Raw genomic sequence first — 122,937 nt, forward strand, 5'->3', positions numbered from 1 at the left:
TTAAGTGTTTTTTTTTTGTTTTGTTTTGTCTTTTAAATTTAATCTCTTTATTCGTGGATCCACACAATCAGTGACATTGAAAAGAAGGAAAAAGCCCAATTCTTTGAACAACTGGACCAACCTGATGGTTCCCCATCACCAAAAGGGAGGTGTCTCATGGCCTTTCCTCACCATATCCTTGCCCGTGTTTCCATCCTGGTTCTTTCTCCCCAGGAGTTAACTCAAGCTGATAATCCAGGAAGAAGCTGTTTTCTCGATGGTCAGATTTTTTCCCTCCATTCCATCTCTAAATATTGCTCCTTATGCTTCTGCTTTCTGTGTATTCCTGCATTTTCTGAAGCAGCTCAATGCTTTGTCATTTTGTGTTCGATATTTGCGTTACAGATCACCTGTTTTTGCATAGCAGGTTACAGGACATGTAATAAATCACCCATCCCAATTATTTCAGTTGAATAAATGAAGTATGAAACAAAATCTTCAAATATTGAAAGTCCTTTTCACTGTTCACCACAAGGATTTTGGTAATACCATTGTATTTTGGTAATTACATTGTATTTACAAGATTTAATTTCTATGGATTTACTTCTCCAAGCCCCACACACGGGTCTTGAAATGCCGTTTTTCCCCCCAAGAAAAATGCAGTTTTTCTGTCAGCATGTGAAGCACTTGAGGCTTTTTTACCACAAAATACAATGGTTTAAAATAATATGGAACCGTGTCACTCACTCCTATTTATTTCTTCTTTTTCCTCACATTGCCATTGCAGTTCTCCATGAGCTCTGGGCAGGCACATCTTAGGCAAATTTTTTAGCCAAGCTCTGATAGAGTTTGTACTCCAAACCTGTCTTGCTGAAGAGCTAAAAAAACAAAAAATCCACAATAAAACAAAAGCCAGAGCAGGTGGGAGAAACAGGGACAATAAATTAAGAATATGTGGTGGATTAATAAATATATCTCCTGATCAATGGGAGATGTTTATTTTTCGTGGAAAAGTGAAACACAGAGTAGCAAATGTTCTCAAAAATTAAAGAAGTTAAAAGGCTGCTCTTGAGAGCAGTTATTGCATGAGATTACACAGGCAATCTCAGCTCCTGAAATCTCTCTCAGTACTTAACGTGCTCATAATTTCAGGCAGCTCTTGCTGTGAATTATTAATCTATCTCTTTCCCACCATTCCTGTCGAAACAGTGACCACAAATTCCTCATCTGTCTGTGCGGACAATATTGATCAGCTCCTGGCAGAGGAAAACCCCACAGAATTCCCAAGTATCAATAAGAGCTGAGACCTTTGCTTGGAGGAAGTGTTGCTGAGCTGTGGGTAAGCTCCAGCTTGGCAACTTGCAGCACGATGAGCTTGTAATTAGCATGTGGGTCTCAGCATTTACATTTCTTAGAGATAAGTATCCCTGCATTTCATGTTTGGGAGCTTTGCAAATGAAGGTCAGCTCTGGAGCTGCTGGGTTTGGAGTCACATTTGTTCAGGCACCAGAGAAAGGCCAGGGAGGAGAGGAAATCCCCCCAACAAAAGCACTTCCACAAACGTGAACCTTTAGAACACAGAATTGCTCAAGATGAGGGAAGTCACATTCCCGACCCTTCCCATTTCAGATTCCTTCCCTTTTGCCCACTTTGCTCCCCTTTGCTCCCCTTTGCTCCAGGACTTTCGACCAAGCCAAGCCTTGCCACTCCCTCTGGGGAAAATCCTACGGGGAAGTACTGCTAGTCCTCCACGCCCTTGTCCTTTCTCCAAGTCAAAAAGAAAAAGAAAAAATTATGGCTTTCTTTTTCCCCCCCCCAGTGCCCTAAAAGCTGTTTCCAAGCAAAAGCAATGTCTCAGGTCAGCTCCTTGTGAGCTCCAAGGATGAGCTGTGTCTCCCTGCAGCTCTGCCAGGCTCTGACTGTTCCTGTGGTCAGAGCACACAAACAGAGGTGTGCTCCCATCTCCCCAAACCTGGCATCCCATCCCTGTGTCCTTCCATCTTGTAGTTCCCCACTTATCCAAGCAGTGACTGGTTCTACAGCTCGCCAGCTTTCCCACCCTGCTGATCTGTTCCCTACTTCCCCAAACCAGGAGCTCTGACCCACGCAGTGCTCTCTCCTTAATTGCCACATCTACTCCCTGTTCCTACTCAGAATTATCCTCAACGTTATAATGAAATTAATATAATTAATAACTTCCATTTCTTCTAGGCTGGGTTGTTTGCTTTTGGGTTTTTTTTGTTTTTTTAATAGGCTCAATAGGACTAAAATGAAATTTCCTTCCTGCATGTTATCACGGGTCATTTCATCAAGCAGTTCCCAGCCTGAGCTCCTGGAATGTTATGGGATTTCAGTAGTGCCAGTGTTCTGTCGTGTTCTAGAGATAACCACAGCTTAAGTTGAAAAGCAGATCCCATTCCACCGCTGGGGCGCAGAAAATGGGAAGGACCAAGCTCTGTTCCCAGTTCCCGGATTTGTTATACAGGGATTATGGTTATTAGGTTTTGAGGGGGGCCCAGTCTGCACATTTCCAAAGCTGGGGTGCTTTTCGGGCTGTTTCAGAAAGGTATCGCTTTGTTTTTATTTAGGTTTCCTTTTCCCGCAGGAATTTGCTCAAAGGAGAGAAATTCCCATTCTAGCTAAGCCCACAGGCTGGCTAACTTTCATCATAAAATGAGACCCAGACAAAACAAACTCCTCTGAAGAAGGATTGAAAGCTCAGTGTATGTTTTTCATCTGGATAAGATTAAAATACAAGGTTTTTATCAGAAATGTTAAACATTGATGTTTTGGGAGAAAAGTCAGTAAAAAAATTCAGAAGGTATTTGAGTTCAAAGGAGATTAAATGAAGTCTAATGGTATGATTTATCAAAACTAGCATCATTCCAGTCCAATGCAGCAAAAAAATTGATTAAATGCTACTAAGTGATAGGTTTCCCTACACAGCCATCGATGGGAGGTCATTACAAAAGGTGTTTCTGTTTCAGTTCTTCCACCCTCTCATGAAGCAATTGTTTACTGAAGTCTCCAGCTGCAGAAGCAGGCTGGGACACCCTTTTGCTCCACAAACTTTATGCAAAGCAGTTTATGGACAAGGCCCTGGCACAGGAAGGGAGGAGGTTGGTCCCACATGCCAAAGGAGCCTCAGCTCTGAAAAGCAGCTCAAAACTGCCCAGGGCTTTATATATTTGCCTGGCTTAGCTAATTTGGATGGGCCCAGCTCACCACACTCTCCAGGATGTTTATGCCTGTCCTCCCTCTAATTTACTCTTTCAGTCATCTTTTTGTATTTGTAAATTAGATCAAGAAATTCTGTCTTTATTTCCTTACTGCTAAGGAACATATTGGGTGGTGTTGTGACAAATGCTGCAGCCCCAACTAAAGCATCTTCTTAAATAACAATATTCTGTTCAATTTTGGTTTGTTTTTTTTTTTTTCAGCCACTTTAGTGTATCACAGCCACTGAAAGGAGAGTATCATGAGGCTGTAAGTCAAATTTAGGCTTGTCATAGCCTGAGTGTCTTAGATCTTTAATTCTGGAGAACATCTACAGAGGTTGTCATCCCAAACTTGTAATCACCTCAGAAAATATTACTTTTTTTTTTTCCTCAAAGACCTGTGCTGTGTAACTGTGGAGTGAAAAAAAGGCTCTTACTGAAAGGATATTCAACCCAGTGCTGAAATGTGTCATGAAAATCAATAGTTGAAAGGCAAGGATGCTGCCAAGGGCCAGGTTTTACTGTAGATGGAATGGGTAACGTGGGGCTCATGGTGTGCCTAATGCCAACTTTTTACCTTTATTTCTATGAATAGAATTATGTTATCTTTATTTCTATGACTCTCTCTATGGATGGAGGAGCCCAAATCTTAATAGATGAGCAGATCCACTGCCTGCCCTCTTACCCACTCAGGAAATTTGTGCCTGAGCTCTTCATCTCTTCAGCTGCTTTGGTCAGGCATGGTCATTAGGGAAACAATGGGTTTTGCTAATTATATTCATAATTTATTCATGGTCACGACACCTGAAAATTGCCAATCAAACCTCACACTCCCCCAGGGGCACGTCAGAATCTTCCTGCACATCACATGAGTAACAGAGGTAAAGGAGGAGTGAAATTGGAAGTAACTTAAGGTGAAAGATGACTGGCTATTCTAGGGAATCCAAAATGCTGATATAGGACAAATTCCTCTCTTGACACCTCCTTTCCTTTTGACAGGGAATCCCTGGAAATAATTCTTTACCTAGACTGGCTTTGTACCCACTTTACTGTGGTTCTTGCTTGGGTCATGATTTCTCAGGCTGCTTCTGAGTTGTGTGAGAGAGTATCAGAAATCATATTAAAGTCAGGAGGTTTTCCTCTGGTTTTCCTCTGCTTCTCCTCTGTCCATCTGTGGAAGGAACTGAAATAGTCTGGCACAGTTTGGCTGTGGCAAATTCATGTTGCCTGTTACCTCCTTTATTTCCCAATCACGCGGGATGTTTAATGAATAAAGGTAGAGCATCTCTAACTTAATTCAGGGAGATCCAAGTACACAGCTTAATTTTCAGGTGGCCACATCAACTTGTTGCTTTAATTTTGCTTCCCAGTCTAAAAACTCTTCTTAAGAGCTTTCAAATGGCAAAGTTTCTCCCAGAAACAGCTGAGGTGAGGGGATGCCTCTCCACAGTCTGAGTCCTCTGCTTGTTTGTACTGACCTGCTCAGCTCAGGCTGTATGATATAATTTACATTTCTTAACCCAATGTCTGTTTGCCAGGTCAGAAAGGGACAGGAAATACTTAAAACCTCTCCAACAAAATGTTCTTGTGTGGAGAATACAAGTGTTCTTAGCAAGTGTGGCTGAGAGAGCTGGGAGTAAACAACCCTTAGCAAGGGGTAGGTACAGGTTGTACCTTCCAGTTCCTCTGTGCAATCTTTATAATGTAACCATGGAGCAAAAGAGAAGAAAACCACAGGATGTTTTACCATTTTCTTTCCATTTGTGTATTTAAGCACAAATCTCCTGTCTTTCTGAGCTTCTGAGGATTTCTCCTGTGAGTCAGGTGTATTTAAAGGTTCGCAATATATTGACTATATTTGAGTACTTTTCTGCATGACAGTTGGATGGTAGCATCCACCCATCAGCCTGTTCAGCAGATAAAGTGACAACAGAGATGTCATTTCCTCACAGTGAACAGAATTACAGCTCACAATAAATACTGGCACCAGGAAGGCAGAAAGCCTTTACCCCCGTAGGATAAAACACCTCCAGCCCAGAGGAGAGCAAGGAAGAGCTGACAATTCTCCCACTCCAGTCAGTACTGGAGGCTCAGCTGGGCTATTTTGAGGAAGACTAATCCCAGACTCTATGCTAAACAGCAATTAATGGTTGCTCTAAACAAGTTATTTCCAAATCTGTTGGTGTGACAGCTGCCTTCCCGAGTGTGCTGTCTCCAGGAGTGCCCACTGGCACTGCAGCCCTTTTCCTTCCTGTGTGCTCAGCACTCTCAGAGGAAACACATTTGTGTGTTCCTCAAGGCCATATCCATCCCAGGGAAGCTGAACTAAAGAATTCTTCCACTAAAACTTCCACCAAAGCATTGCAAATGCTTCTGCAGTGAAAAAAGCCCCAAATGGGCCAAAAAAAGGGCCAAACAAATCACAACCCCCGCAAGCCATAAAAATGTGAAAACACGTAAGGAGATCACCTGCATAAATTCAGATTTATTCCTAATTTTTGCCTGTGCTTCAATAGTTTTATACTTGAAGTCCACAGTCTTCAAGTCCACTGGGCAATTCTGTGCCCCAGCACCCCAGTGATGAATGGATCATAAATGTGTTTCGGGGGCCTTGAATGATCCACCAGGCGCCTGCAAACACACAGGGTGAGACCCTACTGCAGCAGAGGAAATGAGAAATGTGGGAGCAGCTTTCCCTGAGGAAGCTGTAGCACACCTTGCTGAGGAGCAATGAAAGATTTAAAGTTAAGAAAAACCCCAAACCCAAACGATGTGTAGTTCTCATTCCCTGACATTAGTAACTAACACGGTGCAATTATAACGCGTTACACTCCGAGAATTGCGAAGGCAGAACAATCATCTGCTTAGAAAATAAAATTAATGACACCATATTTTAATGACTTAATAAGTGAGAAGTTTCCGTCAGGCTGGGAAATGTCATGAAAAATTAGCAGGGAGTGCAATTTGCTGGCTAACAGGAAGTTTTCCTGGCAAACATGAAGTTTGGGAGCTGCTTTGCATCAGCCGCTCACGGAGCCACCCCTGAGCTTTGTTTTATGTCTCCACATCTGTTTGGGGACGGGAGGGCTTGGGAGAGCTGGACAGCTGAAAAATGTGGGATTTGGAAGAAATGTTGGGGATACAATCCTTACAGACCCAGGGTTTTTGTGCAGGATTGTTACTGGAGCAATTTCCCAATCTACTTGGAAAGCAGCCTGGTGTTTAAACCGATGATGATGAAGGAAGCAGCTGTGAAGAGAAAGGCAGGCAAACAAGAAGGCACGGCCTCAAAGTAAACAGATAGCAGACAAAAATAAAAGAAAACATTCAAATAACGTGTGTCTGTGAAGCAGGGTGTTTGTTTTTGCTGGACAGGTTGCAATTAAACTGTGGAAAGGTATGTAAATAATGGTCCATGCAAATATTCCCGTGGACGCGGGCCTGTGATCTGTTAATGATTCCAACCCAACACCAGGATTTTGTCATCGCTGGCTGTGGCATGTTCCTCGATTTAATCTGTCCTTTGGTCTGGGAGCTGCCAGGTTTCCATAACTGGGTCACCCAGTTCTTTCCCGACTTTGTTTTCTGCTGCAAAACAAAAAATGAGCGTTTTTGGTGACATACATTCAGGGCGTCTGCGAGGACCTTGAGTGGCCACTCTGGAAATCAGGCATCCTGCAATAGGTGGGAAAATAGGCAGGAAAATCTTCATATTTGTGAATAAGATGAATCCTCAGTGAGCAATCACACAGTTTGGATGAAAACTGTTGGTTGGTCAAGGAGATAAATGTTATTTTCATGCACAGGAGTGATGTTAAACTCTCTCTGCACTTTGCATAGTGAAAAACACCACTCCAGTGCCTAAGAATAAATTGTAAGAAAATCTTATTATAATTGCAACCATAATTATGACCTTAATTTAAAAATCTTTTTATCTCTGAGAGGCATGAGTCACTGCGAGTGACTGATTAAAATTGAGAAGGTGATGGAAGGTGCCATTAGCAGTAGTTGCTCTTTAACCACTAGAGAGCGTTCAAGAACTGCTTTAAAGCCCCATTTTCAGCTCATCCCTTGAGCTCCAGGATTTATCTGAGGGACACGGGACAGTCACGGCGGTTTGAAGGAGGAAGAGGGAGGCATCTCAGTTCTGGCTCCTGCTGGTGAGGAAGAGTGTGGTGAAGGAAAGGAGGCAATCCTCGGGTTTTGGGCGTTTTTCCATGATTATTCCCACCGGATGTATCCATCTCTAGTGGCCAACAGCACATCAGAGACGGCTATTTGGAAAAAACAATCTTGGAAGTGTTAGAGAAGGTGAAGCTTTTGGTTTAGTTTTATTAGGAGAAGGTCTGGATTGCCTGTTCCAAGGATGAGTAAGCAATGCCATTTTATTAAGTAGGTGCTGATAAAACTTTTAAATTATTTGTAAAATTCATCATCCTGGTAAGAGTTTGGGCTAAAACTGGAGTGGGGTGCCCAGAGAAGCTGTGGCTGCCCCATCCCTGGAAGTGTCCAAGGTTGCTCCAGGGGCTTGGAGCAACCTGGGGATAGTGGGAGGTGTCCCTGCCCAGGGCAGGGGGCTGGAACAAGATGGTTTTTAAGATCCCTTCAACCCAAACCATTCCATAATCCTAAGATTACTGCTGGGACCTCCACAGAGAATTAAAAAAATCCATGGAGCCCTTCGGTGCCGTGACTGCTGCCAGGTGCTGCACTTTGTCCTTCCTCTTCAGAGTGCAGGTTCGAAAGGGGTTTGTACCCTGGCAATCCATGGAGTCAGGGTGTGAAGTGAACACAGCAGGCATTGTTACGAGTGAAAAAAAGACAAGATTTCTGCTGGAGTCTTGTTAATAGTGGTGGTGAGGAATCCAAAGCCAATTTTCCCTTCAGGAATTCTCTCTCCTGCACTGCTCTCCTGTCTTTTCCCCACTAGAAGGCAGAAGCGAGGTTTCTTGAGAACGTTTACCAAAAAAATACATTGCCCGGCAGGAAGATTTACAGCAAACTGACTGCTGCTGGTTTTCTCTGGTTTCATCACCTTCTCTCTGCCGAGCACTTCCCAATTTCCAGGGTGCCAGGGCCTCCCCAATCCCGACCCGACCCCAGGGCTGTGTGCAGCACCCGTGGTACCCATCGGTGGCTCTGTGGTGGTCTCTGCCTCCTCCAGCCTCACAGGGCACGCATGGAAGGATGTATTATCCAGCTGAAACTTCAGGAGGAATTTTAAAAGGAGGATTTTAATTAATTGAGTTGGAGTTTGGCCAAGGCAGAGACTTTAATACGTCTTCTTTCCTGGCTCTTTTTTTTTCTTTCTTCTTCTGCAGGCACAGGAGTTGTATAACACCCTTGTCTAGAGCTTTGACAAATTCCTGGCAGTCCTATTCCCATCAGGAAGGTCCAGCCATGGAGCTGGGGATCCATTCAGCCCTGTGTGGGTGCAGGAATGTCTTTAAGGGACTCTCATCTGGGTCCCTTAAAGATGCAATTGATGTGTACAGCATGTATTTAGTCAGAGCCTACGGAGTGTTAGTGCTCCCTTTCAGCACATTGATGCTTTCATGTTTTAAGCTCTTGGCTAAGCAAATCTTTGTACTTTTTTCCTCCTTTTCCTTAGCACCAATTAGACTCCCCGGGCATATTTATACAGAAATCCCTGCTCTTTCCAAAGCAGAAACACTTTCTTTTTCTTCCCAACAGATTTTAAACCTCAGGATGACTGCGGTGATTTTGCCAGTTTAGCAAAGAGAGCCAGCGTTCCCTCATTCCTCTGAGGATCCTGCAATGCCGTTTGCATAATGTGAGGTTTAGATCTTCCCCTGTCACATGCTCCCACTCATTTACCACCCTAATGTCCATTGGAAGCGCTGGAACATTCCTGGCTCTTTGTTTCATACCAGGCTTGGATTGAACCAGTTGCTTAATTTTCCCCAATTCCTGCAGCACTGCAGGAGTTCCCAACATTTGTCCTACCAACGTGCTTGTCTGAACTGCTGTGTCGTTTTTGCTGCCTTCTCTAATGGCTCCCTCCAAATAAAATGCCTTTATAGCATCAAGGAAAATAACGAGGACTTTGAAACCCCATTCTTCCTTATTTTTTCCCCCCCATAAACTGCAAAAATCTGCATATCTGACTGATGCACCTTCATCCTGATCCGAAGCCACGCTGCTTTTCTCTCACCACTCCCTCTAAAACCAGCTCTCATCTACTGGCTACGATTTTTGCAGAGTTTTTTTTGTCCTCTGTACTGACAATAAACTTTCACCTCCATAATTATTTTGATCAGCAGAGTCACCTTTTGCCAGGATTGAGGCAAGGATTGCCTTCAGCCAGGCACCTGCGAGTCTCTCACTCCCACAACTGTTTGTAGTGGTGTTATTTTTGTACGTGTTCCGCAGCCTTTCCCAATTTTAACTGATTCACTGCTCTGGTGTTCCTGTGATCCCGGCTAAATATGGATTCAGCACTGCCTCACAACCTGACAAGTCCGTTCTTGCAAAGTGTTGTGGGATCTTTCATACACAAAGATGTGCTGGGTCTGGTCCTTCATGTGTAATGTACAACCACAGGGTCACGGAATCACGGAATCACAGAAGGGTTTGGGTTGGAAGGGACCGTAAAAATCCTCTCATTCCACCCCCTCCATGGGCAGGGACACCTTCCACTGGCCCAGGGTGCTTGAAGTCCCATCCAGCCTGGCCTTGGACACTGCCAGGGATCCAGGGGCAGCCACAGCTTCTCTGGGCAGCCTGTGCCAGGGTCTCACCACCCTCACGGGGAAGGATTTCTGCCCAATATCCAACCTAAACCCACCCATTGGCATTGTCACATGCCTTTTATGGGCAAAAAGCCCCCATTAGCGCTAACTTTTAATTGATAGATATATTAGATATTTAAAACCTGAGTTTAAAAGCCCTTCTGTGTATTGTTCCTATAAGCAGGGTTGATGACAAAAGCAGATGCACTCCATTACTCCTGTGACAGCAAACCATGTGGCTTCTTTGTGTTCCAGCTACATTTTGGACTTTAATTAAATATAGCATCCCATTCCTTAGCTTTCCTCTCCACTGTGTCACTTCACATCCTTTCATTTTTGTTTCCCCCTTGTTTCCCCCCCGCCCATATTTTCCTTTTTAGAGCTCTCCCTCCTGCAAACCCCTAATTTATTATATCCACGTGTGCCTTGGGTGAACTCTGAGCCCCTGCAGCTCCCACAGCACTGAAGTGGATGTGATCAGCACTTGCTGAGCAAGGATTTGGGTTTCCCAGAGCTCGGGACATTTTGTACGCTTCCCTTTTCTCCTGTCAGTGTGAAATATATGTGACACATAATGTGATACGTGATGGGAGGGTGTTCGGGGGGGCCCTTTCCCAGAAAAATAGACGTGGCTTCAGGATGGTTTTAGAGAAAAAAAAAAAAAAAAAGAGGGCAGGAAATAAAAAAAGCAGCCCCGAAGTTTTTGTTTTTAGTCCTTTTCACGGGCCATTTCTCGGTTGGTGCCGTTGCTATCGCGCTGAAGGGTGTTTTACACGCCCCTGTGAAAGGGGTGTTTGTGCCTCTGGGCCGGCCGATAAGGGCGGCTCAGGGGTGGTGGGCTCGCCCCTGACCACACAGCCTTTCCTTTCCCTTTCCTCCTGCTCCGAGGGGCCGGGACGTGTGGGAGGAGGGATAGCCGTGCCCCCATTATCGCCTCGCTGCAGAGGAGCATCTGCCCGGGCTCTGTTTATCCCGTGCCTTTCCAGCCCCCTTGTTAAGTGGCTTTATCAGCTCCTTCAGGGACAGCGGGAGTGGCCGCCCAGGACACAGTTTGGGCAGCTCAGACCTCCAGCCCCGAGCAGGCAGAAAGGGATGGCCTCAGGTGGGGGTGGTGGGTCTGGGCCAGCGGAATCGCTCATTCCTAGGGATTTCTGTCAGCGCACCTTCAGGAGACCAGGCTGCCTTCCAGCAGTTTCCTTCAGCAGTCGGGGATGTGCCAGAAATATCTTTTCATCCTCCCACCATCCCTCTTCAAAAGCTTTTTACCCTCTGAGGAAGGACCTCGAGGGAATACCATACACAGAGCTGATTTCCTCCCAGCTTCCCACAGCTGGGATCCAGTGGGAACAGCAACCAGCCGTCCTCTGGGAGCCCCCACCCTCCCAGGTACCCACAGCCCTCGAGGGGGGCCAGTTTGGATGGCTGGTGGGCAAGCAGCCATCCCATATTCCCAGTGACGTGGCCCAGTCCCTCTGCGCTAATCCACAACATTTATTTTACCTTTCTTAAATATCCCACCATGGAAATTCTCTTAAGTGCCAGTTCTGAGTACGGAAATTGGTGTTCTGCTTGTGGATGTGCTGCTGATCTGGAACCGCTCAGGCACATAAATACCCAAGAGATTTTACACCTGTTGAGTTCCACCCAAATTTTTGCATGTTTTTGAGAGTTTTTTAGGATTAGGTTTTCGTCTGCAGACGTTTTAGGCCAGCAGCTGTGTTGTTTTGTGGCATGGCTGCTGTGATAGGTGAACACCTGAGAGCTGAAGCCTCTGCAGACTGCTGTGATGGTGTATCATAAAATCATGGATAATTACAGATGTATGAAGAAACTCAGGGAACGAGGGAGGAGTTGGAACATGGTCCAGGTGACAAATCTCACCCGAGTCCCTTCCCTGCTGTGTCACAGACGATGGGGAGGGGATCTGTTTTACTGGGTGTGTGTACATATTATCAGCCTGCACTGGAAAACCTTTTATTTTATTCTTAGTTTCATCTCCCAGTAATCTTTCGAGTATTTCTACAATTGAGCAGATGTTTAATACCCAGGGACAAGCCTAGAATTGAAGGAAAGATATTTTCCAAGTAATTTGGGGGAACCTGACAAGAATCCCTTAGTGCTGGCTGCTAACTGTGTTTTCTTCCTCTTTTGATAGATCTGGTTGTGTCAAGGAAAGTCTCCATGGACTTGGTCTAACAAAGGCATGATGGATCTGACCCTTTGTAATCTTTGCCAATAAAGCTGGGAAAACCCTATTTTTTTTCCTCTATTGCTATCCTGCCAAACATCATTTTGCTCCCAGGAAAGACTGGCTTTGAATCATGCTCGGTGCAATAGTTACCCACCTGGGCTTTTATCTTTTACCCAGGCATGCCAAGTATTTTTTTTTTCCCCCTTTGTATTGCCAAGGTTTTTTTGATTTATCGTGCCTCTGCTCTTTCTGAGGTAACGTTATTATCTGGAAAGAAGATTTTCCTGATCAGTTGCCATAATAAACAAAGCAAATCTGCCTTGGGTGATTGCAGACATTGAGCACACTTGGATCCCTGTTGCTCAGGATTTATTGTGGACCATAATGTGTCTATGGGATGCATGGGTAGGAAATTCAGAGGGGAAAAAGGGCTCCTATCCCAATTAGGCTGGTGAAATGAAGGAGGGGAGAATGGTGAGAGACGCAGAAATAAGGATGTTACTTCTGATACTCTAATGAAGAAGGAGAATCTGTTCAAAGTGCTTTCCCAAAATTTCACTGTTCATTTAAAATGTGCTTCCTGCTTGTTAGGAACAACCTGCCAGGCTTGCCAGTACTACTGTTGTTAATTACTGACTCAGAAAGCTGCGTGAAGGAGGTTGAGGATTTCAATTCTTTGGATAATATAGAAATTCAGCCTAGAAATGAGGGATGTGCCACACAGGTTTATGGTTAACAGAGGCATAGACTGCTCTGGGTTGGAAGGGACCTTAAAGCTCATCCCATTCCCACCCCTGCCATGGGCAGAAACACCTTCCACTGTCCCAGGGTGCTCCAGGTCCATCCAACCTGGCCTTGGACACTGCCAGGGATCCAGGGGCAGCCTGGGCTTCTCTGGGCACCCTGTGCCAGGGCCGCCCCACTCTCACAGGGAACAATTCCTTCCTAAATACTGACCAAAATCTCTCCTCTTTTAGTTTGATTTGTCTCTGATTTTTTATCTCCAGCTCAGCAAGTGAGCCCAAAATGACTCAAGGATTTAAAATTAAGAGTCTTAGTGCAGTACAAAATATTCTCATGTCTTCATGCGGTTGAACTGCTCATTTTACAAAGAATATTTCCTGATTGATATTTTTCCCATCAAATCACTTGCTCCATTCTTTCCAGTGTCCTTCTTTGTGACCCAGCTGGGAGCGCAGTGTGATGGCTGCTGTGCAAACACAGGTCTGGGATGGATCCTACACAAACAGTTCCCAAGGGCGAGCCAGGCAGAAGGTGCTAGCAAGGAAGGACTGTGCAAGTGGAAAACTTCCAGAGGCAGACAAGGTACTCTTCCCAAGAACACCCTGGGACAAGAGCTGAATTAACATCTCCTGAGCCCTTCAAAGACGATCCTTTCTCCCCAAATCAGTTTTATTTTCTAACACAAAGCCAGTGGAAAGAATCCTTTGATTTCAGTGATTTAGGCTCAGTCCCAAATGCTCCCAAAAATCCATTGCTGCTTTTATCCAATGCAGAGAAGAATTTTAACCTCTGTTTCTCTCAAGTTCTGACTAGAAGTCAGGTAAAGGGTGGTGGCTCAGCAGGAGCTCTGGCCCCTTGCTGGCAGTTCTATGAAAACTATTTATTTTTGTAACTTCTTGTGATTTGTCATGTCTCACATGGGGTGTGTTGGTACCATCTCTCTCTCTCTTTGTGCTCTGCAGTTTGAATTCAGACATGGAGTGGGGGTTTTTTTGCTCAGCACACATCTTGTGTACAGAATACTTCAGGGGAAGTCTTTTCCTGACAAGTTCCTGCGATGAGAAAACGCAGTGTTCAATTTTTATCATTCCCAGTAAGCAGGAACCAGTGGAGGCAGATGCTGAAAGTTTGTAGCCCACATTTCCAAGAAAAGCAAAGGGCCACGTTCTCTTCCTCTGTTCCAGCCTTGCTGTAATCCTTGTGCATTTGCAAAGGCTTCAAAGCAAAGCATGTGGAAATGCCCATGCCGAGTCTGGTTATCAGCTAATTCATCCTCAGGAGAAAAGCCCTCACTGGTGAAGTCATCCTGGGTAAGTGGGCATCCTGAATGATTCTTTTTTGGTCAAATCACTGGCTGAGTGATAATAGTCAATTTTTTTTTGCATTGTCAGGAAAAACAGAAAGGCAGCTTTCAAGTTTTACTCGGTGGGTTTTCCACATGTCAGCGGAGGTTCCCTTACATATTTGAAAATTCCCGCATCCAAATTTACTCATGCAAGGATGCTTTTCATTCATGTTTTCCAGAGAGGGACTTTGAGCAAGCGTATGGAGTGATGGGAGAAGGGGGACTGGTTTTAAAATGAGAGAGGGTGAGTTTAGATTGGATACTGGGGAGAAATTCTTCCCTGTGAGGGTGGAGAAGCCCAGGCTGCCCCTGGATCCCTGGCAGTGTCCAAGGCCAGGTTGGACGAGGCTTGGAGCAACCTGGGCTAGTGGGAGGTGTCCCTGCCCTGTAACTGGATGATCTTCCAGGTCCCTTCCCAGCCAAACCCTTCTGGGATTGAGTGGGAGTTGGCCTCGAGGCCCTGCGTGCTCAGGCGCCGCGGTGACTGATGGCCAGAGCTGGCAAGGGCAGAGCAGGTCACAAGCGGCCTTTCCTTGTCACGCCATGAGCTGCTCTCCTGTCAAATCCAAGGAGAACAAAAGGGGCCATTTGTTGCTGAGCTGCTGCCCAGCTGTGGCCGTGTCTAATCAGAGTTAATTACGGCGAGCGGCGTCTCTGCAACGCTCCCGGCCCCGGGCTCCCAAGGACCCACCGCTCCATCCCATCGCCTCCGCTGCCAATTTTGGGAGCTGCCTATTATCAAGCACCAAAAGGTAGAGATTGCACAGGATCCCTGGCAAGCAGCACAAAGTATCCCAGCTTAATACTAAAGCAATGACTAATCAGGGCATCCCAGGAGGAAGCTTTGCAGTAGCTCTTGCAAGGGTAATGAGGACAATTTCCATAGCTATGACACACACTTTCAGCCAAGCAAAATGCCACAAATCTTGTTTGTTCTTATTTATTCTCTCCTGGAGCAGCAGGTAACAGGGAGCCAAAAGAAAAGGACTTTTCCTAGGGGAAGGATCGCACCAAACATTTTGCAGGAGGAACAGCCAGGGTTGTTGTTTTATCATGGCAGCACTAACAGCTAAATTCTATTAATTGCTGAATGCTGTTTTGTTTGGCAAATACAGGAAGCAGTTTACATGGCTACGCAAGTGCTCTGGTTCCCAGTCCTTCTGAAATGGTATTATTGTAACGGGATAATACTGATTAAGGACAGTTCCCTGAGGAAGGAGGGCCTTTTGATGACTGAGTCATTTCCTCTCCCTGCTCGACTCCAGGGCGATAGCGCTTCTCTGCCACAGGCACACACCCTTTGTAGCCAGGGACTTCTCCACAGAGGAGGTCCAAAGCACAGCCTCAGCCTTAGGTGGAAGGCCATGAGTCCTAAAGAAAGCACTGGAGCACCAGAAATATGCCAGCAGTCCAAGCAGAAACTACTTTTCCCCCCAGAAATATTTCCCTTGCCAGTCCCTTTTCAAAGCTATGGGGTAGCACTGTCTTTGGCTACACCACTCTGCTGGAATAACCTGTCAGCCCCTTAAAACTTTGATTTTTGTTCCCACAGAGGTTTGGCAAATGAATTTGCTAAAAGGCAGTAACACCTCTGCAAACCACGGCAGTGGAGCCTTCTCCTTCTGGACATGGTCACCTGCCCCCAGTGAGCACCAGGCCGAGGCCACCAGGTCAATTAACACAGGTCAGAAATCAGCAGAACTGTTCACTCCTAAACTACAGAAAATTCAGGTGAAGGGCCTAGAAGGAGAAGATTCCATGTCCTCTACAATTGATGGGCACCAGCACTTCCCAGCCACGCAAGCACCAGGGGATCTGATCCTAGTGGAACGTGGTACCCAAGAACAGCCCTCAGCCTCTCCCTTCTCTTTGATTTTTGTCACGTATTGCCATGAGAGATGCTCGAATGAGCTCCAGCCCAACCACGGCTTAGCAAGAAAATGTTCCTGTTATCACTTCTGAGCTCAGCCCGGGCTCTTCTCAACGTTCTCCCTTTTGAGGTACAGTAATTGCTCTCCGATTAGGCAGGAAACTGTACCAGGGTTATTGCTCTAAAGGAGCCAGTGTTATCAAAAAACAACACATCAGGGCCTGTCCTCACAGGAAGGGAATCATAAGTAATCAGCAGCGCTATAACGCAATTGGCTGCTGCTCCCTCCGCGCCGAGCGCAGAAAAAAAGCAGCTCAGGACAATTTTTTTGTAGCCAAAGTGTTTTAAAAGAGCCCTGGTTCCTCTTTGCCTCCCTGTTTGGCTTCTCCAAACACTGCTGTGTTTCCTCAACAGGACCTAAAAAAATCCTTGGAGTGTGCAAGGACAGGGCAGGGGGGCAAGGGTGCCAGCCCTTTCCTGAGTGCCCCCCCAGTTTGGGAGCAACGTTAGTCAAGGGGGAAGAGCTGCCCTAGAGTAGAGCAATGATGAAGATCCTTGGGTGACGCCCTTCCTGCTCTTTATTCCCATTCAGGTTACCTCCCTTGGAAATTCTTTCTAAAAATAGCTGTTCCCCAACACATGTGAATGCGCACGGGAGCAGTGGGGGGTGTAACGTTGGTTCTCTTACACAACTGCTTGCCATAATGGCCTTTTAACCCTGTCCAAAGTGGCAAGGTAAATTAATTTCATCCATCAGGAGCTGCATCAATATCATTTCATTGAGCAGGACCTCCATCCATCCATCCATGAGCACACCCACACAGCCCTCAGTCCACACGACGACAGCTGTGCACAGTATTTACATCTGGATAACAGAGGCGATCGTTCTGGTTTTTAAAAGGAAACAGGAACACTGAATTTGGTTAACAACACAGAATCCAACTGGAAGAGATGGTCAGGGAGCAAAGGGAAGGCAGGTCAGAAAGGATTTCCCATATTGCTGGACTGCAGGTGAAGACTTCAGGGTCCCACCCTGGTCAGGTGGGTCAGGGTATGTGGGGTGGTGGTGAAGGAGAAGCTGTGAAATCTGAGAAATCTGTGAAAACAAATTCTCCTGGAGGAGAATTTTAACAGCTCTTCCTGCTCGGCTGAGTCTGCCCTCAGCACAGAGCTTATGACAATCCCTGATGGATGAGGAAAGGAGGAAATAAAACAGAAAACAAAAATTCTGTCAATAGACCATTTTGGAATGTTCCGATATTTTGCTGTTTGGTGAGTCTAACCATGAGTAACAAGAAGGAAAATACATGAACCTTGAGCTGTCAGAGAAGAGGCTGGAAAATCAGTTGGTATCAGCAAGAAAGGTCCCAATGTTTTACACTTATCGTGTGTCCCCAGAAATAGAAATATTTGTCCTTTGGTCTCTGCTTTTCCTGTCTGTTTTTCCCCCTCTATTAAACATGGAAGTGCTCATTGCTTAGCTGAGCCCCTGGATGAGCTGGAGTCTGGACACACAGGGATGTGATCACATCCCCCAGTCCCATATCCCCCCCCACAACCTCCCAACCTCCCTGGCAGGAGCCTGCGCTGCTCAGAGCTCACAGATGAAAGTCTGAAGAGCCCAAGGAGGAACATCTGCTTTGCCAGGAGTCACGATTTCCCTGTTTGGTCTGATCCAGGGGTCATGGTCCTTCAGACCTTGGCAGAAAGTTTTTACCTCAAGGGGTACTGCGAGTGCTGAGCTTCTTTTACATCTCAGCTGCTCTCCCCAAAACGACTTTTGTCAGTTTGGTTGTTTGTTTTAGTGGTGATGTTTTTAAACTAAAGCCCATGTGCCCAGAAGGCACATAAAATAAGAGGCTTTTAAAAGCCAGAGGATAAATAAAACACAACCTTGAATAAACAACAGGCTTTTGTCCTAATTTCCTCCCATTCCTTAATGGATGCTGATAAACTATCTGAATTTCTCTGTGTATTAATGCCACAATGACAGCAACACCAAACCCACAACCTCACAATAGCAATGGTTTGGCCAAATCGTTGCCTTTGAGACAAGCAATTGTTTCATTCCAAGTGGGTTGCAGGATATCGTGGCCTTACCAGGCTGCTCCTTTCTCTACCCCATCGCAGGCTGTTCCAGTGAGAGGCATTTATCAAAGAAAATCCACTCAGGGCTCATACATTTCATGGATGAGGATATCTTGTTTGATCAGGTAAGACCACACACATCACGTTTCGTTACTAATTTTATGCTCACCACTCTTACAAAGTGAAACAGCTTAACTTCACCCTCATCATGCCCTGCTGGTGTGCCTGCAGAAGGGCCACGACGGCTCCAGTGGTGCCTGGTGTCCTCCACAGTGACTCCCACCAGGAAGACCTTGCCTTTGCTGTTCCTGGTCATGTGGTTTGTCCCTCCCTTCACCCAGGTTTGTGTATTTATGGACTTTTCCCTGTGACGGTGGTGAGGCACTGGCACAGGTTGCCCAGGGAGGTGGCGGATGCCCCTGGAAACACTCAAGGCCAGGTTGGATGGGACTCTGAACAGCCTGGTCTAGTTGAAGACATCCCTGCTCACTGCAGGGGGTTGGACTGGATGAGTTTTAAAGTCCTTTCCAACCCAAACCATTCCAGGATTACAGATCCATGAGCTGTGTTTAAGCACAAGAACTTCTGCACTGTAAATAACAAGGAGCCTCTTTATCCCTTCAGCCCAGTGGGGATCGGAGCCTGAGCCCAGGATTTCTGCTCCCAGCAGCTCCCATCCATGAGTCCACTCACAAAATACTCTTGACTTTGCACCAAGGGCAAGTCAAAACAGCCTGAACACCCACCCAGAGCTTTGTTTGGAGAACATTCCCAGGGCACGTCACGCCCAATCCATTTTTCCTTCTGAAAGTCTCGGAACAAAGCGGGCGATGCTCGGTAACATAAACACACATGCACCAAACGCGGCCAGAAATAGGCAGCAAGCAAAAACAAAAGTTACAAGCAAAACAAATCTACAGAAAAACACAGCTTTGGGCATGTCTAGACACAGACAGCACTAATTTGGCGAGTGTATGCACTTCATCTTTATTGCTTGGTGAGAGAAATTGTTCCTCCTCCATATCAACCCATTCCCTTTTGTTTTTTATTTCAGGCCACGTATAAATTTTACTGAAGGGCGGTGATAATTTTCACAACCAGATTTAATTTTGCAAGCAAAACATTAAAAGGGGCCAATTCATAAAAATGCACTGAAATATTTCACATGAAATGGCCTCACCTCCAGGAGTGAAAGCTGAGGATTCAAATGGAAAGCACAACAGTTTGTTACAAGGGGAGCAGATGGGCATCATGATAAAGAGCAGGAATAGTTGTCCATCCACTGGTTTTTTCCTAAAGGATTATTTTCTCATGTAGCAAGAAGAGAAGCCAGACCTTACATCATCAGAAGCAATCTCTGGGCATCCACGTGAGAATCAAGCAGGGCATGGATTCAAGTATTAAAAAGAATAGTGGGGGGTTCTTCAACGCTGATTTTAGAGAGAAAAAAGGCTGAAAAAAGAGATTTTTAATTTATAATTAATTGGCATTCCAATCTCCAAGGCAAATTAAAGTACTCCTGTGCTCAGGATTATCCCAAACCCAGAAGAAATGGAAGCTGAGCTTTCCCCTTTTCTCTTTGATCCCTAAAGCATCCTGGACATCACAGTGTGCCCTCAGTCCATCCTTGGGAGCTGACAGCCTGGCACAGGAGCAGGGCTGGGAGCAGCAGGCCTGGCTGTGTTATGATGAATTCTCTGTTTTAATGATTTGGAGAAAAATATTGTTCGTGAGCTACATAAACAATTTTAATTGGCTCAGGCGCCCAAAATGTGCTTTTTTTGTTTGGCTGCCAAGGTTGCTTTCTCACTTGCTAATTATGTTTCGCTTTAGCTTTCAGCAAAAACAGGAAATAAAGCATCCATTACTCGAATGACAACTTTTCAACAAGCCAACATTTCAACATCCATTGTGTAATTTCCGACCTGGAGCCAGCTAGGAGCTAAGTGCCTTTAGAGCCATATATCCCCTCCTGCAAGGGCCTTTTGGACCCCCTGTGCTCCTAAATAATGCTTGTGTGTCTGAAAGAGGCCAGACGTGTTTGCTGCTGCTACCCACTGCCCAAAGAATTCCCTTTCCTACCACAAGATTTCAAGGGTCCTGAAGAAGACCATCTTTTTTTCCCAGGTTGTGGAGTGACAGGAGAAGGGGGAATGGTTTTAAAATGAGAGAGGGTGAGTTTAGATACGAGGAAGAAATCCTTCCCTGTGAGGGTGGGGAGGCCCTGGCACAGGGTGCCCAGAGAAGCTGTGGCTGCCCCTGGATCCGTGGGGCTGCCCGAGGCCAGGCTGGATGGGGATTGGAGCAATCTGGGCTAGTGGAAGGTGTCCCATGGCAGGGAGGTTGGAATGAGATGGTTTTTAAGGTCCCTTCCAACCCAAACCATTCTGTTATTCAGTGATTCCATGTGTCAGGCCAAAGGGTGCCCGCATGCCTGGAAATCAAACTGCAGAGACTTTAGGAAAAGATTAAATCATGGCTTCCCCTCCCTCAGGTGAAAACATGGTGGTCCCAAGCCACAGCAGCACAGAGGAGGGCTGGACTGACAAGTGTGTGAGTGTTTTCCTTTTCCATCTCTGTTTCATCAGTGCTGATATTGATTCTAAGCTCTGATTTGTCGGCGTTTTCTAACAAGTCTTGAGAGTTAGGCTTTTTTTCCCCCTCCTGAGATGCCCTGTCTTCTGTGGGTTCAAAACACACTTTCAAAAGCATCCAGAATGGATTCCCTGTGCCATTTCCCAGCTCAGCTGTGGAGGAAAAGCTCTTCTTCCTCGTGTTCAGCCAGCTGAGCTGTTCTTGGCAAAGCAAGCAATAGGTACCTACCACATGGTGGGGGTGAGTGAGGGTGCCCTTTAAATTACCTATAAAACCCTTTGATTCAAACTGCTGATGTTGCCATAGGCAATTTGCTAAGCTTATTGATCATCTTGTGTTTAAATTAAAGTTTGATGTCCTGGAACAGGCTATTCAGCACAGAGAGCTAATGGGATGGGATGAGATACAGGGAGCGAGAGAAACATGCGCGTGGGGGAAATGGATTGTGGTCAAAAAGGAAAAAAAAGAGGGTTATATGCTGAATAGGTTCCATGGGTCAGTTGGCAATAAATACTATGGTTGTAAAAGAGTCCAGTGTGGATGTTGGAGGTGGAGGTTTGTCTGTGTAATTAAAGGGAAATGGGCAGCTTGGTAGAAAATTAAACATTTCAGGGAAAGGAAGGGAAAAAATGAGTGTTTTGATTTATTATAAATGTGTGCTTAGTGATATCTGCCAGAAATTCCAAGTTTTTGTAAGTTGGGTGAGATTTGAGCCAGTACAGGCAAGAGGTGATTGAAGTAAACGTTGGCCAAGGCAAGTCAGAGAGGTTGTCCTTGGTAGATGTCTGTCTCTGTCTGTCTGTGTCTCCATCTGTCAATCAATCACACAATCATTCATACTCATGCAAAATAAAGCTTTGGAATGAAGGAAAAATCAGGCTTTCATACAGAATGAAATATCCCTTGCCAGAGCCAAGCTCAGCAAGACTGAGGCATTTTTCTTTCCCTATGAAAATCAAGGTTGATTTCCTGGGTTTAGAGTAGTTTTCAAGCTTTTCAGTATTTTCATTCCACACCTTGTCCTAAAGTTAATGAAACATAAGGCACTTGCAGAAGGAATATCAAGATAAATTCTATGGCTGAGTTACCAGAGGAGTAACTGAGAGAACAACTCAACTTTTCCAGCCTAGGCACTGAATTTTGCCCACACTGACCTAGCAAGTAATTTAATAACCCCCCAAACTGATTAAAACTGAAATAGTATTGGTAAATAATGGTCCTGTCAGATGTTCACCAGCAACCTGAGCAACCTGGGCTATGGAAGGTGTCCCTGCCCATGGCAGAGGGGTGGGATGAGATGGACTTGAAGGTCCTTTCCAACCCAAACCATTCGAGGTTTCTATGAACATCTCGAGATAAGCTGTCAGCTGCTGCTGATTTCAGTAGGAAGCTGTCAGATGTTCTCCTTTATCTCCAATATTGCTGTAAATCTGTAAGCCCATGAATCCTTTAAAAAGAAAGGCTTGCAAGATATTGCTTATGAGCCATCTAAGCATCCAGAATTTTTGTTTCTGAGCCCACCCACTTGGCATCCACAACTTCTCTGGGCAACCTGTGCCAGGGCCTCTCCACGCTCACAGGGAAGGATTTCTGCCCAATAGCCCACCTAACCCTGCCCTCTGTCCATGTGAAGCCATTCCCCTTCTCCTGTCCCTCCAGGCCCTTGTCCCAAGTCCCTCTCCAGCTCTCCTGGAGCCCTTTTAGGCACTGGAGGGGGCTCTAAGGTCTCCCCAGAGCCTTCTCTTCTGCAGGCTCAGCCACGAAGCCTCCAGAGCCGCCGTGTGTCGGGGGGACCCAGCGGGCCGTGGTGGCCGGGAGGAGCTATCGCAGGAAGCCATCTGTGCTCTGCAGGAAGCCCAGCCAGCCCAGCACCCAGCTTTTATTATTATTTCCCTCCCTGGCAGTTTTTCTCCTTGACACTTTCCCCAAACGACACCGGGGAGGAAGCGAGTTGTCAATTGAGCGTCATCGCTTGTTCCCAGGCACGGAATGCAGAGTGCTTTAGTTAAGAGCCCGTGCCTATTTATTGGGCATTTATTTCCTGTAGGCACAGCTAACAGGAAATCTATTGGAAATAGAAATAGTTAGAAAGCTACAGTGGGTGCTTTTAGAATCATAACATCACAGAATCGTTTAGGTTGGAAAAGACCTTTCGGATCATCAAGTCCAACCACCCAAGTTCTGCTGAGAAGGGTGATTTTGGTCTGGCCAGAAATTCCTGCTCACTGTTTTGGTGAGTTCTCAAAAACACAGAAAGTTGTGAAATGGGGGGGAAAAAAAAATCAATTAGTGGACAAAGCCTGATGAAAACTTTCAACAGGTCAGAGAAAAGCAAGAGTGCAGAATGCACCTGTAGGATCTCAGTGGACACTCCCGTCCGGAAGCAAAGCCAATCCCACCTTTCAAATTAAAGTTAGATTTTTTCCACGGCTAAATAATGACTGAAATAGCCATTCATTCTGCCAGAATGGCCATTCATTCTAAAAGAGCCACAGGGTGGTGGGAAGAAAGCACAGAAAATGTTGCTGAGATTGGAAACCATCCTATTGTTCATATTGTCAGTGCAATATTAGGGCACTAATCCCACCTGGAAAATATTTTTTCTCTGCCCAGGCCACTGGTTATGCAATTATTACATCTCCTATTATGTAAAACAACAAAAATATCTTCAGAATATTCTCTGAGCAATTGATAAAAATCTTCAGTTGAAACTGCAAATCTATAAAACAAATCTAAAATCTAAAAAAAAACCTAAACAAGGTTTATCAATTCAGTGTAGATAATGTTATTCTAAGAGTCTGGTGAGTCTACTTGTGCTGTCTTTAAAAAAAAAAAAAATCATAATTCAGCCTTTCCCCAAACATAAGCTTAGAGTAAGCTTAAAGCATGTCATTTCTGCCCTACTCTGCCGTGGGGAACACCACCGGGTTTTGTTTCACCCGAGAAAGGCAGCAGGAAACTCCTCGAGAAGATGCTCCCAAACAGGCTTCCCAGGGCAGGGCTGGAGTTCCCATCTCTGGAGGGATTTAAAAGTCATGTGGATGTGGCACCTGGGGACACAGTTTAGTGGTGGCCTTGGCAGTGCTGGGGGAACAGTCTTGGAGGGTTTTCCCAACCTAAATTATTCCAAGATCTAAGCTGTGGCTGCAGAGTCAGGATTTTGCTGGGGCGGTGTGACAGCACAGGCAAATATTCCCCATTTAGGTCTGTCCCACGTTTCCTACTCAGAAGGTTGTAAAGGAAGTAGGAAATCGGACCTCAGGAAGGCAGAGAAGACATCTCTGATCCTGAAGGAGAAGCTCCCAAAGCAGGAATCCCTTTTAGGACTGTGTCCCCCAACAGGGATGTTTGGGACTGTCTTGCCCTGCAGCAGCCCTGCAGCTGCAGCATAACCCAGCTGCAGGGGCCGGGGGGCGGGGGCAGAAATTGTGCAAGAAGCTCAATCGGCACTGAAATGAGGAAGGAAATAATGTGTTAAATGATTTAATTCTCTGAGCTCACTTTGTTCCTTACAGATAGACCCAGAATCGGGGCTGATTACAGTGCCTTGTTTTGATTAACGGAGGGAGATCTGAGACGGAGACATTTCTATGGGTTTCAAAGAGTTCCCACATCTTGTATTTCATTTTCACAGTGGGGTCAGGAAATCAAAGAACATTTATCTTTCATTCTTTACAGCTAAAAATTTATTTTCAACGATGCCAGTTTAATGCTAGTCAACTCCACTGACCTTATTATGCTTCAGTGGAATTACTCCAGATTTACACCAGTGGAAGTAGGTGGACTTTAACTGATGCTAAATGAATTTATGGGCTTTGAGTACTCTGTATGTGCTTGTTCCACTTCTTGGGGAGTTCGATGGGATTTAAGGGTGATCAATTATTTTGGTTGTGCTTCAGCTCTACATATTCCATCACTCAGGTAATGCAGCCAGAATTTGGAAGTTAATGGGCCAAGTGCAGCCTCAGATGCAGCCTGGGATGCTGTTGAGACCAGGTCCCCCACCAAACCATCACTCCTGCTGCCAGCAACTGACAAATCCGAGCTCCTCTGTGCTGCTGCAGGAGATTAAAGCAACATTTCTTTTGTACTACCCAGTAATCTTTATGTTGGGTGGTAAAGTTAATGTACGGGATTGTCACTCAACCCATTTCACACCAAAGAGCCCAGAGCAGCTCTGAGCCAGCAGTCTGGAGGTGAGAACATCACCCACCCGTTCCTCAGTCTCCGAGGATGTGTGGAGCTGCTAAATGAATCATTAAGAAGAATTGAGGATTCCTGAACTGTTGTAACTACTGAGAACGCCTCCACCCCTGCCAGTCTCCAGCTCTCAGGAATGGCAACTTGCTCTTGGCTTGGTGGGAGAAATGTGTCTTAAACAACTCAGTTCTTTAGTGCGTGTGCTCCTCTTCACAAGGAAGGGAGAGAGGCTCACAGAGCCCATTAGCTGTTCCACATGCACATCCATTGGGAAGGGGAATTAGTTTCTGACCAGCACACAGCTGCTGGGTAACACAAAGGACAGACTCCTTTAATCTTCGGCGGCAGCCGCATAGCGGTGTCCAGGCTTGTCAGAAGCTGCAGGAGGAGAGATGCAGGAGGCTGCTGACAGCCTTCTAATTGGGTAGTAGAAAGCAGCTCTAAAGGATGTGTTTGTGCCAACAAGTGTGGCTTGATATCAAGAGAGATCTGCCGAGGAGCCGAGGGGGGAGTGCGGCAGCGCTGGATGCGCTCCGAGCCTGGCGGGGCTGGGGTCTCTCAGCCAGCAGAGCTGAGCTTGGCTGTAGTGCTGGAAAGCTCCAGCACAGAACACAGTGCTCCGGTGCAATCAGGAGTGGTTGGCCTGGCTGCTCTGCCAAAACTGGGTGTCTGTGCCCTTGAGCTCCAGAGAAGCACAGAGTTTGTGTTGGGAGGGTCATTAAAGACCATCTCGTTCCACCACCTGACACACCACAGAAGATGGGAGGAGCGAGAGCCACAAGCACTGGAAACCGTTTGGCCACCATGGGTTTGTCCACTGGTCCTGATTCTCTCGCTCCATACCCTAGAACCACCAGTGCTCCCAGTGCTGCCTGCTGCACTGCTGGGATCCAGCAGCCAGGACCTCCTGTGTCAGCCCCTGCTCCTCCAAATCCACTGCAAAGCAGCAGCAGAGCTGGCAGAAACTTCATGCTGAAAAACACAGGCGGCCGTGTAACACTGCCTGCACTTAAATATTAATAGGGGCTGCTGAATAATTCCACCTTGAGACTTCGATGGAAGGCTGGCTGGTAGGGAGTGTGTGATAGGAGCTGCTGCACCTACCTGTCACTGTGCTGAGGTGACTCTGCAGCACAGTCGAAGGGGAATTGAAACCACAAATTAATCTGAGAGTGCTCAGCCCCTGTGGTTCTGGAATTAAATGCCTGCTCTAAATATAAATAAAGGCTGACAGACTCGCTGCCTAAAATATCTGGGAGAGAGCTGTGGCACAGGCAGGATGAGAGGCACCTGGCTGCACGTGCAGGCTCTGGCTGGGGCAGAAAATGCAGGGAAGCACGTCCAGGCTTCCCCAGGCTTCATTGTTCTTCCTGATGACCAGGAGGAGAAGCTGAAACTTCTGGGTGATGGCATCAGTCAAAAGGTCCCCAAAGGGGCTAAGAAACCAGAAAGGAGAGCTCCAGGGAAGGGTGCACTCCAAAGTGGGTATCTTTCTTCACCTGAGAGTGGCCCAGTGGCACCACGAGAGAAGAAAACTCAGAAGTTGGTGGATGGTGATGAGCAGATGGGGTGGGACAGGATGGGATGCTCTGCCCACAAACCGCTCAGCATCCCAGCTCTCCTCCTCTGGCACATGTCCTGCCAGAGCAGGGACATGGCACTGCTGGCAGCTGTGGAAGTGCTCCAGAGGCGGGCCAGGGGCTCCAGGGGTGACTGGTGCAGAGAGAAAAGGCATAAGGATTGCAGCAGGAGGACTTCACAGAGACTGTCTTCTTTTAAAAATGTGCCGGGATTGATGAATACTCCATCAAACAGGGTTTTGATAGGGTCACTGTAAAGAGATGTAGTTAACAGCATGGAGAGACCCCAGCTGTGCTGGAACCAGTGCTCTTTTCTCCCTGAAATGACACTTCTCCACAGACTTGTGTGTGTGGGGAGAGAGCCAGACAGCTCATACCCATGGCATCCAGAGGCAGCTAATAATTCCCTCAGTGGTGGAGTGCAGCATGTTCCACTAACATCTGCAGTAACTGGAAATTTACCCATCCAATTTTCTCGTCTCCCCCAGCCACAAAGGGAGACCACTCCAATTATTTTTCAGACAGAATTAAGGCTGATGTTTACCATTATCTCCCTGGTAACCCTCTCCTCATGACTACATTATGCAACATAATTGTAAAGCCGCCTCAGCTCACTGGGGTTGTTATTAAATGCACTCTGCTGCTTTTTTTTTTTCTCCCAAGGTCAAGGTTAGTAATTAGGTGGCTGGTATGCTTGGGACAGAGCCTTGTTAGGCAGGAAAAAAATTAGAAGGAATTTAAAGGATGCATCAGGCATTCCCAAGTGATGAAATTTCGTCAGCGGAAGGCCAGCCAGTGAAGGAGGGTGAATTAGGGGATGTGAAGTGGTCCAGCACACAGGTCTGTGGATGGAACTTGGACAGACTCACGGCGTGAAAGGCGTCGGACAAATTTCCACAGGGAATGTGGGAAAGCAAGCGCTGATATTGCAAGCTGAGCTCGAGCTTCTGGAGCGCAGGGGTGAACGTGGCTCCTCTGTGCTGCAGCTTTAATTGGAGCTGGTGGAACAATAGTGAATCGAGCTGTTTGTTTGTCTTCTGGCTGGTTTTTCTCCAAAGGTCCACGGTGCTTGCACATGAAGTGTCAGCACCTTATTGTGCATGGCAGGGGGGCTGGAACGAGATGGTCCTTCAAGGTCCTTTCCAAGCCAAACCACTCCATGATTCTATGATTATACAGCCCCCAGGCCAAGTATTCCTGGGGATTTGCCTGTTCAATGGGATGGGGCAGCCACTCAGCAGGAGTTCTCGCTGTTTCCCTGGTCCATGTGAACTAGGTGACACCTAGTTAGATCCACCTCCTAGGTCTAACTTAACTAGGGAATATTGCTTCATTGCATGTTGAACCCTAGAAGGAATTAAGAGCAGAAATAACAAAGTTCCATGGAGAGGACTGATGGGTTCCTGGGACGATGTCAGATTTCCTGGTAATTTTGCTGGTTAGTGCCACGGTTGTTGAATCTACCTGGTGACTCTCCCAGGTGATAACATGAAGGAGTGTGTTGACTAGAGCCTGTAATCTGGAAAAGCTGCTTTTGTAGGGAAACAACTTGGAAAGGAGCAAAAGATGAAGACCTGCAAGTCTGCAAGGGCCTCCGTGTTGACAAATGCATAATTATATACATACTACATAGAAATGTGTAAAAAAAAAAAAATATATATATATAAATACATAAACATATAAATATATAGACATATCTGGGTCTGTGTATATACACAGGAGAGCCTGAGCTACAGTCTCTGGTTGTCTGTGACTCCCTCTGAAATTTTCCCTGAGGCAATTGCTTTCCCAAGTCGCCGTTTATTTTCTAAACTGGAAGTATTTGTGGGTCCGGCTCAAAGCCCATTTTGGTTCAGATGTGTCTCTCCCTTGACATGAATGGGTTGGGAGGAGATGTTTAATGCCAAAGTCAAAACTCTCCCCAGTGCCCTACTGGGGTCATTCCCATGTATCAGCATAGGCAAGAGTATTTACCATGGAAAAAGGAGGAATTACTTTAAAGGACTGTACTGTAGAGCAGTAGCCTTATGAAAACCATGACAGAGTAATTGGATCTGGCTTGCGTGCAAGGCTGCAAGAGAAATCAATAAAAGAAGAGGGAGGAAATGGGGAGGGGGGACCTTTCACGTTTTTGCAGTGAAATATCCCTTCATCTGACTGCCTGTAACTTACTTTTCATCATCCCTGATGTGATCTGCAGTTGAAGATTTCTCTGGGCTATAACCACAGTTGCTGGGCTGGGTGGGGTTTTTTTTCTCATCTTTATTACTTGTGGGAGAAAATAAGGCAAAACAACCCAAAACTTTGTAACTGCTCAGACCTCTTTATGCACCAGGATCCTTATCTAACGTCTGGACCTCACAGTCCCAGGGGAAACCTCACCCTGAGTGTGGTTTTTATTGTTCTGGTTTGTTTTCTTCCAGTTCAAAGGAAGGGTTAAGCCCCAAAAAGAGAAGTGTGTCCTTGGTCAGGAGTCTGTAAGTTCTCTGAGTCACACTTCACCAAAAGCCTCCACAGCATGTTCGAGTCAGTGCATGTGGTCATCACTCAGTGACAACTCCTTATCCTCTCTACCCACCTCTGTCCCCGGGGAGGTTAGAAAATCTGCTAATTAAGAGAATGATGAGGAGAGTTCGATATGGAAAAAAAAAGAACCCAACAAAATCAAAACAGCTCCTGTGGAGAGCACACAGACCAAAACAGAACTTACTGGCTGGAAGAAAATTTCCAGATTCATGAAAAGGGAAGAAACACAATTTTTTTTTTTTTTTGGTCTGTGAATTATGTGGTGCCCTTCATGCCATTAATATGACACTGTGGTGATACGAGTAACTATTGATACAGCATTGATTCTCCAGTGGCACAGTTCCATCTCCTCGGCAGCATCTGGTTTCTACAGAATCATAGAATCACAGAATGGTTTGGCTTGGAAGGGACCTTAGGGATCCTTCAGTTCCAACCTCCAAATTCCTCCTCAAATATTCTGTGTTCTTTAAGAGAGAGACCAAGGCTCTTGTTCTGTGGGGTACAAATTTGTGTTCAAGAAATCCAAATCAACCCAAAATTTCCATTTCTTCAGAGCCTCATCCCAAAGGCTGGCAAGTCAAGGCTTCAGTCCAGTGTGAGGTGGGAAAGAGGAGGGTTCTGGCAAATAGGTGGATTGGAGTGCAGCAGTGCTCCTATCACCAAATGGTGGCTCAGCAGCAGAAGACAGCCCAAATTACAGAAATCCTGATTCCTTTATGCCACCTTTCCTGTTAATTGTTCACCTTTAGTCACGGCCCTGACTTTTCTCTCCCACAGAAAGCACTAACAGAAAATCTAGGCCACTGTCGCCGAGATTTAATTCTTCCATCTATGCAGAGACTTCAATCTTCATAAACTGCATTTTTAGGCAACCAGCATTACTGGCTATTGAGGGCAGCAAAGTTAATCTTACTGAACACAGACTTCTCTAAATAAGGGTGACCTGAAATAGCTCAATAGTATCCATAAGCTACAGGGGAGGATAAAGCTGGGATATACCAAAGGAATAAAGGTAGGAACAACCTGAGGCTGGGTGGTGATGACGATACTATGGCCTTCCAAAACCAAGCTGAAAATAGTCCCTGAGTGCAAGAGAGGATGTTTCTTTGGAAACAGGCACATTGAGCTGTTTGTTTAGATCACACCACTCATAGAAATGATGCGGCTTTACATTAAATTCCTGTTGAGAAACATCTAGAAAAGTCCAGCTGACTTATTCATGGCCCATTATTCCAAGCCCTGAATGCTAAATGGAGTCTCTAACAGCAGATTTGACCTCAGCCATGCTCCAATAATTAGTCTATAGCGTGATGTTTATTAATAAAAGTTAATTGAAACCAAAACTCATCCCTCAGGATTTTCAATCAATGAACACAGACACACAAAGCCACACTAAAGAGCACTGGAAAATCCAGCTTCACAGAGAAAGAAACAATGGAAAGAAAAGCCCTCACTAAAAATAGTGCTGGTCTTTTTGTGCCTGGGCAGGAAATGGCGGCACCACTAATTCCAGCGCTGAATAACGCTTTGTCTTTGGGAACGTTATTCAGCAGGAGGCAAAAGTAAATCAACAGCCAATTCTGCTGAGGAAAGTAAACATTTGCAGATGGGAAAATTGAGGCAAAGAGGTATTAAGGGACTTGCTCAAGGTGAAGAAAAAGAAGTCCTTCTTGATTACTGGTCATCTCTTCTGGTGGGACAAAAAGCCCTCAGCTGGAAAGGCCAAATTTCACTGTCCAGAGCAAGAGTTTATTATATGTAAACCCAATAAATGAAAATGGAATTGTCCCAAGAAGGTGTATGGATTTGTTCCTCAGAGGTATTTGAAGATGCAGCTCTTGGTCAGCATTCTGAGGACCTTCTTGCTGAGCTTTTTGCTGCAAATCCAGCTTTTTTTCCACTTTTCTTTGCTCACGACTTTGCCTGGCATCTCTCCTTCACAGGACCGAGAGAAAACAAGAAATAATCTCACAGTTTTAATTACCATTACTTTAGATGAGGAGACAGATGGTGCTTGCAGGCCCATGGAGTGATCCCAGCACTATCACGAGTTCTGTGCTTAAAGATCTGACTTCAGCGAGGAAAGTTTGTTCTGGATCTGACTGAAAAAATGAAACCCATGCAAATTGTCCTCTTCAGCTTCTACACTGCACATTGCTCCACTGCTTTTATGGGGAAAAACTCTCTGCAGGTGAATGGATTGACCTGGAAAAGCAGAGAATGATCCTGGTCTGTCCATCAGTGCACGAGTTCAACTATGAATATGAGAAATATCTCATTATCTGCCAGACCTGAGGTGGTCTGAGCAAACCAAGGAATTGCAAAACCTTAAAAATGGTTTTTCCCAATAACCTCTGACCACTGTGTATTGTAAGTCCTCATTTTGATGTTGTTTTTCTAAGGAATTAAGTAATTCCTTATGTACCAATGTTGATGCTTTTGTCCCTCACCAAAACTTTTGAACTCTTTTAGATACACAAAGGGACAGAGGTCTTAAATATATTAATTTCCTGTGAATTTTGGGAAAATAAATAGAAGTGGGGCAGCAGGCCAGTGCATCTGCAGTGTGTGCACAACTTCTGAGACCAGAACATTTACTGGCATTATGGAATTGCTCACATTATTCCATCAGGAGTTTATCAGAATAGGAGTACCCCAATCATCAGGGAAATTTTCGCCTTTTATATTTTAAGAGTTTGTATTTTATTAAACCTCGAGACACAGGACAAACCAAGCTCATAGAAATGTCTTGGGTTTTTTAAAACATGTTTGATGTCCTTCTGCATGTTTTTGAGCCACCTTTAATTCAATTTCTGATTCTTTTTTTAACCAAGCGAAGTTCCTGGCAGTTGTTTTTTTTTTTTTTTTTTTTGTGGAGTCTTGCAATAGTTTAGTTATTCAGTCTTCTGGCAAGCTTTACATTTATTTTACTTTGCTGATCACAGGGTAAACACACCAGAAATTAAATAGTCATCATATAATTCAGTCCTGTCTGTGAAAACCTAACAAAAGAGCCTTTTCCTTCAACAGAAATGAGAGTGACTGTCCTGCTGTAATAGCTTAAAATACATTGGAGATAATGTGTTTAAAGAATAAGAAAGATGTGTTCTAATGACCAGTGATAGCTCTAAAGTATTTCAAGAGCTTGGTTCAAAGCCCCTTGAAAGGAAGAACAGTCCTTCTGCTGACACTACTAATCTTTGGATCGGGCTCATTAATGTATTGCAGATATTATATCCCCAGCTGCCAAAAAGCTGGAAAAAAAGGAGAATGTAGTCATAAAAATAGACATCAAATACATTTCTCTTCTGGGAATTAATATAGACGCGAAATATTGCTACTACTGCTCTCCGGGGCTTTATTACAGATATTTCTTTGCTGTTTTTAAAGGAATTAACAGGGCAAGCAGTTCATCTCATCCAGAACTCTGCCTCCAGCAAGGGCCAGTGTCTAACGCCACAGAGACTGGCAAAGGCTCGGGTTGCTGCAATAGTTTTCACTCCGGCGCTGTAAATCAGTCCTTTCCGGGATGTGCTGTGCCGATGGAGGGGAGGAAGGGCGGGAGGGAAAACAGACATATTCAGGCAAGACTTTCCCCATCTTTAGCCTCTCGGATTAATTACAGATCGATACTTGGTACTCTCTGGCTTTTATAGCTCATTAGGATCACACGGTGTCAGGGTGTAAATTTGTTACACAGCTTGCCAAGAACCGGGGGGTGTCTGGAAGCAAATGTTCGCTCGGGGCTATAAATGAGACACAACTGAGCTGACCGGTTTGAACTCTGGGTGGACAAATAATGCTTGGGATCTTTACCTCTGGCTCTCCAAGTGCCGTACAAACCCATGTGTGCGTGTGGGCATGTGCGTGCTCATGTCAGAGAGGGAGAGGGCGAGGAGAGGGATGGTGAGTGCCGCTCCTGTGTGCAGCTGAGAAGGCGGCACAATCCGGAACCAGGCGCTTATTTTTTTTCAGCCCTCGGGATCATTCTCAGGTCGCCCACCTGCCTGCCCACAGAAACAGCGTTAGTAAGGAATTAATAACGTGAGAACGCCTCGGCAGCCCCCAGCCCTGGCTCTGGGGAGCCCCGCTCTGTCTCTTTAAGGAACCCAGCGAGTCGTGATGCTGCTGTTTGTATTGCCGAATCCCCAGGAGTGCAGTTAAGAAACGGGCAGCTGTCTCTTTAAGTGTGATTTCCTTCTATTGTATTTGAATCGTGATCAGGAAAAAGGAAATGAAACCAGAGAGCCGGGGCTGAGCCACGGAGTAATAATAATCCCGGGGATGCGGCTGCCGCCGCTCGCAGCGCTGCCGCCCGGGCGCGGAGCGTGTGCGGAGCTGCCCGCGCAGAGCCGCTGAGCGCCGGGCGCGGAGCCGCGGTGGCGGCCGCGGCCGCCGCCCCCCGCCCGCCGCGGGAGCGGCCCCGCCGGCCGGGGCGCGGGGGGAGCGCGGCGGGGATGGGAGGTCAGCGCCGGGGGGGCCGTGCGGGGCGGGGGGGGGGCCGTGCGGGGCCGGAGCGCAGCCCCAGCCCCTGTGTGTCTCTCTCTGTCTCGGTGCTGCAGGAGGAAATCCTGTGAATGTCATCGCGGGGCGGCGGGGCAGCGCGGCTGGCGACAAGGCTCCGCGAGCAGACAGCCTCTGCGGGGGCGGCGGGGGCAGAGCCCACCACCGGCACGCCACAAAGGAACCGGCCCTGCCAATGTCATCGGCCATCGAGAGGAAAAGCCTCGATCCTTCCGAGTAAGTGCGCGCTTTTTCTCCGCGGTGACCCCGCTCGCCATCGTCCCCGCTCGCCTCCCGGTGCCACCCGTCCCCCCCGACGGAGCCGCCGCCGGCATTGTGTGCCCGGCAGCCCCGGAGGGCTTCGGCGGCAGCCCCCGCCGCTCCGAGCCCCCTTCCCTCGCACCGGGGACACCTGGCTGCCCCGGCCCCGCGGGGCTGACCGTGTGGGGGAGCTTGGGGAGAACCCCCCAAGTTGTGGGAAGGAGCAGCCGGGAGCAGAGAGGCGCAATTACCCCCGGGCAGGGCATCTCCCACTCGCTCATCCCACCGCGGGGTGGTGGGGATGCTCGGCGAGAGAGAGAGCATCCCGCTTCCCAAGCTTGAAGGTTTTCCATCCCGAGGGACCCTCTGTACCCCATCCCCGATCTGCCCAACTCGCTGCAGCCGATCAGTGAAAGGTCAGGGCTGTTGTCTGCGGGTGCCCAACTTCCACGTTTTCATAACGCAACTTCCAAGAGCTCGCAGAAAGCTTTGGTGGGGGCTGGGTGTTCTGCTAAGGGCATGTAGACCGACTTGATGGACGGGGTGTAGAAGATGAGCATTTCCCTCCCTGGATTTCCCACTCAGGGAAGGGACCGGCTCCCGTGCCCAGATCCAGGCTCTCTCCCGGGCTGTGCTCCCGCTGTCCCGCTGGCTGTGCTGCACACCCAGGGATGGTAGCTCAGCACGGAGCCAGGGTCACTTCAGCCCCGTACGTGCTAATTAACTGCACTTAGGCTTGTCTGGGATGGCGATAAGAGAGAAGAAAAAAGAAATAAATTATAAAATCTCCGTTTCCAGATAACGCTTAAAACATCGCTCTCAGTAAATTGAGTCATTCGTGGTTTGTTTCCTGTGAGATACTAAAAATGCCATCGCTTGGAGCCCGGAGTGAGCACATGGGAACTGCTGCTTTTGGGCATTAAATCACTTCATTCCATGATGTTTTACATGGTACATTTTCTTTTATGCTGTTTTTTAAGAAACGCTAATCCCAGCTCCTAATGATGTCCAGCTTTCAACTACAAAGTTTTTTTAAATCTTTATTTATTTACCTGCCGTGTGTTCTGGTGGCTTAAGTGCTGGCTTAGAAATCCACAGACATCAAAAGCCTAATGCATAAACCAGGAATGCTGTTCTGCATAAACATCCGTCGGGCTGTTCCGGAGCTTAGGGCTCTCAGAGAAACCTGGCTTGGGATTCCCAAACACCCCTCAGATGAAATATTTTGGGGTACGCTCCAGAGGTTCAAATAATGGATAATAAAGGATAATGATGTGTGCTTCCTTCAATTGGAAAGCTCTCAGAAGTTGTCAGCGTGGAGCCCACGTGTTAGGAAAGGGAGTACGCGGCCCAAAAGGATAAATTTGGAAAAAGTAGGGCCTAATCATGAGTTCCCCGTGATTTTAACGAAAACTCACAGGATGGAGAGCTGGCAGGACAGGGGTGTTACGGCATAACTTGCAGGGCCCAGCAGTTTAAACTTAGAAGGGAGAAACCAGAGCAGAATATAACCAGATAATATCTCAGGGCTCAGCTTGCCTAAATAAAAACTGCAGGATCACTTTCTCAGCCCAGAAGTTCTTGACCAGAGGTCGTTCCTCCCTGCTGAAGAAGGTAATTTTTGCCCAGAAAACTGCTGATCCAGTAAATAAGCAGGAGTAATACAATTTTTTTCCTGTTGCCTGCTGGAAACTGGGAGCAGAGCTTCTTCATCAGTGTAGGTCTCCTCTGCCCCCACCAGCCCAGGGGAGGACAGACCAATGACAGAAGCAAATTGCTTGGGGACTCTGTGCTGGAACACTGATCCAATAATATGAAAAAATTTGGGGTCCACTCTACTAGCCACAGGTTTGAAATGAAATGAATCAAGTGCTTAAGGGATGGATCCAGTAGATTTTTTTGATTGACTTCTCTGGGGTTTGGGTGAAGCCCAATACATTACAAAACTGGGTTCAGGCACTATTCTTTTAATTGTTTGCTGGTTTTTTTTTTTTTTTTTTTTTGTAAAAAAAGACACATTACCCCAAAAGACACAGAAGTTCTTAAGAGCATAGCTTTGAAGAAAATTCTCACTTCTTTTATTAGAATTATCCTAGATCTCCGAGCTTTTTAGAAAAAGGAGCAACATAAGGTGCATAGAGTCAGTGCTAATATCACAATAAAGATTTGTGCCTCCTTTCACTCATGGATGTGTAAATCCCAGGTAATTGAGGGATGTTGGCATAGACCCATCCCAGGGGATTCATGTCCTTGGCTAAGGGAAAAAAGAAATCCTGCAGCAACATGAGGTAAAATTTTGGCTTTATTAAAACCAGCAGCGAAACTTAAACCAGTCGGGCAACAGAATCAACTGTTGTATTTATTCATTTTGTGCTGTTCTGAGAAGCGACACCCTCAAACTTCGTCTCCAAATTTCCGTTTCCCAACGGAAAGTGTGAAATCCCTTGGGTGCCTTTCTTAGTCCTGGTGCAAATGAGCAAAAACAAGGACACAATCCCTGTCCTAACCTGTCCGACCTTGCGATTTGTTTTGCTTTTCCTTCTCCTTCCCGCGCGGACGCTCTTTGGAGTGGCTTTCCCTCGCCCAGCGGTTGTCTCATTCCCGCAGGGAGCCGGTGGATGAGGTGCTGCAGATCCCCCCGTCGCTGCTGACATGCGGGGGGTGCCAGCAGAACATCGGGGACCGCTATTTCCTGAAGGCCATCGACCAGTACTGGCACGAGGACTGCCTCAGCTGCGACCTGTGCGGCTGCCGGCTCGGCGAGGTGGGCAGGCGCCTCTACTACAAACTGGGCAGGAAGCTCTGCAGGAGGGACTATCTCAGGTAGGCATCCCCCTCCTCACACCCCCGCCCCCCTCCTTCCCATCGTTTACTGACTACAGCTAGGAATAAGGAATTCATTTGGAATGGCTCTCAAAGCCTGGCAGCAGTCACGGGTGTAACAGCGTCTGCAAGCTCAGGTTTGCAGTATGGGCTCCTGTCGTGGAATCCCTGAATTGTTTGGGTTGGAAAGGGACCTTACAGCTCCTCTTGTTTCAGCCCCCCTGCAACAGGCAGGGACACCTTCCAGTATTGGGAATTGGTTGCTCCAATTCCCCTCCAACCTGGCCTTCCAGGGATGGGGCATCTGCAGCTTCTCTGGGCAACCTGTGCCAGGGCCTCACCTCAGGGAAGAATTCCTTCCCAATATCCCAACTAAACACCCCTTCTGTCACTTTAAAGCCATTCCCCCTTGTCCTGTCCCTCCATTTCTTGTCCAAAGTCTCTCTCCAGCTCTCCTGGAACCCCTTTAGGTACTGGAAGGGGCTCTAAGGTCTCCCCAGAGCCTTCTCCAGGGTGCACAGCCCCAACTTCCTCAGCCCATCCTTGTATTTTTGGGATTCATATGCAGATGCTTTATAGTATTGCTGGGATTCTTCAGTAAGTGATGGATAAAACTAGAGATTATCTGTGCTGGTTAGATAAACAACTTAAGAGTTGTTTATAGCTAAATCTTTAAAAAATGGGGGAGAAAAAAAGCATTTTTAATGGAAATGAAAGCAGTGCTAACATGTTGTGGACAAAGCAGAATTATTTGATAATGTGAAGGATATTGAAAGAACTCCTAGGACTCAGAGTTGTTGGCATCTGTCGTTCTGCACAGACCTAACCCCATAGCTCCAGGTGAACCATGCAGGGTCAGTGTGGCATTCTGGCAAGCAGAAACTGGGAAAAGGGGCTGAATTCCAGCAGTCTCCCACTGAGCTGGCAATGAACTGGTTCCCCTGAATGGTTTTAAGGAGTTCTGTGCTTCTCCCAGCATTGCCATGGAGCTGAAAGGTGTTTAAACCCAGGTTAAGAGGTGAAAGATCATTTGGGTTTTTAGCATTCTTAAGCCTGGTGCTGAATAAGCAAGAATTTGCACATTTTGCAGAACCAGATCCTACAAATACACTTGTTATGGGTGTTTTCATCAGTAACTCTCTGCCTGCCTGTTTTGCCAAAGTTTGTAAGTAAGGGACTAATTGGAGACTAAGATATTTCACAAAAATTGATAACAAAGGATCTTTACATTCCTGGTTAAAATGTATCGATCTTTGCTGTGCTGGTTGTGTTCCATTTCTTCTCATGGATCCCTAATGTGTCAGGGAGGTTTGTGGAACAGAATAATGATATTTGGTATTTTTCCAGCCTTTTTACTGAAGGCTAACTTACCTGCCAATAAAAACTAAACCAAAATCTCAGTGGACTTCCTAATTATGCTGTCCCTGAACTTTGCTGATGGGAATTTTGCCAAGCAGAAATTAAGGACTGAGTTCTGCTAATGGGACCACTTGTAAATCCAGCAGCGATCCGGTGTTAATTACACTTCCCAGATACTTTTCATCTTAAAATGGAAGCAACAGGAAATATGGCAGTACAGTTAATGCATTTTCTTGCAGTGAAATCCAACGTTTTTATTTATTTAATAATGCAACAGATAATATCTTCCCTCATTAATGAAGAATTTGGCAACCATTGTGTAACCTTAGCATTACTTTCCCTGGGCAGAAGTAAACACTGACATCTCCTGGTAGACAAAAGGAATTATGTCCTTTCTCCTTGAAGGTCTCTTAATTTACCAGACATCCTTTTTCCAGTTCAGAAGATGATGTAAATCAGGCCCAGCACATGCAGGAGACGTGTGGGAGGTGGAAAAACTCTTTCTAGAATTAGTATGGAAGTTCAGAAGTCAAACTCAATGGGTGTATACACTGAACACATCACCTGTAGCATTCCTCCCTTTTAAGAAAAAAATACCAATATATTCATGCTTCTTTATTACTGCCTTGACTTAAACTCTGCAGAGCATTCATTAGAGGCTCCTTTTCATGGACAGTATCATGAGGCCCTCAGGAGGGTTTCTCCATGTGGATTAAAGAGCAGTCCACATCATAAAACTGTTTGGGCTAGCATAGGTATCTAGGAGGTCTTAGAATGTGTCCTGAAACCCATCAGGAGCGGCTTCATGGATCAGGAATGCCTTCATGGATATAGAAATGATTGAAGGCATTTCCAGTGTGGAGGCACAGACAAAAGGCAGGAGAGCCTTAGACCATGACTTGTCTCAACTCCTTCCCGTAAACTACAGAGCAACAGCTTAAGAAAGGCAAAAATGATCAACGAAAGGTAATTTCTGTTGATCACAGAAGTGGAAGTGTTAGTATGGCACAACTTCAGGCAGTGCTCTGGGGAACCTTTGTTCCTCCAGTTCAGGATAAGGTCACTTATCAGAGAAGTCAATTATATTGATAGATTTGAGTAGATTTAGATTGGATATTAAGGAAGAAATCTTTCCCTGTGAGGATGGTGAGGCCCTGGCACAGGTTGCCCAGAGAAGCTGTGGCTGCCCTATTCCTGGAAATGTTCAAGGCCAGGTTGGATGGGGCTTGCAACCACCTGGGATGGTGGAAGGCGTCCCTGCCCGTGGCAGGGGGTGGAACTGGATGGACTTCAAATTTCCCTCCAACCCATTCTGTGATTTTATCCAAGGTGAAGACCTTGGATTTTCTGTTTCAATTTTGGTTGTTGCAAAGTTTCCAGTTCTGCTTGGCAGCTTTCCATGTGAACTCCCTCTAACTCAGCACTGGTCCTAATGGATCAAGGATGCTGTGCTCTCGTTTTGATTCGGTTTTCCCTCTCTGCCTGTCGTTCCAGGCTCTTTGGCCAGGACGGGCTGTGCGCCTCCTGTGAGAAGCGGATCCGGGCCTATGAGATGACCATGCGGGTGAAGGACAAGGTGTATCACCTTGAGTGCTTCAAGTGCGCCGCCTGCCAGAAGCACTTCTGTGTGGGGGACAGGTACCTCCTCATCAACTCGGACATAGTGTGCGAGCAGGACATCTACGAGTGGACTAAGATCAACGGCATGATCTAGCGTGGACGTGCCTGGCGGTCTGTGACAGACACCTCCCGGGCCCAGCTGCACCGAGGATGTCATCCCTTGAGCTGTGGGCTTTGGAACGGGGGGGAAACACCACGCAGTCGGCCCTTGGCAGGCAGTGCTCCGTAGAATGTAAACTACACCCAGGTGAAGGAGGGAGAGCAAAGCAATAGTAGCTAGACTGACTTGTGTTCACAGTACGGACAGTAACTGACATCAGCTGGCAGTCGGGGACAGACACAGCACCATAACCCATCCTCCCAACTGGAACAGAATAGGGACTTCTGTAAAGAGATGTTATGACGTTGTCACCTGCAGACTAGGATTGTGCAATTCGGTTTTCTTTTTGTCTTGTTTTAATTACTGAGCTTAGATGACAAGCTCCCACAGTAGGCGTGACGAGGAATGCTGGAAGGAAAGAGCCATCCCTCACGTGGTCATTCCATATGGCCTCACGCTTTGGGTGGGAGAGGAAGCAGCAGAAGGGTGGGGGTTATTTTTGCATGGAATTTTTCTTTTTCCTTTGAGAATGAACAGTGCATCCTCTAGTCCCAAACTCTTCTTTTAAAAACCCTGCTGAATAGTTGTTTTCGGGCACTGCTGTCTCAAGATGAGATGTTCCCCAGATCATTTATATACAAATATAAATCTAAAGAGTTGTTCAACTATTTTATTAACTTAGATTATATCAATAAAATATTTGTTGTGTGTAGTAAGACTCTGCAGCTTTAATAAAAATAATGAAAGATTTGACTGTTGTTCTTTCTCTTTTTTTTTGAGTTGTGCTGGGTTTTTTGTATTATTAATTTTACTTTTTTTGTGTACACCTGGATCCACTTCAGGTTGTTTCAAAGCACAAATGTGAGAACACTGAGGGCTCAGTAAATCCTGTGCTCTTCACGCTAAGAAATTAGATTGTGCTGTAGGACAAATTAGTGTTGTGTGACACTAAGGCTCCTTGGTGTTTACAAGAATGTTTTGAGGCTGGTTCTGGGTGTTTTGCAACAGATTGAGTCTGTCTGATCTTGGGAATTGTGTAAGACTTGTGTCTTTTAGAAAGGTAGCTCATCCTGATTTTGCTCTGGATTATGGAATCCAGGATAATATCAGGAGAGCCAATAAATGTATTTAGAAATAATTCATTTCAGTCATCTTTAAGGTCCCTTCCAAACCAAACCATTCTATTATATCACATTCTCTCCAACTTATTTTTCCTGAGGTGAATAGTCTAAGTTTCTTCTTTCCTGAAAGCTGTTTCATGCCTCTGATAAACTCTTATTTCTCATCTCTGGTTCTACATTATTCTTTCTGAGAGTGGGACTAGAACCGCAAGTTGTGTTGAAAGGCACTAAAAGCTTTTCCCACAACTGAGCAAGTCTGGCACCCACGCAGGAGGTGCTTGGCAGGTCCATTCACTCCATCACTACTGACACATCAGGAGTAGCATCAAAACCTATGCATATCTACTTGACTATTCTCAATAAACTTGTCACCCAGGGGATGTCCCATCCACTGATCAGTGACAATGTTCTGCATTTTACAATGGATATTCTGAGAGCTCTTTTCTTGCTTTTGTTGTCACAAGTAGAGCTGGGGACAAAGCCTTTAAATCTTGTTACCAGTGAAACTGGAAACTACACTTAACAAGACCATGCTTGGAAAGCATAGTTTGAGGGTGATGATATTTAGCTGTTTTCCAGTGATATGCTGACCTCTGGAGGCCACAGGCAGCTGGTTATCATTACAATTATTAGCCTAAACTCCTGCCAGCAGAGGCACAAGGGAAACACAGCTATCAGCTCTCTTCATTCACAGTGGCTCCTTGCAAATATTCGGTCCAGCTAGAAACAAAGCCTAAAATAATTAATGAGTTCATTTACACAGCTTGGTGGGTGTACACAGGATGCTGAGCTAGGGTGGAGGTGCACAATGGTCCTTCAGGTTGTGTCACACGTACACACAGTGTGAGCAGTAACAGGGCTGATTTTCATTATTCCACCACACAGAAAACTTTGACTGTAAATTTAATGCAGGGGGCATCATTTAAATCTGGGCCGAGATCAGGGAAGAGTGTCAATAGTTCAGGGAGACCTTGTAGTTTTGCACTAAGTAGACCAAAACTTGTGTTTTGTTCTCACCTCAGAAAGTGACTTTTGGCAAGGCAGTTCAATATTTTGCTTTTCATTTACCCACCTATAGAATGGAGATGTTCTCACTTATTCCATAAAACTTCCTAATGCAAATGCACTCATTATTTTGTGTAAGGTCTAGTTTACACAGGGCAATATATTTTTAGACCTACTTGTAAAAGGAGGGTCCACAGTGGGGATCATGTTTTTTATAAGACCACCAGTTTTATTCAGTCTGTGTAACTTCAGGAAGAGCTTAAGCTGAACTGGAAAGTGCCAGAAGAGCCTCCACTTGAGCAGCAGTATTGCTCTACCCAAACAATTATACCAGTCTGTTGCTGGACTTTTCCCTGACAGATTCCCAACGCTTGCTCTCCGGGTCCAGGAGGAGAGAGAGCAGATTTCTCTTGGAATTAGCGTAAGCAACACTTTACCTCATCTCAGTTATGTTCCTCCCAGTAAGGACGCTCTCCTGGAACAACAAGAAAATAAAATGTTCCAAAAACAACCACAGAAATGAAAGCAAAGCTGATTTAAAGTCCTAAGCAAAAAGCACAAAAATCTGAATATGACTTCATCACTGATACTCAAATGCGTCGGCCTTTCCGTGTTTTCACTATCAGCAGTATTTTAAAAGGCGTATCATCCGTCAAGACTCCCCTTCTTTGTCCCCATTATTCAGTGTCATGGCAGGAAGATGAGAGCATTACCATCGATATCACTTTTTTAATTCCCTGCCCTTGAATAAGGGCAATAAGAGCCCTGCATAATAGAGTTTTCAGTGGAGAGAGTAAATGGGAATCGGTTGTTAATTCAATTCAGGATCCAAAAGCCGTCTCTCCCTTCTCTTTTCTCAAGGTAATACTCTGCCTCCAATTGTCATTATAGCCGAGAATGAAATTATTTGAATTCTGGACACATCAGCACAAAACCCAAGACTCCCTGCCAATTTCGTTGCCTGCTTGGAAGAGAACATCAGAGAGCATCACTCATTTATACGACTGCCAGCCTGAGACTGTAAATTCAGAAAACAAGGAGGCCTCAGGTGCTGCACTTTAACAGGTCTTTCTGCTCCTGAATCACCCCCCCTTTGGCACCCCCATCACACACAAGGTAACATTTTATCTCTGAAAGGCAAAGCTTTCAAGCATCTGCCAGAGCACACGCTCTGTACGGCCTGAATATGAATTGAAAATGAGACTATTACGTTTATTAATTGGTATCAGTGACTTAAGGCTTTGAAGGAGATTCATGGCACTCGGGAAAATAATCTATAAAGATTTTTGTTGCTCTAAAAAGACAGTGCAGCATCAGCTTATTTCACTTGCAGCAGGTTCATCTCTTTTATGGAGCACATACTGCACTGCAGGCAAAGGGAATTTTAATGGACACTGGAAAAAATAATCTATTCCACTGTCCCGCAACAACTAAAAAAAACATGAAAAGACACAGAACAGAGAGATTGGGATACGATATCGCAAAACATTTAAGGCACTATAATTAAATTAAGATTCAGAAGTCTGTCAGTGAGATGATGAAGATTAAACTGGCAGAAAGTTGAACCGTGTTTGAAGCAACTTGTTCCCTCCTGCTGAGGGTTGCTTTGTACCAGGCTAATGAGAAGGCACATCTCGGAAAGGTTCCTAACACACCAGCAGATCTCTGATGGTAATTAATCAATGTGGTTTGCAGGAGCATACACCACGTGCCATTTTCAAGTGCCTCGCAAGCATTAATTAATGTGTTATTGTATTTCTTGCTCCCGTTTTAAGCCACAAGCCCTGCCCCAGAGCAAGCCATGCATGACAAATTTCGATTTTTTAAAGATTTTCAGGGAAGAGATTTTTCTTTTTTTAATGAAAAAATTGAGTGCACTTTTCACTAAGTGCTCTGTGATCACCTCTGCTCTGTATCTGGCATATTCTGGTTACATTTACAGCTGGGCATAAGGCAGAAAAACCTGTAACCAAGGGGGAATGGGCTGCAAGAAGGTTGATTCCTGTGAAGGTGCTGGAACTGGAGGAGAGGCAACAAGGAATGTTGCAACAGGAGCGACTAGGGTGATGGAAAGCTGTTGCTTTGCAGTGTTGAGAGAGAAATAACTTTTGAAAGCCATGACCCAAAAGAAATAACTCCTTCTGTAGTCCAGTAGCTCTGTACCAGCTATATTTCATGTGATTCCTGAGATGTTTCCTCTTCAGGTCTGCAACTTCTTGGGTTGGTTGGTAAAAATTCGTAGGGTTTTGGTTTTCTCCCCTCCTCAGATGTGTCTTGCATCTTGTCTCAGGCAACTTCACCAATGTAATTCGTAACAGCTGTGAGCTGGTTTTGAGATACAGAAATGCTTTACTTATTTACTTGTATTTTAAAGAAACAATCACAATAAAGTGAAATTCTCCTTCAATAAGGCAGGTAGTCTTCAGTCTGGCATGGTGACAGCTCCCCGAACTGGTGCTTACCATGTTGCTATCTCATGAAAAAGACCCAAGACCTGCAATCATCAACCTAAAGATGCTTTGCAACGCCGGGAAACTCTTGGTGGGCTCTAAGATAAGGCTCCATCACAATGTGGCTGGGATTTTTTGCAGTCCATGGCTGTAAGCAAGCGCCAAACGAGCCGTGATGCAGCCACCCTGGAATTCTTGGAGCTGGCCCAGCAGCGAGTGTGACCCAACATGCACGAGAAGCGTGCTGTCCAGCTGATAAGGAAACGTGCATCAGCAAATACGGCTTGTTTATCCGGTCAAAACTGCTTTGGAGGAGTGCAAGCAGAAAGAGGCCGGGTCTGCACTACACAGATAAGAGCTCTGACCAAAAGGATGACCAAAGGTCGCACCAGGCCTCCTGGAAAGTCCCAAAGAGAAGCTTTCAGTGGGAATGGATGACTAAGGGAATTGCAAAGGGCTTCTGGAGGCTTTTATCTGTGTGCTGCCTCTCCAAATCCAGCTCAGCACTTCGGTCATTTGTTGTTGCCACGCTCTGATGAACGTGCTCTGGCTCGAGGAGTTGGGAGCCAAAAAACCCCACCACTGCAGCCGTGACTGACTGCCCGCCTCGTTAACAATCTCAGCTAATGACCTAAGGACAGTGTGGAGTTGAAAAGTGAGCTGCTGTCTGGGTCATACACGTGGGGTTTTTTCAGGTCAGGAAAGACTCAATAGCAGGAGTTTTGTCCAGGGATGCCTCATTATTCTCTATGTTCCTCAGGTAAAGGAAGACCTCCTGAGCTCCCACACAAAGCAAGCAGGGTCTCATTCCTCCAGCCTCTTTCAGCAGAGTCTTTCACACATCCCTTAGGCCATGAACCATCTCATGACATTGGGAATCACACACAGTGAAAACGCTGGAAGTGTGTGAAATTAGAAATACTCCTGAGGCAAGAATCGTGCCTTTCTATGCCATCCATGATCTCTAAAGTAAACAAACTTTATTTTTTATACTTTCCCAGGTGAATGTTTTCATTTGTAGTAGCATCTTCTATTTGATTTATGTGAGAGGATGATATGAATAGAAAACCAACTTGGAGCTAAGCAACGCTGTGGAAGAATAAAACTTGGCTGTGCCAGTTTGTGTCAACACGGAATCTTTGATCTGAGGAAAAAAGCCCAGTCTATCAACATTGCGCTCCAAGTGGGATTCTGAACTCTCCAGACATACATAAATATTTCAGACCTGTTTTGGAACTAAGAATCTGAGGCAAAAAGATTTGCTAATAACCAAAGACAAGCCTGAAGCCACAGAGCACCTTGATTCAGAGCGGGGAGGACCGGACATGGCCTTTTGATAACCTCAGGCAACTGATGCAGGCAAAAGCATCCACGTGGGAGATGGCCCAGAAGGATGAAAGCTGGGAGCAGGCTCCAGTTGCTTTGTAAGCACCAGATGAAGTCCGTTGGTTGATTCTTGGAGATTCCTTGGACTTCATTTGACTGTGGAGCAGCCAAGGCTAGTTTACCACTGTGTGAAATTAGGGAGAGGCGTTGTTGGTTTATCCTGGGTCTATGTGGCCCTAACAAGGCTGGGATTTTTTCAGCTGTTGTTTCCTTGTGTCAGCAGGCAGCTCAATGCTGTGCTCTGTCAGAGATCCCATTTGTTACTAAAATGTCCAACAAGCTGCCATGCAATACTTAGTTTATTCACGCAGACATTTCCCTGAAGTTCTGGCTCTGATCCCTCCCTGTCATCTCTCACATCTCATCTGAGATTCGCTCTTGTGAAGCCTAAAGATGCCATTTGTTAACAGTTCATATGTAAATCCCCCACTGTTCAAAGGACTGCTGAACTGTCTTTATGTTTGTGTGATTCACTGGAGTCACCGCAGGATCGTACAGCTCCCATTTTTAATTTTCTTACCCTGCCCCTTCCGTGTTCTTTATTACAGTCACTCCTTGTGTTCTGGCTAATTTTACATGATCAGATTTCCAAGCCAAGGTCACTGCCTGGTTATTCCTGTGAAGCCCTGACCTTATTGCATCTTTGCTACAGCAAAGAACAAACCCAATAAGAACAGTATAATAACAACACAAATTTTCTGGACTTCAGCTTCTTTCTTGCTACCAATTCCCCAAGCTGCCTCCTCCCCTCGAAGCCTCAGTTTTGCCCATGTATTAATGTCCATTTAGAGCACTAAGAAGCTGATCTTGTGAACAGCAGACCATTCCCAAAAACCTTAGCACATTAGTCGAGTATCCAGAGACTCAGCACCCGGTGGTGAAGATCCCCAGTGTGTCGTTTCATTAGATTTTCAAGAAGTAAAAATAAATGAAAGATGCTAAAAGCCTCATCATCTCTCACAGATTAAACATGGCATGCGCTGAGCAATCTGAGAAATTTGCAGCCTGATGAGTACCTCTGATCTATTTGGCCATTTGGGCTCCATGACTGGTGATAATGGAAGAAAAATTAGGCTCCATTATTAAAGTGGAAAAGAACCTTTATGTCTAGGCCGAGCTGGAAAAATTCCATGATGACTTACTGGTGTCATAGTTTCTGTAGCTGTCAGTTATTTGATGGAGAATGCGAAGGCTGCTGTGGGTAAAACATTGAAAAACTACAATTTTATGTGGGTTTATGTTTGCTTTAGGTTCTGTGGGTTTCGTTTGGTTGATTGCTTTTTCTTTTGTTGTTTTTGGTTTTTTCCTTCAGTCTCAGGAAGAGATATTTCTGTTTTACTATGCTTTTTTCATAATTGTTAGGATATCCATTAGGAAAGTAAAATGCCAGCCATTTCTGCACTGGAGGAGCCTCTAGCCTGACCAGGGGTGACAATCAATTTTTATAACTAACTCCAATAGCTCCTCCACCTCCATCTTCACCACTGCCTAAGCCCTCGAGTAACACCTTGGATCTATGCAAGTGCTAGAAGCAAAACTATCCAGGCTTTTGGCAAAACTTGACAGAAATAAAGAAATATGGACCTTCTCTTGGCTCTGCATTACTAGATTTTCATGGGCTACAAACCCAAGGAGAAACACAAGTAATATCATTTTATTAGCATTTAAAATATACTTTTGCTATTGTGTTTTCTTCTCTACGGGGAACTTTACAATTACAGAAATTATACAGGACAAAAATCTCCCCAACAGCTAGCAATAGTGCAGTCATAAAACCACCTCCTTGTTCCTTTTTCCAGTTCTTATTTGAGCAGTGTTGCTACAACAATGAATTGATTCATTAAAATCCTACTGTTACCCAAAAAACAAGACAGAAAAGAAAAGGATTTCTAGTGTAAAATCACGCAGAAGAAATAATTCCCTCTTTCATATAAGAATATTTAACTCACTGAAAATGAGGGGCATAAAAAGAGTAGCGTCTATTTTTCTGTGCAGCTGTCGCACATTGCATGGTTTTTTCCTATAAAACCTGATCCTGAAGATGCAACACATTTGTTTTTATTATATTCAACTCAGTAAGTTTATTTTCCCATTCTCAGTTTTGCCCACTTATTGTTGTCTATCTAGAGCACTACGAAGCTGATCTTGTGGAAAGTAGACCATTCCCTGACCAAAAACCTTAGCACGTAAGTTGAATTTCAGGAGACTGAGGGCTAAGTTCTGAGGGTCAGGTTCTGAGGGCTGAATATAATAATATAAATTTCCTGGACCTCAGCTTTTTGTACTCCCAGTTCCCCAAGCTGCCTCCTCTTCTCAGAGTCTCACTTTTGCCCCATTATTATTGTCCTTTTTAGAGCATTAACAAGCTGATCTTGTGAAAAGTAAAAATTCCCTGAACAAAGACCCTTAGCACATTAGTTGAATTTCAAGAGACCGAGGGCTGAGTTCTGAGGGCTAAGTATAGCTACAATACAAATTATCTGAACCTCAGCTTCCTTCTCACTACCAATTCCCCAAGTTGCCTCAGTTCTGCCCACTTATTACTGCCCATTTACAGCACTAAAAAGCTCATCTGGTGAAAAATAGACCACTCCCTGACCAAAACCCCTTAGCACATAAGCTGAATTTCAAGAGACCAAGGGCCGAGTTCTGAGGGCTGAATTCCGAGGGCTGAGATTTGAGTATAATAACAACACAAATTTTCTGGACCTCAGCTTTTTTCTCACTACCAATTCCCCAAACCACCTCTTCCCCTCAAGGCCTCAGTTTTGCCCACTTATTATTGTCCATTTAAATCACTAAGAAGCTGATATTGTGAAAAGCAGACCATTCCCTGACCAAAACCCCTTGGCACATAAATTGATTTTCAGGAGACCAAGGGCTGAGTTCTGAGGGCTGAATTCTGAGGGCTGACTTGGGAGTTCTGAGTTCTGAAGGCTGATTTCGAGTTTTGAGGGCTGATTTTGGAGTTCCTAGGGCTGAGTTCTGAGGGCTGACTTGGGAGTTCTGAAGGCTGATTTCGAGTTCAGAGGGCTGACTTCGGAGTTCCTAGGGCTGAGTTCTGAAGGCTGATTTGGGATTTCTGAGGGCTGACTTGGGAGTTCTGAATTCTGAAGGCTGAGTTTCGAGCTCTGAGGGCAGATTTGGGAGTTCTGAGGGTACATTTGAGAGCTCCGAGGGCAGATCTCGGAGTACCGCGGACGCCGCGACGCCGCCGCCCTCGGGAGGCGCTGCCCCGGCGGGGCGGAGGGAGGCGCGATGGGCGGCGCGTCCCGGGGACGTCTCGCAAGATGGCGGCGCCCCCGGACCCGGAGCTTTCCTCACCCCTCAGCCTGGAGCAGCTCCCCACCGACCCGCTGCTGCTCATCCTCAGCTTCCTCGACTACCGGGATCTGGTGAGGTACGGGCGGCCCGGGGGGATGACACGGGCGCGGCGGGCGGAGCGCTCCCCGGCTATGCGGGGTTTGGCTGCTTGCGGAGGAGCCGCTGTATGGAGGACACGGCCTGAGCACCCTTCCCTTCCAGCAGCAGCGGGCTTTCCCCTCTTTTACCTTCATTTTTCTAACTGAATGAAATGTCTCTTTTTACTGAGAGGGTGGTGAGGCCTTGGCGCAGGTTTCCCAGAGAAGCTGTGGCTGCCCCATGCCTGGAAGTATCCAAGGCCAGGTTGGACGGGGTTTGGAGCAACCCGATCTAGCGGAAGGTGTGCCCGCCTATGGCAGGAGAACTGGTTGATCTTTAAGGTCCCTTCCAACCCAAACCATTCAATGAATTTGTTTTTCTCTTCCCCCCATTATATGCTGGCTTTGTTTGTACCTAAATGAAGCAGTATCTAGATTTGTAAGACCAGTATTTCCCCGAAACTTGTGTTTCTACGGGCAAACAAAGGGTGGTCTTGTTGCTAGTAAATGTACTCCACCGTTGGAGGAAAAGCAAACGAAATGAAATACGGTGACTTTTCAAGGAGAAAAACGTGAATGAAAGTGGCAGGTGCTTCTTGGGATCGGTGGCTGAAGGGTTGTGAGTCATACAGTGAAGATGAAAATGTGGTTTTAGGTAAAACCTCATCAGACAAGTGCAAGGTTTGGCAGTGGTTGAAATCACAGTGTTTAATCAAAGAGGGAGGAATAAGTGTAAGAAAACAGAGTATTACCAAAAATGTGGGGAGTTTGGTTTGGGTTTTTCTATTCCCCCTAATAAATATTAGTCAAGAATGACAGGACATCAGGGAGAATTCTGTTAGGATATCAGCAAAAAAGAGTTTAAGCATAAGCAAAAGCTGTAACAGTTATTACGGTGGCCCTTAGATATTTGTTCATGTGTCAACTTTTCCATTGTTTGTGTAATTAATGAGAATGGCTTTAATTGCACTTTTATCACGTTTGAAGCCACATGTTCCTGTGATGCTGTGGAGACTTACTCCCTTCCAGAAATTACAGGCTTGATTGATAAACACCAATACAATAGATTTCTGCAAGGGCTTTTTGACTTTGGGATATTTCAGTTCCCCACCCCCCAAAAATATAAAAAAATCCCCATATAATGAAATTTTTGCACAGCCAGATGTCCAGGTGTAAAATGAATGTGTTCGTGGGGGTGTGGATGGAAAGGGTAATATCAGGGAATACAGGAAAATCACTTTGTTGAGGTTGACTTTGAGATACTAACACAATTCTAGTTTAAACAGTGTGTAAAGCCCCAAAAAAGCAGCAACTGGCACCTTGTTTGGTACCCTCATGTGGAGTATTTAGGTGTTAATCACAGCCTTTGAAACACACACTTGTCACTTTAGAACAAGCTACCAGAGGAAGTGATGTTGCCACATCTAAACTGATGGTACCTTTTGGAGACTTCCTTCAGAGTCTGTTATTTAAACAATTCAAAGTGGAAAGTAAGTTTTATATACTCAAACTGTATAGTTTCTGTAGCTTACTGTGGAAAAGATCAGGCAGAGCCTGACCATCCAGGTAAGAAAGGGACTTAAATCATAGCTAGCCTGTGCTACTGGAATGCTTTCCACTGGTGGAGTCATGCTGGAATCTTTCAGGCACTGTTTACTTTGGTGTAGGTCTACAGCATGACCTGCTTTACAAAAGTACTTAATTGCTGCCAGTTCCTAAGTGTGTGGAAAAGTAGTTCATGACTTACACAGCTGTGATGAAGAGTTTTACCCATTGTAAGCACAACTCTAAAAGGACAGCTAAATCATTTTCAAACTGTGTGTTTATTTCATGATAGTGTGATGTGTGATACAGCATTTCTCCCTGTTTGTTTTGCTGCAATCAAATGTAATGATTTTATATTTATAGTTGCTGCTATTTGAATCAAAGATTAAATCAGCTGTCAAGCCATGATCCACTGTGGAAAAGACACTGCAAAAAATACTGGCTCATTTCTGAGTAAGTGGGATTGTTTTAAGTCTTTTTTCCTGTGAAAATGAATTTCTGAGACATGTTGTTCAGCTGATGTTCAGTCCATCTCACTGTCTGCTTATCCAACTGATACTTTTTCAGCTTCTCCATAGCTAAGAAGAGCTGAGTAATGAAGGATGTGAATTAGCTTTTCACCAGCTCTAAGATTCACTGCTAGACAGAGCTCTGTTCAGAAGGCACTCTGTGTAAAGGAGTATTGTTTCTAAATTTTCCCCTAAGTACCCCAAATGTTTCCTAATTCTGTTCCAACTTGCTGTTGAATAGATGCTGGAATTAATTGAGTTTGTGTAGCTTCACATGGCACAGAGTGTTCCTGGGTTAATGTTATGCATCCTGTTCCTGCCAAATAACAAATACCAACTCCTTGGGTTTAGAAGGCTCTTGAAGCTGGCATTTGAACGCATTTTCTTCGTGTCCCCTCAGGGAGGAGAAAAGCCGACGGAATCAGAGCTGGAAAGCCATCTTCACCAGCACCTATGCTGATTTAGGAAGATACATCCACTACTATGCCACGCTGAAAAAAGCCTGGGATGACCTGGAGAAATACTTGGGGCAGTGGTGTCCTCGCATGATCAGCTCTTTGAAAGGTACCCTGGCACACCTGTGAGTGGGTTGGCTCACCCAGCCCTGCCTGTTATTAAGCCTCATGCTGCTTTCATGAAAGGTGTGTGCCTTAATTAGCAGAGTCCTGAAAGTCAGGTAGATGTGCTCTCCCTTGGAAGCACAGACAGAGTCCTTGCCCAGTTCCTACTGATCCATAGATTCTCTGAAACCAAGATGATATTTTTTCTCTAGTGACCGGTCTGTCTTTATCACACTTCTAGGTTGCTATGACCTATTGTTTGTTATTTTTTAGTGTAGCAGCTCCATTACTTCAAGGATGCGCTGGTGTGATTTTATTTGTGAGGTTTTCGTAAGACCCAATGAAAACAGTGTCACATGAAAGCAGACCTTCTAATCTGAAGCCAAACAAAAAGGAAGTTGCTGGGTTTTATTTTTTTCTGTAGGTCTTACTGTAGTCCAGTGGTGGAACAATAGTTTTTCCTTTTTTTTAATCCCCACTAAGATTCTGTTTTCAGCTTCAGTTTGTATTTTAATGCCTGAAGTACTTCCAGTGTTCTAGGTCATAAATCACAGCTACAATCAGTTTGGGGATTTCTGGTATAGGGGACAAAAAAGCTTTTACATTTTCAGCTGCATTTCAGTTTTCTGTATGAAGTTGACTTTTAGACCATGATGTCTAATTCAACTTGATCTGTGAAATTAAGAGCCAAATGATCTCTTAAGAGACAATATTAAGAGACAGATTATCTCTTTCCTATTTAAATCTTGCATTTTCTTGGTTTGCTTGGATAGTGCTGGGTTCTTACTTTTTGTTAAGTATTTTTGAAGGCAGAATGTGAAGCTTTTATTTAGGTACAGAAAGACAAAAACAGATTTCAAATGGCTGGTTTCCACACTTACATAATGATGGCAGGTTTTAGATAAAATTTAGGCCTTTTTCATACCATTTGTAAGGGATGCTGTTTCAATGAATTGTTAATTTATGTCCTGTTAATGAAACAGATAATGAGTATGAAAAGGGTATTAAAAAAATTGTTTGGAACAGACCACAGAGGCCACCCAGTTGATTTTTGCTGGAAGTGAGGGTGCTGGAACCCCCCCTGAAGTGCATGTGGAAATGTAAGAATAGTTCTTCTCCACCCCTTTCTGTTGTTGATTTGAAAATCCCCCTTTTACAGCCCATTTATTGGTTCAGATTCCAAGTGAATGCTGGCTGCAGCCAACATTTCTGTGTCACTGATTGAACTGGAAACTGAAAGAAGCAACCCTTAGGGTGATGAAAGAGTAAAATCAATACTGCCTGGAAGCCATAACTGGGACTGTTATTGGCAGTGTTGTGGGGAAAAGGTTCATTTCACTTTATAAATATTTGCTGCTTTCAGGCCTATTGAGGTTTCACCGGACTGAGCTTGGTGCTGTATTAAATAATCAATGTCATAATTTTCCTTTCAAATTTATGTGATACTCATTGTGTACCACCCAGCATACAATAAAGCCACCAAATACTGACTTGAGTCCACGTTGGATGAGGGCATTTACAGATTCCATGCCTTGTGTTTGAAATACCTGAACTATCCTTTCTTTTCCAGAGAGTGCAAGGGAGGAAGATCTGGATGCTGTGGAAGCACAAATCCGCTGCAAACTCCCCGATGACTATCGGTGTTCATTCCGTATCCACAATGGGCAGAAGTTGGTTGTTCCAGGGTAAGGACTGAAAACTACTTACCGAGTATTAATTCCTTTTGTATTTTTTCAGCACTTCACTTATTAAAAGGTGAAATGTCCCCTGAACAGGATAAATGAAGCATTTAAATGTATTGTGACTGAGTCACCGCTTAAGTGACACTTGCAGAATTGGCCGTCTTCTAATCTTGGAAGTAATTGGAAGCCCAACATGGATTTCTAATTGCTCAATTTACTCTTACACTTCCCTTTTTCCTAGTGAGAACCCTTGTCAGTTTTTTGCAGCAACTCAAATTCCAGCTGTTAGACTTTTAATCATAGCACTGCAAGTTGCTCCCCTGAAGTTTGGCTTTGTATTACAGGAGTAAATTAGCCCCTTGCACTCTTCAGCCTTCGTTCTTTAATAATTCCTTTATTCTTTAAAATGGTTAGGGAATGACTTAAAGCCAGTTAGTCATCTTAAGGTAGAATCAAATTGTCAGTTGTGCTTAAGTTTTCTCAGTAGAAGATTTTATGATTTCATGCAGTTTCAGCAGTGAAAATCTCCCTTTTACATTAAGCTTAGAAGGCCGATGACCAAACAAAGTTTCTGGTCTTTCAGCTGTAGAAAAATTAGGTGTTTGAAGCACCTGATGAAGTGCTGCAAACAATAGCAAAAGATGGAAAACTACAGCAAATCTTTGCAATGTCTGTAGGGAGGAATGCACTCATATTGCTCTGCCAAAACCTTCACTCATAAAGAAGGTGCAGCTTTCTCCAATTTGAGTGTTTTATGTGCAGAAGGGATATAGGAAACTGTTTTATGAAACCATAAGGATGATTTCTAGTTCTGTTTTCCAGGAGAGACTTTAAAATTTTTTAGAGAGAAGATAGGTGCCCTAGTTCTGTAGATTTCAAATGGTGCTCTGCAGGTTGTGTGCTTCCTCTCTTCCTACTGGTTCACTCCCACGAAGCCTCTCCTGTAATGGTGTGCCTATGGAAGGGCTGCAGGACCAGATACAAGGCTCTGGGGTAGTCTTCCAGCCTGGAGAGAGGCTGCCAGGGGAAGGTGTGGTCCCAGTGGTGGGGGATGAATACTGGGAGGATCAGGTGTAGGCAGTGGAAGTTTGTGCAGCAAGTTGTTAGATCAGAAATGGAAGCGATGTGGGACTCATCCTTGTTAGATGCTTCAGGTTTCTGTGTTGGGATACTGGCACTGCTTCTGTAGAACGTGCTAATTCCAGGCAAGACTTCCTAAGGAGAAGGAGGAATGGAACCTGTTGGCCAGGATGGGATCAGCTTTTAGCATGCTGACATGTGGCAGCTTGCACCTGAGTCACTGCTTTCATAACACCAGTGGAAACTCAGCACCTGCAGGAATTTACATCTCATTTGCCTTTCCCTGTTGTTCCCAAGCTGGGAGTGTGGAGTGTACACTCAGGTTTGTGTGCTCCTCTGACTGCTGAGTGTGATGCTTACACAAAGCTAGGATGACGATGTGAACTAATAACCTAGTTCAGCATATGGATATTTGACTTGGATTTCACCTAAGCCCAGTGTACATCTAGAGCATTGAAAGACGCAGTTTCCAGAAGATTAAAAGCCAGCTTTGCCTTGTGAGTGGTGTCTCCTGTTTATGTTCCCTGTTTTTGTTGTTCCAAGTCTGATGGGAAGCATGGCCCTGTCAAACCACTACCGCTCTGAAGACCTGCTGGACATCGACACGGCGGCTGGCGGCTTCCAGCAGAGGCTGGGGCTCAAGCAGTGCCTGCCCCTGACCTTCTGCATCCACACTGGCCTCAGTCAATACATGGCTCTGGAGAGCGTGGAGGGGCGGAATAAATACGAGATCTTTTACCAGTGTCCAGTAAGGAAGATGTGTTTATGTTCCCCAATGTACTTTTGTGATGATTGGTAGTGCATGAGCCTTAGTGGAAAGTTGAAGCTGTAAATTCAGTTACCATGGGAGCACTCGGGGGGACAGGCGTGTGAGTTTTACATGTCTGAGGATCTGACTGGGACTACAGTGATGTGTCAAGCAGCCAGACTTCAGGTTTGGTGAATACAGGGAAAGTGTTCCCTGTGCTATTTGAATTTTAACCCTGAAAGTCCAGTGCTCTCTTTCTAATACATCCTTAAACTTCTTTCTCTTTCAGGACCAAATGGCTCGCAAACCATCTGCCATTGTTATGTTCATTACAGGTAACACTTCAGATAAAATACTCAAAATGAAATAGTCAGTGTGGGATCATCCAACATATTTAGAAGTATTCCACTTGGCTGGAAGGGTTAATCTTGGCTTAGCGTGGGGTGGAGGGGAAGTTCCATACACAGCATTTCGCTTGGCATTTTGAAGGTGGCAGGTAAATAGATCCACTTCCTCCATTCAGAGCTACTTTATACAAGGTTTGCATTTTGTGGATTAATGGTACAAGGGAGGATAATAAACTTGGAGTCCCTTAGAATTCCAAAAGATCAAAGGACAGCACACAGAGCTTCTGCTCCAAGGAAGAAGTGGTAAGTACACTTAATCTAACAGGAGTGGGACTACTTGATTACACATCAGGGAAGGCAAGGATAATAATTTCTTGCTAGCTCAGCTTCAATCCAGTTTTGAATCACTAATATTGACAAACAGTTGAACTCTGTACTTTTCTATTGAACTCTGTATTGCAATGCTTGGAATATTTATGGCTGAGAAATTCTTGTGCAGAGAGCTGGTATGTGAAACTCTCTTCTTTGAGAATTAAATGTGACAGTTTGAGTGTGTGCTTAGCAATCAAGCTGTTCCAAAATAATGGCTGTGGGTGTATGAAAAGCTGTTCTCAGACAATGGCTGCAAGTGTATAAAAATCCCAGAATGACAAACAGCCTTATTCTTCTGAGGTTGTAGAGGAGTGCAGAGTGTGTCTATGATTTATCCCTCTCTTCAAGGAGAGGAAATTCTGCAGTGTTCCTTAGAAGCTTTCCATATGGAATCCAAGTGATGAGACACACCACTGAAGACCCTGATTATGATGTGAAATACATAGCTAAGAGATTCTTTGTTGGCTGTGTCATTTCTGGAGGATGCACCCTTAACTCTTTGGTTCTTGATTGGTTTCTCCAAATTATCCATATTGGTAGAATGAACTGGAAGATTGACTGACTCATCTCAGTAAGCCTGAGAGTTTGCTATAAAAATAATCCAAGCTTTAAACTTCTTCCTTGAAGTATTTACTGTAATGTGCTTAGTGGTAAATTTCCCCATTCTTAGGAATGCTTTTCTTCCTTGGCATCTAGGTACATCTTACTTGGAATGGTTCACATCCTATGTACACGAGGTTGTAACTGGAGGTTATCCTATCATCAGAGACCAGATTTTCAGGTATTGTGACTGGGATTTGTAACCTCAGTGCCAGGTTTTGGTGCTGCTTCTAAGCACGCTCACCTCTTTAGTGTTGGGCATCAGATACAAAAGCTGGTGGTGGGGAGAGGAGAAAGCCCATGAAACTACTGAAAATAAACATGTAAACCAGAATGCTTAAAGCAACTTTGTTTTTTTAACCAGAAGCTTCAGAGCTTGTAGCTGCGTTTATGGGACTGGAATTCTGCATTATAAGTGATCTGAAGTTTAGCAAACAACATGATGTTTATTCTTTGGGCCATGAGTGTGTTTTTGCTGCAGGACTGTTCAAAGTTATTAAAAAAACAAATGTTTCAGCTAACTAGTCTCTTAAATATGTAAATAAGCAGGACTTGTTCTGGTGTTTGAATCTTCATGCACTTGAAATTTCTTCTAAATACAATCAAGAACCTTAATTCTGTTAAACCGGGATGCTGCAGAACCAAGTTCTTGGATCTGTAAATAAATTTGCTGCTAGAGTTTTTAGGTTGGTTTTTTTTTTAATAGCATAGTGACACAGCCTTATTTAAACAGTGTTTATTAATATTAATAATTACTGATAACTACCTTGTGTGTTTAGTTTTCTGTATCGAATGTGCAGAGCTGTTTGCAGAGATAATGCTCTCCTCTCCGTAGGTATGTGCATGATAAAAAATGTGTTGCTACCACAGAAGATATTACTGTGTCTGTGTCCACCTCTTTTCTACCTGAACTCAGTTCTGTACATCCACCACATTATTTCTTCACTTACAGAATCAGGTAAAAATAACTGAATTAATTCTTAGAATGCAGGATAGACCTATGGAATGTTCACAGCAAATTTATGCACAGCATTCGGAAATGTTCTGAAATGAACAGGATGTGCACAGCATGCTGTACTTTTTAATAAAATAATCCTAATCATTACCTGAAGTTATGATTCATTACATGAAGTACCAGTCAAGCTAGTAATTGCTAAAATACAGTGGTGGGTGGGGGAAAGAAGTTACAAGCAGCTCTTGTGACTTAGAAAAGGGTAAAGAACAGACAGTGAAGCATAGAGATGGATCCTGCTACCGAGGTTACCTTAGTGAGTGTTTTCTTTTCCCAGTTCACTTGGTGATCCCAAGGGCACTACAGCATTTTTTGAAAGGAATGCATTAAGTATGTTCTCTGGCTTCTAGAATTGAAATGTCCAAAGATGCTCTTCCTGAGAAGACCTGTCAGCTGGACAGTCGATACTGGAGAATAACAAATGCCAAGGGTGATGTGGAAGAAGTCCAAGGTCCTGGAGTAGTTGGTAAGTGAAAAATTACTGGAGCGAGTATTTAATGTACTTGTTATTAAAATTCTGTTTGTCAGGTTGTGTGGTTTGTATCAAAATCAGAGAAAAAGGGATGAAAGCCAAAGCAGAGGGACACAGGTTGTTTTGTAAGGGGTATCTGGACATCCTGCTACTTAAGCCCTCTCCATTTTTTTTTAATATCAGTAATTGCTGAGAATCAATTTATGCATCCACTGGCATACAAATTGATCTGCCTGAGTCTGTTGTGGAGTGCAAGTCCTTTAGCAACTGCTGAATTGTAGTTCTCCATCAGTCCTTACTATTGTGATGTAATATTTTACCCACAGGGGAGTTCCCAGTCATCGGCCCAGGGAAAGTCTATGAGTACACCAGCTGTACCACGTTTTCCACAACCTCTGGGTACATGGAGGGGTACTACACCTTCCACTGCCTCTACTACAAGGACAGATTCTTTAATGTCACAATCCCTAGGTTTCATATGGTGTGTCCAACATTCAAGGTGTCTACAGCATGAACGGTAAGCAGAGATGCAGTTGGCCAAAACAAACGCCCAAATTGTAAAAATGACAAAAATTACAGTGCTGAAGAGTGTTCATATTGCTAATTCCATACAAAACATGCCCCGCGATTCAGAGCTCCTCGTTTGTGCCTGCAGACGTGGCATTGCCTGAGCTGCTTGGATTTCACAGCTCCCTCCTTGGTGGGACCACACTCATTAATTTTAGCCATAATAATGTATCTGCTCTATTGACACATGCTCCAGTTAATGACAGTTTAAAAACTGTAGAGTCTGTGATGTGCATTAGTTCTTGCTGAAAGTGCATTTCATAAAGTCACTTAATGACTTTGCAAATCACCAAGATACTTCACTTGCTGTTAATTATAACGTAGTTTTAGTTTGGAGATTGTGGCTTAATTATATCATTTCTCCCTTTTCTCTGGCACACTTAGAGAAGAGCTCTTGATTTATTTTATCCCTAGTTTTTGTGCAAGCACTGAGGAGCCATGAGCTTTCCTCAGGAGCAGGCAGCTGCTTTTACACTATCTCAGGTTTTTCCCAGGATTCCAGACACTCATTCCCAGTGGCTCTAACAGCAGGTGCCAGCAGATGTCGTGCTTCTAACAGAAAACGACATCTCTTCATTCTCTCACATTTTTGGGAGCTGTACTTGCCTTCCTCTCTAACTTCCTTCCCTTCAGCTGACCCGAAAAATAATTTCCTTTTCTCTGTTGCTCCACCCCTGTTTTAAATGGTAGAAGGGTAATAACCCTTTTGGTTTTAAGTTTCTTTAGTAAAGACAACCTAAACCATCAAGAAAATGGGTGCAGCTGAGGTACTGAACTGTGGCTTTCCATAATTGTGGGTATGGAATATTGAAACCCAATGGATCCTTGGGGAGTGAAAGGTCAAGTAGTTCAGCAAAATGACCTCTGCTGCAAATTAAACTTGGTTTTAGGACAAAGATCACAATGTCTGCTGTGTGATAATGCAGCCCAGATTTTTCTAGGCAATTGTTAGTGCTTTCTTACAACTAACTGGAAGGGAAGATTTTAATTAAACCTGGGTGTGTTTTTTATTAGATAACAAATCCTAATGAATCTGCAGTGGATGAAGACCAAGATTCCACAGGCACTGATGACTCCCGAGATCGACGTAGAGTGTTGGACTTTCCTGCACCCTCTGGATGCTGCCCATGCCACACTAATGGGATTTTTTCCCAAACAAACTGTTTGCAGAAGCTGAAACCTTTGGGGCTAGTGCATAAGAATGTTACTCACTATTGTAAATGAACTCTGTTGCACATCAGGGCAACTAGCATGGATGTTGGTGCCAGTTCTGATATTCATTGGAGTATAACTTCTGTTTCCCTGGTTTGGAAGGAGGGGAAGAGGAAGGTGTTTGGGCTTTGTTTGTTTTTTTCTGAAGTGTGAAACAGCGTGATAGTCCAGGGTAATCATATCTTACATTTTTGAAGTATTGCCTATTTATGATCATACTGCAGATACGGTGTGGGGATTTGGTTCTATACAAGCATTTTAAATTAGCAGTAGACAAGATGGCAAAAAAGGCTGTATCCTGTTGTCCTTTCTCATGAGTTTCTGCTCTGGATAGCTCCTGCTAAGAATGAAACTTGCTGTTTGGTCTGAATATCCCATTTGGGTGAGATTAGGTGCTCTTATGCTATTTTTTTTTTTTTTTTATTAACATAGGAACAGCAAAAAATTCTGGTCATCAAAATGCATAAATTAGGAGTGAAACTGGCCTTATTTTTAGACAATCTGTTTGTCAGCTTGATTTTATGCTAAGTGACTCTGATTGGATAATGCCTCTGGGAATGTAGTGTCCATGCATAATCTGCCACTCGTTAACTTGAGGAATTTCTCAATGACTACAGAGTATGGATTTGTAAATATGTTTTGAGGTTTTTTTCTTTACATGATGTTTGCTGTTGTCATAGGTGACAAATTTATGTTATGTATCATGTTTTGCTGAGCCCTCGATGGATTTTTGTAACTGAATAAAAAATTAAATTAAAAAAAAAAGAGGAGGCTGGCAGAACAGCAGATGACTAGAAAATTTATATTTAAAGAAGTATCTGTTTGCTTTATCATTTTTGTTTCTGTTGTCATTAATAAACAACTGCATTTTTTGTTCTCAAGTGCTACATGGGACTGTTTTTGCCAAAACTTGAGCAATAATTTTTTGACCAGCACTGGGGTAGTCAGTTCTTCTTTTTGACAGCCGGAATTTGTAGGTTTTATGAGGTAGACCAGCATATTGTGGTTCCAGCTCAAATTTTCCATTCTTGACTAATTGCAGAGTTCTCTTTTTTTTTTTTTTTTTGCAAGCCCAGGTATTGGATTCTCCATGTGCTCAGCTTTCTCCTGGTGCATTTTCCACAGCGGCACAAGGTAGAAAAACAAACACTGAGTCTGATCCCTACAACAGTTTTTAGGTGAAACATCTCCAGAAACAAAACCAGCTTGTGTTGTCCCTCACCGGAGTCAGAATAGCACTGAGCATTGCTGGAGTGCTTGCAAAATGTTGCCATTTTGAGGATTATCACAGTATTACCTGTGAGGGACAAGAAATTTCCACAAAAGTTCTGTCAAGGATCAGTAAAAGAAGGTTTTAGTGGAACTAGAACTTGCTGCAGGGCTGTGTGTTTTCAAGGACAGATTACCCTCATGGTTGGAGGCCATTCTTGGGAGGATTCCTCCCAGGATCTCTATGTTCTAGTGCAGTGGAATCAGCTCAAGGGCATGGGACTCTACACAAACACTGCCAACTCTTGGCAATTTCACTTATTTTTCCCTACTGTTTTAGGGAGTGGTTCTCCCTTGGGTTGTTACAGATGAGCTGGAATTCTTGCTTTCTTTGGGAGATCAAGGACAGTGCTGTGCTTTCAGCCCCTGAGCGCTGTGGTGCCAGGGTTTGAGGCCTCAGCTCTGGGCACAGCTGGTGGCAGAGGGATCTGGAGTGAGGAGGGAGTTGAGGGATTGCTGCTCCTGCTCTGAGCATGAATGTGTTTTTAGCAGGGCAAAGGGTATTTCTTTGCTTCAGGCAGCTATTTTGGCACAGGGTGTGTTGCCTGGAGCTGCCAGAAGCGCTGCAGCTCCTCATGATGTGCATTTGAAGTGGGGCTGAAACCCGTGGCTCTCCTCACCCCTCCCAAACAGAAGGTTATTCCAGGAGCGTGAATCATGGAATCATGGGATCAATGTGAAATCAGAAACAAAGGAGTCGGTGATGTTTGGCAGCACTGCTGGCCTGTGGGAATGTTCACTGAGCAGCAGCAGAGAATTGAGTCGAGGTCCCGCTGCCGCAGACAGCACCTCACTGCTCTGGCTGGGCACTGGTGTGGGGCAGCTGTCACTCCAATGCATGCAGCTGCCAAACGCTTCCTGTGGTCACTGGAATCATGGGAATGTCCTTCCCATTGGCCACCATCCTGCAGGCTCAGCCTGAAGCTCTGCCACCTTCTCCTGACTCAGACCTGACTCTGAGGCTTGGTTAGGACTTCACCTGGCCAGGTAAAACCCGCCTCGCCAAACACCTGTGGACTCAGCTTGTGCTGAAACCCTGGCACATCCAACACAAACATGTAACTGGTCCGGTTCTTTTTCTGTCCCTATGTTGATAGTCTCTTTATAATTGCTCTGTAGGATTCTTTCAACATTTTTGTGGGATTTTGCTGGCTGAATGGTTTCATGGAGAGGACCTTTGGCCACGATTTCTTTGCCATGGCTGCACCAGAGAGAAAAACAAATAGTGTGCCAGCCAGTCAAATAAAGAAAACCCAACTGAAAGTTGCTGTGCAAGTTATTCCAGTATTCTGGTGCTGGTTTTATTTTTTCCTGTCACTGTTTAATTTGTCAAAATTTATGCAAAGAATTTAAGGTGGAAAACTCAGGTCAAGTTTGAAATACCATTTATGTGTGATGATACAGATAAATGTGTGCTCTGTTGGAGGGACTGTTGCCAGATTTTGGGAAAGGAAAACAAGTAAATGTTCAGCTGTGGCTGACGTTCCTTGTTTCCAGTCCCTCATCTAAGTGAATTATACAAGTTTTTTTCTATCATATTAATTGAGGGATTCTCATTTAATAAGCTACATCCAATAAACCCCAAGAATCTTACATCCCTTTGCTTCTATTTATGGCTTAAACAGAATTAAAATCTTTTAGACAGAAAAGACAGAAGATCATATGCTGAGCTGACTAGTAATCAACACACCAAGAGAATCTGATGTAAGTTCTGAGTGATTTAGGGTTTGCTTTAGGTTTAGTAAGTAAAACGGCAGTTTTGGTGTGGTAACAAAATTAAACCTAAGAGTCCTTTTTAAGTACAACTGGAAGTAGTTTTACAGGTATTTCATATTGTCCTCAAGTCAGCACTGAACTTTTTTTTTTCTAGATAGCATGGATCTAAGTATTAGTAAAATACTTTTGGGGTCCTCATTTCTATTGCTGTTCAATGTTTTCCTGGGTTGTGAATGTTTAAATCTACATTTAAATCTACAGGTACCTCTGGAGGAAACGGCCACTTGCCATTCCTGGTTGTTCCTTTGTGTAATCTATTAATTCATACCATGAGGTATCTCTCCCTGGGGAGACCGTAGAGCCCCTTCCAGTACCTAAAGGGCCTCCAAGAGAAGTGGAGAAGGACCTTGGAAAAGGGCCTGGCATGACAGGACAAAGGGGAATGGATTTAAAATGACAGGGGGTAAGTTTAGATGGAATATTAGGAAGAAATTATTTATCAGAGCTTTCTGCTTTCTGTAATCTATTAATTCATACCATGAGGTATCTCTCCCTGGGGAGACCGTAGAGCCCCTTCCAGTACCTAAAGGGCCTCCAAGAGAAGTGGAGAAGGACCTTGGATAAGGGCCTGGCATGACAGGACAAAGGGGAATGGATTTAAAATGACAGGGGGTAAGTTTAGATGGAATATTAGGAAGAAATTATTTATCAGAGCAGGGTGAGGCCCTGGCACGGGTTTCCCAGAGAAGGTGTGACTGCCCCATGCCCGAAGTGTTCAAGGCCAAGTTCGGTGGGGCTTGGAGCAACCTGGTTTAGTGGAAGGTCCATGGTAAGAACTCTCGTTCCTGAAGTTCCCTTCCAACCGCGGCCATCCCAGGATTTAACCAAAGTGGCGATGGCCACAGGCATGCCCACATGACGCGTGAGGGAGGGGGGCACACGCGTTCCCTGGAAGCCCCCCGGCCTGTGGGAGCAGGGAGCGCGCAGCGACCTCCCGCAGCCCGGCCTGAGGGAGCGCTTCTCCCGCCCGCGGCTCCTGTCAGCGGCTCCCGGCCGCCGCCCCGCCCCGGAGGCGGCACCGCCGGGATAGGAGGCACAGGCGAAGGTAGCGCCGCAGCCCTGCTCCCCGCACACGCCAGGATTTGCCCGGGGAAGGTGAGCGGGACATGCCCGGAGCAGCGGCGGCAGCGGCGGGAGCCCGGCGAAGCCAAGCGGTGGCCGCGGGGGGAGCGCGCAGGTCCCCGCCATGGGGGAAAGAAGGAGGCAGAAAGCGGGGAGAAAGGCGGCTTTTCCCGGGAGCTGCGGGGAGCCGGGGGGAGGGTTTGGGTGGGATTGTGTGCTTGGCCCGGGGCAGGTGTGCTCTGGCCGTGGCCGTGCCCTGAGTCACGGCGGCCGCACCGCAGTGCGCTGCGCTGCGCTGCGCGGGGCCGAGGGCCGGAGCGGCCGCGCTCGGCGCTGGAGCGGGGCCAGCAGGCGCCGGCACCTGCCCCGCCGTGTCCGGGCACGGGAGGCGGTGAGCTGCTCCCCGCGGGAGGCGGCTCCTGCTCCCCTTCCCCCAGTCCTTTCCCCCCGTGCTGTCCTTTACGATGACAGCAGGAGGAGGTCCTGTCCCCTTGCCTTCTCCCAGGTGGGACTGCAGAGAAATTCTGTTTCACCAGCAGGCACTGAGCCTTCCGTGCTGTTGCAGTTCCTGTTTCTTGTCATTGAGATGGGTCGGACGTTTGACTTACAAGGCTAATTTAGAAAATTCAGCTTAGGAGATGTTTTCTGTTTTCATTTCTTTTAAGCTGCGTCGTGAATTGCTGTTTATGTATGTATTCATTGTTTTCCAAAGGCCAGAATTTCCTGATGTCTCTCACAGAAACAATTACTCATTTTCATGAAAATAGATGCACTGAATTGCTACTGTTTGGCTGGCTCTGATGATTTTTATTCATCTGCCTGACATTTATGCTGGTCATGACTTGGTGTTGCTAAAAAGCAAAGCTGTTTTTGTCTGCTGACATATGGGTGACTGAGGACTCCTGGAAGATGGAGAGATTCCCAGGGTGGTTCTCTTTGCTGTCCAGAAGGGCTCTTGCTGTAACCACCAGATTTAACAGCACTCCTGCAGATCCATGTCACTGTGGGATGAGCCTCTGGCCTTGAAAAGCTTCTTGCAAAGTTGTTTACCACGGACAATCAGCTAATCTTGCACATTATGGGTTTGTTATTTATTGTTTCCCTCGGCTCAACAGTAAGTCATACCGAAAGGAGAAAAAAAAGAAAGTGGGTTGGTTTTTTTCATCATTGGGTGGGGTTTCTTTAGGTTCTTTTGGATAGATTTGGCTTTTTGTTAGGTGAGGTTTGGGTTTTTTTGTCAGTAGAAAAATTAACTAGACTTAAGGTTGAGAAGCATTTAAATACTTTTTTTGCTGTGAACCCATCTTTTCAAGTCCTCAGTCAGTGTCCTGGGAGGAAAAAGCTCCATCCTAACATGGTTAAGGCATGCCATGCTAAAATCTTATAGCTGCAGGCAGAATTACGAGCAGTGACTCTTTCACTACACTTTTATCAGATGAAAAACTTGTTATCTGAATACGTTTAATATTTTGGAACTTTCAGTGCCACTTGGGCTTTAAAGACAAACATAAATCATGCCCTCCTAGCGCAAGTATGGTCCTTCTCTCCCTGCTGTGTCTGCTTGATGCCTCCTCAGAATATCCTACTCTGCAATAGCAAAGATTTTTCAGTAGGAGCTGTGATTGTAGTTCAGTGTGCAGAAATCTGTCTGAGAACTCCTGCTTTGGAGCTGCCTGTGTTAAAAAAAATTCCTGACCTTCCCATCGCACTGCTGCCTACGGATTGCAGCAGCCATGGAGACCTGAGCCACTGCTGCAGGCACTTGGTGAGTTATTGCCTGTGTCAGTCCCCTCAGTGAGAGGGAGAAATTTTGGGAGAGGAGAGGCAAAAGCTCCTGTAGAGCAGCCAAACCTCTTGCAACCCCATGAGAGTGGAGAAAGGAGAGCAATCTGGCTCCAGGGTTACTGGGGAATTGCTGAAAGAGAAAAAGCATTTGAGACCTTTCTCTTTGCTAGGTGCATTTGTGGCTGTGAGAAATTGGGAGGCCTGTTGAATGGTGTAATCAGAGAGGAGAGAGGAGACTCATCTGAGCCTGTCAGGGCTCAAATACCAGTTCTGAGAATAAAAATCCTGTTCTCAGAATAAAAATCCTCCCTTGGAAAGTGCTGTTACTTTTCCCTCTTGTGTTTCCCTGTTTTTCCTGGCCAGTGCTTTCAGTTTTATGCTGAAACAAGTCTTGAAACCTCAGTTCATCACTGGGCACTTTGCTTTTAAATAGAATAAACTTGTAATCTCTCTTTCTGCCCTCAAATTAGGGAAGAAGCATGACCAAGATGAACTGCATCCTGCTGACTGCCTGCATTGTTCTGATTGCTTTTTGTGGCTCTGGTGAGTAGAAGAGAGGGACTTCGTGGTTTAATGTTATGACAGGGGCTGAGAAAATCATGGAAAGAAATGCCAGAGGGAGGAAAAACAGTGAGAAAGGCCTGGATTATTTAATACCATTGTGGGGAATGTCAGTAACCATCAAAGCAGGGCTCAGTTTCTGTTCTGACTGTCTTGGGTCAGGAGAGAGAGTTGGGGACAGGATGTGGTGCTGCTTAACACAGCAAAAAACGGGTGTTTTGCTGCTAGAAAATGGGATTTCTCTTGTGTGAATTGGAAACCAGTAGAATGAGAGGGAAAGGAGATGGAATTTAAAAAAAAAGGATGGACTAAAACTCAGCAGCAAGTGTCTGTCATTGCCTGGAACAGGCAGTCTTCAAGAGCAGATAAAAGGAGCAAACATTTAATATCTTATTCTGCAGGCACATAATGGTGTTTTTTAAAAAGTGACGTAAATACATGCTTCAAGATGTGCCTTTCAAAATTGCCAGCCTCAATTGGTATCCTGACATAAGCTTGTCAGTTTTAACTGAAGTCTGGGGTTTAACACTTCTAGCTGAAGCCTTGATCTTAATCACCGGGCATCTGTTTTGTGACAATTAGATGCAGATAATGGTTCTTCTTTTTTTGTTTTTTTCTTTTCCTTTTAATAAACTCAGTAGTTTATTATTCAGTAAAGAGAAACCCTTGTTGTCTTAGGTTATACCTTAAGATGTTACCACTGTGACAACAGCCCTTCCGTGTGCAGGACCAACAGCACCTGCTTAACGACTGAGGACACCTGCTTGCAGATTAAATTTGGTATGTACAGTGTCCCACAGACCTAAAATAAACCCACTTGGATCAGTTTTCATTGCCTGGACGCCTCTAATCTGGCCCTAGCATGCATTTCTCAGCCTCACCCAAAAGGAGCTTGCAAATACTTCTGAAGGTCATGCTTATATCCAGGCAATAATGGAATGATTTAGGTAGGTGAGTTGTAGTTGTACAAGCATGTACATAGATACCTTTATATCCATATTGGAAAAAATACACTAACAAATAAACAAGCAAACAAAAACCTACCCAAAGGAGCTGGAAAAAAATAAAGACAGCGTTGACTTTAAAATACAATTTGTTACTCTTTAAAAACAGATAAAGGATGTGTAGCCCACAAAATAAACCTGCAGGTGAAGGGCTGTGTCATTTCTGAATTCACACTATTAGAATAAATTCTCTTTTCCTGAGGGTGAAGTGGTCTGTGTTTTAGGAGGGACATCTTCAACTAGATCAGGTTGCTCAGAGTCTGGCCTTGAATGTTTCCAGGGATGGGGCATCCAGCATCCCCCTGGACAAACTGTGCCAGTGTTTTTCCACCCTTATCTGCTCTTCATGCTCTGTCTTCTGCACATTCTTCACTGAGAGCCTTGTCAAGTGCTGGCTCAGGCTGCGTAGGGCAGTGCTGGAGTCCCCATCTCTGGAGGGATTTAAAAGCTGTGTGGATGTGGCACCTGGGGATATGGGTTAGTGGAGGGCTTGGCAGTGCTGGGTTAAAGGTTGGACCTGGTGATCTCAGGAGGTCTTTTTCAGCCTAAATGATTCTGTGAGTGCAGGCTGAGCTGGCTGGGGATGCCAGGTATCACTCAAGCTCCTCCCCGTATCTCCCAGTGGGTCATTTGGACTGAATTGGGTACACGCTCCTGAATTCCTAGTGAAAGCAAATTTGGAAACTTCTAAACACTTGTACTTAAAAAGCAAGTACATGGCTGTGGCAAAACCAGAACTATAGGGCTGATGCTGGGGGCACAAATGGCCCATGAACTGCAGGACACAAGACTTACCAAAAAGTGTCCCTTCTGGGGAGGGTGAGAGGCCGAGCCCAGTGATCTGTCCCTGAAAGTTTGTGTCGCGTTCTCATTGCCACTTTGATAACAAAACTGGGGGTATGTTTTCTACCTTATTAAGCCACTCCTGTGCAGCATGCTGTGGGTGGGACTGTGGTCAGACCTTCCACTCTTTGTACAGAGTATTTCTTGGTAGGAGGTTTGTGCTGGGTTTGTACAACACATTTCTGGGTGTGGGGTCGAAGAACCAGACCACGCAGCTTCTGCCTCCCCTCACTGCCCCCCGATGCCATGGCAACACAGACCACAAGGCCTCCATCCAATTTCTGTGTTTGCACCATGGGCCCTGTCACAGATGGAGCTTTGCCTTCTCCTCACTGTTTTATTCTTCTAACAGTGGCAGTCCAAGCAGTGCTTCTCTTTCTGTACCAAAAATGGTGTTACTGTCAATACTCTCTTAATCCGTTTAATTTTTTTGTTCCATAGGTAAATTGAGAACTTTCTCCTGCTGGAAGGCATCCCAGTGCAGTGTGAATGAAATCGCTGATTTCTTCCAGTTGGATAATTTTGAATTCTTTTGTTGCCAACACGACCTGTGCAATGAGAGTGCAATTACTGGGGTTAACAAAGCAGCCTTCAGTATTGCTTCTGTAATGGCCATGTTATGGATGCTCCTGTAACAATCCTCATTTGTAAGCTGTCCTTTCAAGATGAAATTACACAAAACCATTAACTCTTTTCTATATTGCATATTTTCAGCTCCTGTCCGTAGGCAGAAACATTCCCTTGTAATTTTGTTTCCCAGGGTTCTGTCCGATAAATCACTGTCTCCATCCATGGGAAGGAGATGTGCGTTGTTACCAGTTATTGGGTGTTTTGATCTGTCCCCATGTTCATGGGGAAGATAAGTTCTTGTGAAGTCATGTTATCTTGTGGAGAACCTGGGCAAACTCCAGTGGGTGATGTGAAGGAGAAGGAACACTACAGCCTTTCTGCTGGAAACTGTCATTTTTTTACCGTCCCATAAACTCTCATTATTTTTGATTGGCATTTCTGTGGGTTTTGATTTCTTTTGCTTTGAATCCTCCTTGTCACAGACCAAGCAGTGGATTTGCCCTCAACACAAGATGTTTTGGATCATAAGTGCACTTTGCTGCAGTCTTTGTGATGAATATTGAAATATTCAGTTTCAAGTCATGTAAACGCTTTGTTCCCATCACTGTACCTTTTTTTTTACAAGTCAATGATATAACCTTGTCAAGTGCTGTTATTTTGGGAGAAAGCATCTACATTTCTTAAACCAAAACCAAAATACTGCTATAAGTGAGAAACACTTTTCCTTTTTTTTTTTATATATATATATTTCTGTGAGCATGTAGACAACCTGTGATAGCTTCTTTTTTTATTTTCCTCATACGTTATCCATGCCTAGGATTTTAAGTGAGCATGTGCTTTGCACTGAGTATTTATTGGTATACTGAAAATCGATTACAAAATGCTAAGGAGTTGAAATGGCACATGTAGGTTACTTCCCCACCTAGTTAGCTTTTGGGTTTTGTTGAAAACAGTGATGTGTAAACTTAACCCTTCAAGCTTCCACCTAGGAGTATTAAAATCTTGCAGAACTTTCTTTCCATAAATGCCAATGCACAGTATAGGTGTGTATTTATATAGCATGAACAAAACCTGCTCAGTCTGTAGGTGTGAGAGGTCTGGAGCTCAAATACTGAAACACTTTACGTTGCTCTGCTCCGTGGTGGGAGTCAGACCGTGGGACGTCTCTGGTACATGGGGACCCTCTCAGTCAGGCAGGATGCCAAATCCTCTTTCTCTTCTGGAGCTGCTGGCATATCCCTGCCAGAGTTGTGTCCATTGCCAATGGGATATCCTCTTCCTGAGGACCCTCGTGACACCAGTGACACCAGTCCACCAGTCACAACAAGGGTGTTGTTCTGAATCCCTGATGTATTCCACAGTGTACCTTTTGGTTGAGCTTATTGTAGCTATGAAAGTGTCCTGGGATCTCTCCCATCACTCAAAGTATGGAAGTTGTCCTGTCTTTGATTAATAAAAATGTCAAAAAAGAAAAACGTGGTGCGTGTGGTGATTTATTGGTATTTACAGCTGGATGGAACTCCAGTTGTTTCCATGGGAGGTGCATCCATGCTTCCCATCCAGAGACTCAGCAAGTTCCAAGTAGACTTCTCTCCTTTCATATTTTTCCCACCTGATTAAAAACAGACACTGGAAGACAGTAATTTCTGCACAATGACTTTTTCCACTGCTGCAGCATCATTTGTCAAACTCAGGCTCATTTCAGGTAAAGAAGTATTAAAGCACTGACTCAATATAAATTGGGGGAAGGTTTGTTAACAGAGAGGTATCTTTTGTTGGACCAGATGATAGATTCCTTATGCTTAAATCATCCTGATGCCAGCATTTTTTCTCTATTATATTGTCAATGTATCTTTTTTGATGGTGGCACTTTTAAACTTGTTTTATTGCTGTATGCTTGCATATATAAAATATTCTCCTGTTTTGATATGTGCAAAAAGGAGCTCTGTATTTCGTGTGTCTAATCTTCAAGCAATCATTTTTACTATTTCTTTTTTGTTAGCCTTGAACACTTTGTCTCATTTATCATACTTTTTTGTTTCTCTTCTAGAAGCAGCCTAAGCAACAAGTCCTTGTGTTTTAAATGTGTTACTTTCTTTTTGTAAATATCAACCAGAACATGGTTTAATTGCTGTAAGGTTTGCATTTTCTGAGTCTGGCTGTGCTGACTGCTGAGCCCTCTCCTGCGGATTGTTAACAGTGACTGCTCCTTGAGTTTTGGCACTTCTCCCCTGCTTCTGCTGTGTTGTGCCCAGATTTGCTCAAAGAGGACCAGTAAAACCAAGAGAGCCATTAAAACCTTGGCTCAAATTTTGAAGTATTAAAATCCGTTCAACTCTGAGTCCACCAGGACCTCCAAGACCTCTGCAAAGCTGTTTTCCCCCTGGTCAGCCTCCAGCCTGTGCTGGTGCCTGGGGTGATTCCCAGCCTTTGGGGGGGGTGTCACAAAGTGGTGCCTGAAACGCAGGGACTCCTAACTTTCGGCCACCCTCCGCGAGAATATCAGCCAGATACTTTGTGTGGTTCAGCTGTGTTCTGTCAGACCCAGGAGAATGCAAGATAAACTCGGGGTGAGCGGCTGTGCCGCTGTGCAAAGCTGTCTGTTGCCCTCTGCAGTGAGTGCTGGGTAACTTGTCGCTGTTGCCGGCGTTGTTTTGGTTTTATTTTGTAATTATCCGAGTGGTTTGCTCTTTTCTGAATTAGTGGAACGACTAAAACCTCATCCTTTGAGTGTGCTTTTTATGCCAATACATATCATTTATGTACTAAGAGCCGTCTGATCCTCCAAGAATATTCTTCCCTACATGTACTTCACAGCTGCTCTCATAACCAGCAGTCTCTTTTTTGGGGGTGGGACACAAGTTATATAGGAACAAGAAGGACAAGGTAACAAATGGAAGCTGCAGCAACAGCAGGAATTCATTCTTGTGATCTCTTTTTACAATCAATTCCTCCTCCAAGTCCTCATGGTGATGACCAGGTGTCCTTTGACTTGAACTTGGGCATGGAGAGACCCTGGATGCCTCCTGGTACTGGTAGGAAAGTGGGGCTGATACACCTGGTTGAGAGGAATTTGGCTTTATCCTGCGTGAAATCCTTCTCTAGTTTTACCATCCCTCATCAAAGATGAGGTGGGATGTCTCTGTGTTATTTCAGGATGCAGGAAATTGTGAAAGGAAGCAGATGCACAGGGAAAAGCAGACAGGCAGAGCAAGCAATTTCCTCCCACTGCTTTTTGGTGTGAGAGGAATGAAGAGGCTGACCAGTGAGCAGCTTTATTTTGTGAAAAGGAGTTGCTAAAATAATAGAACAATCCCAGCAGAGAGCTGCACGTTAAGCAGCTCGCTGCTGCACTAACTGGGGCATCTGGATACTGCTGTTATACAAATATTTAATGCATTTAACAACAGCAGCATTCCTCCAGCTGGAAGAGAGTTTAATGTGTCTGAACCTCTGTGTGTCTCCAGGGGCTTGGATCTCACTGGTAAATACAGTCAGTCCTAAGCTGGCATCACAGCAGGGGAGTTTGGCTATGCCTAAACATCCAAGAAAGCGTTGTTTGTGAGATCCCCACGTTTATTGAGGCAGAAACGAGCACACTGCACTTTCTGCCTCCACACAAGGTGAATATTGCAGGACAGGATATAACAGGATATATGCAAGGTGAATATAACACGACAATGCTAACACCATTCCACATTTTAGAGAGGGAGAAGGGAGTGGCTGATTGGCTGTGAGATCCCCAAAAGAAGTACGTTGTCATCTCCACTCCTGACTTTCCAAGAATAGTTTATACATTGGGATAAAATGAAGACCTGCTGGTGATAATAATTTTATGGGTGTGACAACTTACAGCATAGGGAAAACTGTCCTGGAGCCTAGGAAAAGGTAAATTGAAAATGCTTTTGGTTTCTTCCTCCGAAGTGGAAGGAATTTTAAAAAAGCGTTTGAAGCGAAGTTCCCCTCCAAAATAATGAAATCTCTCCATGTCATCCAGTGTTGGTTCTATTTAAGGGATAAGGAGTCTTGAGTGGATTTTAGATGCTTCTGAATCCATACCCTGGCACCTTGTGAGTCCAATTTAAACCAGCCCCTTACACCATTTTGGTGGATGAGACTGAAGCACGTGCATCCCCGTGTTCTCTTCTCTCACAGATATTCGGAGACGCTGCTGTGGGGCAGGTTTGGAGAAAAGCTATGGAGACACTGCAGGATGGGGATAAAGTCACAAAGGTTACAGGTTGAGTAGATGGATATGGTGAGATTCACTATGGAATTTGTTCTGGAGACTGCTGCAAACCACAGAAACCTTATTCTTCAGAGGATTCTCCAAGGAACGCTCTGCGCCTCATTCAAGCCCACGATGCTGGAGTTCATTCCACACTCAGACTCCTATTTCCAGAGATGCTAAAGTCTTCCAGGGAACTTCAGGTATCCATCACCATCAGCTGTCATGGTTACTAAGTGGTCAAGGCTTGGGTGAGAACATGCACAGCTCGGTGTCATCGTTTAGCTCGCATCAGAAATGAACGACGATAAGAGGGCTGCACCAGGAAAAGATTAAAGTGATTAAAACGACGGCCACATCTTGAAATCTAATGACTTTAGAAGTCTGATGGGTTTCTTCCTTCCTGCTCCCAGTCATGGTTATGCTGTAGGCTCCTGTGAATCGAGGTATATTCTCTGTTTTGTGGGATAAAGTGATGCTTGTCTGGGGAATGGTGGGGCTGTAGGCCAGAATCCAGTGCCAGGTATCTCTAGAAAGCTGCAGTTTGCACACAGATAAAATGACTATCTAAAAGATTACAGAAGGCAAAATAAGAAAGCTGCTGCTGTCAGATATGAGGCACATCTTCCTTTTGTACTTGTATGTTTTACCCCATAGCAAGCTGGAGGTGGTTTTCTTTTTTTCTGCTTAGAAAAAGGCTTTCAATCCAATTCTCTCCCTGAAAGATCAATATAAGTATTGTTGTGAAAACTCCCTTTCCTAATAATACTGCAGCTGGTTTTTCTAGTATGAAAGTGTTTTTATTAATAAATATCTCTCAGTTACATTATACACTGCAATGTACTGAGATGGTGGAATTTTACTGGAGACTTTGGCATTGCTCATGTGTAACTATAACAAACTGAAGGAGAGTCTAACCTGGAACGAACGGCTTTGCTTTGGGGTAATGACTTTAAATTGAAGGAGAACGAATTTAGAGTCGGTATTAGGAAGAAATTCTCTCCTGTGAGGGCGGTGGTGAGGCACTGGCACAGGTGAGCAGTTAATAAATACGTCGTAATGTGTAGGGAGACATATGTCTGGCTTGGAGGTCCCTGCTTCCCCACAGAAAAATGGGAAAAAAGTTGAGGAACACCGGGAGATCAACAGGCCCCCGCGCCAGAGCGCCGTGTGGGAGGCGGGCGGCCCTCCGCGCCGCCAGGGGGCGCTGCGGCGGGGGCGGAGCCTCTCCCGGCGGGCGCGGCCGAGGCTGCGGGGCCGCAGAGGCGGCGGCGACGGGGCCGCGTCGGGGCTGAGGGGGCTCGGCGGGCTCGGGGGCCGCGGCCGCCCCTCCGCCGCCCCGCAGGTGAGTGCGGACATCGCAGCCGCCGCAAAAGCCGTGTCCTCCGCCGTCAGGCCCGCCTGGGCGTCGTCCGGTGCGAGCCCGCCCCGCGGAGCCCCTGAGCGGGGGAGGTGGGGGGGTCGTGCACGCCCATTGCCAGGCGCCGATGGAGCCGGGCAGGAGGGGTTGGAAATGAGGGAGAGGGTGGAAATGACTCCCTGGAGTTCTGTACGCCCCACGCGCACCTGCACTGCTCTGATCTGCTGTTTCGGCACTGGGTCACTCTTACAAAATAGTGCTTTCCTTGTATGTTATAGATATATTTATTATGGAAAATAAGTAATAATTCATACTAATATTTAAATGTGGTCAGTGTGCCTAAGAGGTCGTGCTTATAACAGGTCCAGGTAATAGCTATATAAATCTTCCATTATATTTTTACAGAGTGTTTGGTTTGGTTAACACTGCTTCAGTTTGTGCTGTGTGTTGTATGTTCATGCAGATTTTGGCCAAAATTTTGTCCAGGAGCTTCTAGTTCATATATGGCACAGATCTTTTGAAAGCAAATTTAGGTTGTTCAGCAGAAGAACCAACATCTTGGTGGGTAAAAACAAAAGTGTGCTCATACAAGGAGACAATAATTAAATAAAAATGGATTTTTTTTTAGTGGGTGTGTTTCCAACACTGAATTGTTTCAGGAAATGGGTTTAAAATAATATTAGGCTTAGCTGGGTTTTTACACAGTTTGTTTGTCTGCTGTAGTCCTGTGGCAGAGAGGAGGGAGGGGACTGCCATCACCTTCCTCAGTACTGAGAGTTGGAATGAGCTGCTGCCAAAATCTGTCATGTGCCCCTTGAGCCGGGCCCTGTGGTCTGACTCAGGGCACTGAGGAGGCTGGAAAGTGCCCAGATGAATAATCCATGATTAGGTTTTTTTTAGCTTGATTTGGCTGCAGCTGGTAGGGGATGAGTTAGGAAGGCAAAGCTGCCACTTTTCTTTTTCTAACATCCTGTTGTGATAAGAGCTGGAACCTCAGTTGTACTTTGAGCATCAGGAGGAAGATGTTTTATAAAATGAAGTGGTGTCTGTTGTGTTTTGTGGAAGATAAAGAGTTGAGAGGTTGCAGCTTTAGTTAAAGACTGCAGCTTTAACTTGCTGTCTGTACCTCAGGAAAAAAAAAAGCAAAAACCTTCCTTGGTTGATTTCATCCTGGGTAGGAAAAGCCTGATCAGTTTTGTTTCAGGCTTGGTTTGGAAAACTCCTCAGAGTTCCAGAAACACCAGGAAGGGAGCGGTTGAGGTATTCAGGTAGGAATGCTGGCAGGTGAGACAAGCAAAATGATTCCATCAGTCAGAGCTGGAGGTGAGCTGAAATATTTACAAGTGAAATACAAATGCACCGCTGAGTTCCATCTAGTGAGTCATTCTGTCCTCTTGGTGCCTGGGTAACCCTTTCATGTGTCTGGAAGTGAGCTTTTCACCAGGAGCAGGTTTGATGTTACAGCTCTGGAGTAGTTATGAGAGGAAAGTTTTATTTACAGGTTCTGTAATTCCCACGCCCATGGCTTGTTTGCTGATTTTAATGTTAGGAGAGATGCTCAGGAAGATCCAGTCTGGCCTTGTAGGTAATGTGGGCCATAGGTTGCAGTCTGTGACTCTTGGGTTTAGCTTTGAAGTGATGAACAGCTTTGAAAGCAGCCTCTGCTATCAGACTGCATTCTTTTGAAGAGAAGCTGTGTGCTGATGCTTACTATAAACTGCTTTCCAAACTCAGGCCTGGTCCGTGAATGCCTCGTTCAGGAGTCTGTAATACAGAGTGGAAAGGACACATGATTTTCCTCTGGGCGTTGCTAGTGGAGAGTGACAATTACTGAGCAGGTGCAGTGCTGGTTGTACTTCTCAGATATGCAGCAGTTGCAGCAATTAAAGCAGTTTGATGTCATTTAATGGTTTTAGCCTTAGTGTGTGATTTTCTAGAAATCTGCATCGATGTAATCCCTGTTTTCCTGCAGTGACAGGCAGTGGTTAAGGTCAGGTTAAATATTAACAAACTATATGTGGTTCGTATCTTCTATTTATATGTTGGAGAAGGAGCTGTGCTGAATAGTACTCCATGGCATTTACTCTTTAAAGACTTCTCTGGATTATTTTTGGTAGTATTGGCAATTTTACTGACTGGCAGATTTTAGAAAAGGCACGTTATGTATATTTTGAATATAATGAGAAGTGTTACTCCTCAGCAGCTGGTGGTGTAGTGGAGATCAGAGGTGCTGTCAGAATTGAACAAGTCACCCTCAAGCACTTCACAATGAGATACATAGAAGTGTGAATTAATTACAGTTATTTGAGTCCCTGATACTTACTGTGGTATTATTTCATTTATGTTTTCGTAGCCATCGTGGAACTATGTGGAAATGGGGTAGTGGAGATGGTTCTCCTTCCAGAACAGCAGTAAGTACTGAATTACTATTAAATCTTTCTGCTATTAGTATCTTTCATTTTTCATACACTAACCATATGTATTTGCTCTTTCATAAAGCAGTTGTTTGACTGGTTTTACCATGACAGCTTTAGGGCTCTAAAAGTCAGGTTGTGTCCTTGTTTCTTATGTCCTTGATATTTAATCTCTCAGCCTACCACAGCTGCTGTGCTTGTCGTCGCTCTTCTTATCCTGCCTTAAGGAAACATCTGTAGGAGTTACATAAGCTCCATCCCCAGTGTATCTTTGGATACACTTTAGAGTATGTTCAGTATCAATATTTTATGGGTATTTATTTTATTTGGTAGCACTGCTGGCTGTCACAATACAGATCCAGTGAATGAGGAAATTCAGGTTTTGATACCTAGAATGCTTGGATAGTTTTGCTGTGTTTGAAGCCAATATTCCTAAAGCAGTTCATAAGGTTTAGCATTCCACTTGACTTGGTAAAAACAGTCTGCTTATGGGAATGTAAAATCCACGGAAGTGTTAGTATTTGCATTTGCTGACTGTTGCAGTGAGGTGAGACACCATGTGCAGGCATTTGAGGAGCAGTGCTGTGTGCCCCATCTGGCTATTTGAAAGCACCCTGAATGTCCCCAGGCTGAGTGTTCCCCTGAATATCCGCAGGCTGCAGCCTCCCGGGACGTGGGAAGCGCGGCGGTGACGGATCTGACGGAGCAGCTGACAAGCACCGAGCAGCTCCTGGCACAGCTGAAGGAGCTTGTCAGGGAGAAGGATGCTGAGCTCCGGAGCAAAGATCTTCAGTTAAAGGTACTGTGCATGTGGTCATGTCAAAACCATTGTTTAAAACCCCCCTTCAGTCATTTTTGTAATGTTTTACAAGCTATTACAGCAGCTCTAGGATGGTCACAAGCAGCTGTTCTAGGGCCTGGACAGTGCTGCTTTTTCCCAGCATGTGTTCTGTTCCAGGATTGAACTAGAAAGAATTTATATCTGATATCATGAAGGCTTTTAAAAAAATCATAAGGTTGATCTCTTCCTATGAGAGGCTTCTTTCTGCCCTTTTTATCTGTGGGTGTGAACAGACATGTTAAAATACTGCGTATTTTAAAACTCACTGTAAATCAAGTTCTCTTTAAACAAAACGAAATAAGCTTTTACACAATTATGAAGGTGTCTGTCTTTTTGTATTTTTTAATGAAAAAAATAAGTCATTCTCACTAAAAAATCAAGCCTAGAATTTGTATTGCTATGAAAAAAAATAGGGAAATTTATATCATAAGGCTTTAAATTCTGTACAGTAATAACCACCATGTGCAGAAAGTTTAAATAAAGAAAAGAAAATTTAAATAATGAAAATGAAACATTGTAATGTCTTTTCAGGGAAGATGTTTTTTGTTAATCACTTCAGGTTACTCCCTCTCTCTTTTTTTTTTAATGGAAGAATCGAAGCAGGCAGTTGTCCCTGTAGCTAATTTAGTCTGTCATGACTTTGGTGTTTGTAGGAGGAGAAGGAATCTGCTGATGCCAAACTTGCCAAGCTGAAGCTGCAGAACAAAGCCAAGGTTGCATCATTAACCTCGCAGCTGGAAGAACTTAAGAAGCAGTTACCAGTGGCAGGAGGCTCAGAGGCCAAAGCAGAACCAAAAAAGGTAAGGTGTCCTCACATTTTAAAGCAGATACAATTTCTGGGGTGCTGTAGGCAGTTTTCCCATGCTGGACTCAATGGGGAAATTCAGATTTTGAGTTGAGTCAGGTTAGGATTGGGGTAGACTGTATGGGTGCTGTCACTTCATCTGTGTTTCTATTAAATTCTTTTATTTTTCAATAGAAATCCAGAAAATTGCACATTCCCTTCAAATTGTTTTAGTAAAAAAGTTCTCACTCCTTCATCCTAGTAGCAGCGCAAAGTTTTGACACATGTGAATTCAGGCAGATAAGGTTTGGAGAAGAAATGAAAACAAAACCTGTCTTGTTCTTTAGGATATGTAAAGCTGTCCTTATTAGCAAAATGTAAATGAAGTGTTGGAAAGTGACAGGTGTTTTACTGTTAACAAGAGAGTCTCAGATGTGTTTGTAGTAACACAGTTGTGCAAGTATTTCTTCAGGGTAGGACTTCATACAGCTTCTAAAATAACTTTAGTGAGGCTTTAGTTTTTCAAGGGAATTTGTATTTAAATGCTGTGCTGAAAGGAAACAGTAATTATCCATTTGTTGCAGTGCCCAGTTGTCCTCAAAAATGTGCAGTAAAAATGTATTTTTCTGATTTTTTTTGGCTAATAAAACATGTGCTTAGCAATTGCACTTGATTTGTGATGGCAGGTAATTTCTATAAAACAGCAATTACACCTGTGGGAATTCTGATTAAAAACATTCTTAGGAATAGTTTACTTTACATGTTTTCCCCCAATAGTCCTGTTTTCCCTTGGAGTTATATGGACTACATTTGCCAGATTATGAGTTTCAATTGCTAGAGGAAGTGAATCTCCTTGCAGCACATCCAGTCCACTTTTTAGCAGTAATTATCATGAATACTTTAAATACAAAGACTTTTATAAGCTTAATACAAATTCTGTGCCATCTTCTACACGGAATATGAAATATATAAGACAACTGGAACACAATCTATGAGTAAAGTCTGCTTTTTCACCAATATTATCTGACTACGTAGAGGTACAGAATCCAGGACTTACCTGTTCATGGAATGCAAACCTCCTGTTTTTGTAGGCATCAAAAGATGGAGACCAGGAAAATGCTGCAGCAAATCGAGGGAAAATATTAGTGCTGAGAAGGAGAATTGAAGAGCTGGAATCCCAGATCACACAGAAGAATGAAGAGTTACAGAAAAAGGTGGTGTTTTGTATGATGTGACTTTTCACCTTTGTGGTGTAGGATTGTGTTGGAATATACTTATTTAAATAGGTATTTAATTCTGTGCTGCTGAACAGCTCTTCTGGGAGTTTTGTGTGGAGGAATTGATATGTTACAGCCTCAGCAAGGGCAGTGGGAATTCTGTCATTGTGCCTTCAGTGAGCAGTGAATCCTGGATAAATGGAATAGGATACACAAAGATGAGCTCCGTGGGTCAATGTTGTATTTAAATCTTGCATTTTGAACAAAAAGACTGGTTTGCTTCAGTTTTTCTCATTGAAAAAATAGGGCATAACAGGAATAAATGTAGGCAAGGGCTGAGTTCATGTTGTGGTGTTTTGTGGACATAACTTCTCTGGGGAGGGTGGCAGGAATGGGAATGCTGCAGAATTTCAGAGGGAAAGGTCCAGTAAACAAAGACTACACTTCAAACAGAACCAGTTATACATCTGACTGTAATTTTTGGAGTACTCTAACACAGGCAGTAAGGAAATGATGCAAACCATTTTTCTGTGCTGGAGATGGAAGTACAGACCACAAACAATTTTGCCTTTTCACCTTCAGGATGCTGAGCTGGAGGCCCAGCGCAGCCGCGGGGCTGACATGGATGCCATGCTGGCGGAGAAGGAGAAGAAGCTGGCTGAAAGGGATGCTTACATCAGGGATTTGCAGGTGGCCTGTGGATCCAGTGATGCTGCCAATGAGATATTCCTGCCCAATGAAGAACTGAAGGTATATTAGCAGCTCAGTTATAAAATCTCTGTGGAGTTTTCAAGGAACCCGTGAATTCTGATGTGTTATGTGCTCAGCCCCTCTCTGAAACAAAGTTAATTCATGTGAATAAAAATTCTTTACTATCTTAATTTATGTGTATTTACTTCATTATTTTGTCCCTCCCAGGGAAAGGCTTCATGATTGCCGTATCATTTTTCTCCTAATTGTCTTTTGGTTTGCATTGTAAAGAAGCAGCTGGCAGCTAAAGAGTCATCACTGCAAAGCATGGAGATTCTGGTGCAGAACCTTACCAAGAAGGTGGGAGACAGTGAAGAAAAATGCAGCTTGTTCCAGGAACAGATCGAGAGTCTGAAAAATATTCAAAACAAGGAAAGAGAGCGTTTCCAAGGAAAAGAAGCTACATATATGGAAAACGTAAGTAAATGCAGGGTTCTAAAAGTTACTTCCAGTTCTTATGAAAATGGTCAGAGAGCTACAAACCACGTTGGAAGTAGAATACAGGTGTTTGAGGAGGAGACTGCTGTTTGGGCTTGATTGATAGAAACTTGCTAGCAATGAACATAACTAATTAATGCATTTACTGTTACTGGAAGTAAGATTCAGGCTTAATTTGGAATCCGTTATCTTGCTGTGCCTTTAATTAGACAGTTCAGTGTGGTTTTACTATAGCTTATGGACTGGTTTCGTATTTATTTTCTTTGTGCTTTTAGGTACGTATGTTTCAAAATATTATCCAGGAGAAGGAGAAGGAGCTGGAAGCACAGAGAGAAAAACATGAGCAGGAGCTTTTTAGATTAGCTGCTAAATCTGATGCAAGTGCTGACCTAGAGCAGGTACGTTGCTCTGGAAACTCAGCAGCTTGAATTGGGAATCATGTAATTACTAAACTCTGTGACACAGTTCAAATGTCTGCTTGGGAGAATAAAAATAAGTCTTTTATAGATTGCTTGATTATTTAACTTCTTATTTTTGGTAGCTGCTAAAGGCCTTGAAACAGAAGCTCCATGAAAAGGAAGAAGTCATGCTGGGAAGGACACAGGTGATTGACGTCTTGCAAAAAGAGCTGGATGCCAAGGACCAGCAACTGAAAGTAAGAAGTGCCATAATGTTTGACAGTGGTAGGAAAACCACTTTGCATTAAAATTATAAATGTTTTTTGTGCTGCTGTTTTTTTTTTAACAGGAGATTAATGAAAGCCTGAAACATCTTCTGTCTGAAAAAGAAAACCTCCAGTCTAAACTGGATGCTGAGAAACATGTAATGAGAGCCCAATTAAGAGACATGATGGAGAAACATGAGCTCGAAATGACAAAAGTTAAGGAGAAATACGATGCTGAACTGCATGAAATTCAAGAGAAACACGAAACTGAGCTGCAGGAGAAAGATCAGGCCCTGGTTCAGCTTCAGAAACAAGTGGCAGAATTGAGTGGTGGTGGACAGAGTAACTCCAAAGAAGTCAAAGATCTGGAATCTATAGCCAAAGAGAAGATGGAAGATTTGGAAGGTATCCTATCTAAACAGTTGTCACTGACAATATTAAAGGTTTCTTTGCCCCAGACTTTTATGTATTTTGAGCCAATTTAATACCCGTTGCAATTGGAACTACATGAAATTTGATGGAATATTATTGCCACACTAATTAAAGTGATCAAGTACTATAATAATGAGGGTTAGAGGATCACCAAGATAATCACATGAACTATGAATTTCTCACTGTGTTTCTAATTCTTATGTTTTTCTGTAAATGCTGTTGTCTTGTGTAACTGTGTAACTTCCAATTGCTAAAGAAATTGAACACAAGGCTTGTATTAGTAATCTTTCCAAGGTTTTCAATAATTCCTGCTTCTTGTTTCTCAGTCCAAGTGAAATTGAAAACAGAAGAGGCCAGCAAATCTGAAGCCAAGTTTTTGAAAATGAAGGCTTGGTCCAAATCAAGAATCAAACAGCTGGAGGATGAACTGAAAAATGTATGTGTAGCTTTATGTTTAATACTCTGTGACCTTCTCCAACTGCTGTGCTTGGAGATTTGATTGGGAAAAAGTAAACTGGGGAGTAAATAGAATATTAAAATAGTTTACTTTATGAATTAATGTATGAAAATGCAATGGACATAAAGTGCTGATACAAGATGTTGTTTAAATAAAAAATAGTACAAATTTGTTAGAGATGAGCTGCTGTACTGCACTTTAAATATTAGAAAAACAGCTATTCTAGATACTACTAAAGAATAAGAAAAAAAGGTTGCATTGACTTTGCTGTGATTTTACTGTGTTTGACACCTCCATAACTGTGTTTTCTTTCAGTTTTCCTCAAAGAACAGTGATGTATCTGCCTTAAACAATCGTGTGTCAGAATTAGAAGTGGAAAATGAGGAACTACAGTCAAAACTGCAGTCATTGCATGAAATCAGAACTCAGAATGGTAAAAGGAAGTCTTTTGCAGATGATTCGGAAGTAAAGAGACAAAAATAAATTATTTGTGTCCTCACGAACCAAATGTATTATGTTTTTGTAGAAGAACTGCTGAAAAAGCTGGAGCTCTATGAAGAGCAGCAGAGGAAGCTGCAGGCTGATCTCGACCAAGTTACAAAGAGAGCAGCTTCACAGGTTGGCTTGAAAATTGGTTTGCATGACTTACTGATTACTGGTGCTAATTAGACTTTGAAAAGTGTGTCAGCTGGACTTTGGAGCTGAGAATTAATTTACTGATAGGTGGAATTGTCAGTGGCTGTTCAGTTGGAGAACAAGATGACAGGTTTTGAATTATAAAGATTTATTTCTACCTACTGTGCACACACTTTAAATTACATTTTTCCAAGCAGTTTGCTATTTATTTAACTATGTTAAACATGAGTCATCAAAGTGTGGTTGTTATTTTGTAGACTAAGTATTTGTAATATTTTATGAAGTCGTGGGGATTGTTTTTCACATAATCTACAATATTTACAATTTACACTTATCAATTTCATAGATTTTTATTTATGGAAAATGGTGAGTTATGATGGTTTGCCAACTTACAACGTTTTTACATTTGCAGAGGGGTGTGGTAAATACATTTTAATGCAGAATTTCTCTTGTTAGGCCAGTGAATCAGGTAGTGTGGATGAATTGCAGAGTCAGCTCTTGGAATGGCAGGAAAATGTCCCAGAGTCAGAGGAGTCCCGGGACCAAGTCCGAGAAGAGAAGTCTGCCATGGCCTTGAGAATGGCTCAGATTGAGGAGGAGAGAGAAGGTGAATTGTTTCATTTCCAATACAACAATCCTGTTTTTATAGATCTGTGTGTGTCTGCTGTGCTTCAGACCGAATTGATAGCACACCACCACAACTCATTTCTGTGGTCATAAAATATGTATAGTTAATGAAATTGCTGAAATTTGCAATTTCTGCTTTTTCCTATTCCCTCGAGTTTGTTTTTCATACATTCATCTTGTTTTATATAATTTTTATAAGTAGATGTGCTGTTCTGTTTGCCATTTGAGCTGCTGTTCTGTAAGACTGCTTGAAAGGCTTATTTCTGCATATGAAAAATGATAAAAAAGATAAAAAGCCATATTTTATCAATGATAAATGTTCCCCATTGAAATATTAAAGCTGTCTGCCTAGAGCAACTGGTGAAGGTGTGGGGGACTGTACTGTTGGTTTGAATTAGAGGAATGAAGATGGTGCTTAAGCAAAATGTACCTGACATGGAGTTTCTCTTTAGGAAATTCCTCATTAATTCTGTTTAGGGTATTTAGTGATCTGTTAGTAGGTGCCACTTGTATAAGCCAGCTGAATAATGCTAAGTGGCTTGGAGGTGGTTAAAAATACCAGATTACCTACAGAAAATAGCATTTCAAGTAATGTCAGGTTTTATAGCTTGCTAAATTATTAATTAATCAGCTGATGAGAAACTGAAGTAGCTTCTGTTAAAAGTTATAAAAGTCTGGTTAAATTTCAGATGGTTTTTACTGCTCTTTCCATGCCATCTGGACTAAGTTACAGTTTTTGTCCCCTTAGTTAACTGTGTGGGGAATAATGGCAAATTTTAATGCACAGGACCTACCATCATAATTAATCCAGTTAGTTAATTGGAGCCTTCTCTTTTCAATCTGCGATTGAATTATTTTGCATTTCCATGATCCATTTGAAAGTTCAGTGTGTAAGCACAGAAATGTTCTAAGGATCACATCTCTTCTTTTCAAAGGATTTATGCTTTGGGATTGAAAGGGAATAATACCCCTTCATTAAATCTACCTGTTAGCTCATCTGTGCTGGCCACTGAGCCACGTGCAATATTAATAACACTTACAAAATTTCCTCTCCCTCAGTCCAGGTTTAATTTTGCATTTTTTTCCCCTTGGGAATAGCATGACCTTTCTGTTTCTTTTTTTCCTGCCGTTCCACCTGGTGAGCCCTGAGCGTCCCTTCCCCCTCCACTCCTACCCTCCACTGCGATTTGGGCAGCCAGGGAGAACAGTTTCCCATCAGTTTTGTGCATGCAGGTTCCTGCAGCAATGGCCCCTTGGAATGTACTGTTGCTGATTTCTCCTGCTCTTGCTTCTTGTGGAGAAAATTGCCAACAGTACCTTGTAAGGTCTGCCATTGATGGTTTGTGGTTTTTAGCAATACATGTAACAAGTGCTGGGTTTTAACTTGAGTTTCTCCTGCCTTGCAATACCTGTTTCTTCTTTTATATTAATGAAATCATCTTCATTTTTCACTGTAGTAACAGCTGACTCCATATTTATGTTGTAACTTGATCTAGAGACAAATTTCTTGGCTTGCCACAAGTGGTTGTGACTAAGTAAGAATCAAATTCATTCTTGGTGCTACCTGAAATTCCGTAGTATTTAAAAAAAAGTGATATTCCATCCATTCCATAAATTGCTGAACTTTGCATGCATTAGTATTAGCTACCAATATTACTTACCAATGTAAGTAATACGTAGCATGAAGAGTGACACAAGGAAATACAGGCACATCATAGTCAGTTTATATGCAGTGTGTATCTGGAAAAAAGGTGTCCTGGGAAATTTTTCCGGTTTTTGTGTTAGATAATTGCAAATGAAAAGCTTCCTAAGCTGCTGTAAAACATTAGAAAATGTATTTATTTAGTAATTGTTATTTAAGCAATGCTCAATTTAACTAGAGGTGTTTCAACACTTGTCTGAGTGTGCTAAATCATTCTAAAGCCCCAATTTCTATACTTCCATTTTTCTTGTGACCATGGTAATTTCACTGTTTTTTCATTATCAGATACTTAGGAGCCTGAATATATTGGGTTCCTACATGACAGTGTCAGAGAAGGGGTTAAATTTTTACCTGGAATAAATCTTATTCTTTGAACCCCTTAACTGGCAGTTCCTGTGAGCAGAGGTTTAAGACCTGTCATCAAAATTTGGCATTTATTTTACAGCCTTGAAAAAGTATGTATAATGATAAAAAAAAAGTAGAATCTAGAAAATACACAAAGGTGTGTAAAACACTGATAAAATGACAGTGCAAGAAGCTAAAGTGTAATTGAAATCAGAAGTATAGTCCAGTTTCAGTCCCACTTGAAAAGGGTCATTATTTTTTTCTTTATCTTTTTTCCCCACTAATCTTTTCTGACAAGACATTAGGTGTGTAATTTTGAAATATTATAGGAAGAATTTAAATCTAGCAGGTGCTACAGAATTGTGAGTTAAGGAAATCTGTGGTATAAGTAGTCCTTGGCCAATTCAGATGAAAGCAGAGTATTCCCTGTAGGGCTGAATCTCCAGGTAATTCCTGGTGTTGACCTCACAGATGCATCGACATCAGTTTTTTGGATTTTGTGTGCTGTGAGGACAACTGTGGATTCATGTGATTAAGCTGGAAGCCAAATTTGTAATTATCCAATTAATGTAACTCTCAATTAAAGTATGGAGCCACCTTTACTTTCCCTCCCTTTCCCTGGCTGTGCTGTTGTGTCTGCTTTGCATGGCACGTGTTGTTTCCTAATCTTTACCCCAAACGTGTCCTGTCGTATCACAAAACAGATGGGAATGCACTTCAGATGACAAATCATTTCTAACAATGAACAGGATGCACACCTAAGCACTCATATTCTCAGTTTATTCAGTGTGTGTATTTACTAGTGATTCTGTATTTGTCTTGAAAAGAATGATGTTACTAATTTATGATAAGATGGTTTGGTGCCAGTTTGCATTGTAACACGTGCTTGTGACTTCCTCAAATGATCTGGCTTGAGAGCTCATACTAAAATTAAAGTTTTTATAAAAATGAATGTGATTGTTGAGATTAAAAAGGCATCAGCTGAAAAAGCTGTGTTTTCATCATACAAATTAGGTATATTTGAAACTAGTAAATTGAATTGAGGTGTAATTTGGCATTTTAATTGATTGGCTTTTCTTCTTAGTATGGTATAACCTCACCCTTCCCACTCTCCTGTATAAAGTCTTCCTCTAGAGCTGATGAAGAAGTGAAGTTAGACTTCAGTTTCCTTCTTCTTAGTGACATACTCAGACTTTATGTTCCACATAGCAATGTTGGAGGGAAATCACAAGGTGAATGAAGTGGATTTTAATCTTTAATCTTGTTCCTGTCAGTCATTCATAGGGACTTCACCCTGTCCCTGGTCTCTTTTCATGTAGTAGTGTCTGATGTAAATGTAAATGCTTTCCTGTGGCACAAAACTGATCGAGGATGACTGGTTCTTTCCTGGCTGCTCCGATCCAGCCATAGTCTCAGGGCAGCAGGAGCTGGAGGAGGAACTGGCCACAGTTCAAGGAATGGGCAGGCTGCAGCAGGCAAGAAGAAAAGGCAGTCAGACCAGCAGGAAGCTGCAGGTGGGTTCAAAGAGATGTGAGTTAATTTTTATCTGTCTGCTAATAAAAATATGGAAAATACGGTTATTTGTGTGGTACTTCAGTCTTTAAAACATTAGGAGCTTAAGAACATAGACTGGAACTGAAAACATTGATAAATTTAATGATCATGTACATAGCCAGAAGATGAGAAGTTCCAATGGCATCACACCTCTCTCTTATTTCTTTCCACTGAAAAATCACAAGCTTCTCTCTGGAGTAATTCCCATGCCTGAAGCCATGTGCGTGCTTCAGATGTTAAGGCCGTTTTTGGCTTCAGTAAAATCTTTACAAATCTATTTGCTGGTGGAGCTTTATGGAATAATTAGTGCCACTTTATTCAGGTGGACTTCTAGGTAGGTAGTGCTGAACCTTGCATGAAAAAATGGTAACTTTTGTAAGAATTAGGATGTAATTTTCACATTAGCAGACCATTGGAAGAATATAATTAGTAAAGTGATACTTCAGAGCACTCTTAGCTGTAGAAATCAGGGGACTAATTAAGGTATCCAAATACAGTTATCCATTGGCTTCTCAGATGGCTGAGGGTGTTTTTAAAGGCTGGCAGATACCTTAAAAAACCTGTGGGAGATGTGGCTTTTCTGGAAGTAATAGCTGGGAGCTGGGCAGGCCACTCTAGTCTACAGCAATCCCACATAGTTGCATTTGGTCACCTGAATCACATGCTGAATTTTGGGGTTTTTGATTGACACTGTGGTTTTAGTGGCAGAATTATCTTACCCCTGCTTGCTTCCTTCTTTAATTTAAACTTCCTTCTCATGTTTTGTGTGTAGGAAGAATTCCCCTTCGATGGCAAACAATGCTTCCAAGAACTGAATGCCACCTTGGATAGCACTGACTCAGCTGAAGGAGAAAACATGGGAGGTTGGTGGCCAGAGTACCCTTCACCTAATGCAGGTGTGATAGCGACTAGACAGTTGATTAAAGCATGCACACGGCATCTGCATTTTGTGTCTATTTTTGTTTTCAAATTCAGCTAACAGCCCATTTGTGGTGTATTCTAATCTTTGTTGGATTTTTTTGGCTTGTGTTTTCTTCCTTTTCATTTCTGAGCATGTGCGTGCTGGATGAACTGCCTAGTTCTGGCTCACAAGTACAGCATAAATATGGCTGAGCACTGGAATTGGATGAGCTTTGATGCCCATCAAGTACCCCATGTGGCAAGATCATGTGGTTTTTTTTAAGTTATGAATCTTGTTCCTTTGAATGTGTTTCCAGTTTATATCACGGTTATGTTGCAAGCCCGAATTCCATTCCATTGCTGTTTAATTTAAAAATACAGTTCTCAGTTTTTAATGCTGATGTTTTTATATCAGTGGTAAAGATTGCAACTACGTTTTATTGTTAAGGCGGAATAGGCTCTTACAAATTGTCAGTCCAGATCAGTTTATTAATAATTACTCAAGATACGATCCTGCAAGTACCTGATTAACTTGTGGTTAATGTAACATGAGCAACACTATTGGTTGAACCACAATAGTGGTGGCTCAGTATTAGAATATTTCTGCCAGATCCTCTGAGTTCTTGAGCTCTTCAACTTTCTTTTGGTTTTCCAGCATTAAAGACTACTTTTGCCATCTAAATTTTGGGGATGTAGTGGCTTGGATATTTCCACTAGAAAATGGGTGAGATCTGATTGTGCCCAACACTCATGAGAGCTTTGAATAAGGAGCTGCAACCATTTCTAGACTTCAGGAATTTTGGTAGACTTGTCTTGAGAGAATTTTTCTTCTTTGACCTGAGTAGGTTTACGGAGTGTGGTTGAAGAGTTGGAATTGGAAAGAAACCAACTGCAGGAACAAATACTTTTTCTGGAAGAGCGTTGTCAGGATTTGGAAGACAGATTTCAGCTTCAAGGTAGAGTGGAGGCTCTCCAGGTGAGCTTTGGAGCTATGTAAACCTGATGATACAACAGAATCATTCTCAGTTTATGTTCTTTCTATTGTAGCCTACAGTAAGCCAAAACCATCAATTTGCAGCTGACAAAAAATGGCGGCAGCCCAATTTACACTCACTAATTCTGTTGTCAGAGAGTGTGCACATCCTATATTATGCTTTGAGGTGGAAGCCTGTTGCTTTTGTTCAGCACGTGGAGAATCATGATTAGCATTAAGCTTTATTTGAGTTAGAAACATAGTAAAAGACAACATGATTTTCATAATTCTTTGTGGAGGTCGTTGCCAGAAGGTCCAGAATTAGGTTTTGGTTACGACTGGCTTAAGTCTCCCTCTTCTTACATCCCTTGGGTTTTTTTTTCTGGGTATGTGTATATTTAATATTTCTCATATGTATATATATCTATATATATATCTGCTCATTTATAAAAAAGAAATTCTGTATAGAAAAATGATTAATAATTTTTTATATATATATACACGCATGCAATCTTAACTATTCTATTAGCTAGACATATATTTATATTTTAAAACCATTCCATGAAGGCCCCACAAAGAGCAGTCAAGTTCTTTTCAAAGGAAAAGTTATTTTTAGTATTTCCTGACAGACAAATTACTGTGATAATTCGTGAATTGTATTTTCACTAAGTGACACAACTGATCATGTGCTCAAACTCTTGGTGCATTACTCTTAGTTCTTTATCTGTTAAGTTGCATAAGTGTAAAAAAAGAATGACTGGTTTTAAGATGAGAGACAAGCTTACATTAATTATGGAGACTCTTGTAACAAAGCCTTTCAATACAGGTAACGTTTGGTGTAGAGGAAGAAGGGCAGCTATTGAGGGCGGTGCAGGTGTGTTCTGCCTCCTCCAAAATGCCACCTTCTTTTCATGAATGGTGACAAGTTTGCCATGTTTGTCCTACTTGCTGTTGATTCTGGATGTGTTTTGCTTTTGGTTTTTGGTTGCTGTTGTACAACTTTTTTTCTTTTTACTTTTTTTTTTTTTTGTGGTTTTATTTTTGAGTTGGTGCAGTGGTTCTGACTAGAGTAGGAGATTTGTACTGTGTTTAAAAACCCCAAAAAGCTGTGTGAACGAAGCTTGCTTCCTTTCTTCTCCAGTTCTCTCGTGCTTCTCTGAGTGTGATAATGCTCTTTATCGTTGCTTTGTTGCAGAATGAAAATGAACGTTTGCAAACTCAACTCACCCAACTGCGAAACCAACAAATGCGAGATGTGGAAAAGCATCAAATTCTGATCTCTGGCTTGAATGAGCAGCTTAAAGGGTAAAATGAAGGTTCTTTACAACTCCACACACCATTGGCTTTCTTTGCTTTAAACTACAACTTCTAATGAGGAGTATAATCTCTTAAAACACTTGAAAAGACAATTACTTGACTCATGTTTCTGTTTGCAGTTGTGTTATTTTTATACTTGGAAGTTTAAGTGGAAAGTGTAAAAATAGTGATTCTCTTAGTTTGGGGCTAGTAAGTTTAGGAAACGTAATGCAAGCTTTGTTTTCAAAATGTCTAAATCTATATTTTCTTCTTAGATTAAGTGACAGAAATAGTTTCCTTGAAAACTCACTTGGAGAAAGAGAACAAAAACTGGTGAGCACGACAGAAAAGCTGGAACAAATTGAAACTTTGAGGAAACTGCTTCAAGAAAAGGATGTTTTGAACAAAGAGCTTGGTGAAAAGTTTGTGCATGCTGAGCAGAAAGTAAGTTAAGCTTATAGTTAGTATTTCACTTGTTAGAACTGATGAGCTTTAACCATAACTTTCTATTTGTGTCCCAGCAGAAATACTGCTGTTTTCCCAGTCTGAAAGTTTTTGCTCAGTCTTTACAGTTTTGTTCATTTAATTGCTTTGCATTAAGTTTGGTGTAAGGAGTTCTTAGACCCAACACAGCTTTGCATGAATGTATTTACATTTTATTGGAGTGGTAAGTTATTGTTTATTAATTTGAAAGTATAAACTTCACTGTTGTGTAAAGTCAATATTATCACTTGTAACAGCGCAATTTTAATAGAATTCTATGTATTTCTATCACATTAACTTCTACTTTTAATAAGCTGAATGAAGCCTTAAAGAAATGCAGTGTGTATGAAGTGGAGAATGTTGAGCAGAAAACAGCCATCACTGATCTCACAGAAAGAGTTGCTACACTGAAAGAAAAGGTAATTTATAAAAATAATGTTAGAGAAGGAATTTTATGTTCATTTTTTGTGGCCCATTTAAATGTCAGCAAAAGTGACAGCATGAGCTGCTTTAAATTTCATACACTGAGCTTTTTGTTTGCTAAAAGAATCTAAAGAAGAACATCTTGTGACTTTACATTGGGTTCCGGCTGATTACCTTAAATGCTTGTTCTGCGTGTGGGGTGTAACTTCTGTTCTCCCTCTAACAGGTGTTCGGAGTGTTCTCATAACATTATTTTTTTGCTGTTTAGACTTTGAAACAAGACAGTGTGGTGGAGTCCATGCAGCTGGACCTGGACCAGACAAATGAAGAGCTTGACAAATTGAATTCAAGCCATTTGGAGGAGAGGTCTCAACTCATTCAAGATCTGCAGAAACGTGAAAGAGAAATCGATAATCTGAAAGAAGCACTGGCAGAGAAGGACAGGGAGATGTCTGTCCTGTCTCTGAGCATGACAGAATATTCTGAGCAGGTTATGATCCTGAAGCATCAAGTGCAGTGCAAAGAGGAGGAGATGCGAGGTTTGGAAGAGGCTTTATCAAAGGCTGAAAGGGAGATGCACTTGCTGAAGGAAGTACAGACAGCTGATGTGCGAGATGCCAGCATGAAGATCTCTGCCCTTTCTGAGCAGAGTAACACCATGAGACTGGAGCTGGAGAGAGTTAGAGCTGAGAATGAAGCTAAAACCAAAGAAAACGAGGAATTAATAAGGCAGAGTTCTGAGAACAGCATGACAATTAAGGATCTCCGCTCCGAAATCAAGGCCAACAACGTCGCGTACCATAACAAGCTTGCGGAGTGTGAGTCACAAATTACTCTGTTGAAAGAGCAAATTGCTAAATCATCTGAAAAGCTGCAAGAAACAGAGGATAAACAAAGAAAAGAAACGGAATATTTGAAATCTCAGCTTGAGGAAAACAGTGCTCTGAAGGAAAAATGGAACAATTTGCTTAAAGAGAAAGAGAGCAAAGCACAGACACTGGAAAATGAGTTAAAGTCAATTAAAGATTCGTACAACAAGCTGATTTTGGAAAATACTAAAAAAGATGAAGAGTTGGCTGAGTTATCCAGGAGGCTTACAGAACATACTGACCATGGGGAAACAGCTAAAAAGGAATTGCAAGAGAAACAAGAGCTCATTAATTCATTAGAGCAGAAACTTGGGGCTTTGGAGAAGCAAAATGAAGAGACTAAACTTAAATTAACTGGGGATCTGAAAGCCAAAGAGACATGCTGCAAAGATCTTAATGACCAATTAAATGAAATGCATAAACAAATTAAAAAACTGGAGATAGAGACACAGGAGAAAGCTTCAGCTAATAACCAATTCAAGGCAGATCTTGAAGGGAAACAAGAAAAATTGGCAGAGCAAATAAAAGCAAATGAACATCTGAAAAACAGTATAGGTACAATGGAAAAAGAGAAGGAGCAGCTAATCAGAGAAAATGAGAATTTGTCCAAACTCCTGGATGTAAAAGAGTGTGAGTTGTTAAAGAAAACCCAGGCTGTGGCAGAATTAGAGAATAAGTTATCTGTTAGTACTGCTGAGTACGAAAAAACTCTTTCAGTACTAAATTGTGATAAAAACACGCTGGCAAAAGAGATTGAACAACTCTCAGCAGTTGCCAAGCAAAAGGAAAGTTCAGTTGCAGAACAGCTGGGGGAGAAAACAAAGGAATGTAATATGCTGGCTGAGCAGTTGTCTGAAAGCGAGGAACAGACCCAACAGTTGCATGAACAAGTGCAATCACTGCTCATTCAGCTGCAGGAGATTAGAGATGAAGAAATAAAGAAAGAAGAATTGTTAAATAATAAATTATCTGAATGCAGTGGTCTAATCCAAGAACTCAGCCATAGTAAGGAAAAGAATTTACTCCTGCAGGAACAAATTCAAAGCATAACTTTGGATTTTGAAACTGCAAGCAGGTCTCTAGAAGAGAAAAATCTTCAAAATGATTCATTATATAAGGAAATGGAAGAGAGTAAGCTTTGTGTTGTAGAGTTGCAGGATGAAATAAAAAATCTTAAAGATGAAAAAACTAAATTATCTCAGTTGGTAGAGGAAAGAGACCTGGCTGTGAAAAGTCAGGGTTTAGAACTTGAGAAGTTTCAGAGGCAAATTTTTGAAAAAATGGAAGAAAATACAGCATTAAGGAATCAGCTACAGCTATTAAACAAAGAAGTGGAGGTGCTTAGGCATGAAAAGGAGGACTTTTCAAGCTTATTGAGTGAGAAGTCACATGAATGCGAATGTCTCCAGTCTGAAATTACTTCAGCAAGGCACCAGGCACAAGCAGCAGCTCTAGAAAATGAAAAATTGAAAGCAGACATGGAGACAGTTAATGTTACAGTAACGAAAAAGTCAGAGGAAGTAGCTGCTTTAACTTCACACCTGTCTCAACAAAGTCATAATATTTTAGATTTGAAGGACCAAATTGACAGCCTGTTGATGGAGAAAGAAAACTTAAAAATTGCCTTTGAGGAAAAAGAAACTCTCCTTTCTGAAAAGGAGGCTTTGATTCAGGAAATGAAAGATAAAGTGGCAGGAGAAGGGCAGTACGTGGAAATCATTTCAGATCTGCGAAACCAAATACAAGCCCTGAGTATTGAAACTGATGAGTATAGACACACAATGAAGGAAAAAGAAAATGAATTTAAGAGGCAAGCCCAAGAATTAAAGTTATTAAAAGATAAATCTGAAGAGTCTGATGTACTTAGGGTTCAACTGTCTGAGAATATGGAGGTTATTTCTGACCTTCAAAGTCAGCTTAAAAACTTGACAGAACAGTCGTCCCAGTTGAATGATTCAATTGTACAGAAAGATGCATCTTTAAAACAAAAGGTAGATGAATACATCAGTATAAAAGCACAGCTTTCTGAGGTACAGGATTCCTGTGTTGTACAGGAGAAACAGTTACAGCTTTTAGCCTCTGAAGCAGAACAGTTAAAAGTACTTGTTTCAGAAAAAGAATCAGCCATCAACAGTATTTCAGTATTCAGTGAGAGTTTAAAGATGCAACTTCAAGAGAAAGAGACTGAGTGTGGTGTCTTAAAGAAACAGATGGTGGAGCTGGAGGAAATGAAGGAGAACTTCCAAAAAGAAATAGAGCATCAGAAGAGTGTAATAACTGAGATGGACCAGTCCTTATCAGAAAAGGAAGCATCTCTTACAGAAAATGAAAATCTGCTTGAAACTCTGAAGGAGAAAGCAAGGAAAGATGAAGAGAAGACACATTTAATTTCTCAGCTCCAAAGTCAGGTCCATGAACTAACACAAGAACTACAAAACTCTAAAGAGCTAGTCCATGAGAAAGAAAATGCCTTTGTATCTCTCCAGGAGAAAATTGAAGCACAGTATGAGCTGAGAACTCAGTTGAACGTGGCTCTTGGGCAAAAAGAAGAAGTTATTGCAGGACTGCTTAATTCGTTAAAGGAGAAAGATGCCAGTGTACAGTTGGCAGAGAGCAGTGTTAGTGCTCTTTCTAGTGAGATTGACATTCTCAGATCCAAATTAGAGGAAAGCCGAACAGCCATGAAAACCCTTACTGAAGAATTTCAGGAAAGGAATGAGAAGCTTGATAATCATCAGAAAAAAATTGATTCTTTGACTGTTGAACTTGACTCTCTTAAAAATGAGCACCAAAAAGCACTAGACCAAATAAATACCCGGGAACAAGAACTACAGCAGAAGGACTTGGCTGTGGAGTCTCTGCGTGTGACGTGCACTGAACAGGCAGAGAAATTGGAATGTTTGCAGTTGGAGTTAAACAACATAAATTCCAAATCATCTCAGGACTGCCATGACAACGTGCTTTTAATAAACAGTCTGCAGTGTCAGGTGGAGTCTTTAGAGAAAGAAAAAAACCTGTTGCAAGATGATGTTGGTAAACTGGTGGCTGAAAACACGCAACTTACTGCATCTCAGGCTGATTTGCAAAAGAAATTGGAAGAGCTCCAGGAAATCCATGAAAAACTAGAAACCAGTGAGAATTACTCAAGGATGCAGATAGATGCTGTCAAACTGCAGATGAAGACTGAAAAAGAGAAGTTACAGATGCAGGTTAGTGTGAAGGGTGAAGAACTTTCTAAATTAGAATTTAAATGTCAAACTCTAGAACAAAGCCTTCTTGAGTCAGAAAACAAATGGGTGACAGAACTTGATAGGGCAAATTCACAAAATAATGATCTTACTGAGCAATTGAGCAGTTTAGAAAGTGAAATGAAATCAAAAGATAGCAAAATCCAGTCTTTGCAGCAAGAGCTGGATCTTACAAAAGATAAATTAACTCAGAGCTTATCCCCATTACTTAGTAGCAGGCTTTTATGTAAAGGAAAGAAGGCACAGACTTCAGATTCTGAACTGCAGCCAACCGATATTAAAACTCAGTTGGAAAAATTCTCCACTCTGGTAACTGCTATTCTGAGCAAAGAAACAGAAGGAGAACATTTGCAACTGGTGCTTTTAGAAAAACAGAAAGAAATAGACACCATGAAAGGTGAATTAAGAAGTATGGAGTTGCTTGAGAAGCAGACAGAGGTGCTGCAGAGTGACATGGAAAAAATGAAGGGCAAATACACATCTGAAGTTGAATGTCTGTCAAAAGAAGTGGTCTCACTCAAGGAAACATTAGGCAAACAACAGTCTCTCCTGAAAGAAAGGGAGGAGTCTTTGGCAGAAATAAATAAGCAGGTGGAATTTCTTCAAGACAAGATGAATAACTCAGAAGAAATGGTAAGAACTAGTCAAGAAAAGCTGCAGGCTGAAGGTAAAAAAGTAGCAAGTCTCCTTGAAGAAATGGGGGGAAAAGATCAGCTCATCAAAAACTTAACTTCCCAGGTCAATCAGCAGAAGGATTTAATTTCTGGTCTAAGCCAGCAACTGAAAGAAAAAGACTGTTCTGTTACCCAGGTCATGGAATCATTGTCTAATGAAATGCTGAATTTTTCTGAAGAGAGAAATACATTAAATGCCAAACTGCAAGACCTTGAAACTGTTCATAATAGTTCAGTGGCAGAGCTAAACCGAGTATTGCGGGAACTTGGGGATTGTAAGAAAGAACTGCAACATAACCAGATTATGTTAAGCAGCAGAGAAGCTGAATTTAAAGGTTTAATGAACGAGAAAGAGGAGATGAAGTGTAATCTTGAGAAAATGGGCAAGGAAAAGGAGAATCTGAAGAAGAAACTCCAAGCAGCATTGATAGTAAGAAGAGATCTAATGCAAAAAGTTGGGAAATTAGAAAAGAGTGGACAGGAAGAAATAGAAAAAGAGCAAAAAAAAGCAGAGGAGCTGTTGAAGCAAGTTAATGAGTTAAGAGACAAGCTGAAACTAATTGAAGGACAAAATAATGATTTTGAGTCTCATCTTGGAACTTTGAAGCAACAACTTGTAGAAAAAGATGCCAAGATAAGTGATTTGACCAAAACTTTATCTTCAAGAGCATCCTATTTAGAGGAACTTCAGCACAGTATCGCAGAGCTAAACGATGTCATAGCTGAAAAACAAAATATTTGTGAGCAGAACCTAAAATCTTTAGGGGAAAAGGACTGTATGCTTGCTCATCTACAATCTGTGCTTGATGAAAAAGCAAGGGCATATCAAGAGGAGCGTTCTCAGTTGCTCTTGACTCTTGAAGAGGTGAAGTCTGAACTTAAAAAGAAGGAAGAATTGTTGAAAAATTCCAGTTTAGAAGAGCCTGGTTCAGGTGCTGGAGACAGGAATGAGTGTCTGAATCCCAACAGTGTTAATGCCATGAATCAGTTACAAAAAGAAAAAGAAGCTTTACAGAGGGAGCTTTTGGTCATGAAAGAAGATACCAAAAAATTCCAGCAGGAAAGGGAAGAGCACATGAAACTGGTGGCAGATTTTGATGAACAAAAAACCGACCTTGAACAGCTCAGGCAAGAACATAAAGCACTCTGGGAAGTTCTCCAAACAAAACGTAAAGAGCTGGGCTTTAACCAGTTAGAAGGGAAGGAGCTGGCTCCAACCAAGGCACTGCTGGGAGAAGAACAAGCTGCCCTAAGGAATTTGGAATCAGACAAACCAAGAAACAAGGTTGAGGCTGCATCCTTGAAAGAGTCAGAAAACATGTTCACTTCAGTGCCAAGTGAAGACACTGAGCTAAAAGAACTAAGAAGTGATTATGCAAAACTTCAGGAGGAAACAGAGATGTTAAGGAAAGAGTTGAGAAAAATACTGGTTGAATTTGGTGATGATAAAGAAGAAACAATCAGTTTAAAGTCTTTGAGCCAGCAGGAGCAATTTCAGGGCAGCTTGTTGGAGGACATAAAGCACCTACAGAAAAAGCTGAAAGCACACGAGACTGAAACCGTAGAGCTCAAGGCAATGCTTGAACATGTGAATAATGAGAAAAAAGCACTTACTAAAAAAAGTGAAGAGGATTACAGGATGAGCCAGGAGGAACTGCAGAGGTCAAGAATTGAAGCTAAGCAGGAGGTTGCAGAAAAGAATGAGGAAATAGAAGCACTGAGATGTTCACTTAGGGATTTAAAAGATAAACTCGGTCTGGAAAAGGAGTTACTAAACAAAGCCGTAAAGGAGGCCCAGGAAGAAGCTCACTGTTATAAAACAGCATTTGAAGACCTGAAGAGTGAAAAAGAGGAACTTCTCAGCTCTTTGGAAAAGTCCAATTTGGAACTAGTTAACGTGAAAAAGGAGGTAGAACATTTCAGTGAAGAAAACAAAAATCTTGTGGCAGAGCTGTGTGTGCTGCGTGAGAAGGCTGAGATGAGTAAACCTGTGGTGTCCAGCAAAGAGCTTAAGGAAGAAAATGGGACTGAAAAGGAGTTGGGAGAGGTTGGTTCAGAAAGTAATTGCCATCGAGGGAATTCTGAAGGAAAAGTCACAGCTTTTCAGCTGTCAGAGACTGATTGCTCTGGGAAAACTAAACTGAGAGAAGCAACAGAATGTGAAATCCAGAAACAAATGCAAACGATGGAAGAGCCACTGGCAAAACCTGCAAATGGAAATGATTCCAAAGCCCAAGAGCAAAGAGCTGTAACAGAAGAGAAATCCAGAGAGCGCCTCCAAAGGAAATTCCAGGCGGCTTTAATATCGCGTAAAGAAGCCCTGAGAGAAAATAAGTGTCTAAAGGAACAGATTGATCAGCTGGTGTTGGAAAGAGAAGAACTGGTGAACAAGACAGGAATGCTGGAGCACTTGCTAGAGCTTGGCCGAGAAAAGCAGAGTTCAAGTGCTGTGGCTCCCTTGTCCGGAGAGGAGAGCCTTGCTTCGGAAAATGCGAGGCTGCTGACCGAAAATGAAAACCTCACTGCGGCGTGTGAAAGTCTGAAATCCACCATGGAGTCCATAGTTCAGGAAAAAGAGGCCTTTTCTTTCCAATTAAATACCTTAAAAGATTCTCAGACAGTTGAATTGACAGGCTGGAAGGCTAAACATAGCGAATTAAAGCAGGAGTATGAATCGCTTCTTCAGGCGTACGAGAATATCAGTAGTAAAGTGGCAGATATGAGGCAAGTCATTGATCTCAGTAGGAAGGAGAAGCAAGAGGCTGTTCAAAGACTCAGGGAAGGACAGTCTGAGAAGGAGGCTCTGGAGAAACATTTACAAAATCTCCTTGATGAAAATGAGGTTGTTAAGAACCAGCTGAAGCAGCTCAGTGAATCCAAGAAAATGGAGGTTGAGGAGTTACAGAGCAAAGCAGAAAGGCAGATCCGTGAGCAGGAGGCCAGGATGCAGGAACACCAGGATCATCTGCATGAGCTCACTGAACAGAACCATCAGCTGATGGAGGAGAACGAGCAGCTGAAACAAACTTCTGAAAACCTAAAGCAGGCTTTAGAGAAAATTCAGAATGAGAATGGTGTCCTTCATAATAACATCACTGTAACTAAAGCAGCCTTGGGAGAACTGCAGGTTCAAATGGAAGTCTACCAAAATGATACACAGTCTAAAATCAGTGATGCATTATGTGAGAATGAATCACTGTCAAAGGACATTATTGTGTTAAAGAATAAACTCGCTGAAAAAGAACAAGCTGTGCTTGTCCTAGAACAAGAAAGAAAGTTTATTTCAGAAAAAGCACAAGAAACTGAGAAATCTTTGCTCCACAAAACTCATTGTCTAACAAAGCTGGACATGGAATGTAAAAGTCTAACACAAGAAATCGTTAGTCTAAATGAAAAAGTTAAGATTTTGGAGGATGACAAATGTCTGTTACAGGAAGAATTAGAAAATGTACAAGAAAGTTCTTACAAAGTAAAGAATGAGAGAGAATTTCTTGAGACAGAATTGCTTAATCATGTTAAAAAAGTTGATCATCTTACTGATAGGATGAAATCAGCACAGGTACAGAATAACTTGCTGTTACAGCAGCTGGAAGAGTTAAAGGCAGAAAAATGCAACGTGGTTAGAGAAAAGGAAGAGCAGCAGCTCCATCTTGTAAAGATGTTTGAGGAGAAGGTGAAAAGTGCTCAGAGGGATAATAATGGGACTAAAAACAAAACAAAAGAATTGCAAGAACTCTTAAAGGAGAAACAGCAGGAGATCAACCAATTGCAAAAGGATTCTATAAGGTTCCAGGAGCTGATCCTGGATTTGGAAAGATCTGTGAAATTGTCACAGTCCAAAAATGAAAAATTCGAAAAGGACTTAAGTAATGCATCAGAAAAGCTAGCAAAATCAAATGATGAAATAGTTCATCTCAAGGGAAAGCTTTCTGCACAGCTGAACCTGTTGGATCAGTCAAAGAGGGAAGTGGACAAGCTTAAAGAAGAGAATCTCAACTGGAGGAAAGAACTTCAGAAGAAAGGAGAGGAACTGCAGCTTCAAAAGAGAGGGTATGAGAGAGAATTGGAATTTCATCTCCAGCAGCTAAAATTGCTTCACAAAAGTGAACTTTCGAACCTGGATGAAAAACATGGTGCCCTTGAGAGAGAAAAAGATCGGGCGATGAGTGAGGTTCAGGGTTTGCAAGAGGAAGTCAGCACAAAGGACTCTCAGAACAAGCAGCTGCAGGCAGATCTGAATGCAGCTCTGGCACGACTGGCTGCTTTCACAAAGTGCATGTCCTCCCTTCAGGATGACAGGGACAGGGTCATCACTGAGATGAAAACCTGGGAGATGCAGTTCAAAGAGGCCATCCAAAACAAGGAGAAACAGCTGGAAGACAGTAGCAAAAGAATAGCAGCCTTGCAAGATGAATTGAAAGATAAAATGACTCAGATTCAAGAACTAAATATCAAATATTCTGTGGTAGAGGAAACAAAGGATGAACTGTATTTGAGGCAAAAGTCTGTTGATATGCAGCGCTATGAAGAGCTCTGCAGGATAAAGGAAGAAAATACCTTCTTTTTTAACAGACAGCAAGAGCTGGAGAGTGTTCTTCAGTCCAAAGAAGAAGCTTTGCAGGCACTCCTGAAAGAAAATAATTCTCTTAATCATCTCATAGAGAATAGTAAAAGTGCAGGAAGAGAGATAAAAGCTCTGGAAAGTAATTTTACAAGACAGGAGCAAGAATTGCAAGAGCTTCTAGCAGAGAAGGAAAAAATGAATGCTGAATTGCAAAAGCAGATGACGATTTCTGAGCAAATGAAGATCATGCTAAATAATAAAGACAAAGAAATTTCCTTACTTATTTCTTCAAAAGGGGATGAAATTTCGGACTATCTGATTCAGGTACAGACTCAACATAGGAATCAGATGAAAGAGTATGAACTTCAGGTGAGGTCTTTGCAGATGGAGAGACAAGCAGCTGAGGAGTCCCGTCAGAGGCTGGAAAACGAGCTGAGAAATCTCCAGGTGAAAGCAGAAAAAGCAGGACAGGATAAGGCTGCGATTGCCAGTGAAATAGATGCCTTTAAAAAATCCATGTCATCTCTCCAGAACGACCGGGATGATCTTTTTACCAGATACAAGGAGCTGGAACATCTTCACCAGGATGTCTTAAAACAGAGGGACAGTCTTCTCATTGGCAGTGCGAGTGAGACTAATGCTTTGAAACAGGAATTAAGGGTCCTTCTCAACAGGATAGATGATCTTCATTCTGAAAATGCAATGCTGAGTGCACAGCTCATAAAATACAGGGAGGATCTTAACGAGGTTTTGTCTCTGAAAGACCATCAGCTGAAGGACTTACTTAAGCAGAAATTGGATTGTATTAAAAGCCTTGAGCATGAAAAGTACGATCTTCAAAAACAAATAAAAGAGATGCAGCTCTCCAGTGAACTGCAGAAGGGGGCTGCCGTGGCTTTGGAACATGAGAATAAAAAATTGGCATCTAAAGTAAGTGATTTAGAATCTCTAATTGCATCACTAAACAAAGAGAAACTCGTTTCTGAATCTGGAGAGAAGCTGCTAAGTAGTGAGAGTATTCAGAAAAAAGAATCAAATGAGCAGCATGGAGGAAAGCTTCAGAAAAAGGTTCAGGAACTCCAGAAATCCAGAGGCAGAAATGCAGATGAGGAATGCAGTGGGACTCTTTTGACACTTGAGGATGGAAACAAACCTGATGCTTCTGCAGAGAAGATGCTGCTCAAAGTTCAGTCTCAAAACAGTGAGTTGAGATCCCAAAATGAGGCCTTTGGGAAAGCAATGACTGCTCTGCAGAACGACAGAGATCGGATCATAGAGGACTTTAAAGTTCTTGAGAGCAAATACACCTCTGAGCTCAGGAGTGAAAGAAAAAAAGGAGATGAACTTGCAGCTGAATTGGAGGGGTTTAAATCCCATCTCATGAGTATCCTCAAAGAAAACTCTCTTTTGCACGGGGCTGTCCTTGATGCTGCAGATGAGGTTACCCTTGCTCAGGTGGCTGATGACGTTGGAAGTGTCTGTAGGACTTTAGTCAGTCGGGAGCTGGAGGTGAGCAGGCTCTCAGCCCAGTGTGGCAGTCATGTCCAGCAGATTGAAGCGTTTGCCAAGGCTATGGCCAGTCTCCAGGATGACCGAGACAAATTGCTGCAGGAGCTCAGCCATCAGAAGGTAACTTCTGAAGCCAAGCAGGGCACAGCTTCATTTCCCATTGATTGCAGCAGCATCAATGAGAGAAATTCTTGTAAAAGTAGTTTGGATGTGCCTCAGAACAATGGGGAAACTTGGGTAAGTTGTAATTAGCCACGTGGCTCTCTAATTTTACCCTTTGTGCAGAGAATGCTCAGACACATGATGGGTTCTGGAGTTTAACTTTCTGAGAGTGCTAAGATAGCACTGTGTGCCCAGAGAAGGTGTGTTTACAGTTTGGGGAGTTAAGGTAAATGGGGAAAAACCTTATTCTGTAATTAGAATTTTAGCACTAATCAAACTTCACCCATCTACTTTTCATTCCAGTTCACTAATGGTGTTTATTAAAACTAGGCTAAAGAAGGAGCCAGCCTTGCAGCTGTTGAAATATCCAAACTGAAGGCCAAGGTTGATGATTTGGAGAAGGCTTTGCATCAGACAAAAGCCTTCCAGGCAGAAACCGAGAGAGAGATCACATCGTACCAGAACGAGCTGGCTGGACTAAGGTATAACAGTACAGCTTTATCCTCTTCATGGATTTGTAGAGAATATATAACTGCTTAATGTCTGATGTTTTATGTTCAGAATGGAAAAAAACCTCCTCCTCTCCGAGTCCCAGGCACTGAGAAATCAGTGTCAGATCACAGTGGCTGAGAAAGACCGGCAGATTGCAGAGCTCCAGAGGCTGCAGCAAGACATGATTGGGAAGAAGGCCCTCCCTGCTGGCAGTAGTTATCCAGTCAAGGTAAAGAAATGGAATGTAGCAGGAATGTAAAGTGGAAGGTAGCAGTTTATTGTGTGAAATTTGCAGCCTGCTTCTTAAAAGAGAACTATGCAGCACTCTACAGTGATCCTGTAAGTTACTGTCTTAAGTTAGTTAAATCCATAATACAAAAGGGAGAAGTTGAAAAAAAAAATTACTTATTATGGCCGTAACCCATTTTCAGGGACATGGTTTTTAAGAGGATCAAAAAAGACCTTGGTGGTTTACATGGACAGCAGGCTTCACAGTTTGTATAGTTGATGCAGAGAAGTTTTAAACACCTAATAAAGTTCATTCTTCAGAGCTTAAGTCAATGTCTAATTACTGCACATTAGACTAGGACCTCACTGGGGAAGAGAGGGGAATGGAAGTGTTCTTGTCCTTCCCTTGAAGCAGCTGGAGCTAGCTTCTGCCAGGAACAAAATCCTGGATTTAGAAAGGCAGCAGCTGACACCCAGGCTGGCAAATGCTGTTTTGTAGACTGTCATGAAAGATTCAAGGAGAGTGCTATTTTAGAATAATATTCTTATTTACCTCTTCTGTGCCAAAGGAAGGAAGCAGTATTCATTTTAATTCCATTAAAACCAGCATTTTAGCTGCTGAAGTTTGTATGCTGTTCATTTTCTGTGATTACAATAATGAGTAAGAGCTATTGACGAGTAATGTCTGTGGGTAATGGAGTGTTTTATGTGGTAAATACCTTTTCTTTCATGACTATATGGGTAAATAGATTCCATAAAGCATTAGAGATGGCACATACCCCTCCTTTATTGGAGATTAATACCAAAATGTTGAGCTGCAAAAGATAAAGAAGGCCAAAGCTGTAAATTGGTAATAAATTCAGGTGTTTTTTTTTTTTTCAACATGGATTCTTTCAGCTTTAAATTGATATTTACAAAACAGTTTTTCAAGTCATGAATACTATACATTATTAGCTTGAAAATAATTTGTGAAAGGTGTCTTATATTAATCCTTTGCTACTTTTCCCCTTTTTTTCACATTATTCTTACGTTCTTCATATTATTTGCAAATTAAAAATTAGGTTGGGTTGCCTTTTTGTGGTAATTTTTTGTTATTTTTTTAATGCAAGTATTAACACGATATATTAAAAAACCCCAAACTTTTATTTGAAGTGTCTTTCAAATGTGGTATTAAGTTGTGAGGAGAAAAGAATCTTGTGAAAAGGGAATTCTGTAGGGTGTCTTTAGTGTTGGGGTTGTGGGTTATTTCGAGGACTTCCGTATCATTTCATGAATATCCTGATATTTTTAAGGCTTTGGAAACTGCCACCCTTGCTGGAAGTGCAGATGGAGCAGAGGACATCAAACGTGTCCTGGCTGAGAAGAACCAGCTGCAGACTGAGCTGCAGCGCTGCCTCCAGGAGATGCAGCAGAAGGACCTGCACTTCCAGCAGATCAATTCCAAGGTAACTTGGAGCAGCAGCTCTGATCCTGAAAAGCTCACGTGAACCTGGGCTGGCATCACGTTGGAATGTTGCTGGAGTGGTGGTGTCTTGCATGACTGAATGGTATTTTACCTTCAAACTTAGGTGTTTTAAAACAACTCAGCCTGGAAACTGCAAATCAAATGTCAGTTTTATCTTTCTGCCAGGCTTTCCTGGCTTGGTATTTGACTGAGAGATTTCTTTGACTCTGCGTTCTGATGACATTGATGAACTTCTGAACTTCTACTCCCAGTCAAATATTTTTCATTATAGACAGAAACGGGGTCTGTCTTAGCTGGAACAAGATTTCAGCTTCTGGTTTGGGTGTGCTGATGACAGGGGAAATCACTGCTCAGCTTTCATTATTTCCTCTGCTCATAAAACATCTAAATCCCAGCTGAACTGTGACCTTGCCGAAAAGTGGATGCAATTTTGAAACAGCAGGTCTCAAATCTGCAGGGATTTCCTGGGAGAGCTAATCCCTAATTTTTAATGACTTCATTGTGAATTTCTCTCAGGTTGTGCAGTCATCAGAAGAGAATGCTGTCCTGTCTGCCCAGCTGAAGGCTCTTTCCCAGACTCTGAGGGACAACCAGCTTCACTACACCGATCTGCAAAATCGTTACTTAAGGCTGGAGAGGGAATACCAGGCAATGCAAGTGACATCTTTCCAGGGCTCTGTCCAGGTAAACAGATACATGGAAATATTTTTAGGTTTCTTCTTTCTGTGCTTCCACTTTCCTGGTTTTCTTGCTAAAAATGAAATAAGTATTTTTTGTTGTACTGATTCAGTACTTTTGCTGGCCCATGATGTGCTGAAGATAACTGTCTTTAGTGTAGTTAAATTGGTTTAATTTGACTTTTCATTTAAGGAAGCTGTTCTACATATATTTTTGTTTTGAAAAATCTCTTCTGAGTTGGTCTACAGCTGGCAGAGATAACTGGGTGATCACTGCTCAGTGGATCAGGAAGTTTAGTGATAATTTCACATCAGTCCTGGATTGTTCTACAAAGCTTGAGTAGTATTTTCAGAAGTGAGATCTACATCACCAGTTCAGCATTTCAGTACCCTCTGCCAACCCCTCATACACAGCTGTAAGATTATTATTTGGGGTTGGCACTTCATGATTTCTAAAGCCCCTTCCAACCCAGTCCTTTAGGATTCATCATTATTCCTTTATTTTTAAAAAGCTTCCCTGCACTGCCTTGGTTATTCATTAACAATCATTAATAGAACACCCTAAAATAACATATGGGTACATATGGAAAACAACCCTTGCTCTTCCATAAATGGAAATAAATCCAAACAAGAACTGTAAATTAGAAATAAATTAGAAATAAAATAAAGCTGCCTTGCTTCTGGAACTGTGGTCAGTGCTGTATTACTGTGTGGATGTGTAGATGCATTTTTCTTTCCCCTCTGACATTGCTGAGAGGTGGAAATGAAAACATTAAATGGCACAAAGAATGATCTGTTCCACTGTTTTGTGGTGCTGTAATTGAAATAAAGACTTTTGGCAAGTAGAAAAACAGTCACTTGTTTGGTGGTTTTTTTTTTTCCCCCCCTTAATATTTTCTAGGATGAAACCAGAGCAGAAGTTCCCCCCGGAGCACCACAGGAGAGATCTGGGATTATTGTGGAGATAGACAATATGGAGCTAAATGAGCTCAGGAAAAGGTCAGGACTCAGAGCATGTATTAGCAATATTGGTTTCCTGACAGCTGTGTTGTGAGTGTGAAAGTAATGCTTTTCTATCCCTCTGAGGCATTTGTGTGGAGAAGGGGAAGGAGTGGATTTACAGTGGATTAAATGAATCATAAGCCATATTCTTGAATTGTTATCATCTGGTAATGCTTGTGGTTTGTCTCTGTACATAAATATACTAATTGGTGACTTTATCTCAATATTTAAGCTAAAGCATCTCATTATAATTAAGTCTGTCACAAAAGGGAAGATTTCCTAATAAAAAAAGAACAAGTAAGTAGTTCTTTGAGTCCATTAAATACTGATTTCAGGTTTGATTTTGTCCCAGGCTTGCAGAGACTGAGCAGCAACATGAGTCAGTGCAGCAGGCTCTCTCCCAGCTCACAGAAACACTGGCAGAGGAGAAGAGGAGGAGAGAAGCTGCAGAAGAGGCTCTTGGACTCTCTGAGGAGAGAAGTAACAGGTAAAACACAGATTATTTATTTGCCTTTTATTTTTAGTGAGATTAGTGAGAGGTTTTCCTGTGGGTCTTAGATTTTTTTGAGATAGTAATACTGATAATAAACAAACCTGTTCGTGCGCCCACAGTGCCTGAAATGATGAAAATCCATGTGTTAAAAAGCTAAGTTACACTCTGGATCAAGAAAGTGCTACAGGCTTTGGGATTTTTTTTTTTTTTCTATGTTTAATTTCATTTGTTAGACTCAGTAGTCAGTGGTATTTCTTTTTTAGAAAAAAAATCTCCCATATAACAGCTTTAGCAGAGCCACTGGTTAGATTGAAAATATCATTATCCACCTGCCTAAATAAAGTGTCCCTCATTACCATCACCTGAAAATCACTGTTCAGTCAGCTGGTGATGGTGGGGGTTAATTCTGAATAAATGAAACACCTTGAGAGTAGATTGTAAATAGGGACTGAAAAAGACCTGGCAACACAAAGTGAGTCTGCTTTTTGTGGGGACCTTCTCTCAGTAATTTAAGTATGCAAAATAATGGTTTTTGTGTCAGTGCAGTACTTAAAAGAGGAGGTAATTCAGCAGTTGCATGTCTGTGTGCCTTGCATTTTTCTCTAGATTTGAAGTAGGCAGTTACAGGTCTGTCCCCAGCGACTACGCTGTCCAGATGGAAGCTGAGGAGGAGAGGGAAGCCTTAATCATCAATCCCAGTGAACACATCGTTGTGAGAAAGGTAAGGCAATGAAAGCCTTTAAGGTCCTTAAAAGTGGTGGAGAAACACCCTTCATTCCTTTCTGGGGCTGTGAGTCCAAGACCAGCAGCTGTGTAAACTGTGTCAGAAAACACCCTGCATATGTCCAGATTAAAAACTGCATGTAGTCAAATTTATGCTGCACATGTGGCCATTAAATAAACTGTGTCTGCATTTAATTATGCGTGCCCAAAATGCAGTAATGCATATTTATGTGCGTGGAGTTGCATAATACACAGCTTGCATTCATTCCTTTCCCCTCTTACTAATGCTGGGTTTGGGGCCTTTAAATCTTCTATGCTTTGGCGTTTGGGATCGCCAAACAGGGTTGTGTTTTGGGGTCGGCCGCTGTGTCAGAGGCAGAAGGCTTGTAGAGCCTCACAAATCCAGGCTGCAGTGGAGCTGTTTCTGATTTGTATTCCTGATTCTTCATCTGATAATTTCTGTCTCTTCCCCAGATGAAAGGAGGAGCCCTTTCCCTGCGCCGCTGGCTCCGAGGGCGAAGCCTTTACTGCTCCAAGCTGCTGACGGCCCGAGCCAAATCCCGCTATTTATTCCTCACCTACCTGGTCACACTACACCTCGTCGTTCTCCTGTGCCTCACTGGTGTGCTCTGAATCCACTGCATTCCCTGGGGGGCTCCTTTGCCTGTGGGCAGTGCCAGTCCCAGCCTGGAGACTCCCCACATGCTGCTGTTCCGCTATGCACTGGACACGGTTGTACAAAACACGGAATCCTGAGCTTCTCCAGTGAAATCTGTGCATATCACACTTGCTCCAAAGTTGACTTGAATCACCCTTTAGCAGTGGGATATTATATTTGCTAAGGAGAAAATATTCCCCTCTGCCCTAGAAGGAAACTGCTGCATACAAGTTATTTAATATTGTTTGTGGGTACATAATGGTTGATTACTACTGAGTGGGTTGTAAATGATATCTTTTCTATACAAATTTTATTTTAAGAGTTAAACTATAAATTCTAAAGGAATATCAAGCTATTATTGTATATTGGCTTCTTGATTATAACAAGAAGTTTTATAGAGTGCAATAAAGGAAGAACTACTGGATTTTTGATTTTCTTTGGTTGGTTTGGTGTTGTTTTTTTTTTTTTTTCTGAAAATAAAAGAATTAAGAAGTTTCTTCTTTCCCATTCAGTTTGTAAAGAAATCAAGGTGCACAGGTCTGTGTGTGGTAATGAGGTAAGCTGACGATTAAAGATTCAGTAAAGATTCACAATTGAGATGACAGAAATATCTCCAACTTCTTACATTTTTTTGTGATTTTTTTCTTTCTGTAACTTGTGGGGGTTTGGTATTTTTTTAAATTTACTTGTATTTTTCTTGGGGGGGTTTAGTTACTGCCTGTCTTGGAGGCAAAACATTCCTCAGCTGCAGAACACGTAAAATTCAAGCTTCTCAAGACACAACCTTATGTATTTTACATGTTTCAGCTACAAGGTACAAATCAATAAATTCAACAAAGAATCTTGTGGGAAAAGGAGACCCCAGTGAGTACGGAAAAGGAAGGATTCCATCGGTTTTACTGATCAGCAGAAACAAGGTTGACTTGGAGATATTTTAGTGAAGTGGTTTATCTGCTTCAGAAGTAGTTACTGCTGCAGGTAAATAACTGTAAACCACCTTCTTATGATGGTCCTTCATATTTCTTAGTCTGGTAAAGGTCTGGATTTTTATGTAAATCCAATATATTCTGCTATAATTGTTTTTTTTTTTTTTTCTTTAAACGATGGTTCATCTCCTTTGCGGGGTTGATTCAGCCCCTGTGTTCAGCCCTGGTGTCACCCAAGCACTGAGGTAACTCCTAAACACCAGGTAGTGGGAACACCAGTGCTGAACAGGCTGACTTTTCCCTTCCCAGCCTGAAGATGGGTGTTAGCAGGATGGTAACGAGCTGTTCTTAGCTAATTATGTTATAATGAAGCAGAACGTTTTCCAAAGGCAACAGTGGACCTTCAGTCCATCCAGTGTGAGGGATTTTTGTCTTCAGGGGAGAGAAAACAACCCTTTGTCCTGAGGCTTAGTGAGTGGGAAAGGATCCAGAGGTGTTAGAAATTCTGTCCTGCTTTATCCAGGCCTCTGTGCTGTCACTGTGAGAAGCACAAACTGGAAAAAAAGGAGCCAAATGGTTTGATTGTAGATATCCTGTGAAGTCCATTCCAGAAGCTGATCAAAATGTATTGGGAGGTGAGCTCATGTTATTTGTAATGAAGCAGCTTTTCCTGGGTGAGTATTGCCCTGAGAGTGTTCATGCTTTAAATGCTTGGCTTCACTTGGCCTGAGAAATTGAGGAAAATTGTTTAAAATTCTCTACCCTCAAATTCCAGTGTCTCAGCTGATGTAATTCCTGATGTATTTAAGAACTGAGTTTCCCTCTGGTTTGTGGTGTTGGAGCCAGAAGCTGGGTGCAGTGCTGTAATCTTGGATACTGCTGGTAAATAACTGGTTTATTGCAGTCCAAAGCCTTTTCCTGAGGGTTTTGGAAGAAAATACCAATTCATGGCAATGTGCATGAATGTTCAAAACCACCAGCTACTAGAACTAAGGGATAAACATTCCCACATTAAAGCTCTTTCCAAATTTACCCGATAAAATAATCCATTTTTGCCTTGTCAGGGACAAGAACTTTGCTGGGCACGTGCTGTTTTTCGTTCCTTTCCCATTTCTGAAGAACCATTCCTTACTGAGTGAAGATGCCAAAGAAGGAAAAAATAAAATCCTTCCCTCGACTGCCTAAAGAGGCACTTTTCCAGTCCTAAAAATAACCCAGGGACCCAAAATCAGGCCTGCCCTTGGTGAGAGCTTTGCCATGAATTTTGGGCAGAGCAGGACTTTGAGGTGTTGGCCAGCTCCTGAAGCTGAGGTGTTCCTGGGAAGTTGTGCCAGCTGCCCCTTGTTCTTTTTCCCACCAGAATAACCACTTCCATGAAGTGCTTGCCACCTACAAATATGGAATAGGTCCTGGAGTGAGCTCTCCACATTACAGAGTGGCTTAAAAAAACACAGCAAATGCTTCCCTGGAACTTTTGCTGCAGGTTATTTTTAGTCATTTATTTGAGATTGATGATCCCCTCTAAAAAAAAAAAAAAAAAAAAAAAAAAAAAAAGGGGCTAATTTGAACATTCCAGGAGGGAAAAACTTTGAAGTAATGGATGTTTAATTTATATTAACTACTGATGTTGCAGCTGCTACGTGCATAGAAGCAGTTAATTTTAAACAAAGGAACTTTCCAGGTGGCAATTCCCCCTTGGAAGAGGTGGGATTTCTGCTTACATCCCAGTAGAGAGCCAAGTGTGTGTCCTGTAGCTGAGCTTGCCCACGGTCACGAGGCCAATTAACAGAGTATCCCAGCGCCCTGCAGGCTGCAGCAGGAGATTTCTTTCCCCTTTAGAAGAAACAAAAGGCTGCCAATGTCCTGATTAATTTGCTTGGTTCAATCCTATTCAAGTGGGAATTTATGTGGGTACTTCCCATGCTTGGTAAAATCGGGGTTTTAGCATTGACTTTGCTGGTTAGGTTTATTCTTTCCCAAAATTGCTGCGTTTTAATGATACGAAGGTGTCTTATGAGAAGAAAGCCCCACTTGTTGGATTTTATTCATATCATGAGTCAGATTTTGATTTTTTTTCTGGGCTGTCAAAACCTTCCCCTGAAGTTCTGTGTGATGAATAATGTTTTGCCTTATATGCTGTGATACTATTTGGGGCAATCATGACAGGCTTCCTAATGCAAAAGTGATAAACTTAGTAAAATCAGTATTTAGTAAGTGATTTTTCTTCTAGAAAATCTGTCTCTGCTTTATGTTAATGAATGAGTTGTTGCAAAATACATGTTTTTCACAACCCTTTGACTTCCAGCAAGGGGGAAACCTCACTGTTTAAAGGCAAAATAATGGAACTGCTTAGACAGAGCATCCAAGTGAGTAAATCTAGAGAGATTGTATCTTTTCTACCTGTTTCCTTCCCTTTATTCCTCTGTGCAATGGCAAAGGACCCATTCCTTGTGGAGAACCATGAGTTTGCTGATGCCCACCTTGGCTGGGCTCCTGTGTGGGTATAAGCAGCACTTCCTTCATTTTTGAAGCTGCCTTGGTCTTTCTGGGGGGGTTTATAGAAGGAGTTGGTACAAAGTGGTTACCCACAAATTCACATTTTAGTTCCTTCCATGTTTTGGGGGTGCATTCTGTGAGGGCAGCAGCAGGAACAGTATTTCACAGGAAGTTTTAACTTAAAAATGGTATTTTGTCCCTGAAATTCCTGACAAACTGCACTAATATTGGAATAATATCCTTTGTAGGGTTGGAATGGGTTAAAAACACAGCAATGCAGAGGATGAAGCACAGAGTAGAAGAGGGATCCTGACACTGGAACATCCCACTGAGCATGGAATCATCCCTAACTGGGATGACATGAGAAAGGTGGGTGGTTCATTTTGTTTTATTTTGTTTTGGTTGGTTTTGTTTTATTTTATTTTATTCTTCACACTCATTCATCAGTCATGAAGTTCCTACTGAAGCAAAACATTTGACAATGACAGAAAGGAGCTAAAGTTAAAAAAACCCCACAGGTTGCACCTCATCAGAGGTGAATTGGAGAAATACTAAATTATTGAAACTGGGGACAAAAGCTGTGAGGTGCAGGGGAGGGTTATTTTCTCTCCTCAGAACTGACCTACATGAGCAAGAGGATGGGTGGTGCCCACATCTCTCATTCCATGTGACATTTTTGCTGTCAGTTCCAGAGGAAAGGACAGACTGGGCTTTCCTATCCCTATGCTGATCCTTTCAGAGGGGGTTTTAATTTTTTTTTTCTTGCAGCATGTTTTTTCTGTTGCCAAAATTATCTTTTCATGTCTGGGTGGTCAGAAGGCATCTCTATTCCCCATCCATCACGACTTCCTTGGAATTGTGCAATGAGCTCTGTGGGAAATGCCAGTTCCAGAATGTCCCAGGTGCAGGCAACAGGGTGTGTTCATGGGAGAAGCTGCTAAATATCTTTAATATCCCATGTGTCCTGGTCTCTTTGGGAAGTATCTGGGTCTGTATGTGGAAAATACTGTACTGTCTGGGGGGAAGCTCCACAGGGAAATGCTCCTGGTACTGTTTTCCTGAGGAAAATGCTGCTGAAAGGGAGATACAGGGCTGGGATTGTTCTGCACTCTGCTTGGTAGGATGAGGGGCAGTTAGAACCCATATATCTGAACTCAGTTACTGTGCCATGTCCATGGACCCAGACTGTTCCAAAGGAACAGACCAAAGCTGATCCAGGAGCAGTGGGAGTTCCTCAGCGGATATTTGGAAATAAATTGCCCACCTGCTCCTCTAGATGGAAGCACAGTACTTGGATTCCATTCTCTCCCTGCTTGCTGCAAGCACACTTTTCAAAGTACATCCCATTATGTTTTTCTTCCTGGTAATTTTCCTGCTGTCTGCATTCAGCAAGAAACAACATTTTCCTGTAGGAAAAAAAAAATTAAAATTGTAGGCCCATATTTTATGTTCCTCATCCACATCTGGCAATTGTCCTGTGCACAGCACACACTGGTGTGTGTTCCTTCCCTGGGTCATGTTGCATGCAAGAGCAGACCATCTAAAATTGAGTTAGTAGAAGGAATTAGGGAAGCTTAAAAAGGTGGGATGTGCTTTCCTGTAGTGTGAACTCCTGGCTGGAGTGATTATTTTAGGGTATAACATGATGGAGGCCTCAGGCAGGGTTGTCGCTCAAGTAACGCTCAGGTACTAAATGGGCTCTTGCAGCTTGAGCTTCCCTTCTTTTTATCACTTAGATGGGTGCAGGAATTACTTGTGGAGGTGGCTCCCAAACTGGTAGGGAAGACACAAGAAACAGAGTTGATAACTGTTGTGATTCCTACAAATAAGAAAAAAAGGGTGATTTTGATCTGAGCCACAAATTTCTTCCCAGCGCTTGGAAACCCCACTCCAGAAAGCACCAGGGTGTAGAGGAAACAAGAGAATTCCTGGGTAATGTGCCAAAATCGGGACAAAGGCACAGCAGTGCAGTGCCCAGCCATCCACAGGGTACCAAAGGGGGGAGTCCCCAAAGGCTGAGGCCGGTGTGTGAGGGGGAGTGGGAGCAGGAATGGTGCGGGATGCACGGGGGGCCTGGCAGTGGAGGAGGAGCCCAGGCAGGCCATGGAATGGAGCATTCCTGCTCTCCTGTGCTTCAAGTCACAGTATTCAGACTGGAAAATAACATAAAAGCCATTGTCCATCCCGGGTCCTTTGTTCCCAGGAGCTGACCTGACAATGTATGGGAGGGACAGTGTTGGGACCGAGCGTTTTCTGGCTCTGGTGACACCATTAATGTTTCATATAAGTGCTGGGATAATTTGGGATAAGTCCTCCTCAGCAATTTCTCTTTGCTAGTGTGCTTGCTGCTCACATTTAATTCTCGTGACCTGTACAATCAGCACTGGATTGTTTTGGTTCTTGTGGAGTATCCCTATCCATTAACATTCTGGTTATCATTAGGTCAAATTTCATGGGCTCTGCAGGGCCTGGTTGTGCCTGGTTTTGATGGAAAACCTGGAAACTGCCAGAGATTTAGGCAGGCTCCTGCTTTATGAGTCCAGGTTTGCTCCTCACTGCTGAAACCACCAGTACTTTGGGAATTATACAAGCACAGAGGTTTCCTTCTCTTATTTCTTTCCTGTCTGAAATAGCAGTAATTTTCTTCTTACATCTGCTTTTTTTTTTTTTTTTAACTTTTACACAATTCCTTTCTGGCTTATTCAACTTCTCCCTGCATTTGTATTCCAGACCTTCAAATGAATGACAGCCTGGCATCCCAAAGCCTAGTTCTGGAAACATCTGATTATTTCTTTTTCTTAGAGGATTGATGAAGAATTGAGTTTTTTTTAAACAGCTGATGATTTTAATGAATAACTCCAGCTCTGGACAGCTGTTAACATTGTAGGTGCTTCAGATTTAGAGAGGATCTCTTTTCCATTTAAGTTCATTTTGGAGCATAATAATACTTGTTTCTAGGATATAATACTTGCTTTTAGGATATTCCTCAAATAAACTCACCTGTAAAACTATCCTGATGTTTTGTGCTTCAGAAGTAAGTGTGTTGGGTCAGAAAAAAAATGAGCTAAAAAGAGACTAAACCCCCAATCCAGTGAATTTGGTCAAATTTGGTGAATAGATGTGAATTTGGCAGATTAGCTCTTGCATGCTTTCTGTCCATTTTAATATGGCTGTAAAAATACTAATAAAATTTTTAAAAGTAATTATTTTTATGAAATATATTCCATGTATTTAAAATATATTATTGTTTAATGTAATGTAATATATGACTTACTGAAAGTAATATGTTAAAAATATATTACTCAGGCTGTAATGTATTAAAAAAATAAAACTTACGGCTTTTGGCCCAAAGTCCACATGGTAAATTTAGCCAGGGCTAGAAGTAAGTGTGATTTAAATGCAGAATATAGGTATAGAATCACCTGGGGAAAAGGAGATGTGGCTCTGCACTTCCCTTGGTGCCCACTTTTGGCATATATTTAGTGGGAAGATTATGCATCCATTTAGCAACAGTGTAAATAAATTAATTAAGTTGTGAGCTTGCCATCAGGAATGACTGGGAGAGAATTCAACTGGGAGATAAAAACCACCAGCAGAGCATCAGAACAGCCCAGTCTCTACCAACCAGGAGGCAGAGCTCCTACAGTAGACGTGCCTAGGGCTGTTTCTCTGTCATTACACTGGAATGATAAATCTGGGTTTTCAGACTGTTTAAAGGCTTGCTGTTTATTACTGATGGCATTAAATTCATTACAGTGATTATGAACTATTGGTAATTCGTGTGTTCTTTAATTGAAAGCACACTTTTCATTACAAGTTGACTTTATTGGTGAAGGCATTAACTGCTGAAATTCAAAACTGGAGTTTAACCCCCTCATGTCAGAGGCTGTAGGGATTTAGAAGCTGAGTGGATGTGGCACTGGGGGACATGATTTAGTCGTGGCCTTGGCAGTGCTGGGTTTACAGTTGGGCTCAATGATCTTAGAGGGCTTTTCCAGGCTAAATGATTCCATGAAATGTGGTCTGAAGTTGCCATGAAGAGAGGAGATAAACTCTTGTCTTTGCTGAGGGTGGCAGCAGAATGAGATGGAACAAATTGGAGCTTGGACCAAGTGAGGTTTTGGTCAGACAAGAAAGCCCTGAAAATGGTATTAATAGTCTGTCACTGGGTTTGTTTGCTGGAGGAATCTGTGGGTGCTCCAGCAGAGGAATTTCTGAGGCAGAACCAAAGCTGACTAGTCCTTGAGATGGGAATAGCCAGATTGTTCCTCCTGGCTTCTTCCAGCTGTGTCTTCTGTACATTTTGTGTGTATGTGCTTATGTATATGTATAAACCTTAGACTGCTGCACTGTTGCAGCCCTGCCATCAGTGTAAAAAAAATTATTCCAGGGTGCCATCTCCAATTAATATTTTCAGTAAAAACCTGACCTGGGTTAATGGAAAAGTATCTACTGGCCTTGGTGATTTTCCTTTTAAATGAAATCCCAAAGAGAGCATGACAGGCTATGCACAGAAGAGCCACGGTTCAGAGGGGACTCAGGAGCAGTAACTGTCAGTATTCATTTAAATAAAATAAAATTGGCTGTCCCTTCAGATCGTGTTAAGTGTAGATCCTAAAGTTTTTTCCAACTCTTTGTTCCACATCCTGTTGGAGATGTTCCATGTTCCAGCTGTGTGTGTAGCAGTTGAGGCAGTGCTGTCTCTGTGCCTCTGCAACCCAACCCATTTAATCCCTAATAAAATATTTCACTGAAGTGCTGGATTTCAGTCTCATGGTGATGTCTGCCAGTAAGGGAGCAGTAGACTGAGCATGGAGGTCTCTTATAAATTACTCCTTAGCAACCCTCAAGTCTTCACATACTTCGAAAGAAAATTAAAATACCCCCTGCCTTTGTAGCCTGATGGCACTGTATAATCCCATCTAAAAAGATAGGCACCTTACAGGAATTATGACTGTCATAAATACTTGGTTTATGTCTAAAATCTGGCTGTTTGTGTGCAGGTTTGGTATCATAAATGCCTTATTCATTTTGAGTGGAAAATGGGTCCTTCTTGCTATGTGGCATTGGATTACAACAGGAAACAGCAACTGCTGCCTCGTCCTCCTCCTCCTCCTTTCTTGGAAAGAGCTTGGAGCTTCCTGATGGACAGGGGAAGGAATTTGCCATTGGGAATGAGTGGTGCTGATGCCCAGGAGTATTTTGCTTGTATAATGACTATGCTGAGGTTACAAAGGAGGTGAGTGGCAGGTTCTGTCCTTGTCCTTGCTCTCCTAGCCTCACACAGCTGTGTTTTTCCTGGAATTTTCTTAGGGAGACAGCTTGGACTAGTGAGCCTTTCTCTCATTTTCACAGTAGGAAGAAGAAGGGGATGAAGAGAGAGATAATGTGTTGAAACTTCTTTCCACTCAAGGCTGGAATCTGCAGGTGTCCATGAAACCACTTCAAACATGTTGTTGTTCCATGAGGATCTCTGTGGGAAAAGTGTTGTCTCTGGAGGAACCACAGTGTGTCCTGGGATTTGGGGTCATATGCAGAAGGAGAGGACAGCTTTGCCTCCAAGCACAATGAAGATGAAGGTGATTTTTAACAACTTTACTGCTGCCAGTTCCATCTTAAAGTGATTTTTTTCCTTATTCAAATGGTCTCTTAATGGTAAAAGCTGCAAAATCTGTCAAAAGAGACTTTTCAAAGTTCTGTCTAGCTACATAAAAGTGAGAGGGGTTGATCTTACCTTCACTCCCACTTTAGAACAGCAGGCAGTTCCAATTCCCAGTATCCATGTCTTGTCAAGCCAGTGGAAACCATAAATTCCTCAGCCTCTGAATGAATTTGACTTTATTATTCTGGTTTCAGTTTGTGTGACTTCTCAGGTTGATAATAAATCACCTTACATGTAGGAATAGCACTATTCACTGGCCCTATCACCTGCCTGAGCAACATAAGTCACATTTCAGTCTTGACCTCTCGTAGGTGTGATGGTGAAGAGCACCAACCCTGGAACTCAGATCTCTGCAACTGAGTTGCATTTGCAGTCCCCTGTAGGATCAAAGCAAAATTCCATTCAATTTGCTAAGAATTTACTTGTCCTTGTTTGACTATTAAAGGTGAAGGATGTTCTTTAGGTTTTCAATTTTTAATTTTTGTTTAATACAAACTTTTTTTTTTTTACTTCCACCATTGCTTCTTTCTAGTTTGGTAATGAGCTTCCATGAATTCTCAGAATTGCTTTAACAAAGAAAAATTGTCACCATCATTTAAATGTAACTCCTTCTAAATGGAAGAAAAATCTATCCCATACTAGAAGAAGCAGGCATTTCCCCTCAGACATTTTTTTTCCAAGGGGGAGCACCTTCTTTTCTTTTTAGGAGTAAATTGTAGGGGAAAACATTCATCCACATGAGGGTTCCCTCACATGTAAACCAGCCCAGCTGCAACAGCTCCTGTGGGTGCAATTTATTAAATCCACTGAATATTTGACAGTCAGATTTGAAATGGGAGTCTTGAAAGGGACTGCTGAGCCTTCAGCCTCCTCTAACTCTGCAATTCAAGTCTGCATTTCCCATCAGAGATGTGTTCCTGGTAAGTGATACGAGATCAGTTATGTCACAGATCTTGATGGTCACTCACAAAATACAAAGAGCATTTTGAAGGTTTCTTTTGAGGGTGTTTGCCTCCATTTTTGCTTCAAAGTTAGATGTTCCATCTGTGGTGAAACAGTATTTTCTTGGAATTGGTGAACTCTATAGTAGGGCTTTGCTGACATTGTAAGAATCTCTAAATACAGGAAAACACGTTTTACAAAAAACAGCAGTGTCTTGGAGATACAAGATGGCAATGGAAAATCCTGAAACTAATCATTAGCCATGCATTAAAATGGTTGTTGGTCATGTTAATTGGGGGTTATGGGCAAATGACATCTGCTTTACCTCATGTGTGCAGAAAAGGGAGGGAAGAGAGATAAATATATAAAGGTGAAAGCAAACCACCTTGGTAGAAAACTTCCTGAGGTCACTGAGGACATCATGCTTGGGATGAACTGACCCTTTTTCCTGTCTGGCAAACTTTTAATGAAAGAGGAAAAGGACCTGGTGACCTTTTTGCTGCAGAGGTTAATAATAGGTGATCCTGATGAGGATTTCATGTAAAAAGCAAAGCCTGCAGATCTCATTACCTGGGCCTCCTGATTGTGCATTCCCATCCAGCAAGAGGAGTGGAAAATACACTTGACACAATTAAAAGGTTATAGTGGCCAGCATTCACATTTCTGATTCCACTCCTAATGCACTTCCCTTCTTAACAGGGATAGAAAAGGCCGCTGAGGTCATCCAGGCTGTCTTCCCTCCCACTGCTGGCTGAGACACGTGGCTGACTGCAGTGAATGGCAAGGTGAGAGCAAGCTTTGGGTCCCAGTTAATTGATTAGCACTTGCTGTAACTCTAAATTGCTAAAATTCTGGTTTGCCTGCTTTGGTTTTAGGTAAAGCTTTTGATTTCTCTGCGAATCTACAGCCAGAAACTCTGGGGAGAGGTGCTGAGCCTTGTCTAGAGTGTGACAGTGTGGCCAAGTCTCCATCACATTGACCAGTGTGCAAAGCACAGAGTAGAGAAAACCACCCAAATTCCACATCCCTTTGTGCTGGTTTAACAGGACAGTCCAGAAAACACCAGTCCTGACTCAAAGAAGTCCAGAACTGTGACATGGTGGCAACAAGCAACCCAAGTTGGAAGCTTTGAGGTGAAGTAAATTTGTGAAGGCAGAAGCCGAGCCCAGCGATGTGAGAAGGTGCTGTGGAGGAGAATGAGATGAACAGGGTAAAATATCTCCTGTTTGAGGTTGGCCTTGGGCAAGAAGGAGTTTGTCAGTGTAATATGTTGTTGAATTTTAATATGGAAATGTCTCCTGGCATGTATTTCAAACACACTACAAATAGTGATATTGATCTAACCTTCAGGTAATGGGAGAGGTCCTCTGTGAAAATCCAGTCTGGGTTTGAATGGCAAATAGCTTTAATATTCTGAGGACAGTGGATCATTTGCACAGCTCAGTAAGAGACTATAAATCACCGGGATTAGGGCTTTTTTTATTATCATTTTAATGCAGGCTTGCTTTCCCTGGAGCAAGGGACCAGGAGTGTGTTAGATCGTTAAAAAATCATGGAGATGTGTCAGTGGGTATGGACAACAAATAATCTACTTGTGCTAAAAGGAGTTCTTTGAAATCCATTCATTCCTGCTCTCTGTTGCCATGTTTTTCAGATATCTGCTCTCTTTTGGGATAGAATGAACAGTTCCCCTTTAGCTTTTACACAATCCACTTCTGATCCTCACAGAGCATCCCTCCTAAAGGCCATTTTTCAGAGCAGGCTGAGACAGAACCAAAGCTGATTATTCCTTGAGATGGGAGTAGCCGGATTATTCCTCATGGCTTCTTCCAGCTGTGTCTCCTGTACATTTTTTGTGTGTGTGTGTGTGTAATATAAATATATATATATGTATATGTATAAACCTTAGATTGCTGCACTGTTGCAGCCCTGCAGCCAAATCCAAAATTGCTGTTGGCAAACAACCCTTCTTAGCCATGAAGAAACACGTGGTTTCAGTGAAGCTGACACCGATATTGAGCAGTTTTCTAGAGAGCTGTTCGTGATCAGGCTCTGGATTTAGCAGGTTTACTCTTAATCAATTTCCCCTCTGGCCCAGAGAAAACGATGTTCTTAAAGGACTTGGAAGCCTCTAATTAAATCAGAGAAGAATTTCAAGCAGCCCTGGCTTCCACTGCTCTGTGAAATGCTCAAGATGAGAGATGAGCTTGAATGTGTGCAATTCCCTGTCCAGCCAACCTCTGCTGGGGATTGTCAGGAAGGTTTTCCTTCTGGAAGCTCCTTCACTCCGGTTGTTCTGTAAAGAGCATTTTGCTGTGCAGGTTGCTCCCTAAATCAGCTGCTTGGCTCTCCCCCAGAGCTGCTGAATTAACATGATGTGACCCAGGGATGCAAAGGGATTTCTTTCATTATCGGGGCCGGGATGCTTGGGAGAACACAAAGATGGGTTTCCTAGACAACAGCTGATGTCACTGGCAACTGGGAGAAAGTACAGAGGCTGAAAGGGGAATTTATGAAGAGCAGGGATCAATTTAGGGGAAAAAAAATCTGAATAGCAAAATTATAGGTTTTTTGCAAAATATAAAACTCAACAGAGAGACCTGCTTCTGAAGCCTGGGAAAGAGCTCTTGGGGTATCAGAAATAAAAATCCCTTGTAAAGAAATGCGGTTTAAACACAAGTACACCACCTCCTGAAGTCTCTACATGCTGCAGCCTCAAAGTCACAATCCTTATCGAGCTTTTTGCCCCAAAATAAAACAATCCAGAATGATAATCCTGCTGGAATAAACCCAGATGGCACCACGCACACAATTTCATTTGGGTGAAGTTTCACTTCAAATTCCATGCAGGATAAATAAACCATCTCTCCTCTGCTCTGGATGTGCTCACGGTTGGGAGGGCTGCTGCAGACTTCTGGTTAATATTTAAGTTGCATTCCTGACAACAGAGTTCTGTGCATCAGCTTGACAAACCAGCTTGTGTCTAGCCCTGTGGTCCACGTCTGAAAAACAGGTTAAAAACTTGGATGCATCATTCATCTGCATCAGCAGCTCGAGGAGGATTAAATTTCCCTCATCTGACCATTTTTAAATGATGTAAAAGATTATTTTTCTGTGCTTAAAACGATAGCCCTTTGGGCTAACCATTGCTTTAGAGAACTATTTTAGGATCCTAAAGGTCTTGAGGCTGCAGTTTCCCAGACTTCCAAGCTGATCTGTTGGCTTGCTGCCATCAGCAAGGCAGGGGCTTTTCCTCCCCCTTCAGCAGCTCCCCTGCCATTCCTTCGGCCTGCTCTGGCCAAACAAAAGCTCTGCTTTTGTTTCACGTTAACTAATTAGCTTCCAGATGGGTTAGTGAGTGGAATTGTCTCAGGGATGGTCCTGGCAACCGTCAAGGCTGATGCCAAGCAAAGTGGGAGACCAGGGGGGAGTTGGCTGCCCCTTCCACTGGCAGGATTTTATTGCATTGCCCTTCTGCTTCACGGAGCTTCAGCATCAGGGGAGGGGATTCGGTGTGTGCTGAGAACCAGGCGTTCTCATCTGTGGCCAAAATTCAGTAGCCCCTCTTTCTGTAGTCTTGGACTGGGACTCTTGCATCATCCACCTGAGGATTTTATAACCTTTTACAATAAATTCTCATGAATTAACTGATATGTCAGGAAAAAGGAGGAAGGGAACCACATGTCAGCCAAGCCTTGCTCCAGTCCTTAGGAAGATTATGGAGCAGTTCCTCATGAAAACTCTTCACTGGCACATGAGGAACATGAACTCCAAAGGTCTCTTCCAGTCTAATTTTTTTCCTCATCTGTGGTTGCTTTGCCTCTTTTACAAGTGCAAGGTGACTTTGACCAGTGCTGCTTTCAGTTCTGCTTATGAGAAGAAGAAGGAATAGCAGTAAACACCTCTGACTATTGCTTGCTTTGAATTACACCTTTTTCTCTCTCAAAACTATTTCTTAGGCAAATATCACTCCGAGGCTCACGTTGGGCAAATATATTGGTAAAGTTTGGTGGAATAAGAGGTTACATAAACTCAGAGCTCTGGGACACTGCAGTTTATTGAGCTGCTTGCTGGATCAATTTTCCTCTCCACTACCTGCCAGTGGATGTCACACTTACACAAAAATGGAGCAGTAAATGAGCCAAATTTCTAGTTCTTGCACTAAAAAAGTGCTCTTGCATTAAATCTTTACAATCTCCTCCAGGAAAACTTTGAGTTCAGCAGGAGGGTAGCCTGAGGAAGGGAACAAAATTCAGTCCAGACTGTGTACGCAGTGAGGATTTCTTTTGTGCTTTATGAACCCGGACTGAAAGCTTCCTAACAGATGAGAGAGATTTTACTGGGAGGAATTGTCAAATCTCCGTGAGAAAAGCTTTCTCCCTCGTTTTATTAGTGAGCTGTATCCATGCAAGGCAATTCTGTTGTAAATAGAGCTAAAAATGGGTGTCACAGTAACAGTTTCATCATGATTTTATTATCAGGACAATGCACTCTTGGCATTTGCTTCTAATTCTTTTCATTGTGACTTTCTGTGCTCTGTCCCAGCAAAACATCGAGGCAGTGAGGTGCTGCTGCTCCTGGGCTTCTGTGCCCTGGCAAAAGTGGTGGCAAGGTTCTTGTGAGAGTTGTATTTAAATTGGGAAGCATTTCAGAATGAGCGCTGCTTCAAATGGAACTCCCTACAAAAAGTGAAGTGTCGAAAAGTAGCTTCCAAAGACAGTTCTGAGTGCTGGAGAGATTATTGCCATTCCCTGAGGCACAGGAAACTTAAGAGGCTTAACCAAAAGCTGCAGGAGTTCATTGTGAGAACCCTGGGCTGCTGCCAGGAAAACTGAGCCATTTTTCTTTCTTAAATTTTTTTAAATGTCATTGCTGAAATCACATGGATTAAAAAAAAAAAAAAAAAAGCAAAACCCAAAAAACCCGAAAA

General features: G+C 43.1%; 4 protein-coding genes across 9 annotated transcripts; all 4 read left to right on the forward strand.

Annotated features, from left to right (window-relative positions):
- The first annotated feature begins 33,496 nt into the window (after nt 1-33,496).
- Nucleotides 33,497-40,472, forward strand: LMO2 (LIM domain only 2). Its single transcript, XM_082282789.1, has 4 exons — nt 33,497-33,552; nt 33,651-33,828; nt 36,460-36,675; nt 39,529-40,472. Exons 1-4 carry the CDS (start codon nt 33,546-33,548, stop codon nt 39,746-39,748), a joined length of 621 nt encoding a protein of 206 aa, XP_082138915.1. The 5' UTR covers nt 33,497-33,545; the 3' UTR covers nt 39,749-40,472.
- Nucleotides 40,473-48,983: 8,511 nt separating this feature from the next.
- On the forward strand, nt 48,984-60,710 carry FBXO3 (F-box protein 3). The gene is made up of 11 exons (XM_082284110.1): nt 48,984-49,116; nt 51,026-51,115; nt 51,572-51,735; nt 53,302-53,416; nt 55,037-55,241; nt 55,531-55,576; nt 56,657-56,741; nt 57,396-57,518; nt 57,923-58,038; nt 58,371-58,561; nt 59,626-60,710. Exons 1-10 carry the CDS (start codon nt 49,007-49,009, stop codon nt 58,556-58,558), a joined length of 1,242 nt encoding a protein of 413 aa, XP_082140236.1. The 5' UTR covers nt 48,984-49,006; the 3' UTR covers nt 58,559-58,561; nt 59,626-60,710.
- A 3,174-nt stretch (nt 60,711-63,884) lies between these two features.
- Nucleotides 63,885-70,102, forward strand: LOC309573971 (CD59 glycoprotein-like). 2 transcript variants are annotated; one of them, XM_082283251.1, is made up of 5 exons: nt 63,915-63,963; nt 65,413-65,695; nt 66,186-66,258; nt 66,955-67,056; nt 68,565-70,102. In XM_082283251.1, exons 2-5 carry the CDS (start codon nt 65,495-65,497, stop codon nt 68,756-68,758), a joined length of 570 nt encoding a protein of 189 aa, XP_082139377.1. In that variant the 5' UTR covers nt 63,915-63,963; nt 65,413-65,494; the 3' UTR covers nt 68,759-70,102. The 2 variants fall into 2 exon arrangements, with proteins under 2 accessions (XP_082139378.1, XP_082139377.1); XM_082283252.1 differs by lacking the exon at nt 65,413-65,695 and having other exon boundaries at nt 63,885-63,963.
- A 4,061-nt stretch (nt 70,103-74,163) lies between these two features.
- LOC309574396 (uncharacterized protein) lies at nt 74,164-108,417 on the forward strand. Of its 5 annotated transcripts, none has more exons than XM_082284047.1 (29): nt 74,164-74,266; nt 76,635-76,692; nt 77,351-77,494; nt 78,190-78,336; nt 79,412-79,534; nt 80,120-80,287; nt 80,519-80,704; nt 81,001-81,123; nt 81,267-81,380; nt 81,473-81,794; nt 82,148-82,257; nt 82,594-82,711; nt 82,805-82,896; nt 83,371-83,521; nt 86,993-87,102; nt 87,915-88,038; nt 88,888-89,018; nt 90,211-90,320; nt 90,587-90,755; nt 91,109-91,213; nt 91,486-102,318; nt 102,574-102,725; nt 102,805-102,964; nt 104,256-104,408; nt 104,945-105,112; nt 106,007-106,104; nt 106,460-106,594; nt 107,207-107,321; nt 107,798-108,417. In XM_082284047.1, the coding sequence occupies exons 2-29, from the start codon at nt 76,648-76,650 to the stop codon at nt 107,954-107,956; spliced, it is 14,565 nt and encodes a 4,854-aa protein (XP_082140173.1). In that variant the 5' UTR covers nt 74,164-74,266; nt 76,635-76,647; the 3' UTR covers nt 107,957-108,417. The 5 variants fall into 5 exon arrangements, with proteins under 5 accessions (XP_082140173.1, XP_082140175.1, XP_082140176.1 ...); XM_082284049.1 differs by having other exon boundaries at nt 91,486-102,201; XM_082284050.1 differs by having other exon boundaries at nt 91,486-101,502.
- Nucleotides 108,418-122,937: the final 14,520 nt, after the last annotated feature.

Source organism: Coloeus monedula, assembly GCF_965178545.1.
Source record: "Coloeus monedula genome assembly, chromosome: 6".
Taxonomy (NCBI): domain Eukaryota; kingdom Metazoa; phylum Chordata; class Aves; order Passeriformes; family Corvidae; genus Coloeus; species Coloeus monedula.

Coding starts and splice junctions, on each gene's coding strand:
- LOC309574396 (XM_082284047.1), top strand. CDS start 76,648: ATGTGGAAATGGGGTAGTGGAGATGGTTCTCCTTCCAGAACAGCA. Junction 76,693..77,350: donor GTTCTCCTTCCAGAACAGCA/GTAAGTACTGAA, acceptor GAATATCCGCAG/GCTGCAGCCTCCCGGGACGT. Junction 106,105..106,459: donor CTAAATGAGCTCAGGAAAAG/GTCAGGACTCAG, acceptor ATTTTGTCCCAG/GCTTGCAGAGACTGAGCAGC.
- FBXO3 (XM_082284110.1), top strand. CDS start 49,007: ATGGCGGCGCCCCCGGACCCGGAGCTTTCCTCACCCCTCAGCCTGGAG. Junction 56,742..57,395: donor ATCAGAGACCAGATTTTCAG/GTATTGTGACTG, acceptor TCCTCTCCGTAG/GTATGTGCATGATAAAAAAT. Junction 57,519..57,922: donor TTCTTCACTTACAGAATCAG/GTAAAAATAACT, acceptor TCTGGCTTCTAG/AATTGAAATGTCCAAAGATG.
- LMO2 (XM_082282789.1), top strand. Junction 33,829..36,459: donor AAAAGCCTCGATCCTTCCGA/GTAAGTGCGCGC, acceptor TCATTCCCGCAG/GGAGCCGGTGGATGAGGTGC. Junction 36,676..39,528: donor TGCAGGAGGGACTATCTCAG/GTAGGCATCCCC, acceptor CTGTCGTTCCAG/GCTCTTTGGCCAGGACGGGC.
- LOC309573971 (XM_082283251.1), top strand. CDS start 65,495: ATGCCTCCTCAGAATATCCTACTCTGCAATAGCAAAGATTTTTCAGTA. Junction 66,259..66,954: donor GATTGCTTTTTGTGGCTCTG/GTGAGTAGAAGA, acceptor TTGTTGTCTTAG/GTTATACCTTAAGATGTTAC. Junction 67,057..68,564: donor CTGCTTGCAGATTAAATTTG/GTATGTACAGTG, acceptor TTTGTTCCATAG/GTAAATTGAGAACTTTCTCC.